Source organism: Hippopotamus amphibius, chromosome 9 (assembly GCF_030028045.1).
Source record: "Hippopotamus amphibius kiboko isolate mHipAmp2 chromosome 9, mHipAmp2.hap2, whole genome shotgun sequence".
In the NCBI taxonomy this organism is placed as follows: Eukaryota; Metazoa; Chordata; class Mammalia; order Artiodactyla; family Hippopotamidae; genus Hippopotamus; species Hippopotamus amphibius.
Window position 1 is genome coordinate 44,742,729 of NC_080194.1, and position 119,024 is coordinate 44,861,752.

The window sequence follows — 119,024 nt, forward strand, 5'->3', positions numbered from 1 at the left end:
ATGCCATCTTGGTGACGGCTGCTTTGACATCCTTGTTCCTCAGTGTGTAGATGAGAGGGTTGAGGACAGGGGTGAGAATGGAGAACACCACGTTGCCCATGATGTGGAAGTCGAGGGGCAGGTCAGCCCTGTAGGCCACGTAGGCTACAGCAATGGATGAGTAGTAGGTACCAACCACCAGGAGGTGGGAGCTGCAGGTAGAGAAGGCTTTCGAGCGTCCTTCTCGGGAGCTGATGCGAAGCACTGAGGCCAGGATGTGGGCATAGGAGAGAAGCACCAGGAGAAGGGGCAGGAAGGACACCACCATGGCGATGCAGAAGCCCATGAGGGTCTGGGGGGTGGTGTCAGAGCAGGAGGCCTGGACCACAGCCAAGTGGTCACAGAAGCAGTGGTAGATGTGAGCAGTGTTGTCAAAAGCCATGTGGGAGGTTTGCAGCACTGCTGGGATGGGCAGAAGGAGGGCGGTGAGCCAGGCACTGGCTGCCAGTGCAGCATTGGTCCGTGGGGTCATGAGGACAGGGTAGTGCAGCGGGCGGCAGATAGCCACATAGCGGTCATAGGCCATGACCACCAGGATGAAGGCTTCAGAGCAGGAGAAACTGTGGAAAAGGTACATCTGCAGGAAGCAGGCAGAGAAGCTGAGGTAGTGGTCCCCAAGCAAGAATAGGGACAGCATCTTGGGGACGGTAGTTGTGGTGAAGAGGATGTCCAGGGCTGAGAGGTTGATCAGGAAGAAGTACATGGGCTTGTGGAGTCTGGGCTCTGCCACCACAGACACTAGGATCAGGGCATTTCCCACCAGGATGAGCAGATAGATTAAGAGGAAAATCAAGAAGACAAGGAGGAAGAGGGATTTAGGCAGAGAGGGGATGCCCACTAAGTAGAAGACGGGTGAGGAGTCCTTGGATCCATTACAGGTGACTTGCATAGTGAGTCAGGGCTGGATATTTGCAGACAGACACTGGAAACATCAATACATATCTGGAAACCAGAACAATCAGGGAAACATTAACTAGAACATGCATCTTTTTCTTTCCAACTGTGGATCTCAATGCGAACAGTTTTTTTGTACCTGGAATTTCACTGCACAACTAAGATGCCCAGGATGGTGCATTAATGAGCAATGGTTGAAAAACTAGTCCTGTCTGGTGGCAAAGAGAGGTGAACATAAACACCTGAAGGGCTGTCAAAGGGCAGGTACAATATTTACAAAGAACTGGGGGCCAGTATTAGTGGCTCCAGGGACCCAGAGAGCCCACATATGGAATAAGTTTCTTACAATTAGAACTGACTTGAAAATGAGTGAATTCCATATAACTCGAGGTATGCAAAGCTGGGGTCTTTGTGGCTGAAATGGTGCAGAGGGAATTTAATAGGTAGATAGCAACTAGATTAAAAACCCTTAAGCAATCTTCTAGATCCATGGGTTCTTTAAAAAAAAAAAAAGTAACATAAATGAACTACATCAGTCAGATTGTGGAGGATTCCCTTTCTATGATATCTTATTAACAGGGAGAGCTGCTTCTCCCAAGGGCTGCTACAGAATGCAGTCTGCTTCAGACAAGAAGAGCTCCCCTTTCTCCGCAGCTGCTGCTGGGGCGGTCTGTCTCAGTCTAAACTGGGTGTCCTGGGATCCGTCCTTGTATCCTGTCTCTTTGGCATATCCAGGGACTAACCATCCTGATTTACTCAGAACTGCCTGGTATTAGCACTGCAAGCCCCATGTCCCAGGAAATCCCTTAATTCCCAGCAAACTGGGATGTTAGTCACCCTACAGGGGTAGAGGCATTGTATATGTCTTTGGTAGAAGGAGTCATGTCCCAAATTTGATCAAAATGGAAGATGGATTCTCCCCATATTGGGAAAAAACAGACTCCAGGGCACTTCCTGGGTCATTCCACGGTCTTCTCCTCTCCCAGCTGCTGCAGCTCAGCAGGTGTCACTGTTTAGGCATTTCATGCCCACTGCTCCAGGCCACAGTTCAGAGGGCACCGCAGAGAACTGAAAAGTCTCAGAACCAGTGTCAGGAGAGAAGACCAAACACTCCGCAGAGAGTAACTGCACTCCCGGGGAGGCTGTTGAAGAAGGTTACTGTGCATGCACAGCAGCCCAAGACCCCCAAAGTGAGACTTTCCAGCCCCCAGAACTGAGCTGAGGGAAATGACTGGCCCCTCATCTTGACTGAGTGATCCAGGGCCGTGTTATATTGACGTTCAGATCACTGCCTCTCTGCCCCAGGTACCCCTGGAGCAGATTCACTTGATTTTCCCGAACCACCTCCAGCTTCTCCCTCTTCTAACAAAACCCTTCTTATGTCACAGAATATGTAACTGTGGAAATGGCCCACAGATTGTTGAGCCCATGGTCCTTTCTTTCACAAATGAAAAGTCAGACCAGGGGACTTCCCTGGTTGTCCAGTGGTTAGGACTCCGAGCTTCCATTGCAGGGTTCGATCCCTGGTTGGGGAACTAAGATTCCACAAGCTGCGCAGCCAAAAACAAACAAACAAACACATCAAAACAAAACAAAAAACAAAAAAACAGCAAACAACCAACACCACCCGCCCCCCCCCCCACCCCCATGTTTTAAAAAAAGAAAAGTCAGGCCGGGGTGCGGATGGAGAGCCGCCCCAGGTCAACAGCTGGTCTGTACCAGACTTGGTCCTGGAAACCAGGCCTCGGGCTATTGGCCTTGGACTCTTTCCACCAAGTCAGGCCACCTGGAGGATTCGGAAGCTCCAGTCTCCACCTGGGGAAGAAATAAGCAGAGGGTTTTATTTTCCTCTGGTCATTTCTTAGTCTGATGTCAGAGACAGTTCTGAATTTCTGTTTGGTTCTGAGGGCATTTTCAAACAGTTTCAGATAGGGTGGTTTACTCTACAGAGGCTCTACATGGCTAGAAAAAAAAATGATGTTTTCAAGAAATAACTTAAGGAAGAGGTGTGCTGGGTGCATCTGCATGGAAAAAGGTCAGGACAGGCCCCACATCCTGAGCAGAACTGTTGTACACCTCATGCCTGGCAGAACCCCAGCTCATAATAAACCCTCAACAAATGTTTTTTAAATAAATGAATTAATGAACGAAAAGGTTAACCCAAGTTAAACTGAACTTTTTCCCATAATGGGCTAGTCATCAGGGATTTTTCTTTTATTTTAGCATCTAAATTGATACAAACCACATTTCCAGGGAAGCTGCTGCAATTCTGAAATGCTGTTCCATCCACTGACTGGGTCCATGTAAGCGGGTTGTGCAAGGTTTGTGCGGCAGTCACAGAACATCAGAGCCAGAAGTGTCCTTAAGAGCAAGCAACATAGTCCAATCCCCATGGCCCTCCTCCCAATTTCAAATAAAATAACTCAGAAGCAAATGACTTGCTCAGTCGAGGTCACAAAAGGAGCTGAAAGTCAGACTCTGGGTTCCCTGCCAGGGCTCCCCAGGGTCCACCATGGGAGAAAGCACTGAAGTGTCCTGTCTGGCAGCCCAGATCATTCATGTTTCCCTCACCAGCCAGAGGGTTCCTTGGGGCTGGAGACTGACCCTGACTCATTTCCTACAAAACCAGCATCTCAGTGGGGCCCAGCTTCTCAGTGTTTCCACAGAGCTGTCCTGACCACCTCAGGGCTCCCTCCAGCATTCTGTGGAATGAAGCACTTGACTCTGTGGACAGCTTCTTGTCCCGCTCCCCTGTGGTGGCTGATGGGGAGGAGAAGGCTGAGAGGGGCTACGCCTGGCAAAAGTCACACAGTGAGCAAATCAGCAGCCAGCCTGCAATGTCATAAATTGGGGCAGAAAGCTTTTAGCCCATCTTCCTCCTCTTAGAGCCCCTCTCCTACTGGGGTGAGGGTCCTAACTGCCTGCCCCCGTAAACTGGGCCCTTCCAGGACCTTGTCTTTCTTTGGGCTCTGACAGGCTCTGGGCACTTCTTTGGTAGGCTTCATGCCTACATGAGGGGGGCTCAGCTTACCTGCAACCCAGGCCACTCCAGCTGCCCTTTCTTCTCCCCAGTCCAGCGCTGCTTCAGTGGGGAGGACCAGGTTGGGGCTGAGACTCGTTCTGCTAAATCTCCAGGCCCTCTTGTCCCTAGCCTGCTGGGGTCCTGTCCCCTGAGGTCCCCTTCAAACAGGGCTCTGTGTAATGTTTTTCTGGGGACTCCCATGTGGCTGGTTAGCAGCTACCACTGCGCTTTGCTAATATTAGAACAGCAAGATGAATAGTCCTCACTGGGGCACAGAACACTGTGGTCTGTGGAGGCTTTCCACCTATTGAGCAACAATTCACAGCCCCATGTGACAGGTGAGGAAACCGAGGCTCAGAGGTGAAAAGACTTGCCCAGGTCATACAGCAGGCCAAGGACAAGGCAGGATCGAGGTATCAATTTGCTAACTCTCAGTCTAGCCTCTGAGCCAACCAACCACACAAATGAGAAGAAGTTTGTGAAAAATCTCTATGTAACTGTAAGGTGCTGTGCTATTGGCCAGGGGCTGGAGGTGTGGGCACCCTTTGAGGGTTTTGAAGCTAGAGGAACAAGTGTGACAGAGCAGAGAGCCATTCAGTTTCCCAAATCTTCACTCTCTCTCACTCGGTTGTCCTCTCTTACTCTCATTTTTTCTTAGATGTCTTAAAACTCTTAAGTCCAACCTTCTCCAGGGAGCCTTCTGTGACTTCTTCTTCCTCCGGCTCCCAGGGCTCTTGCTCTCCTCTGGATTAACCAGGCTGGTTGCCTATGCCATCCACTCTAAAGATTAGGAGAACTGAGGTTCATCATTCATTTCACATTGAATGAAGCTGGCTTCGTGCTGGGTGCCTGATCACAGTGAATTGACAGAGTCTAGTGGAGGTAACCTATGGAAAAAATTGACCACCAATCATATCCACTGTTATCTGTGCTACTACAGAGTTGAAGGGCTCAGAGGAGGGAACAAAGCCGGCTTCCTTCATGGAAGAAAACTTTCAGGTGGGTTGTGAATTATAAGCAGATGAGGAGAGCTCTCCAGGCCAATAAGGCAGGGACAAAGTCAGGAAGGGGTGAAAAAGTAGGAGATGCGTTAGAGGGGCAGATAGAACTGGGGTTGGGATGCAGTATAGAGGGAGAGACTGGGAGTCTCAAAAGATGAGGCTAAAGAGATCAGCAGGGGCCAGCGCCAGAGGTGTCTCGAATTCCAGGCCAAGGACTATAAACTCAGCATGAGGACACTGGAGAACCAGGGGCAGCCTTCAGGCAGGGAGCTAAAAGATGCATGTTTCAGAAAGATCACACCCACTGCCACATGGAAAAGGGATTCAAGTGGGAAAGGCTAGAGGCAGGGAGGCCAGCCAGAGAGCTGGATGGTGAGGAGAGAAAGAGGGAGAAGGAACAATGATCATGATGACGGAAGCTGCTGCCCTTTGCTGAGTTCTTAATTGTACCAATGACTGTGCCCAGGTGGTCACATACTTGGTTTCAGTTCTTCCGATCAGTGGTTTTTATCACCCTGGTTTTTATTCTCCAACCATCTTCAAGGCCCACGCTTCTTAAATATCAAGAATCAGAGAAACCTTCAAGAGGCAGGGTTGTCAGAATTTGATAACTGCATGTGCAAGAGTGCAACATGATGCTTGGCATTCTTGGGTGACGAGGCAGACGGTAGTGATGTTGATTGAGATGGAGAACGTGGAGGTGGGCGATGGGCAGTGTAAGTGAGAAGGTTTTGGAGGGTGCCGATGAGTTTGGTTTTGGACATGTTGCATTAGAGGAACCCATGGGATATCCAAGTGGGGATGTCCTGCAGATATTGGAGGGTTTAGGTCTGGAGCTCTAGAGAAAGAGCTGAGTTGCTGACAAAGACTTGGGAGGGCTATGCTTTATGGAGGTAGGGAGAGGTGTAGAGTGAGGGCAGAACCTAGGAGGAAACCAGCATGAGACTGAGGCAGAACAAGAAGCATCTGCGAAAGATGCTGGGAAAAAATGGCTAGAGAGAGTAAAGCAAAGCCAGGAGAGTATGATACCACAGAGGTGCTTCAAAGGGCACATGTGGCCAGCAGCAGTAAAAGCTGCTGGTGGGACTAGAAGGATGAGAAGTGAAGAGGGTCCAGGGGACCCAGCAAGGAGGAGATCACTGGGGACCTCAGGGTGAACAGGTGCAGTGGAATGGTGGGAGTGGAAGTTTGGGGGGTGTGGACATTTGCGGGGTAAGTGGAGAGAGTGGATAACATTTTCAAGATATTTGGGTGTGAAGAGAACATGGATGGTTGGAGGGCGATGAGGGATCAGGAAGAACTGTGTTATATTTTTAAACTGGAGATATTTGAGCAGATGTCCCACCATTTGTTGGTGAGAATTAGCCAGTAGAGAGGGAGAGGAGGAAGGAATGGGAGAGGAAGGGATGGTCAAAGATGAGGAGAAGGGGAGCTTCTTCTGAGCCTCGGGTCTGGACTCCTGGTAGGAGAGAAGGAGGTTTAAAGGAGAGAGAGAGAGACAAAGTCAAAACTGCAGATTTAGTGGTACAGGTGGGGGTGGGGGGCAGTTTCACTTAAGACAAGAGTGGTGAGAGAATGTTTTGAAGATGCTGAGATTGCAGGGGAGAGTGGGTCTGGGAGGCCATATGGTGGATATGTGCTCAGATCTTGGTGCCAGACCAATTTCAGTTCAAGCCTGGCTTGGAGCTCTCTGAGACTTTGTTTCCGCTTCTGTAGAATGGGGGGTTTGTTCACTGAGTGCAAGCTCTGTTCTAGTGCAGTACAGGTTGAGAAGAGATGAAGGGTGCCAGCAGGTGTTGCAAGCATCTTCCACCCAGGTAACACAACCCTGTTCCTCTCTCCTGGGACTGTGGGGTGGCCCATAACATTCCCAGTCCAGGTCTCTCCCTTCTGAGAAAGTAGGGGGGTCCAGAAATGTCTCCAGGAGGAGCCCGTGTATCTCAGGAAAATTTTTGAGCTCAGAACAGAACACAGCCTGGCCCCCTAAATTGTCCCCAAGTGGAGGCCAGCTGCCTAAGCCACTCTGCCCTGGAAAGTTGTCAGTGACGCTCTGTCTCTCTCCGTCTCGCCCCTACTGCTCCTCACCTTTACTGGCGCCAGGCTCCCACAGATGCGAGAGGCTGGAAAAGGAAGGTGCCAAGGAGGAAAGGGAAGTTATAAATATGTCCAGGGAGAGACTGGGCTCCTCACGGTGTGGGCAGGAGGCTCCTGGAGCTCTGGGGAGGAGAGTCCAGAATCAGGGACCACTCCGGGGGCCATCAGCACACTCATCCCTGTCACCATCCTTCCTGCCAGCAGGAGGCAGTGTGGCATCGGCTTTGGGGGCCAAACACACGGGTTCAAATCCCAGCTCCTCCACTTGGGCAATGCCATCACTTCTCCCTGCCTTTGTTTCCCCTCTGTGAACCAGGGTAATAGTACCAGCAATATTGGCTGGAGTGAAGATTTAGTGAGACATGCCAGGTGAAAGTTCTTTGAAAGCACTTATGAAGTGCTGTGAAGAATTTTCTATACCATCACCACCATAGCCACTGAGAGGCCAGCCCCTGGATGTCTTCCCCTCTGAGGTTTTTCACCCTAGAAGGCTGGAGGCAGAGGACTTGGCTGAAGAAATGAGCAGTCTGTTTAATGCTGGGGGTATGAGCAGTCTGTTTAATGCTCATTTATTTTTTTTTAATTATGAGCAGTCTGTTTAATGCTCATTTATTTTTTTTTAATTATTTTTTGGGGGGTACACCAGGTTCAATCATCTGTTTTTATACACATATCCCCGTATTCCCTCCCTTCCTTGACTCCCCCCCCCTCGAGTCCCCCCCACCGTCCCCGCCCCAGTCCTCTAAGGCATCTTCCATCCTCGAGTTGGACTCCCTTTGTTATACAACAACTTCCCACTGACTATTTTACTGTTTAATGCTCATTGACCAAGGTCATGTAGAGATCTAGGATATGATCCTGACCAGATCCATGTTCTTTCTGGAACGCAGTCAAAGGTGCTACGCTCAGTACTCAACTCTGTATTAAACCTCATGGCTTAGTGACAGGCGGACAGATGACTGAGGCCTCAAATTAGCCCTTTGGGACAGTTAAATGCCAGGTTAGGGACATGAGCTCTGGGACCAGATAGTCTAGTTTAAAACCGGTCTGCCTCTTACCAGCTGTGTAAGCTTCGGCAGGTCTCTTAACCTCTCTGTACCACAGTTTTCTCCTCAGGGGAAGGGACTTGTGGTCAGTGGTCATGTCTGCTATACATGTGCACCGATGTGACAGCCTCCTGTGGTGAAGGGGGCAAGTGGTATCGGTCACGTCTGAGGTACACGTGCACGGCCGTCACAGCCCTCTCAGGTGAGGGGACGTGCAGCCAGAGGTTGAGGTCTGAGGTACCTGTGTACCGCCGAGACAGCCTCCTCTGACAAAGAGGCTTGTGCTACCGGTCAAAACTGAGGTACCTGATCACTGTTGGGACAACAGTGAGGGGATTCACAGTATCAGTCACGTCCGAGCTCAGTGTGCACGGCGGTCACCGTCTCCTCCGGTGGGGGCACTTGTAGCCAGTGGTTCAGGTCTGAGGTACACGTGCACTGCTGACACAGCCTTAAAAGTGAAGGGATATGTGGTGTCAGTCATGACTGAGGTACAGGAGCAGTGCTGAGCTACTCAGGGGAGGGGACAAGTGCCCACTGGTCAGTTCTTCAGTACACATGCACTGCTGTCACAGCCTCCTCCAGCGAGGGGACCTGTGGTGAGCGGTCACATGTGAGGTACACATGCACTGCTGTCACAGCCTCCTCCAGTGAGGGGACCTGTGGTGAGCGGTCACATGTGAGGTACACATGCACTGCTGTCACAGCCTCCTCCAGTGAGGGGACCTGTGGTGAGCGGTCACATGTGAGGTACACATGCACTGCTTTCACAGCCGCCTCAGGTAGGGGCCTTGCGGTGAGTGGTCATGTCTGCAGCACACATGCAGGGCTGTCTGCCTCGGAGATAAAGAGACGTGATTATCGATCACGACTGAGGTACAGGTCCGCTGCTGGGACAGCCTTTTCAGGTCAGAGGACATGTGATGAGCTGTCAAATCTGAAGAACACGTGTACGGCTGTCACAGCTCCATTAGGGAGGTGGCCTCTGGTGAGTGGTCATGTCTGAGGTATAGTTGCACTGCTCTCACAGCCTTCTCAAGTGAGGGGCCACGTGCCTAGTGGTTTAGGGCTGAGGTACACATGTCCTGCTGTCACAGCCCCCTCAGGGGAGGGGACCTGTGGTGAGCAGTCACCTCTGAGGTGCCCCTGCACTGCTGTGACAGCTTCCTCTGGTGAAAGGGCTCATGGTGTCAGTCACATCTGGGGTTCACGTACTCTGCCGTCACAGCCTCCTCAGGTGAAGGAGCTTGTGCTGTTGGTTACATCTGAGGTACAGGGGAACTGCTGTCACAGCCTTGAAGGTGAAGGGACGTGTGGTATTGATCAGGACTGAGGTACAGGTGCACTGCTGTGACAGTCTTTTCAGGTCAGGGGACATGTGATGAGCCGTCATATCTGAAGAACACGTGCACTGCTCTCACACCTCCACTAAGGAGGTGGCCTCTGGTGAGTGTTAATGTCTCTGGTATAGGTGCACTGCTCTCACAGTGCAGTGAGAGGACATGTGGCTAGGGGTTCAGGTCTGAGGTACACATGCACTGCTGTCACAGCTTCCTCAGGTGAGGGGGGCTGTAGTATCTGTCACGTCACAGGTATATGTGAAATGTTGGGAAAGCCTCCTCAGGTGAGGGGATGTGTGGTGATGGTTCATGTCTCACCACATGCCGCTGGCCGTGGAGCTATGACATCACTGCATGTGTGTACCTCAGACCTGACCACTCATTGCACAACACTAACCTGTGCAGGGTAGGACGTGTAGGATTTTCATAGGTGGTTGGGAACATTGACTGAGTTAATACAAGTAAAGTACTTTGAACAGTGCTAGACCTCTAATGAATGTCAGTCATAATTATCGCATTCATTTTATAGTCAAGGACACTGAGGCTTAGAAAAATGAAGTAACTGTCCAGTGCCACAAAACTCGTTGTTTGCAGAACTCCAAAGAGTGGAGTGGTTTGCTTATGCTGCACTGCCCTCTCCTGTGGCTATTTCTGGAAGATAGTTGATATTTCTCTCTCAAGAGACAGGAATCCACAACCTAAGGACACTTGGGAGGAGATTCTGTGGCCCTCTAGGCTCCCTGATGGACCCAGCTCTGATTCAGACACCACCACGAGATCTGCTTGCTGGAGAGATCCACCCCTGCCCTTGCCAGAGACCAGGTCTGCTCCATTTGGGACACTACAGTCCTGGCCTCTCCCTTCCTCCAGGAAGACACGTCTGTGTTCCACTCAGAGAACAGAAGAAAGGAGGGGGCAGCCATTTTAATAAGGACAGCACCACTTTAATGGTGAGAGAAGTTTGCACATGAGTGCCAGGAACAGTTGCAGTGAGTGAATCTAGGAAATGTGTGTGCAGAGTGGAGGGAGTAGGTGTGCTTGGGGTGGAACAAGAGAAGGAGAGAACCAAGCAAAACGCAAACTGACAACTCTCCAAATAAACAGCACTGATGGGAACAGCTTAGCCTGCTCCAGCCCCTCCAGGGAGAGTCAGAACAGAGGTAAGTTGGGTGTCCCACCCTGGCCCAGACTGGGCCCTACTGCCAGTCAGAATCCTCTTTGCTTGCGCAGTTGTCACTGGAGCATCTGTGGAGGGCCAGCCTGGTCGAGAAGCAGCTGCCCGTGCTCAATCTGCTTCCTGCCTCCTCCATCTCCAGGCTCATAACCCCATCAGGAGAGGAAGTGACTCATCTTCCTAGATGAAGCATGAGGCATGCTTCCCCAGCAGCTGTCATAAACTCTGCCCGAGTCACAGAAATGAATCCCAGGCAGTGACAGCCCTGGATTTCTATAGATAACCCCTGCAGTGCTGCCACATGTGCTTTCCTCCAGAGAACAAAATGGTAGTAATGTTTGTTGCGTACCTATTATCTACCTACCAGGCACTGTGAAAAGCATGTCCACTCATTAGCCCCATCCTGCAGATCAGAAAACAGAGGCATGAAGAATTAAGTAACATGTGGGTATGAAGTTTCAGTTTGGAAAGATGAAGAAGTTCTGGAGATGGATGGTGGTGAAAGATGGTTCCACAATAATGTAAATGTACTTAATGCCACTGAAGTGTATACTTAAAATGGTTAAAATAGTAAATTTCATGTTTTAGATATTTTACCACACATATACACCAAGAAACCCTACAAACAAGCAAAGAATCAAGTAACACAGCTACCAAGTGGAGAAGGCAGTAGTCCAGCCCCAAAGCCTTGTTCTTGGTCAGGCACTGTTTCCTCTTACTTGCAAGGGGAGATTCTGATCTGGCAGAAGACAGAGAGGTAGAGGGCATTCCATACCAGGCTGAGAGAGATGGGTTTATCCTGAGGACACTGTGGGGGGTGGGGTGGGTGGCAGGGGCAGGGTTTGAAGCAAGGAAGGGTATGGTGAGATTTAAGGGCAGGAAAGTTCCCTCTGCCTCACAGGAAGATGGAGACTGGAGGTGGGGAGGAAACTGGGACACTGCCCTGGCCAGGGCTGCTGGTGGCCAGGACCAGGGCAGTGACAACAGGGTGGGAAGAAGTGGGCCAGTGTGAGAGATGGGTGTGGAGGAGAAGGAAAGATGGGAGCAGGCAGTGACTGCTCTCACTGGTCTCTTTCTGGAGGGTCCATTTCAGCATCCTCTGACAGTGGTCCTTCCGGCCCCTTCCTCCCCGACTGGAGTCTTAAAGAAAGAGCCAGGGGCACAGACCTCCTCTCTGGCCCCCAGGGGCCAGGGTTACAAAGTCTGCAGGGCATTGGGGCCCTTGCAGCCAGGGGCAGATTCTTGCCCCCCTCCGTCTCCTCTCCCAGCCTCCACGGCACCCCCTCCCCCATGTCCTCTCTCCCAGGAGCCAAATTATTAATAACCGTGATCCCTCATGTCCCACACTTGACACTTTCCAAAAGCAGTGGTACATCCGTTAGCTCATGTGTTCCTTCCCCAAAGACAGGGGCAGAGCAGAATGAGACCTACTACCACCATTTTATAATAAGGAAACTGAAGACCAGGCAGGACATAGGACCCGGCCGACGCCAGTGCGTTGGTGGCAGAGCCAGGGTTGGGAGCAGAGCCAGGGTTGGGAGCCACGGGGCAGCCAGTGCCCGGTCTGGGCCCTGTGAGAGGGGACAGCGTGCAGCACCCACAGAGCAGCAGCTGTTAACAACGGCCGCCCACCGCCTGTGAGCCCCAGTTTCACCCTTGAGCGCCCCCCCACCTCCGAGGGCCTTCCCTGTGATCGAGTCACACGGGGTTGTCAGTGAGGTCAGACTGACCTGGCCTCTGATTTACTTCTTCCTCATCCTCTGCTTCCAGAATGACAAGAGTCATCGCTATTACCATCATCACCGTGTTAATAATGGCTCGTGTCTGCTCAGCTCTCAGACTTCGCGAGCACTAATCCATCAACTCATCTGAGCCTTAGGACAGCCCTGGGAAGCTGTTTCATGGACAAGGGCACTGAGGATCAGAGACAGCAAGGGACCAGCCCCAGATCACCCAGCTAGGTCTCTGGGGAGTTTACAGTCTCCTGGGAGAGCTACTCACATACAGAGCTGAAGATAGAGTGAGATGATAGGGTTTAGTGCAGCCCTGCCAGGAGGCTTCCCATCATCTCTACAGATGAAGAAGGTGAGTTGCAGAGATCGTCTTACTGGGTCAGGATTGAACCATCTGATGCCCACACTCCTGCTCTGTCTGGGCACAGGGCTGCCACTTTCAGAGAGGGATGCAGTTTCTAGTAGAGTACATGTTCTCTCCAGGCTGGAGGGAGAGGCTGGTGGGCGGTAGAGACAGTTGGACCCAGGGGAAGGCTGCTGTTAGGGCAAAAGGGCTTCTCCAGGAAGAAACTCCAGTCAGGTTTAAGCTGCAGAGAGCACGGTGTGGGTTGGGCCAGGCTGGGTGGGCTGAGGAGCCAGTGGCTGTACTGAGCCAAGGTGGGCAGGGCTGAGTGGCCAGGCCGGACACCTACCTGCCTGCAAACCCATGATTCTTCTTACCCAGTTGGGAAATTTGCTGTGTTCTGATCCAGGAGCCATGCCAACAAAGACAGGAAAGTCCCTCACCCTTGGCAGGAGGGGGTCTGTTTCTCATCCACCAGAGGGAGAAATGGAAGCCCAGGGGGAGACGGTGACTTCTCCATGGTCACGACGCATAGAGCCCACCTCTCTCTGGGCCTCCGTCTACCAATCTGAAAAAGGCAGGGGTTGAATTAAATGAGCTCCAAGTTCCTTCCTGCTCGGACTTCTGAGTACCTTGCATCCACCCTTGCTGTCGTTGGTTCAGATCCCAGCCCTGGCTGTATCCTCGACATGTAGCCCTGGGCCAGTCGCATGGCTTCTCTGAGTGTCAGGGTCCTCATGGGTGCAGTAAGTATGACATCGCCTTCCTTGGGCGTATCGAACGAGCCACATGCATGGGAGCGTGTCGGCACAGCTTGGGGTCTGACCCCCAGGGAGCATCTGGGGGTAGGGATGGCTGACGCTTTGACCGAGACCATTACTTGTCTGCTGACCAAGAGCCCATTTATAGATATCCGCTCCATGGCTGCCAGGCCAGAGGGAAGTGGGAGCAACGGTGCTGACGTGGCAGTGTAGAGCCTTTTTCAGGAAGGAGCCTCTGGCTACTCTTCCCCTTCACCCACTGCCCTGCCCCCCATCTTCTGGGCATCCTCACAGTGACCCTCCGAACAGTCCTGAGGGTGAGCCATTTGATGTCACCATCTCCATTTAACAGATGAGAAGACTGAGGCCCAGAGAGGAGAAAGGACGTGCTCCAAGTCCCACAGCATGGTCGTTACAGAGCTAGGACCAGAAGTAAGGTCTTGAGGCTGGAGCCCAGGACTCTCCCCCTGTACCCAAATTCAGATAGTTCTACACAATGACAAGTCTCCTGGTTTGCAAAAAGACATTTCCCCACATGGGATAACTTAAAGAGGGGAAGGGTTTGGGTTCTGTGGATGGCTTGGGGTTTCAAAAGCAGCATCAGGCTCGACACAAGATGCAGGACTGTGCAAACATCATGGGGCCCTGGAAGCTGCAGAGCTCAGTGAACTGTGCTGGGCTTTGCCAACAGCATGGGACTCTAAAAAGGCATCAAGCTTTGCAAACTGTGGGAATCCACAGATGGTGTTGTGATCCACGCACACCATGGGGCTCTGCAAAATGCGCAGGGCTCAGCAAACACCATGCTGGCAAGTGGCAAAGGTGGCGAGCAAACCAGCTTGGTTAAACCCCAGCCTGAGTCACCCAGAGTGGAGCCTCACCCCAAGATCCACCCGAGAGCTATCTAAAGGCCTGTTAGCCCAGCTCCCAGAAGGTTCCGGGGACTGGACTCCTGCTTTAATTCCACAGCTGAGTTCAGGAATATTCCTAGACCTGTGTCAGCCTGGGGAGGCTGAGGTGATAAATGAAGGCCGCCCATGCCTGAGGTTACGGTATGTTCTGTGCTCTGTGGGGTGCTGTGCTTTGTTTTACTCAAAGATTGGTGAAATGCACCCGCCAAGCTGGTCCCAGCATCATTCCACGTGCAGAACATCTGCAGCCTCCGGGGGCCAAGATGGGCGCAAGTGAGCCTCCAGAAAGTCTAAAGGGACCTTCCCTCTCAACCACGCACCTGCAATTTGGAGTCTGGAAGGCAGCACCTCTGCCGGTCTCCGTGAGGACTCACAGTGCCTGTCTGAAGGATTTAGAGCGCCAATTTGGTTTTCTCAAGCAGGATCGGGGTCTGGTTTTCTATCGACACAAGCCAATTGTTGACCTTTCTCTGGGTGGTGGTCCTGCGTTCCCATTTCTAGTCTCTCAGAGACTCCCTCACACTACGAGTATCTATCAAGGGCCTACTCTGTGCCAGGCCGATCTGTGATTATTTCAGAGACACCTCACTTCCTTCTAGCCTCCCACACAGCCAGTAGGAGCCAAGTGGGGCTGATGTGTGTTTCAATACCATTGCGCCTCAAATGCTGGACTCCAATCCCACATGCCTATATAATGCAAAACCTCGATTCTTGGAAATGGGTCGGGTTCACTTCTGTATCTTGGATTTGGGGAAACCCGGAGGTCTTCCTCAGAAAATACAGTCTGGTGGAGGAAAAAGCCTAGTTCCTATTATCAGAGGTTCAATGCATGACCCCACCACCTACTAGCTAGGTGACCTCTGGGCAGTTACTGAGACTCAATGCCTCATCTGTAAAATGGGGCAATAAGTCGGGCACACAAGGTCATCAGGAGGGCCAGATGGAAAGTGAAAGTGCTGAGCAAGGAGGAAGAGGAAAGTCAGGTTGCTTTTCCTCTCGATGCCCTGTTCTGAGTCCCGCTTCTGCCACTCCCTGCTCTGAGCTCCAGGCCTCAGGCTTGGATTCTTTCTCACTTACTGAACGTGCACAGCAGCCCTGTGAGGACTATTGTCCCTTCTTTAAAGATAAAGCAGCTGATGCTCAGAGAGGTGCAGGGACTTGCCTAAGCCCACTTGACCGGCAAATGACAAAGCTGAGATGGGACTCAGGCCTGTCAGGCTCCAAGGCCTCCATCCTCAGTCTTCAGTCCAGAAAACTCTGGGACTGTCATATGAGCTCTTCTGCTCTCCACTCTCCCTCCACTGAGACGGCCATACTTTTTGGAGCTGCTACCGTAAGTCCCTGCTCGCCATAGGCACTGGCCACTGTGATTCCCAGCGGATAAGTCCCTCCTTGCTCTGGATCTGTGGAGATCAGAGAGGAGATAGGGGGTCAGTGAGATGGGATGAGATCTTGAGGGGGACAGAGGTTCAGTGAAGGAGGACAGTGGGGGAAAGGGGCTCTGTATGGGGCTCATGGAGGGTGACTGAAGTTCTGTCCCTGGGACAGGAGTTTGGTTGGGAGGAGGCTCAGAGTGAGAATTCGAGTACAGAGAGGAGACTGGAAAATCAGGACTGAATGACCCCAGGGCTGGGAGGGGCCCGCCCATCCACATTCCCTCTGCCCCCCACCTCTCCACTGCTGGTAGCAGAAAATATCCAAGGGAAATGCCAAGAGGCTGGGAAGGAACAGGCTGAGGGGAGGCTAGTCAGCAGCCTCCTCCCATCAGCGGGGCTGGATCTAAACAAACCCAGCCTCCTCCACAACTCCGGCCCTGGGCTGCCCCAGCCAGAGATCAGAGGAGTACAGAGAAAGACAGGGAGAAGGAACACGTCACTAAGGGAGACAGGCACTTGGAGAAGGGGGTCAAGTTTGAGCGGGTTTTCCTAGCCCACCTAGAGGAGGTGGCTGCTGTCCCGCGTGGCCCACGAAACACGGATTGACCCAGGGCCTGGAGTCCCCACGTTGGTGCATCCCCTCTGTGGCTCACCGGCTGCTGTCTCCAGGAGCCCCCATAAGCCTCTCTCCCACTGAGTTCCAGTTCTGAGGTTGAAATAGGGGCTGAAACCCACTTGCGCCCCAGAAGTCATGGGACCCAGGATAGGTAAGTCTGGACAAAGTAAGAAAGGGGCACTGGGAGGGAGTCTGGGAGCCACGCTCCCAGTGGGAGCGGTGAGGCGGTAGGGGTGACCTGTGTGTGCTGGGGTGGGGTGGGAGCGCACAGGTCCCCACGCTCAGCCAGGCCTGTGGTCGGACCTAGTGAAGGTGTGTTGAGTGAATGAGTGAATGACCAGAGGAGCAGGAAGGGACACTGTTTACTCAGCTGGAGGCAGTGTGCGCCGTCTAACCTCCCTGATGAGACAAAGAGATCGAAAGGGCAACGGAAAGGCAGCCCTGCCCCGCCCCCACCAACGCTCCCCAAGCCCTGTTCCCCCTCTGAAGCAGGCAAAGATAGAGACAGACAAAGCAGACAGAAACAGAGAGAGAGAGAGAGAGAGAGAAGTATAGGCAGACACAGAGCAAGTCCAGAGATACTCAGAGCCAGACAAAGACGGAGACAGAGGGCCAGCAGGAGAAGACACAGAGGAACAGGTGTCAGCTGTAGCACGCAGGGACGGGCGGCCAGCCGGAGAGGGGGCTGCAGAAGAGACCAGGGGAAATAAAGAGAAGCAGAGACAGTGAGGGAGAGAGAAAACCAGGCAGAGACAGATCAGGAGAGAAACAGACAGACCCGCAGACGGAGACTCCGAAAGATCAGCACAGAAAAGAAGCAGATTCAGAGAGACCTGTGGAGACCTTGCGTGCGTTTGCTGGCAGAGGGGTGGGGGGAGGCCGGAGGGGAGATGTCTTGAAGCTGTGAGAAGCCAAGTCTGGAGCGTGACCAAAGCACCATGTGGAGAGGGCGGAGGTTCTGGGAACAGAGCGCCCAGCTGAGCATTTCTTGGGCAGGAGGAGGGAGGTAGAAGAAACAAAGGGTCTTCAGATAAGGTGGCTCTCGGCTGGGCGCCCTGCGGCGATCACCTCTGGCCTCCCTCCAGCTGTCAGCGTGCCTCACACCCACGCGGGCAAGGCCAGACTTGCGTTCAGGCGCTAGGGGTGAGGGCTTCCTGGACCGAGCAGGCGGACGCGGCTGTGTCGCAGCCATGCCTTGAGGACCGCAGCGTGGAAGGAAAGGTGGGGTGGATGCTTCCTCTGAGGGCCTCACAGGAGAGCTGACAATGAGGTCAGATTGGGTGAGTTGTTTTGGAGATGGGCCACCAACAAACAGAAATTCCCAGGCAGCCTTGGCGTGCTACGGGATCCTAGGGTTGGTGCTTCTACGGGAGGAAACTAGTGACTTTGGCTCTGTTGCACCTGTCTCCCAACTGTTGTTATTCTGACCCCTGCAGGGCTCATTTCTGGAATATTTTCTAGCCAGCCCTCCATTTCCTACACATACAGCAGGAGGCTGACCCCAGCATCTGCCCAGTGAGCCACCAGAAGCCACCTCTGGCCTCCCTGAGCCCCAGTCTGAGCTGTGGTCAGGCTTTCCCGATGCTCTCATTCTGGCCTGAGGGCTGTGGGGATGCAGGTGGAGCAGAACACAGAGTCTGCAGCCCGATCGGAAACCCACGCCCAGCTGCCCAGCCAGGGGCAGACACCAGAGAGAGAGGAGTCAGGGCCAGACCTGGCCCTCAGCCAAGTGCCAGTGTTGCAGAAATCTGTCCATCGAGAAACCAAGCACCATGCGCGGAGGGTTGGAGAACTGAGGTTTGTTAAGTCAGCAGCCCCAGGCAAGCTAAGGCTCCAAAGTTCTGGGCCCCCAACTCAGGGTGAGCTTTACTTTTATAGTGCACATGGAAGTTTCCAAACAGAAACTTACCAGAGCAGGTGCAGTACATTCCATTTCTTAGCAAAATATCTTAAAGTTACATTGAATTGTTAGGTCATCCTATTTTTCTGTTTTTCTCCGCCCAGCAAGCATATTTCACAAAAGCAAAACAAGCATGGAGCTGTTTTTAGCTGAGTGTAAGTTTCTAACTTTCCTCTTCACCAGCACCAACTCAGCAGTGCTTTTAGGCAACAGGCAGAGCTTCCCTCTGTGGGGGAGGGGCTTGAGAAAACCATCTCCCCAGGCCATTCCCATTTTGTGATTCAGGAAAGCGGCTTTCCCACCTCTGCCCCTTTGCTCAGCTTTACCTCTGCCCAGAAGACACCCGCCCACATCCCATTCTGGTGAAATTTGTCCTGTTTTTGAGAACCTCTGAACACCGACTTTTCCAGGAACTTTCCAGACTGATTCTCCCAGCTGGAAGTAACCTGTCTCCCAAGTGCTGTTTGACCCTTTCTTTGCAGTTCATCCTTCCTTGTTTTGGGTATTGTTTCTGTTGTTCTCTCCAGTCCTAGGTTCAAATGTGGGCCAACCAAGGACAGGGAGGTGGGGCAAGGGAAAGAACCAGGTTCAAACTGTAGCTCTGCATTACTGGTTTTATGAGAATGCAGTGACATGCTCTCACCCTTTTCAATAAGTGAAGAAACACACACTCGGAGAGGGCAAATGACTCATCCAAGGTCACCCAGCAAGCAAGCTCCAGTACAGGGGCCAGAACCAGGTCTGCCCCATGCCAGAGCCCTTTCCGTTCTGTGCCATTGCTCTTGGGGCTTCCTCTTCCCTCCACACACCCCACGCTGGTGAGTCTCCACCCACCTTGGGTGCTTCTGCACTGGCTCCAGACAACGCAAGCTGTTCTCTGGGAGCTAGTGACTGGAGAGTGGGCAGGAAAGTTATTCCTCCCAGACCAAGCCTTGTCCGCTGGGCCAGATTTCAGGCAGCTGGGAACCACAGGGCGAGCTTGCCTAGACCCCACAGTCGGGTGCCAGGTATCCAATGCCCAGACTGGTTCTGTCCCTCTCTGGGACCCACTTTCTCCATCTGTGCTGTAGATGGTAGTGGTCGGCTGAGATGCTCACTGGTCCCTTCCAGTACTGAGAAGCTCAGTTTGCTGTCTCTGGAGGGGGCAATGGAGCAGAGGCCTCCTGTATGGGGCAGGCTAGGCTATCTCCAGGGTGCAAGCCTGGGCCTAGCCACACCCTGGGGGTGGAGAGGAGGTAAACTTGGTTCTGCTACCCCTCGTGGTACAGCCCAGAACCCTAAGCACTAATGCTTGGAGTGATGGAGAACGATGCCCACCTCCCCAGACTGGGAGCTCCCTGGGAATGGGGTATGACCTGACCCATTCCTGAGGCCCCAGAACCCAGCACAGGCTGGGCAAAGGTGAGGTACTGGGGAAGGCTCAGCACAGACGCTGTCCTCCTTCCTCCTCGTGCCCCCACCCCCACACCATGACGTTCCCCTCCTCCCTCCAACCTGCTTTGAAAGCCTACTCTTCTTGAGGACTGGAGACTCATGATACGGGGTGAGGTGGGGTACAGTGGGGCCCTCGGGGAATACACATAAGCACAGAGAGCCACACGCTGGGTCTCTTGTGGTTGGGGGAGGCGGTGTTGCCTGGGCCGATATTTCTGAGCCTCAGGCTCTGTGTTTCAGGCCTAAAGAGGCCAGCCTGGATTCCCTGCAGGCTCAGGGCTCACACTCCCTCCCTCGGCCCTCATCAGTATGTTTAGGGTCATCTTGGGTCTAGACGGGGTAGTCAGGGCCAGAATCGGGAATAGAAAGTCCCAGCACAGGGTCTCTGACCCAGCTTGGAAACCACCAGAAAGCAACAGCTGGAAGCCTGAAACTTGTTATTGTCTTCCCAACAGACCACTCAAGAGTCCTGCTAGGAGGAATTTCCCAAAAATGACAGCCAAGCCCAAAGCCCAAGACCACCCCCTCCTCCCTTCCTGCCTTTGATTCTCCCCCTGCAGAAGCCCTCAGGGCCCCCACACGGCCCCCACCCCACCCCAGGCCCACCCTGCAGCCCCTGCGTCCTCGGACCGCCACACTCCCGCCTTCTCTTCTCCCTCACTCAGTTAAACTCCATTCAACAATAATGTGTTTAAGCTGGCCAGGCCTTGAAAGGCGAGAAGTGGTTTGCTGGTGTTGACCTAAAAAAAAATGCACAACGTGAGAGCTGTGAGTTACGTTTTATTCGGGGCAAAATGAGGGCTGCAGCCTGGGAGACAGCATTTCAGATAGCTCTGAGAAACTGCTTCAAAGAGGCAGGGGGGAGGTCAGTATATATGTGATCTTGGTGAAGGAGGAGCTCATGCAATCAAACACATATTTTTGTAGAGGGTTTCTGCTAGTCTCAAGGAGCAGACATCACCGTAAAGGGATTTAGTGCTTTTCTAGATAGGGGGAGATGCAAGGGTTGGCTCACAAAATCAGCTCCTGAAAACATCTATCGGAAGACCTGTTGCACCCATTTTTCCAAAGCACGGAGTGTCTCACTCCATGATCTCCGCCCTGAATTCCCTTCGGGAGATGTGGAAGGTGAGCAGCTGCAGCAGCACGTGTGATTTAATCCTTGTAGAGGGAGACGGCACGTGCCCGTGCACGTGCCAATTTGTAGCTGATACTGGGAAGGCAGGATATGGAGTATCCTGAGGGTACAGCATGTGCAAAGGCTGAGAGGTGGAAAAGAGCAGGATGAACCTGGGGAATGGCAAGCGTCTACTGGGGCCAGAGACGAAGGGTCACTAGGGACGGCCTGGGCCTCCTGGAGGCTGAGGCGCCTATACTCATGTGCTGCAGATGGGGTGGGGAGGGGGGCTAACCACTGAGGACCACGGTGCACCAGCCAGGGCATTTCCTTTAATCCTGCCAAAAACGCTGTGTGCCCAGAAAAGGTAGCTGAGGCTTAGAGAGGCTAAATAAAACTGCCCAAGGTCACAGCCACGTTTGGCAAAACAAATATTTGAATCCAAAGTCTTCTGACTCAGAGGGTTTCAACAGGGACCTGATATGGTCCATCAGGGCCCAGGAGAGGACAGCCTCTGCCCTAGGGGAGGCTACTGGCTAATCAGGCAGATAAGAGGGGGACATACATGATGCAGGAGGGTGACCAGGCTGGCATCCCAGAGAAAGGGCTGAGGGAACTGGACTAGGAGGCGCAGGGGAGATTTAAGGAGGGAGAGAAAGCTGGCGTGGGCTGTGGGAGCTAGGTGGGGGGAGCCAGCAGGCTGAGGGAGCCCAGGGCAGTCTAGGAGGTAGGAAGGGCGCAGGCAGGGGTTGGACATGAGGCTGGCCTCCTCCTACCCCAACACCTCCAGAGAGAGGTATCTGCCATCATTGTGACAGACGGATCGCCCAATGCTGCTGCTGGGAATACGTCCCTTCCCGGGCTCGGGCTGTAGGTAGGTGAGTGCTGGAGGCTGGTAGGTTTTCCAGAAACAACCAGGCTCCTTTGTGACACTGCACCATCCCCTCAACCTTGGCACCTGAACATGGCTCCAGGATGGGTTCCCCCTTTTACTCTCAGGGCATGTGGTGGGGGCGTCTCACTCTCAAAGGCAAGTTTGCCCACATGTGGCTTCTGTTCCCGTCTCTCCACACATGCCTTCCAGACTGAGAGCCAGAGGTCTGGCTCTGGCCCATGTCCACTCACGGGCCTCCTAGGCATCTTCCCCTGGGAGCCCCCCTGCCAGCCCAAACTCGCACATCCAAGGCTGAGCTCACCCTCACCCTACAAGCCTGCCTTCAACGGTGGTACACCCAGACTGAAAGCCGCACGTCTTCCCACTCCCCACTGCCCTGCTCCTCAGCCTTCTGCACTCCCCACCCACCTGCCTTTCCACCAAGTCCCGTCTATCCCACCTCCCCACTGCGGCCCACCAGCGCGTTATGTCCCCACTGCCACTCTCTGGCCCAGACCCCATTATCCCTCACTTCTGTGGACGCATTCCTGCCTTCTCCCTGGTCCTGGCCCGCAGCCTGACTTCTCCACTCTCCCCCAGGAAGCACAGAGGTCTTCACAGGAGGCCAAAGCAGACCTCATCACTGGGCTCAGGACAAAGCCCAGCCCTCCAGCCTGGTGATCAGGGTGGTCATAGCCTGGCCCCTCCAACCACTTCGGCCTCACCTTCCCACCTTGACCTCAGTGCTCCAGTCTTGCTGGACTGTTTGTTCCCTGAGCAGTCTTTGCATTTTCATATTTCTGCCACTTACTCTGATGTTTCTTCTCCCAGGAAGGCTTTCAGAACCTTCAAATGTAGGCTAGGACCTCTTCACTACGTTCTATAGTCTTAGAACTCTTTGGGTCACACGGTGAGCGTATGTGATTCTGTGTTAGATGTTTGCCTCACCACCACACACACTCGCACACACATACACACACACTCACACACACACCCTGATAACTCCCTCAGGGTAGGGACCTGGGCTGCTTGCTTCTGAGACCCTACCCACCTGCCTCGTGGAACTGTCAGTATGTGTGGAACCAATCTTCACTCCTACTCCCAGAACCTGCAGAGACCAGCTCTGTCCCCACCATAGTGACCCTGGGCAAGTCATGGCCTTTTCTGGTCTTGTTGCCTCACTCTTCAAATGGTTCACCCAGCCCTGGTTTCCTGTCCAGCAGACTCCTCTGGCCCAGGGTTGCTGTGGATCACAGACCGGGAAGCCCACAGGCAGGTGAAGAGCATCCTGAAGCAGGCTAGATGGGCCCAAAGAGGCTCTAACAGGGCAAATTGCCACATGAAAGGCAAGCATCTTAGAGCAGCTGAGTGTTTCCGTATGGGAATGTGGGCCCAGTGTTGCCAGATCTGCTAATCTTTTAAGAAAAAACAAAAATCGGGAGTTTTGTGTGAAATTTCCTGATTTTTAAATGCTGGCAAGTAACTTAAAAACACTCAGCGAGCCAGCATTGTGCAACCCAAATAAAAATGTCTAGGAGGCAGATGTGCCCCCAGGCAGGAATGCCTTGTACCGTACAACTCCAGAGGGCGCCATTCACCTCACGGTGCACAGCTCACCCAGCTGCACTTGGGGCCTTCCGTCAGGGCCTCCCCATTGTAACCTCTGCCTTGTATTATCTCTGCCAGTTCCTCTGATGGCCCTGGCAAAGAGTGTATGGTGGTGGGTGGCGGGGAGGGGCCTTTCCTTCTCTTGCACAGGGAAATTATCAGGAAAAAAAAAAAAAAGGTCTTGGAATGCAGCCTGTGAGGATGGGGCAGGGAGGGAAGACAAAAAGACAACAGAGGGAGGCTTCCAGCAGGGTCTGTGCCTCTTTGGGGGTCAGGAGGAGGTGAGAGAGTAGCACGGGCTGAGTGGCCCACTGGGGAGCAATAAGCTGTGAGGTCTGGTGGCCAGGCCTGGAGATAGCTCCCTGGTGAGTTTGGGGCAAATGCTGACAAAACTGACACTGTGTGGCATCTTGGAGTTGACAAAGGATGTTATTCTGTGTGACCCATGTGCAGGCTTGAGAGGCAAGGCTCCTTATTCCTATTTTTCAGAGGGTCAGAGAGGTCTAATTGCTGTCCCAAGGCCACATGGGGTCTGAGTGATCCTAGATTGCACTCTCTCTGCTCAGGGACAGGCTGGAATGTTCCGGAGAGAAAGGGCCCTTTCCTTGTCCCTCCTTGGTCTAAGCCCTCCTCCTCCATCCTCAAGATGTGGAAACTCTCCCAGGCTCTCTCTTGGCACGTCTCAGCACATCCCTCCTCTGAGTTCAGATCTAGGCCTTGGTTATGAGTCCTGAACTTTCACCACACTCAGGTCCCCTGGACTGGGGGCCAAATGCCCTCTCCCCACATTTCTCTGTCCAGCCGTGCCCTGACAGCACTCTCTGAGGCCCACAGAAGAGGGTGTTGACTGACCAATGAACTGACTGACTGACGAACCAGCTAAAGAATCAGCTGGTAGAACAGCCAGCTGTCCCCATACAACCACCTTTGACAATTCACTGGAGGGAAGCCAGGCTAGAATAAGGAATGGCTACGTGGGGATTACTTTTCATAGGTTCTAAGGCCATCATTGGCAGTCAGCATCTCAGGGTTGCTGTCAGGGGCCCAGGAGTCAGGCAGATCTGAGATCCAGTCCAGGCTTTGCCGTTTACCAGCCCCAGGACCTGGAAAAGCCCCTTCCAGGTCTTTGTGCTTCAGTTTCCCCATCCACGGTCATGGCGTCACAGCAGCTACCTCGAGGACCCGACGGCTTGCTAGGAGGCTGGGTGAGTACGCCCGGCCCAGCCCAGAACACAGGGTGGCCCCAGGACAAACACCTCCATCAGGCCACTTCCTGTAGGGGGTGAAGGTGAGCGGGAGACCTGGGTCTCCCAGCCCTCCCGCCTCCCTGGCCCTTCAGAGTTGAACTTTCTCCTGGTTCCCAGGGTCTAGAAGTGACAATGCTCCATGCGGTCCCAAGGCAAGTATGGGGGCAGGCAGGGTGTTTGTACCCAATGGGGAAGAAAACAACGTTCACTGAGCACCTACTATGAATCTTGTTGGTGCTGGCTCCCCACGTGGTAATGACACAACCTGTTGATAAGACAAAGTTTATTATTTAATGAGATAAGGGACAATACCATTTCTCAACGTTTTGGCAGTGTCTCAGAGTGGGGAGGAAAGGTCAATATTTGTTAAGAATTTGAAAGTTTGTTTTACGGCTGGTTCTTTAGTACGGGGAGAGAGACAGGTAAGGGAGGCTTGACCAAGATTGGGTGAGAATCATGATACCACAGTGCAGGGTTTGTTGGTAGAAACAGCAAGGTGAGCATTTGGGGGGCAGAGATTCAAAGAATCTGAGGTGCATACCCTGTTGACGGTTTCCCTTGAAGAGTCACTCTGTCTTTCTGGAAGTTCCTGTAGTGAAAAATCGAGCCATTTGCTGGGGCTGCTCTGTCTAAGAAGAGTAAGAAGAAAAAGTGCTAATGAAGACAGTGGAAAAGCAAAGTCAAGTTAATGTCATCTGTAAGGTGTGGTTTGGGGCTTTTAGTGTGCAGGCTGAAGGTGGGTGGGAGGCCCTGGTTCTCAGTGGGCGCTTTTGGCAGTGGGAAGTAGGGATTGCTGTCCCTGTATTGAGAATGAGAAAGCAGAGGGGCCTCTGGTCTAAGGCATCGCCGCTGGGGGATTAAAGCCTGGGCAATTGCCTCCACAGCCAGTGCGTATGTGGTGGGAAGGGGTCCAGGTCCTCGGGTCTTGTGGTTGACTGGGGCTTGGATGGGAAGGAGAGAGAGAGAACCCAGAGACAGAATGATGGTGCTGTCAGAGGGAGGCGTTAACCTGGAGGAACCAGGTTTGCGTGGAAGGGAATGGGTTCAGTTGGGCCTGTGGCCTCAGAGGTGCTTAAAGATTATCAGGAGAGGGGAGAGCATCGGCCCTCAGGGGGCCTACTGTGTGCCAGGCCCGAGCCAGGCGTCCGAGATGCCTTACCTCCTTGAGTAGAGGCTATATCCTCGCCTTACAGAGGAAACAGGCTCAGAAAGATGAAGGGGCACATCGAGTCTCACTCAGCGGACCAGTGATCACGCTGGGGTTCAGACCCAGGTCTGAGGACTTTAAAACCTATGCTCAGCCCCATCTCTGCCTGAGATTTGCTGTTCATAGCTGGGAAGTGGCTGGAGGAGGCAGGCCCCTGAGCCTTTCCAGGAAAGAACAGGCAGAGAAAAGCAGCCCTTCCTGCCAGGCTGCTCTCTGAACCTTGCCCCTCATCCCCCAGACTCAGATTCCTGGCCATGGAGGGGGTATGGCCACAGCCAGGACCCTCTGCCTTGCAGACATCTGGAGTCTGACTGAATTGAAAGTTTCTGCCTGACAGACTTTTGGGGCAACTTTCTGACTGGCTTTCTGAGCAACTGCAGGACAGTGAGTGGCCAGCTGACCGCCCCAACAGACGAGTCTCCTAAAGGACAGTGGACTAGTGGACCAGTGACTTACAACTGATGGACACGGGCATGCCTGTGTGAATGACCAGCTGCGCGACCCACCGACAGGCCCGCAGACCCCTTGCCCGCCAGCTCTGGGGCTGAGGGCTGCCAGCCCTTGGAACCACCTGGCCTAGGGGCCCCCAAATCCGGCTGCCCAACTGGAAGAGGAAGAGGCTGAAATTTTTTCCCGAGGCCCGGCTCCCTGCCTCTCCCCTTACTTCTACAGGCCGCTCCAGCCCAGGCCAGGTTCACTCCCTCAGCTGCGCTCTCTGCTGTCAGGGCTGGCCCTTGAAAAAGCCTTCACAGGACGGGAAGAGCCTCGGAGACAGCACGTCAGGCAGACGCACAGCCCGGGACTCAGGACCCTCTTACAGGGGGAGTTCTCTCCTTTATCGGGGAGTCAGACTCTCTGCTGCCCATCTCCCTATAGAGGCTGCCAGCCTGCAGGAAGGGGTCAGAGGAGACTGACAACCCATCTGACCAGCCCTGTTCAGGGACCAGCTGGCCACCCAACACACTGACTGGTGGCTGCTCTCAGAACCCAGGCCGCTGGGGCCAGGTCTTCCCTCCCGCACCCGGAGGCTCACACTGTAGACGGAGCCACGGGAGGGTGGAAGGTTCTGAGCTGGTCCATTGACGTTTTGCCCCCTCCCTCATCCATCCCCTGGGTTTCTTTCAGAGCTGGGAATCCAGGTCAGTGACTTCTGCCCTTGCAGCCTCAGCTCCAGCCTCATCACCTTGTTGGCCTGGCACCTTGGGGGGCAGGCGCTGCTGCCTTCCAGGTGGTCTGGCTAGGCTTGGTTGGGCCAAGACAGAGAAGAACATTGTGCTTCTTCCCCTTATCACATCTGATCAAGGAGCACAGAGTGATATTAACACCTGGGCTTGAGTTCCTGCGCCAACGTGAACCAGCAGAGCTAGTTACATGTGGGCCTTAGTGTCCTCATCAGAAGCATAGAGACCATGAAAGCACCAAAGGCATGGAGTCGTGGAGAGGCTCCACAAACATGTAGAACGTGCATGCAAGCCTTTACATAAATGGAAAGCGTGTAGGACAGCATCTGTGCTATAGTAGGTGACTGGACTCTACTGGTGAGAGGAACTGAGGTTCAGAAATCGTCTGGTCAATCTCCTCTGGTTGAGTTTGCCAGGAACCCCCTCACCCTCTCCTTCAAAGTGACCTCCGCAGAGCCCCATCCCTACTTCCCTTACCTAGGCCAACCCCACATCTCCTCCATGTCAAGTGTCACCTTTATTTCATTATCTCCTTGTTTATTCTGAGTGTTCACGCCCCACAAAAGCGACTCTTTCCCAACCGCACACAATTCCATTTCCTCAGCCAAATTCCTCAAGCTATTTGAATAGATATTTTCCCAAAGATACGGCCAATAAGCAATGAAAAGATGCTTAACATCATCGGTCATTAGCGAAATGCAAATCAAAACCACATGAGACATCACTTCACACCCATGAGGATGGCTATAATCAAAGAGACAGACAATAATAAGTATTCGCAAGAACGTGGAGAAATTGGAAGCATCATTCATTGCTTGCAGGAGTGTAAAATGGTGTTAGAAAGCAGTTTGGCAGTTCCTCAAAAAGCTAAACATAGAGTCACCATATGACCCAGGAATTCAACTCTTGGCTATATACCCAAGAGAACTGAGAAATTTTATATATATATACATGTATATATATGTATATATGTGTGTGTGTGCGCATGTGTATAAATTTGTATATGAATGTTCACCATGCCTGAAACAACCCAAATGTCCATCAACAGGTAAATGGATGGATATCCATACACTGGAATATATATCCATACACTGGAATACTATTCGGCCATTAAAAGGAATGGAGCATAGATTCATGTTACAACATAGATGAACCTTGAAACATTATGCTAAGTGAAAGAAGCCAAACACAAAAGACCACATATTGTATATTTTCATTTATATGAATGTATGTGAAATATCCAGAATAGGCAAACCCAGAGAACCAGAAAATACATTAGTGGTTGCCAGGAGACGGGAGGAGGGAGGAATGGCTGCTAATGGATGTGGGATTTCTTACTGGGGTGATGGAAATGTTCTGGAATTAGATAGTGGTGATGGAGTATGACTTTTTGAATATACTAAAACCACTGAATTGTGTACTCTGAAAACGTCGATTTTATGGTGTGTGCATTATACCTCAAGTTTGAAAAATTCCTCAGGCTCACAGGTACCTTGTGTGAGGAGCACAAAGCTGTCACGGGAGGCGGTGGCAGGCCTCCGTAGCCTCTCCTTGAGTTTGCCGTCCATCTTCTGGAGATGGAATAAGAGGTCCCAGGCCCCCTCTCTGGGTCAGAAGTTTTCAGGCTCCAGAAGCAGTTCGTTGAATGAGGGGAAACTCCTCCAGGTTAAGAGGCATCTAAGACAATGGAGTGGCTTCCGCAGGAAGTGGGGCCTTGGGAGGGGAGGAAAGTCAAGGAGGCCTGGGCTGCCAGGACATGCTGGTGGTTTTCATCTAAACGGAGGGGTGGAGTCTCCCAAGGCCAGGCTTCCAGGTTCCTCACTGAGATTAAATGTCAGGAGACCCTGAGAGATGCCTCTGAAGGGACTGCAGTGAGAGGGAGAATGACATGGTTACCTTGGGAGAAAACCAGACGCACGTAATGGGGCCAAGAGTCCAGGTTCTAACCTAGCTCTGCCTCCTGAGTCATCTCCACACTTGGGACCACAGTTTGTCCGGAGGTAAATGAGAGAGGTTGAATGGGATGACCTCCTGGGACCCTTCCTGTACAGACCAGCAATGTGGGTCGTGTACGATTTGGGCTTTGGGCTGGTTAGCTCTGTGACTATAGGCAGGGTGGTGCTCTGTGGAGGTGCTGGTATCTGTTCCAAACTACCCCCAGGAAAAGCCTTTATGTCCTGACTTTGGGCCAAGCCCTGACCGTGCACTGGGCTCCAGACCTCTGATCCTAGACTGAGCCGGACAGACCCAGACCCAGACCCAGAGTCAGCCTCCAGGAGCACTGGGTGTCTCACAGGTATAGGCCCCAGGGGGACTAAGGCTGTGCATTGCCACACTAGGGCCTCAGCTTAAAGGTTGTGTGGCGGCATCAGAAGCTTCTCCCTAGAAGGAAGCTTTATGCTGGCAATGGAATGCGGGTGTGAATAGGTGGTCCCAGTGGGATCCGGCCAGCATGGGCACATGGAGCACGTACACGCTCTCTTAGGAAAGGCTCTTTCAGCACCGGGGACACGGGAAGGCTGACAGTGCTCTGACTCAGATTCTCACCAACCCCTGAAACACCTTGGGCTGCCTGGTCAGGGCCATTCTCTGGGATTCCATCGCCACTCTCACCCTCTGGCTGTCTGTCCCACAGGGCCAGTGGGCGACGAGCTCCAGGTGCCAGACAAGGACACCAAGGTCATGGTGGGCACGGAAGACGCACCTGGAGGCAAAGCCAGCCCAAAACATCAGCACTTGCGGCCAAGCGTGTTCCACAGCATCAAGGTACCTCTCAGGGCCTCCAGGAGCAGAGTCATCTGAGCCCAACAGAGCAGGCTCTGCCACTTACAGGCCACGCAAGTTGCTGCCTTTCCCTGGGCCTCAGTTTCCTCATCTGTAGAATGGGTGTCTGTGATCTATAGAAGTATTTAGCTTGGTTTCAGGCACATGTTCTCTCCGTCCAAAGAGACGGTTCTGTGGGCAGTGGGGGACCAGTCTTCTTGACTTCTGTTTTTCTAGCAGGAAAGAGAAGGACCCCAGGGATCCTGAACCTGTATGAATACTGGGAGTGCTAGCTCCACCAAGGGCAGCCCTAAACATCCAAGCCTCCACTGGCACCTACAGGGTGCAATGCCCTGTGCCAGGAGCTGTCCCCACATGGTCTAATTTAGTCCTCATAATAACCTGGGAAGGCAGGGGTGTCGTCCTCATTGCACGGATGAGGAAACTGAAACTCAGTAGAACAAACACTGTTTTTTAAGCTCTGGCATAAACACCCTATTTTTAATTCTTTGAAGCAAGTTTTTCTTCTCTGAGGAATTCTGCCAGTTTTTCAGGAGGACTGCAGGCAGGCAGGGTGTTTAGGTGAGGCTGAGTGAGGTGGGGTGGGTAGCTTGGGGGTTCGCTGCGTGCAGGTGGTCTCCCAGGGATCTCTGGAGGGGAACGTGTGGGGTGGGATCTGGGGAGCTTCCTGGGGAAAGCGGCAGGGTGGTGGAACACGGAGTGGGGTCCAGCCCAGCCTGAGGGAGCTCTGGGGGTCAGAGGGGCTCCCACCAGCTCAGCCCCATGAAGACCCTACTCTCAGTCCTGTGCATTTCAGGTTGCCCCCAGACCCCTGGGGTACCCAGGACAGCTTTTCTAGTTTTCAGGCCGGTGTAAGAATTCATGCATTACTCCAATAACTCTCTCTCTCTCTCTCCCCTCTTGCTCTGGACCCTCCCTCCCTTCTCCTGCTCCTCCTGTGTGTCTGTCTCCTCTGACTCTGTTTCTCTATCTTGCGGCCTCCCCTTCGCTCCCTTTCTCCAACTCCATCTCTGCCTCTCTACCACGCTCCCCCCACTGTCTCCCTGGCCCTCCGCCCACCCGCTGCCATCACCGCGGCCCCGCGGACAGTTCTTCTTGCTGTGCCACAGCCTCCTGCAGCTGGCGCAGCTCATGATCTCCGGCTACCTCAAGAGCTCCATCTCCACGGTGGAGAAGCGCTTCGGCCTCTCCAGTCAGACCTCGGGGCTGCTGGCCGCCTTCAACGAGGTACTGGCCCTGGAAGAGCCGCGGGGCGACGTGGAGGGAGACTTGCACCCTTACTCCGCGCCCCACTCGCTGCCCCAGCGTAAACCCTTCCCCCCAGGGCCACATGCAACCCCATCACAGCTCCTTCCGATGCCGCCCTTGGGGGCCCTCTGCGGCGGGACGCGGAGGATTTTTAGAGCTAGCCGGGGACCCCATGTCCCCCCATGCTCTTTTTGGTTCCTTCACCTTTTCAGGGGCCCGGCTATTGTCTGTCCCAGGAAGGAATCAGAGGAAGCCAATTCAACAGTAGTGAGAGAGGTTTGAATTAGATCAAAGGCAGAACTTTGGGACCTTGGCGGGGAGAGGGGAGGGGGTGATACCACAACGGCGTGGAGCTGCCCCAGGATCCACGGGCCTCTGCCTCTGGGACAACAGCCAAGCAGCGAGGAGCGGCCAAGCTGCTCTGGGTGGATTTGGAGATCAGTGTCCAGCTGTGCTCAACCCCTCCCCCATCAGATGTTTTCGCCCTCAGAGGCCACTATCCAGAGAGCACTCTCTTTCCTCCCGACCCCCAGCAGATTTCTGTGAAATTCTCTCCCCCTTGGGTGCTGTGTCACATTTCTCCAAAACCAAGGCCTGCGGGCCTACGTCGAGTCCCCTGGCACTCCTTAGCACTCCACCTCCAGATCTCAGAGATGGGACGAGAACCTCGTCACATAGCTCTGGGGCCTTGGGCGAGTCGCTCCCTGACTCTAGGCCTCCGTGTCCCATCTATCACGTGGAGAGTGGCTGTCCTTCCCAGGATCAGTCCTCCCATTGACCTCCTCTGATACTGCCTGACTCCATGGGCAAGAAGCCTGGGCTCAGGGGGTAAGTACCTCCCCCACGGTCACCAGCCAGGAAGCAGTGGAGTGAAGTTCACACCCCAGCTTCTGACAGCAGAGCCTGCCCTTCCCTGCAAGCTCTCGGGTCCTCTCCAGCACCCACATCCGAGGATTTTGATTCTAAGGCTCAACATCCAAGCCTTAGTCCTCTGGCTTTAAACTTTCTTTACTTGTTTCTCAGTCATGACATCCTAGAAGCTCAAATCCCAGTCCTTGATTGCCCTCCCACCCCATATTCTAACAGGGCTCAACCCACACTCTCGAGTGAAATTGAACTTCTAGCCCTGTCCACGCTGCTCTTATTTCTTTCTTCTAATGGGGCAGTAGGGCCCTTCCTAGGAGGACCCAGAATCTGTATTTTTAAGAGGGACCCAAATGATTCTTATTCAGCCGGCTTGTCCATGCTACAGAAGGGAACACTGAGACTGGTGATTGCGATAAGGACGGCCCTCTGCTCCACTTTAATGGGTCCCCTCATCCCTTTGCAGGTGGGGAACACAGCCCTGATCGTGTTTGTGAGCTATTTCGGCAGCCGGGTACACCGGCCCCGCCTGATCGGCTATGGAGCTATCCTTGTGACCCTGGCGGGCGTGCTCATGACTGTCCCACACTTCATCTCAGAGCCGTACCGCTATGACCACACCAGCCCTGGTAAGAGCAGGCAGGGCTGGGCTGAGGGCGGACAGGAGGTGCCACATTACTGTGCACAGGGCCCACCCCCAGGCCTCCCGCGGTCGGGAGGGGCCCAGCTTCCCAGAACACCGCCTCGTCCTCCCCACCCCACCCCACCCCACCGCCCTCTCAGCCTCAGCCTGGGGGGGTCCCTCTGGCAGCCCTGTGCGGTGGGGTAGAAGGTAGTCCTAGGGCAGAGAGGGGAGCCCTCTGGGCCTCTCTTTCTGAGGGCCTGCTTGTATGTCACTGCTTTTTTGTTTTTTTGAGGTGGGGGTGGATTTACAGTGCAGCTCACTTTAGGGCCTGGCCTGTGTGGGTCCTCAGGAAATATCTGTGAAATAATAATAACAGTATCACACACCACTTACTGGGCACCACTGTTCTAAGCACTTCATGCGTACTGATGCATGTAACCCTCACAAGAAGCCAAGACATTGATGAAGGAAAGAATGAGCGAGTGAATGAACAAATAAAAACATGAGAGAATTTTGGATAGGAGAAGTGAAGCCTCTGTTCAGCCCAGTGGGATTTTGTTGAGAGCCCACTTGGCAGATGGATGCCTGTTCCTTGGAGAACGACTCAAGCAGCCTTCCGTGACCCATCCACCTCTCCGCCCATCCACCCATCTAGCCATCCATCCACCTACCCATCTACTCATCCACCCATCCACTCACCAACCCATTCACCCCACCTTCCACCGCGACTTCCACCCCCACCCCCATCTGTTCATCTGGTGGTCCACCCAAAAACCCTTAGTGCTGCTTACTTTATGCTGGACCCTCTCAGGGGACTCAGTCCTTGCCTCCTGGGAGCTCCCAGTCTGGGAGAGGAAACAGAAACAAAAAATACCTCCCCTCCCCCCACCCATTGTATCAATTGTATGAGGAAGGAAGAACAGGACCAAAGGAGTCCATGGAAGGAGCCCACATCATGGAAGGTTGGCATCAAGGAAGGCTTCCCAGGGGAGTAGTGCTGTCAGAAAGCATCCTTCCTCCCTTGTTCTCCCATCAGCTCAGACCCCAGGGCTCCTACTCTGTGCCAGGCCCAGGGGTGGAAAGATGGAGCAGGTACAACCAGCCTGAGAAGCTGTGAGGAGCTTGGGTTGGCGTGAGCACGGCAGCTTGCCTCAGGCCAGAGAGTCCAGCACCAGACAGCGTGGGGGAGGCCTGGAGCCCTGAGTAGGGGAAGGACACTGGAGGCAGGAGTGAGCTGCAGGAGGCTGCATTTGAGAGAAGGTGGGCACTTCAGGTGGTGGGAACCACACGGGGCCATGGCTGGGAAGTGGGGAAAGCCCAGGAAGAAAGCAGAGTGGTCATCTAGGCCTAAGTGGAGAACTGTCAAGCGGCCTGACGAGGATGCCGAAAAATTACCCTTCCTCACATTTCTCCGTCCACAATTTTCACTTTAACAGAGCTTTTTCTGTGCAGGGTCACACACGTTCTTCATCCTCACTGCCATACAACACCCTTCTACTCTGCATGAAACCCCAAGCAAACCCCTTCTCCTGTCGGTCTCCACATCTGTCCAATGGGTGGACCAGCCTTGGTGACCTCCAAGCACCCACCCTACTCTGACATACAAGGCTATTTCATTCACTCATTCCTCATCATTAGTTAATTACTTATCATTAATATTTATGTGTCAGGCCCTCTGCTAGGTACTGGGGACCCAGGGGTGGAAAAAAAGATCCCTATAATAATCCTTATATCTAAAGTCTAGTAGGCACTGTGCACGGGCACCGCTCGCCACTCTTGATGCTTACAGCCCTTTGAGCAGGTGTTATCATTATCTTATTTTATAAGTGAGGAAACTGAGGCTCAGAGAGGGAGGTATTTCCCCAAGGCCCCCAGCTAGTAGATGTGCCCCAGTAGCCTGGCCCCAGAGCCTCTGCTCTGCACTACTAAATTATCCTGCTTCTGAATTCCACATTTCTATAGAACCTCCATTCTAGAAGGCTTGTTCGACAGATGAGGAAACTGAGGCCAGCGGGGCGGAGGGCCTCTGCCAAAGTCTCACCGTCTTCAACCCAGGCAGCCTTGGTTGAGGGTCCAGGTCCTTGACCTTGGTTCACATGGCTTTTTCCAGCCCCAGAGAGTGGCTCTCTGGGCTGGGTGGACCTGGCTCAGAGCGCCAGCTCCCAGAAAGGGCTGGGCCAGCCACAGAGAGAGGGCCACTTCTACACCCATATTTAGGATAATAATAGTGTGAGGGTCTTCTTAAGTTTGCCCACCCAATATCTGTGAGCTACAGGAAACAAATGTCTGGTACTAATTTAAGAAATTTCCCTTTATTACATTCTGCATCTGTGTCCCAAGGCGACACCAAGCCCGTCCCAAAATGAAGGCCAAGGGCACTAGAGCCCTCCACAGCCCAGGCCTAGCGCCTCTCCCTTGCCTGGCCCTGCTTTCAGCCCCGGCCTTGACCCTTACACTCAGTGAGCCAGCCACACTGAACTTCTCAAGCCCCTGGTTTTGCATTTCTGGAATAACCTCCCCCACCTTCTCTTTCTGGAAAATCTTGTTTGTTCTTCTCCACCCAGTTTAAACTCTACCTCCTTCAACTGCCCCGCCCCACCCCACCCAAGAGCCACCGTTGCCACATACCTCTGCTCAGAGAGGTGGCATAGGGCGATTTAAGAGCATGGACTCAAAGCTGGACTGCCTGGGTTCCAATCCTGGCTCTACTGCTTGCTAGCTGCTGCCTGAGCATCAGTTTTCTCATCTGTAAAATGGGAGTTGTGAGAGTACCCATTCTCTGGGTTTGTGGTGGGGGGCTCAGATAATTTATATACAGGCATTTAGAACAGTACCTTGCATCAGTAAGTGCTATATAAGTCTTAGCTCTCGTCCTAACATTTTTTATCATCTCTCGGCAGACACGCCACAGGACTTTGAGGCCTCCCTGTGCCTGGCTGCCACTGCGGCCCCAGCCTCAACCCCAGTCCCATCTAACAGCAGCTGCTCAGGCTACACAGAGGTCCAGCACCTGGCCGTGGTGGGGATAATGTTCACGGCCCAGACCCTGCTCGGTGTGGGCGGGGTGCCCATTCAGCCCTTTGGCATCTCCTACATCGATGACTTTGCCCACAACAGCAACTCGCCCCTCTACCTTGGTGAGGAGCCTTCCCACCCCTCGGGCTCTGAGGGAGGGCCAGGCCCAGGTCGGGCTGAGTACGAGTCACTGACCTCTGCCCCATGTGGCCAGTAAAGGTCCAGAGAAGCCTTGGAGAGCTTCCCAGGCCTGATCCGGGGAGATGGGCTGCCCTTGCCCACTGGAGGCTGGGCAGGCACTGACCCACAGAGGGAAGCCAGGCTAGTGGGTCTAACCTAAGCTTCCTGTTGCAGGGATCCTGTTTGCAGTGACCATGATGGGGCCAGGCATGGCCTATGGGCTGGGCAGCCTCATGCTGCGCCTTTACGTGGACATTGATCGAATGCCAGAAGGTGAGCCTTAGAGCACATGATTGTCCTCAGGGGCACAGAGACACAGCTAACTGACCTCTGGCCTCAGAGGAGACACTGCGCCAGGGGACCCAGGTTCAAACCCCAGCAACGCCACGACCTTGGACATGCCTCTTAACCTCTCTGAGCCTCAGCTTTCCCATCTTTGAGATACTCTCTGTCCTGTCCACCTCCCAAAGCTGTAACCAGAATGCAGTGAGAATGTAGAGATAAGCTGCGAGGAGCCATCAGATGGAGAGTTGGAGTTGCTGTCACTCTTGTCACGAGTCATCACCTAGTTGCACCCCTGAGCTCCCCCAGGCCCCCAGCCCCATGCTCAGATACACTGTGGAGCAGACAGGGCCATGTAATCTCTTGGCCTGGGGGGCACTCCCATCTGTGAGGGGTCAAGCCTCAGGACACAGAGAGGACACTGCCATGACAGAGAGAACTTTGGAGCAGGACTCAGCTACCTTGGGCCATCTCAGAAGGGAAATCCACTGGGTGACCTCTAAGGACCCTTCCAGCTCTGACCACCTCAGAGCCTGGCCACCTGTGCTGAGGACATCATTTGGGGAATAGCGGTCTCTGATCCAGGTAGTGGTTAGGGCCGGCCAAGGAGTGGAACTGAAGCTTGGTCTGAAGGCAGCCAGGAGGGAGGAGTGTTGGGGTCCCAGAGCTCTGGCACTCTGTGGGGAGTAGGAATGGATTCCTTTTAGAACAGGTCACTGTGGCATCTCAGCTGTCTGCTGGTCACATCAAGTAGCTCTGAGCCCCCAGCTCTGCCTTCTGCCTCCTGCTGCTCAGATGTCCCATCCCTCACCTAGAGCAAGCCCTAAAGTCTCAGGTGACACATGTACAGGGAGATGGACAGGCAGATTCTGTTTTTCATTCTCTGGCTTTTGCCCAAGGGTGACTCCAGTCAGGACAGATCTGAGCAGCTCTGAACAAGAGTGACTAGGGATAGCCCTGCCTCACCTCCTTTCCTTCTAGAACCTGGACTGAGGAGCAAGTGTGGACTCTGGTTGCAACTCCTCTCTCCCTTGATGGAAGAGTCCTAGGAGTTAGGGAGTCAGTTTCCCAGACACACCCCAGCTCAGGGGGAGGAATAATGTTTCTGGCTCTGTTGACATCACCCTGATAGCTATGACACCTACACAGGCAGATGTGCCATTCCTGTGGGCCTATGTGCCACCTCCCTAGTCCTTCTTTCCCTCTGGGGGATTTCATGGGTTGGCCAGGTCGTGTCCCCTGCAGGCACAGACTGGTATGTGAGAAGCAGAGGATGTGGGATGTACGTGTGTGAGTTCCCAATAGCCTGGCACAGAAGCTTGGGGAATAATAGGTGGAGGAGGGAATCAGTGCAAAAGCCAAGTCCACCCCCAGGTTGTTTTTGGTTTTTGGTTTTTGGTTTTTGGCTTTTTTGACTGCGTCAGGTCTTAGTTGTAGCATGTGGGATCTTCGTCGTGGCGTGCAGGATCTTCGTTGTGGCATGCAGGATCTTCATTGTGGCATGCAGGATCTTTCGTTGTGGTGCACAGGCTTCTCTCTAGTTGTGGCATACAGGCTCCAGAGCGCATGGGCTCTGTAGTTTGCAGCACACAGGCTCTCTAGTTGAGGCACGTGGGTTCAGTAATTGTGGCGCACACGGGCTTAGTTGCCTTGCAGCATGTGAGGTCTTAGTTCCCCGACGGGATCAAACCCGCATTCCCTGCGTTGTAGGATGGATTCTTTACCACTGGGCCACCAGGGAAGTCCCTCCACCCTCAGTTTTTACAGTTGCGTTTGCTGAGTGCTGACTGTATATTCTGGCCCCTGTCCAGGAGGAGCTCAGGATCAAGCACCTGGGAATCAGCCCCACTCATGGGGTTGGTGTCATCATGCATCTGTATTGTTACAAAATGTTTGCAGATGCTGTGACAACTGAAGGAGGAGGTCCCCAAAGCAGCCTTGGGGTCAAGAGGTCTGATGGGAGAGGTGGGCACTCCAGTCAGAAGGGTTCGGGTTCGGGTTAGGGTTAGATTTAGGGATCTGGGATAATCTTGTCCTAATTACACCACAGGGGGGATGAAAATCACCTGGGGACCTTGCTAAAGGTATAGATTCATTGGTTACTTTCCCACCCCATCCTGTGGCAGTTCTAAGTTGGTCTTGGATATGACCAGGTATTTTTGACAAGCACCCCTTGTGATTTTTTTTAATTAATTTATTTTTGGCTGTGTTGGGTCTTCATTGCTGTGTGTGGGCTTTCTCTAGTTGCGACACGTGGGAGCTATTCTCCATTGCGGTCCACGGGCTTCTCATTATGGTGGCTTCTCTTGTTGCAGAGCATGGGCTCTAGGTGTGTGGGCTTCAGTAATTGTGGCACACGGGCTCAGTAGTTGTGGTGCATGGGCTTAGTTGCTCCGCAGCATGTGGGATGTTCCTAGAGCAGGGATTATACCCATGTCCCCTGCACTGGCAGGTGGATTCTTAATCACTGCACCACCAGGGAAGTTGTCCCCTTGTGATTTTAATCATCATGCAGGACCACAAGAGTCATCCTAGCCACCAGTTTAATAATAGTAATCACAATTGTGACAGTAAACAAAGAGCAAACACCTATGCAGACATCCTATGTGCCAGCACTATTCTAAGTGCTTTACACATATTTGTTTCTGTAAATCTCACATCAGCCCTATGATGTAGGTACTACTAATATCTGTACTTTATAGAGGAGGAAACTGAGGCACAAAGACATTAAGTAACTTGCCCAAGATTATGTTAGTAATGGAATTCAGATCCAGCAGTCCATTTCCAACGTCCATGACCTTGACCATGGCACACATTGCCTTAACAGTTGAGAAAGTTGAGGCCCAGGAAGGGTCAGGGACTTGCCCAAGGTCACACAGGACATACCTGGCCAAGCCACGACGGATACCCAGACCTCCTGACTTCTAGCCCAGGCCACTTCATGTCCCACAGGCCAGTCCCAGGGCGATGGTCAGGTTAGCCCATCCTGACCCTGATGACATACGGTCTTCTCTTCCAGGTGGCATCAGCCTGACCTCAAAGGACCCCCGATGGGTGGGTGCCTGGTGGCTGGGCTTCCTCCTCTCTGCTGGTGCTGTGGCCCTGGCTGCCATCCCCTACTTCTTCTTCCCCAAGGAGATGCCCAAGGAGAAGGACGAGCTTCGCTTCCGGCGAAAGGTCTTGGCAGTTTCAGACCTATCTGTCAGCAAAGTAAGCCCCCTCCATGCCCCACTCTAGTACAGGCTCTGCCCCCACCTACTTGCCCTTCTTTATAACACTAAGCTGCATCCCTCCTGGGCACTGCACATCACCGCTTGTAAAACCATCTCCCCAACACCCCTGCACAGGGAGGATTTCCTTCCCCTTCCACAGCTGAGCAGATTGAGGGCCATCGATGGAAGTGACCCATCCAAGTTCACGAGACCAGCAATGACAGTGATGGGACAAGCACCCAAGCCTCTCTAAGCTCTACTTCCCTCACTCTAACAACTACTCTGCTGCCTCTCTTCTTGTCACTTAAAGTATTTGGTAGATTCTGAACATGCTATAGCAATGCTGAGAACTGGGAGGAGGTAGAGGGTTTGCAGGAGGATCTGGGGAGACTTCTTTGAAGAGAGGGGAGTCGAGCTGGACTTTGAAGAATGTGTGGAAGCATGGAGAGGAGAGGGAGAGGCATTCTAGGAAACAGCCTGGGCAAAGGATTTGGCTGTGGAAATGAACCTGACCTTTTCAGCGACGGTGAGGAGACAAATCTGTACTGAGCGCCTCCCTGCGGCTAGGTGTCAGGCTGGACCCTGGCGCTCAGCACATGGTTTCCACCCTTAAAATAGGTGCAGCCTAGTGAGGACAGCGTCTCTTTGATAAGTAACAACTGGTGAGGTACTGCAGGGGGATCTCACTGAATCGTCTGCTCGGCTCATGGGGCAGGTGGTCTTTCCTCAGAGGATGACACTGAGGCCCAGGAAGTGCAAGGATGTGCTCAAGGTCACAGGTGGCAGGAGAAGGCAGGACCATGTGAGGCCACTGGGCAGGAGAGGTGATTCCAAGCCAGGGGCCTCTAAGTTTTGCAGGGACCCACAAAAACATGAGGCCTGGAAAACAATAAATTGGCTCTACAGTACAAAAGAAAATGACAAAATAGACAAGTTTTATAAAAGCTCAATTATATGTCATTAACACCACCGTCATTAATTTTTCTTTACTACTCATACGCATTTCATTATATTGTGAAATTTTGTGCATTCGATTTTCTCTTTTCCCATGTCTGTGAGTATAAAGGAAAAACACTCCTGTTTCACCTTTACCCGCCCCCCCCCACACAATACTTCTGTGACCAGATGTATGGAGTTGTTTCCACACTGATCGATTCTCTGCAACATCCACTGGGTGTCCTACAAATTAACTCCATCCTGGAGATGACATCAGATCCCAAAGGTTAAGGGCTCAGTCCCACAAGACTGACCCTGTTATAGACGCCCGGCACAGGTAGGAGGTCCCCACATTACCTACAATTTCTGTCTGACTTGGCTACAAATCAGAGGTCCCACAACCCCCTCCTTGGATTTGATTATTTGCTGGAATGGCTCACAGAACTCAGAAAAACACTTGCTTATGGTTACCAGTTTATTACATAATAAAGGATATGATAAATGATACTGATGAACAGCCAGATGAAGAGATACATAGGTCGAGGTCTGGGAGGCTGCCAAGCACAGGAGCTCTGTCCCTGTGGAGCTGGGGTGCATCACCCACCCCACCCGACATGTGTGGTCCCCAACCTGGAAGCTGCCTGAGCCCTATACGCTTGGGATTTTTTATGGCGGCTTCATCACGTTGGCATGACTGATTATTAACTCCATTTTCAGCCTCTCTCCCCTCTCTGCAGAATTAGCGGGCGGTGGTGGGCTGAAAGTTGCAAGCTTCCCATCATGGCTTGTTCTTTCTGGTGACCATCCCTCATCCAGGAGCCCACCAGAGTCACCTCACTCAAACAAAAGATGTTCCTAGGACCAGGAAATTCCATGGGATTTAGGGGCTCTGTGTCAGATGCTCTTACCACTCAGGAAATTACAAAGATCTTAGGAGTTCTGTGTCAGGAACTGGGATCAAAGACTAAATATTAGAACAAAAGATTTTCCTGGCACCCTTATTTAAAAGAGTTTTAGGACTGCTGTGCCAGGATTTTGAGAAATCACAAACAATCATAAATTAAGGAAGTTAGTTGTGGCTAAGTAATTCTAACTTCAAAGGGACAATTTATAAAAATCCTGTCAGATATTTTGCAGCAAGAATAATTCAACTTAATGTTGCAGGTTGGGGCATTGGAATATGTTTGCCGTAATGGGAGATAGTGCCTCATCCTTAGAGCAAGAAAATTTAGGCCTAAGAGGAAGGGCTGAAAATGTCTCTGCCTGGAAAAGCTGAGACTTGACCCCAAGTAAGTCTGACACCACACCTGGCTGCCCTCACCACCCCCTTTCCCACCACCTGCTGCAGCAGAGGGTGTATACATGGGGCTGGGGGGACCAGAGAAAATTGATGTTGGGGTAGCCAACGGGGACCAGAACAGGAAAAGACTTGCCTGCTGGCTTCAAGAGGAGTGGGTAGCCCCGGAGGGAGTCCTATGGCGTTATCACCAGGTGCTAAGCACAGAAAGGACTGGAAGGGACAAGGGAGAGTGCAGAGAGCAGCTAGGGGCAGAGAGATTGATATGACAGCTGTGGCGTTGGTCCAGGCAGGAACCAGTGCATTGGCAGTAAGGTAGGGCGTCAGGATGAGTCCAAATAGCCACGCAGGAGGGAGACCACACAGACCTGGATCTTGCTCTACTATGGGACAGCCATCCCAGAGGCAGGCTCAGAGGAGAGGAGGCAGGCATTAGAGAGAGACCAGTTTCAGGGGAAGAAGACAGCTTGGAACCACAGATGGTCCTTTCCAGTTCTGCCTAGCTCAGGCCAAAATATGAATGAGATGAAAGTTCCAGGAGGAACTTGGGGAAGAGTTCTTGGAAGCAAGGGTGATCATAAAGGAAGGAAGGGAAGAGACTGGGTTGCCGGTTATGCGTCATCTCCAAGTTGGGTCTTGCCACAGAGAAGTGGCACTTCTTCTCTGTTCTGAGTTTGAACAGAAATGAAGTGCCACTTGGGCCATGGGGTGGAATAGGTGAAAGAAGCAAGGGTGAGACTCAGCTATGCTAGGCTTAGTCATATGTCAGTCGTGTGACCTTGAGCAAGTCACTTCCCCATTCTGTTCTGTTGTGTAAGACGCTGAGTTTAGGTTCCTGGAGCAATGTCCTATGTGCCTCGGATTCTGAGAATGCATGATTCCTTGAGTCGAAGCTGCTATCAAGCAGAGATTCAGATTTTAAGAGCCGTGTCTCTGTGATGCCGTGAAACCCTGGCTCCCCGGCTGTGAACCTGTCTGGCTGTCTGGATTCATTCTGTCAGCACATCGGGGATGGGAAATGGGGAGGGGAGGGGGTGAGAGGTTCTTAAAAAAGAACCGAAGGCTGAGAACATGATGATCTGCTTCCAGCAGCATTCAGGCAGTAAATATTGATGAGGGAGGAACAGTTCCCCCACCTCCTGAGGCTGTCTTGGCGGCGTCTGCTTGCAGTTGCTTGGGCTGGCCCAGCCCACTCAGGCCACTGATGGGAAGGTGGACGGACCAGGAGGAAGGGCCCCGTTAGGCGAAATTGGCAGCCAGAAAGTCCAGGTCCTCAGACAGGGGATGTGTATCTTCCATGAGGAGTAGGAGCAGGCAAGGGGAGAAAGTGAAGTAGGGGGCTATTTCTGAAGTCCCTTCAAGCATCCCCTCCCAGGCTCAGGGGTCCTCTAAATACCCTCCTAGAAGTAAATGTAGCTTTTACTGGTATCCAGGAGATGGTGGTGTGTAATATAAAGATTGTGTTACCCAGAGAAGATCTCTAGCCTCCGTCTCCCTGTCTGTACAATGGGCAGAAGACTGGACAAAGTCTGCTAGCTCTGGCAGGTTCAGTGGTGCCTCCTTTCAATGGTTCCCTGCCTCGGGGGCAGTACAAGAGCACTTTCACAGGGGAACTGAGGGGTGTATCCCACAGACCCTGCCCCAGGGAGCTCTCAAGGTAGTGAAAGAAGGCCAAGCACCGACAGATGGAGGATGACTAGATGACAGCTCAGGTTTCTCCCAGGGCCAGTGCTTAGAGTTCTCTGCCAGGGTGGAGGGAATTAATAGTCTTCACAGAGAAGACTATGAGATGGGGGTGGGGGAGGCCATACCAGCATGGGAGGGGCAGGAGCTCTGCTTCCCTGCCTCTGGCTCTGCCCGTGTGTCTGTGACCTCAGAGCTCAGGGGGCCACCCAGACATCTTTCTAGAAGTGAACCAGGACCGGCCTCGCCTCTCTCAGCCTCAGTATCCCCATCTACAATTAGCCAGTTTCTAAGGTCCTGTCGAGCCCCAGGGTTCCTGGCAGGTGGCTCTGCAGAGCCCGTTGAGTAAAGATGGTCTCCCAGGGGCTCCCTAGCAGGTCATCTGGCTTTGTGGCTGTAGGATTCCATTCAGCCAGCAGCCCTCCTATGCTCTCCACGCCCTAGGCCCTTCTGAGCTGTCCTTGGGGCTGGGCCAGGGGCTGAAAACAGATCCCCTGGAGATCCCATGTCCCCACCCAGCCTCTGGGCACCACGAGCCTCTGTCATATTTCCCAGGAGCCTCCGTGTCTGTTATTCTGGGGTATCTCCCAGAGTCTGGAATTCTGAAATCACCGTCTGTTGGGGTCTGCCCAGCTGGGAGGCCCCTGTTCCCCTGTGACTTTGTGCTCCCACTGCAGCCCCTGCGAGGTTCAGGGTGACACTGGTCTTCCCTGAGCCCGGTGTCTCTCCCTTGCTGGCACTTCCTCCAGACCCCTCCCAGCCAGCTTGGGAGCCCTCTTGTGTCCTTCCCCATCCCAGGTGACTCAAGCCTTGTGACTCCACCCTCACCTACCCTTAGCTCTCTAAGGCAGAAGGACCTGTGTGGTCATCCCATTCAACCCTCACTCCATCTTACAGACAGAGGGACTGCGGCCCAGAGGGGGTCAAGATTGTGCCCAGAGCTTGGCAAGCACCACCCTCCCCCCGCACCAGTCTGTACAAGGCCAGGTCTTGGCCCCAAAAGGCTGAAGAGAGCCTTCCTCTCTCCCATCCTGACGCAGATCAGAGCTTCCTCAAACAGTGGGGCTGGAGGGCCCTTTGGGGTGATCTGCTCAAGTGGTTTTCAAACTGTACCCCATAGAACCCCAAGGGTGCCACCATAGGGAGACCGCAGAGAGGGGTTTCCCAACAGGGCTAAGGACCGTCCTCCCCTGCAAACACACACACACACACACACACACACACACACTCTTCAATCAGACCAGGTCTGCTTTTCGGTGTTTTTATACAAGTCTTTTGAGTGAGATTTCAATTGGAAAAAGGGTTCTATTGCATAAAACAGTTGTAAAAACACTGGTCTAGTCTAATACCACCAGTTGACAGAGGAGGAGACTGAGGCTAAAGAAGAGAGGTGAGTGGTCGCTGATTTGGCCCGGCAGGCACCATGTAACCATTTCCTCGGTGTCTGAGTCTGAGACATTCCTCAGCGGTAGGGAGGAAGGCCGACAGCAGCTTTGTCTGTACCATCCCGGCCCAGGTGTGAATTCTCATTCTGTCACTCACTAAGTCTGAAATCTGTAAACCGTGTATAGCCATACCATCTACATCTTGGGGGTTTTGTAAGAAGGAAAAGAGGCAAAGTGGTGAGGTGGGTGGTTCAATAACTGACAGGCAGGCTCAGTAACCATGAGTACTTGTTCCTAGTATGGATCAGGCCAGCTCTTAAAACAAAAAATTACCTTTTTTCTAATATTCTTCTTAGATGCTTTTCTATATCCTACTTCCTCCATATTCCATAACAGGTTTGAGGCAGCTCACACCAAGTGCACGTACGGTACTAGTAGGAGAGTGGGAAATTAAGCCAATGTATATTGCCTACGCTATAGCATGCACTGTTCTAAGCCCTTTGTATTAATTAGCCCATTTAGTCCCCATAACCCACCTATGAAATACGTTCAGTTATTACCCCCATTTTACACCCGAGGGACTGAGTTACAGAGAGGTTAGATAGCCTAGTGGAATTGCTGGTGCAGATGGAGCTGGGATTCAGGCCCAGGTAGAGCCGTCGCAGGGCCTGTGCCGAGTCAGTCAATCAGGACCAAGAAACAGGAAGACAGAAATCACGGCAAAAGGTTGTCAGCACGAAAGAGAAACAGAGACGAATTCAGTTGATCTCATTGAAACACTTATTTGGTCCTGAGCTTTCTGATAACCACAGCGAAAAGAGACACGGCCGTTTGCAAGAATCCCTTAGTAAGAGAGCTGGGAGCACACCGCTCCCTCACAGAAGCTCAGATGTCCAGGAACTCTGCTAGAAAACACGATCTCCCTCCCGCAGGGGATAGGACGTTAAGCAGATAACCCCATCCCTGTGGTCGCTTCCCGCGGGCAGCTGTGACAGAAGTGAGGGCCAGCAGAGGGTTCATTGCCCACACGTGTCAGCCCTGGTTCCACGGAGCTGGGGTCACAGCTCTGACCTGGAGCCTTCGAGGAACCCAGCTTCCTCTGAGGACGGCTCCGGGCCCCCGGAGGCCCCGCAGGCGGTGGGGCCTTTCACGTGCTGGACCGCACACGGCATCCCGGGTCCTGCGGGCTGCCGCAGTCAGCACACGGCCTGAGAGGGGAAGTTCTGACCAGGTCCCTCAGCCCAGACCTGCTGACCTGGACAAACCACAGCCCCAGATGGGTTGTATTCTGAGCCCCGCTCTGAGCAGCGGCTCAATAATTCCTGTTTCTGGAGCTCACTATTAGTCAGGAGTCCTCAAAACAGATGCAGGGACAGAGGCGGAAACTTCTGGCGAGCACAGAGACAGGGGCTGGAGGTCAGGGATCCCAGCACCCACAGAAGGAAGCCCAAGTCCCTCAGCCTGGCCCTCTTAGCCGCCCTGCTCCTGCCCCAGAGGCTCTTGAGAGGTTCTTGGCTGTCGTCAATTGGTTCCTCCCACCTCGCACCACCACCCTTCTGCTAGTACTATGTCCCTGTTTCAAATAACCTCTCCCTTCCTGTCTATCCAATCCCAGACCTCACCTCTCCCTGGATGCCCTCCTGACCCTGCAACCCCTGAAGGTCTGTCCTTCCCCTCCCATCCCCAAACCCCAGATGTCAAGATGGGAGCAGGGGGTCGTAAAAAAGCATGCTCTGCCAATTATTTCCTGGGTGACACTTGCCCTTCGGGGGCCTGTGCTTCCTCTTCTGTGAAATAGGGGCGGTAATAATCCTTGTGCCAGACTGTTGTGGGAATTAAATGACAGAGTGGATGTGAAAGTGCAGTGTAGACCACATAGGGTTGTACACGTGGCAGCAGATGACATTGTGGTTGTTTTTACTGTTTCCTCGGGGACAAGGAACCCCAGGCAAGGAACTCACAAGATGCTGCCTGTCTGAAGGGCAAGCCTGCCCCTCCCTAATAGGAAACCTAGGAAGTTGTGAATCTATCCTCATCCTTTTTACTTCCATTCCTGGGGCAGCACCTCTCTCCCTCTGGGACCCAGGACCTTCCCACAAGCCCTCCCGCAGCTTGGCTAGGACTGAGAGTGGAGTAAAGAGATTCTCTAATTCTCCTTAAGGCAGCATGTCCAAAAGAGACATCATGTGAGCCACAAATGTTCTTCTAAGTGGTCTAGTAGCTACCTGCAAAAGTAAAATAAATTAATTTTAATAAAATATTTTCTTTAATCTGCTATATTTAAAATATTCTCATTTTAGCATATCATAAATATAAAAAACTGTCATAAGATATTTTCCCTTCCATTTTTCCTCACTGAGTCTTTGAAATGCAATGTGTATTTTACACGTATGGCCCATCTCAACACGGACCAGCCATAGTTCTAGTGCTCAGAGGCCACACGTGGCTGGTGGCTGCTGCATCAGACAGCACAGCTCTGAGATATAAATGAATAATAGACCCACAGTGCCTCATCCAAAAAAATAAGACTCAGATTTCAGGCCCATTCACATCACCCCACAAAGATGCCTCCTAATTCTGCCAGTCCTGCACCAGGCCGCGGATCCACAGGGCTTAGCGGATAAAGTGTGAGTTTTCGAAGCGGGCAGGCTTGAGCTCAGATCTTAGTTCTGTCACTTGCTAGTTGTGCGATGTTGTGCAATTTACTGTTGACTGAAAAAAAAAAAAAGCACGATGTGAGAGTTGTGAGTTAAGTTTCATTTGGCAAAATGAGGACTATAGTCCAAGAGACAACATTTCAGATAGCTCTGAGAAACTGCTCCAAAGAGGTAGGGGGGAACGTCAGTACATATGTGATTTTTGTTAAAGCGGAGCATGGGACGGGGGGGGGGGGGGGCGCAGGCTGTACATGCAACGAAGAACACCTTTTTGGTTGCTGCTAGTCACAAGGAGCAGACGTCACCATGAAAGATTTTAGTGCTTTTCTAGATAGGAGGAGATGCACAAATTGGGCTCATAAAATTTTCTCCTGAAAATATCTAAATATGAAGGCCTGTTCTGCCAGTTTTTCCCAGAGCACAGAGTGCCTCATTCCCGGTCTCCACCCTGAACTCCTTTCAGGGGGTGTGGAAGGTCAGCAGTCACAGCAGCTTGTGATTTAATCCTTGCAGAGGCAGGTGGCAAGCGCCAGTTTTTAGTTGGCATCACCTAACCTCACAACTTTTCCATTGGGTCTTTGTTGCTGCACGTGGGCTTTTCTCTAGTTTTGATGAACAGGGGCTACTCTTCATTGTGATGTGCAGGCTTCTCAGTGCTGTGGCCTCTCTTGTGGTGGAGCACGGGCTCTAGGTGAGTGGGATTCAAGTAGTTGCAGCACATGGGCTCAGTAGTTGTGGCTCATGGGCTTAGTTGCTCTGTAGCATGTGGGATCTTCCCCGGCCAGGGATCAAACTGGTGTCCCCTGAATTGGCAGCAGATTCTTAACCACTGTGCCACCAAGGAAGTCCCTAACCTCACAACTTATTTGTTCCTGTGTGGTGTGTAAGTCTCCTTCCTTTGCAGGTCCTGGTGAGGCTAGAGCAGGAGCCACTAGCGCACATACCAGTGACCCGGCACGCCTGGATTCCCCGTTCTGCTAGACCCTGGGGGCTCACTGTGGACCCTTTGCCCGCCCTTGAACCAGCAACTGTCTCTGAGCTTGCCGCCAGCACAATAGTATCTCCCGTTGATGTTCTCATTTTTCTTCCAAGAGCCTCGCATTGCCTGTACCCACTGCCCGTGCGAGCCATCCCTTGCACTCTTTCTTTTCATAGATGTTTCTCAGACATTCACTATTTCACTGCAGGCCCTGTGCTAGGCATCAGTTTCAACAGAGAACAAGGTAAACATGGTTCCTACTCTTGCAGAGCTCAGAGTTCAGCAAAGGAGAGACACTGAAAAAGGTATGACGCAGACCCTAACTGTGTATAGGATAGATAGTTCTTTATTTTCTCTGAAAATCAACTTAACTTCTATTCTGAATGCCCATCCTGTTGGCTTAGTAGGAAATTCAAAATTAGCCTGTCTCAGGGTTCCCTCACCAAGGTGAAGCAAAGGTCCTGAGGTCTTACAGGGTGTCCAGGCATCAGGGAGTTCCCATCCTCACCCCTACTGCACCCCCAGCAGGCATCAACCTCAGTCCATCCTGGCCCATGTGGTCCCCCTTAATCTGCTTGGAGCTGAGAAGCTCTGTGTGGCTGGGAACATGGGAACTCAGCCTCCTTAAGTCAGCCTGCAGTCTGCCCCTCAGAAGTGAACTGCTTTCTTGGATACTGTCACAGAGGCTATGTGGCTTCCTGCTGCTCAGGGAAACCACAGACTGCTCAGGGTCCTCCCTGTCTCTTCATACCCCCCACAACACCAAATGTAATCTTCTCAATGGCATCTGGCTTTGAAAACAAAAGCCAAAAAGGAAAATTTTGCAGCCATGACTTTCTGTCCTGCCATGAATCTCCCCTGAGGCCAGGAGACCCAGAGCCCAGTACCTGCTGGAATAAAAGCAGAGAGGAGGAAGGGAGAAACCCATGGGGGACAAACACACTTGAACTGATGTTTAAATGAATTTCCCTGCTGGGGCGAGGCCAGCCTTGAGCCAGCCAACACCTGGGAGTGAGGTAGAAGAGGCTTGAAACAGGGCACCTGGGGTGGGGGCCCCACATGGAGGTCCTGAAGTACGGGGAAATGCAGTATTTGCTCCCTTAAAAAAAGAGATGGGAACATGGAAGCAACCTAAATGTCCATCAACAAATGAATGGATAAAGAAAATGTGGTACATAATATACAATGGAATATTACTCAGCTGTAAAAAGGAACGAAGTTGGGACATTTGTAGAGACATGGATGGACCTAGAGACTGTCATACAGACTGAAGTGAGTCAGAAAGAGAAAAACAAATTAACACATATATGCAGAATATAGAAAAATGGTACAAATCAACTGGTTTGCAAGGCAGAAATGGAGACCCAAATGTAGAGAACAAACATGGACACCAAGTGGGGAAAGCAAGGAGGGTTGGGGGGGAATGAATTAGGAGATTGGGATTGCCATATATACATTACTAATAAGAAAAACATATATCAAATTGTACACTTTAAATATATGCAGTTTATTGTATGTCAACAACAACAAAAAAAAGAGAGATGGGAGACAAAAGAGAAGGTGTCAGACACCAGCCAGAAGGTGAAACTTACAGGGACTTCACAGAGGCTCTGTGGGGAGAGAAGAGGCAGAACCAGAGATCCCAGGTGAGCTCTCCAGTCCAACACACTCTTCCCCATGGTGTATAGCACCCCAGACTGGGGGAAGCCAGCTGTGCTTGCATGCTCCTAGTTATGGGCAACTCACTTCCTCCCAGGGCAGCCTCGTCCAAGCTGCTCGTCACATCAGGCTTCAGTCCTCCTCCATGGAACTTGTTGCTTCTAATCCTGGTCTTGGCTGCACAGAAAAATGTAGTGAAATCAGACCCCACTCGATTGCTTATATTTGTATGACCCTGTGCCAGGAGCAAATTCTCTAAGACTTAATTCTTCATATAAAAATTGTGCACTGCTGTCTTGGAACAAGGCAGGTAGAATACCCAGCACTTAGTGCTGGTTCACTCAGGGCCTAGGTTCCCCCCTGCCCTTAGGGTTAACCAGCCAAGTGCACACAGGCCCTGGAGTCAAGCCATCTGGGTTCAAATCCTAGCCAGACCACTCACTAGTCGTGTGACTGGCCAAGTTATTTCATCTCTCCGTGTCCCGGTTTTATCCTCTGAAAAATAGGGATTTTAATGGTACCTACTTCAGTAAGTTGCTGTGGGGTTTCAATGAGTTAATGGTTTTGCCATTAGAACAGCGCTAGGATGGTAGTTAAGTGCTTAGTAACCATTAACCATTATTTATCATTATTTCCTTCCCTCTTTGGTGCAATCGGAAGACCGTAATTGTATCACCCCTGGTCTTCTCCTTTCTGGGATCAAAGACCTTTTTTTCAGGAGTTGCGCAGAGGCCATCCTCACTCAGGTGGAGGGGAACCCTCCAGGGTAGCCATGAGCTTCCTCATAGTGTGGTCGCAGGGCTGAGCGATCCCCTCTGGGTGTGTGTGGTCTGACTCATCCAAAAGGAGGAGGGGGCTCTTGCCTCTTGCCTCCCCCAACCCAGTTCCCTTTCTGTCACAACAGACAGGATGGAACAGGATGGGCGCTGCAGGCTCCTCGTGGTGGCTCTCCAGGGGATGACAGCCATGAGTGATGGAAAACTGAAGGTAGTGTGGTGATAACCTTGGATAGAGGTGGTGATGCTGCCGATGGTGCTGAAGACAGTGGCAGGGATGACGGTGATGTGAAAGGCAGCGATCATGATATTAGTGATTCTGATAATGATGCGGTGGCTGGTGACTCTGAAGGGTCAGTTGACCGTGATGATGGTAACGATTGTGCAGGCCGTTGGTGACCTTGACAGAGGCAATGACAATAGTAAGGACAGTGTTGGTTGTTTATGCGTGATGATGTTGGTGCTGTGAATAGGGGTGATATTGAAGGTAATGGGAATTATGATGACGGTGGTGGTTATGGTGGGAATTTCCATGGTAATGTTGGTTATCACGATGTTAGTAGTGGTGGTGACAAAGTCCAGCCATTGGAATTTCACCTGTTTTTTCAAAAACTGCTTAAGTATCTACAGGGCCAAGAACACTGCTGGGACACTGTGACAGACCCCCCCCCCCCCCCCCCAAGAGCACCCTTCCTCAGCCCACAGCATATCTGAGCAGAATGCCTGGTATCCAGCTAACTGCCCTTGGCTGTGTGTCTTCCCAGGGTGAGGACTCCTCCTCTGAGCAGAGCCCTGGGGCGTCCCCAGAGAAGAAGGCTGGCCTAGCCCAGATGGCCCCAGACCTGACTGTGATCCAGTTTATCAGAGGTAAGTGAGCTGAGGCTGGAGGCGGGGCCAGAGGGGCATATGAGGGGCATATGAGAATCCAGCCTTTCTCGATTCATCTTCCACACCTACAGGCCCCTCATGAGCACCATATGTCCCTTGTAAGTCTTTGCTCATAGGATCCCCTTTGCCTGGAACATCGTTTTTTATCGCTATCTATTAAAATCTTTCTTGCCCCTCTAGGTCAAGCCACTCTCTCCTTGCCCCAGCCTGGCTCTCCCTCCTCTCAGCTCTCCAAACCCTCAGGGCTCCTGTATCAGCTCAGATCTGTGCTGTCCAACTCTTCTACCAATCAGTGAGCTCCTGGGGGTCAGGGCCTCACTGGCTCATCTGTGACCCTTCTTCTCCCATCAAGGAGCCTGCAAACAGGAAGTGCTCAGTAAATTCTTTTTCTTTTTTTTTTTCAATCAAATTCCTTGGCTATGGCATGGGTGAGAGGAGCTCTGGCTAAAGTCCAGAAATCTGGGCTTTTGTCCTGGGTCCTTGCTCCCCTCTGGACCTCAGGTTCTCCCATCTGTACAGTGAGGGGTGAGACCCAGGAGACTGTGAACGAAATTGATCAATAACCAGGGTGCATGTTGTGACCACACCATCCTTTGTAAAGAGTCTGATCCCACAAACACTGGGGGCCTGCCCTGTGCCCGGCTCTTATAGAGCCCTAGACGGCAAGTCAGAAGATGTGGTTCGAGGCCCGCCCCTAACACGGACCAGTGTACAGTCTTTCAGAACTTACTTTCCTCCCCTACCCAGAGTTTCCTCATCTGAAAGATTGGGTCAGTAACCCCTGCTCTGCCTCTCTCAAGAACTGTTAGGAGACTCAAATGGGACGATGAATGGAAGGTCCTTTACATACTATTAAAAAACTGTGCTTATATAAGGTACAATTATTCTTTCAATGATCACTCCTGCCCTCCTGTTATTATTCTGACCCTATCCCAGGACAGGAAATGAGTCGCCTGTGGTTTAGGAGGGGGAGAACCACAGGGTTTCCTTGAACCACCCCCCATCCCCAAGGACTTTTTTTTAAATATAAATTTATTTATTTATTTATTTATTTTATTGGCTGTGTTGGGTCTTTTTTGCTGTGTGCCAGCTTTAGTTGCAGCCAGTGGGGGCCACTCCTCACTGAGGTGCACGGGCTCCCCACGGCCGTGGCCTCTCCCGTCGCGGAGCACGGGCCCCAGGCGCGTGGGCCCAGTAGCTGCAACACATCGGCTCCATGGTTGTGGCTCACGGGGTCTAAAGCGCAGGCTCCATCGTTGTGGCGCACGGGCTCAGCCGCTCCGCGGCATGTGGGATCCTCCCGGAGCAGGGATCGAACCCGTGTCCCCTGCACTGGCAGGCGGACTCCCAACCACTGCGCCACCTAGGAAGCCCTCCCCAAGGACTTTTGCAATAGGAAGTTAATTAGGCCCCCCTCTTGGGAAGAGTATCCTAAGCTTGGATGTTGGGGTACCCGTAATCTAGTCCCTGGTTCTCTTGTATTCCCAGGGAAAGGAGGGCCTGGAACCCATGAGGCTGTGCCTGAGTGCAGGGTCGTAGACTCCCTAGCCTTAGATCACCCCCAGCTGCTGAAAGGCCCCCATATGCTACTCCACGGAAGAGCTTATTAATCACTGCTTTGGCTTCAGCCCAGAGGAAAGCTGGGGCCAGGTGCTGAAACTGGATCCTGGAGCCAGTGTCCTGGGCCAGATTATCTCTGATGGTTTCAGCTCCTACGTGATGCCAGGGGAGACCAAAGCAGGGCCAGCCTAAGCCCTGCAGAGGGACCCGTCTGATCCTAAGGCTTGGCCGTGACCACCTGGGACCGGGCGGGGGGTGGCGGTGGGGGTGCTCCTTCAACTGGAGGAGTCCTAAACTCTTAGGGGCAGACAGTCTCTGAGCTAAGAGAGGTCTACCTGATGGGGGAGACATAGTCCCTGATCTGGGAGAGGCCCTGTCTGATGGGAGAGACATAAGTCCCTGTCTGATGGAGGATGCATCGTCCTTGAATGGAGGGAGAACTTGCCTTTTCCAATGGCGGAGACGTGGCTTCTGTGCTGGAGGAGGCCCCTGTCTGATAAGGGAGACATAGTCTCTAAGTGGAGAGAGGCCCTGGTTTGTCTGATGGGAGGAGACATTTTGCTGAGCTAAGGGAAGCCCCTTTCTAGTGAAGAAGAAAGTCTCTGACCTAGAGACAGCCCTGGAGTTCCCCTTCAGACATCCTTATCTAAACGAAAGGCATAGCCCTGCCCTCCAGGAATTTTCCATCTCTTCTAGGGACAGGTTGCAAATGCTGCAGAGAGATAGAGAATGGGGACAACGTGCACTGCAGTGAAGAGCACGGGGCAGTGAGATGGAAACCCTCCTGAGATGGGGCCCTCTGGGTCAGGCAGTCAGAGGCACGGGAATGCAGGATGGGGTGGGGGCTTGGGGGTAGACGAGGGGACAACCCTTACACCAGGAGTCAAGAAACTCCCAGCATTTCCTGGCCTGGCCCAGACCTTCCTAGGCGAACTTGAGCAAGTCCCTGCTCCTCTCTTGGCCCCACCTGTACAATGAGATCTCCTGTACAGCTTGGGCCGAGCCCAGGCTACTCCTGGCCAGGGCAGCTCAAGGAGGGAGAGAAGCTGGAGCAGCTCGCTGTGATGAAGGCCTGGGGTCATCCCCCTTCCGCCCCCCACCCCGCTCCAGTCCAAGTGCCAGCTAAGTGCACTACGTGTGTGGCAAGGGACTAGGGACAGGAGGCAGGCCTAGAACATGAAGAAGGGGGAGTTCCACAGCCCCAGCTCCCACCCACCCTGCCTGGACTCTTTGTTTTTATTTTCTGGCGCCTAAGGAAATAGTTCTTGGCCAAGCCCAGGGGGGTAAGGGATCCAGCTGGCTTGGCTCTGGCCGTGCTCTGAGGTCAAACAGAAATTTCCCATGATAGAGGCCCTGGTCCTGCTGCTGCAGGAGCAGAAGGGACCTCTCACTACCCTGCCCAGCTCAGCCTAGAGGAGCCCATCCATCTCTCCCCACTAGCCCAGACTGGCGAGTGGTTTAAAGCTCCTCTGATGCCTCTTCTTAGAAAGGCCTATTCTCCTCTCTCCCTCACACCTTCTGTCTAACCTCATCTCGCCTCCTGAGGGCAGAAACCTGTCTTCCTCTTTTGCTCTTAGTGTTGTTAGCCTTCTTGGCCATCACTGCTGTCCCTGTTGATGAAGGCCCTGAAACCCAGAGTTCAGGACGGACCCAAGGTCATGTGCCCTTCAGCTTAGCAGACTTACAACAAGGGAAACCTGGACACAGGCACTGGTTTAGGAAGCAGCAGGAGACGGAAGGGCTCCAAAGCCAGAGCCATCTCTTCTGCTCTCATCTCTATGCTTTTGTCCTGGCTGTGCCCATATAGGAATTCCTTCCCCTCTACCTCTCCAGATCCTCTCATTCTTCAGGCCCTGCTGTTCCTGAAAAAAACCCAGCCTCTTTTCACCGATACCAAATAGAAATATTATGGAGACAGAGCTTTGGAGGCGCAGAAAGGAATAGTTTTATTACTTTGCCAGGCAAAGGGGGAACACAGTGGTTAGCACCTTAAGAACTATGCCCCCCTCCCTGGGGAAGAGGGAGAGGTCTTATAGTCAGGGCTCGTGGTCAGGGGTATGTGATTAGGATCAAGGCAGTAAGAGTTAGTCCTGCATTCTTCTGATGGGCTGGTGGTGAGGTAAGGAGGAGTCAGCCTCATCAACCTTCAAGTCCAGCTGGTCTGGGGTCTACATGCTTGTGGGCAGCACACCATCGTTAACCATTAACTTCTCCCAGCTGGAGGGGGTTTCAACATCTGCAAAATAGCTCAAAGACATTGTTGTGTGTATTGTTGCTGGGGAAACAGGACCTGCCCCAAGGCTGCTCTTGCCTGTTTCCCCTAGGTCTCGTGCATCCCCTCCCTTCCCTAATTAACAACTGCTTGAACCTGCCCATTGGAACTCAGGGAAGGTCATGGAGGCTGCATGAAGGCTGTTTCCTAAAATCAAAGAAACAGGGGACACAGAAAGGCTTCGTGCCCAGGAGGCCCACAGGGCCCTGCTCAGTATCACTACCTCTGTCCTATCTCCAGGAAGCTGCCCAGGCCCCAGCCTGCTCAGCTTTCACCTTTTCTGGAAGTTTTAGATTCTGGTCCAACATTTTGCTATTTGACCACCTATCAGTCTGTATGTCCATTCATTCATTCTCTCATTCATTCCATAAGTATTTATTGAGTGCCTACTATACCCTGGGCTCTGGAGATTCAGCAATTGACATAGCAGATAATGATCCCTGCTCTAATGAAGCTTCCATTCTGGTGGGGGTGACAATAAAATGGCTAAATGAGTAAAATCTGTAGTATGTTAGGTACAGTGCTATACGATAGAATCAAATCGGATAGTATAGAAGGGAACTACATGGCATCGCGTTTTGAGTAGAATTGAAAGGAAAGAAATGCAATTGAATAAAACGCAGTCTAGCTCAATGGAATGGAAGGCACCCGAATTTCACAGGTGCAGTAGAATTAAATGGAAAGGAGTCAAATGTAATGGGATGGAACTGAATGCAATAGAATTAAATGGAACGAGATGGGATGGAAGAAATGGACCAGTTTGAACAGGGCAGGGTGGGGCGGAAACGCGTGGCATGGTCGGCCCACTCTGACCTTCTCCCCACTCGCCCCAACAGTCTTCCCCAGGGTGCTGCTGCGGACCCTGCGCCACCCCATCTTCCTGCTGGTGGTCCTGTCCCAGGTGTGTGTGTCGTCCATGGTGGCGGGCATGGCCACCTTCCTGCCCAAGTTCCTGGAGCGCCAGTTCTCCGTCACGGCATCCTATGCCAACCTGCTCATAGGCTGCCTCACCATCCCGCTGGCCATCGTGGGCATCGTGGTCGGGGGCATCCTGGTCAAGCGGCTCCGCCTGGGCCCCATGCATTGCGGCACCCTTTGCCTGCTGGGGTCGCTGTTCTGCCTGCTTCTCAGCATGCCCCTCTTCTTCATGGGCTGCTCTACCCACCAGATTGCAGGCGTCAACCACCAGCCTGGGTGAGTATGTGCCGGAGCCTGTGAGCCTAAGCTGGAGGGGGGTGCCAGGGACACGGGAGGGGGTGGCCCTGATAAGACCAAGGCGGTGGGGCACCTCCCACCTCAAATCTCTCCTCCTCTCCCCGCGTGGCTCAGTTGTGAGCCGTGGGACTTCTCTCCCGTAGGCTCCAGTGAAGGTGTCAGGCACCACTAGGTAGGGATGGAACTTCATGGGCACAACAGCTCAGGCCTGGGGAGGGGTGGAGGCTGAGGCAGGGCACGGCCACTTGTGTGGATGGCACAAGTAAGGAGGTCCCTATCGGGAGAGCTGCGGAGGGGACTTATGCCCTGGGAAGAGGTTGGCTTGGAGATCTCAGAGATTCTTGGTCCTTAGAGGGCTTGGGAGCTAAAATTCTGTTGTTCCGTGACCCTAAAATCTAGAGTCCTTTTTCCGTATCTGTGGGGCAGCACCTGCCTCTGCCCTCCAGGAGGAAAGCCTCGGATGCCTAGCTCCCTTCTCCCCCTGACACAGTCCCCCATAGACACAGACCCTCTCCCCTTGGGAACCGTCTTGGAGAGAATGTTGGAAGTTCCTTTGCTGCCTCTTCTCCAGAATGATTTCATTTCTCCTGGCTTAGGTTGGCTCAACACCCAGCTAGAATCCCCCAACTTGCTCTGTTCCCTCCTCTCCCTCGGCATCTCCTCCCTCCACCCAGGTGCCAACTTTCCACACCTGGGGCTCCTTCTGTGTGGTTGTGGGGGTGGAGGGGGTGCTTGGCCCTGAAATGCTCAGCCCTTGCCCCCTCTGTCCCAGGTCCCACCTCGCCGACTTCTTCCCCATCTCCCTTCCCTGTCCCCTCCTTCCTTGTCCCTCCTCCTTTTCCCAAAGGTCCAGGGCAGGTCTTTCTGTCTGCAGAGCCTTGTTCTAGGCACGGAGGTGAAGCTTATGAAGCCCCTGGTCTGAGGAGGGAGCCAAGGCCTTTTCATGATTTTTAGAGTAAAAAGGAAATGAATATTTTACCACAATTTTTTAAAAAAAGCAAATGGGAAAAAGTCAGCCTACCTCACATGCACCATTTGTCTCTTCTGAAGCCTCTCACCTTCACCCTGACATCTCATCTCACCCAGGTTCTCATCTATCTTCTTGCAATTTACTCACTGAGCTTTGGGTTCTAACTCATTGAAGAAGCCTTTGGGGACCAACTGAACAAATTGAGAATTTCTCATACTCCAGCGCAACTAATGGTACCGACAACTGCCGAGAGCTGAGGGTCTCCCACACGCCGAGCTCCTCCCAAATTCCTTGTTACTGAACCCTCACAGGATCTCCGGGATGGGTCCTCCCATTATCCCCATTTCACGGATGAGGATAGCAAGGCTCAGAGAGGTGGAGTCACCTCTCTTCTGATTTCCTGCCCCTGGGTACCCCTGGCCCTGGTCCGACTAGAGTGGGGTCGCTCCTGGGACTTGAGGGCAGGTCCCCAGAAAGGTGTCTGATGGGCCTAAGACATGCCCTGGACAGTGAACAGGGTAGTGAGAGTGAGAGAGAGGTCATGAGACTGCTGGATGGCGATGGGGAGGGGGAACCCGCAGAGCTGACAGAGAAACCGAGGCCAGAGAGAGGCAGGAACAGGTCAGAGATACCACAGCTACTCAGGTACCCTAACTGGGCCCCACACATATAGTTCTAATTTCCTCAGAGAAGGAAGCAACCCAGCTCATCGAGATAAAGGCACTTTTCGTCTGAGACTAAATTCTGAGAAGCATTTACCTTATGTTCCCTAAAAAAAGGGTCACTGAGGAACAGAGATGCTTACAGAAACGGCTCAAAGACTTGTAGGATCTTGGGGCTGGGGGGGGGCCTCAGAGCCTCTGGTCCACACTCTGCTCCCCAATTCCCATTGGAGGCCACTCGCAGCTTCCATTGCAAGGGGCCCGCCGCCACTACCTGTCACGGAGCAGCTCTGACAGTGAAAACTGTGTGGAGCTGAAGTCTCTGACCATGGCTCTCAGGGGAGATGGCAGGGCGGAGGTAGCCCTGGCTCATGGCCTGAGGGAGCGAGCGCCAGGCCAACCATGCCGGCCTTCTCTCCCACCAGCGCCCAGCCTGGGCTGGAGCTATTTCCAGGCTGCATGGAGCCCTGCTCCTGCCCACCAGATGACTTTAACCCTGTCTGCGACTCCAGCGCTCGTGTGGAGTACCTCACACCCTGCCAAGCTGGCTGCACAGGCCGGGTCGTCCAGGAGGCTCCGGACAAAAGCCAGGTGGGTCAGGCCTCCGGCTGCTCCCTCTGCCTCCCACGGGCTCTGTTCTCCCCATCTCCATGTGCCTGTCCCACCCTCCACCTCACAATGTTCTCACTCTCTGGCTCTTCTCTCTGTCATCTGTCTCCTTCTGTTGGCAGATGTAGAACACTATTCTTTCAATAAGCTTTCATTGCCAGCCTGGGCTCAGCCGTGTGCCAGGGCCCAGAGCACAGCGGTGAACCAGATCTGGCCCCAGCTCTCCGCGCAGGGGAGGTGCAGAAGGAAGTAACTCAGGAACTCCAGGGGTGGCGATGGACAGGAGAGGTGTCCCCACACGTACAGACAAGAATGGAAGGAGATACATCCCACCTGGGAGGGTCCCAAAAGGCTTCAAGGGACATGGCATTTGTACTGGATCTTCAAGGGTGAGCAGGCAAACTAGGAAGGACTTTCCAGGCTGGGAGGGCATATCACATGGCGTGCACACACACACACACACACACACACACACACACACACACAGACACACATACACACAGACACACACACAAATGCAATGTTTCAAGAAACTGCAAATAACTTATTGGAGCAGAAGTATAAGGGTTTATGGAGGGAAAGCAAGGCCCAGACAAGGAAGGGCCTTGAATGCCCGGCCACGAATGGGGACTTTATGTGGAGAGCAATGGGGAGACTTGGATGGGTCTTTAGCAGGGGAGTGACAGGGTCAGATCTGTGTTTGATTACATTTGAGGCCATAGTGAGGAAGAAGGTGAACAGAATGCAGGCCAGGAGACAGGGAGACCAGTGGGGAGGCTGGAACAATGGGCCCATTCAGTCAGTCGGTCAGTCAGTCAACAAACCTTCATGGAGCCCCTCCTTTGTGCTAGGCCCTGTGCAGGAGTCTAAGGACAGACCCAGAGCCAAAGGGCCCTGCTCTCAAGGAATTCCCTGGGGTGGGGGAGGTGGCAGGGGGAACGGGATCAGAGGGCAGCACAACTAGCAGCAGTGCATTCTAGGTGAGCCTAAGAAAGACCACCAACACCAGCTGATTCCTCCTCCCCTTTCTCCTCATCGCCCCCAAAGGACAAGTGGGGACAGTACCCACCTTCCTGAGGTCCCCCAGGCTGGAATAAAGCATGTGTGTGTGGCGGGGAAGGGTATGGTGTCAGGCTGGTTATTACAACACCACTTCCCTCTCTCCAGAGTCCCCCGCCTCCATCACGCGGAACCCCTGCCGCTGTGTCCTGCTGGGCATCAGCATCTAAGCCCAAGGCTCCTGCAGGGAGAGACCTGGGCCCCACGGGTTGGTGCAGAGTAGAGCACCTGGTTGATGATGTTTCAGAGGCCAGCCAGGTGCCACCTGAGCTCTGTAAACTGTTTGCATTTGGAATAATTGCAGTCCAGGCTTTCGAGCCTCCTAGCACTCACTGTCCTGACCCGGTCTGATCTCCCTAAGACCCTTCCAGAGGATCCCAGACCCTGGCGGCTGGGGCAGGATCCCTGCGGCAATAGTGAACTCCTATGGATAAGGGCCTGTGAGCACTGAGGCCAGGCCACCTGGTTCAATTCGCTGTTCTGCCTCTAACTGGCTCTGTTACCTTAGGCAAATTATTTAATCTATGCCTCAGTTTCCTGGTCTGTGAAACAGAGGTGATAGTATTGAGTACCTACTATATAGCAGGCACTGTGATAAATGCTTTACCCAAACTCATCATGTGAAGAACCACAGGACATAATCCATGAAAAGCACTTAGCACAGTACCTGAGAACTTTTAAGCATGCAGTAATACACACTTCTATTATGCCCATTATACAGATGGGAAATGGAGGCCCAGGAAAGGACCAGGCATTGCCCAAAGTTTTAATGCCAGAGCTGGGACTAGGGCAGAGGGCTCTGGCCTCTGAGCCCGGCCCCCTCTCCAGAGCATCCTCAGAGATTGTGTTGGATGTAGTGTTTGGCGGAGGGTATAGCTGAGTCCTGGTCAGCACTCAGGCACTGTCACCCTGGCCTGGAATTGTCTCTTGGTGAACCTGCCTCCTCAGGCCTGAGCTCCTCAGCCCAGGATGGATCAGTCAGTGTCCAGCACAGCTGTGCTCAGTAACCATTTATGAATGAGTAAAGGACTCGGGGAAAGATGGGAGATGTGGATGGCTGGCTACATCTAGGGCTCAGGGGGTGGAGCCCTAGGGAGTGAGAATCAGAGGCAACTGGAGAGATTAAAGTCATTCATAAGAAGAACTTCCTGCCATGGAATTAGATGGATATGAATGAAGGCCTGGGAAAACCCCAAGAGAAAGGCCTCTAGCTTTTTCACCCCTCCCAGCAACCTTCTGCCTCCAGAAAAAGAACAGGATTGTTTTCTTCCAGTATCCTGGCCTTAGCATATTTCTCCACTTACCTGTCCCTTTATTGTATCTCCAGCCCAGTGGATTGCTCAGCCCATTGAAGGTCCGAGCAGTGTGTGCCCTGGGGGGGGCACGCGCATATGGCAGCATAGGCTTGTCATGCAATGGAGGGAGCGCCCATCACCCAAGCTGCAATCCTAGGTCTCCAATCTCCTCTCTGTCTCTCTCCCTCTCTTTCTCGCTCACCTCGCCCTAATTCCACCCTCTAAATATCTCTCAACTCAAAACCCTTTTCTCCATCCCCCTCCCCCTCCCTCCTGTCTCCTCACCAGCCTCCCCTATCAGGTCCACCCTCTTGCGTTGGCCAGAGCAGGTTTTGTGCTGTCAGGTCTTGTCTCTCCGGAGCTTAAAATCTTTCCCAGGCTTCCAGTATCACCTCAGGGCTTCCCAGCCCTTTTCACATTGGGAAGAATCTAAAACTGCCAAAGCAGGAGGTGAAAGGTCCAGAGGGTGCCAGCTGCCCGGAGCTCGCCAGGTCACCCTGAGGGCTGATGGGATCCCTGCACACCCGTCTCTCAGCTGAGTTTGAGGGTCTCTGGGGCACACTGGGTGGGAAATTCTGATCTATGGGGCAGAAAGGAAAAGCCAGGTCTTCCTGGCTCAGCTTTGCTCCGATCAGGCGCCTGAGGGCACTGGTGGTCTAGACCAATTCTGAGAGAATCTGGGGGTTTTCCAGGCCACCTGGAGGGTTGGAATGAGGGCCGCAATGGAACACACACCAACATCAGCCTGAGGACATTTCCTTGCACTTTAGAAAGCTTTCCCTCATTCTTCAGCCTTTGGTGGGGTCCCGGTTTTCTGGACGTCTCCTGTTAGACTTTTCACCTGGCAGGAGGGAGGGCTAGGATGTGTAGCCCCCATATCCCTGTAGCCCCCAAACCTCAGAAAGCTGTGCTCCATCGTACAAGGTTTTGCAAACACCTGGCGGCCAAAGCGTGTTTCAGGACGGTGCTTGCTTCTCTGGGTTTGCCTCACTGAGTACAGAACTGGAGTACTTTTTCCTTTCTGCCAGCTCACGGATGCTTTCAGGACATTGTTTTCAATATTTTATCCAACATTTTAAATTGTTGTCAGCAGGATGACTGACAGGGCACCTAGTCCACACTGCTTCCGGAGACACAGTCAGGTTCTCTTCCATGTCCAAGGCTCTTCACAGCATGGCCCCAGCACACCCCCCAGGGGCCTCCCCTCTGTCCTCTCTTGCATGCACTCTGCTTCCAGCAGAAGGAAAGATTTGCTGGCTTCTTTCATGCCACCGTGATTTTACATTTGGCTCTCCCTCTACTCATTCCGATTTTCTTCTTGGTGAACTCCTATTCATTCCTCAAGACCCAAATCCAACACCCCTCTTTGATGAAGCCTTCCTTGCCCCTCCCTTACCTGCTGAACCAAGACTTCCACTGTACTATCTGCCTCTCTGCATCCTGTGCGTGAATCTCTCCTTGAGAATCCACTCTAGAATCCAGTGCCCTGGAAGACCTCAATAAAGGGGAAAGGGGGAACACTGAACTGGAAAATCTGAATTCCTCCAAAGAATGAGTGCGTGTATGTGGTATGTGAGTGTGTGTGAGTATGTAAGTGCATGAATGTGTGTGTGGGGTGTGAGTGTGAGTATGTGTGACAGTACATGTGAGTGTATGTATGTGTGTGAGAGTGTGTGTATGTATGTGTATGTGAGTGTGTGTGTGTGAGTGTGTATGAGTGTGTGTGCTGTGTAGGGGGTAACACTCTTCTAGTTCCCTCTCCCTGTTGTCGTCTCCACATCCCCCTCTCCCCACAGCCTCAGCCTGGGCTCAGCCCATTTGTGTGCAGAGAGCCTGTGTCCAGGGACCTGTCGGGCTGCTCAAGCCATCCTGACTCAGCCAAGGGGTCAGGAATCCCAGTGTCCAGCCAGCTCTGCCCGGTTCGTGGGTGTCCGTGGGTGTCCCATAAGCCCTCTGGGGCCTCAGGCCCTTGGCCAGCTGCTTGTCCGTAGGGGTTCCTGAAGGCTCTCCTTCCCTCCTCCCCACCCTAGGTCTTCTACACCAACTGCAGCTGCGTGGCGGGGGGCGGCCCTGTGCCAGCGGGCTCCTGCGACTCCGCCTGCAGCCACCTGGTGCTGCCCTTCATGATCCTGGTCAGCCTGGGTGCGGCGCTGGCGAGCGTCACCCACACACCCTCCTTCATGCTCATCCTAAGGTGAAGTCAGGGGCGTGCTGGACACCAAGAGGTTCTCAGCCACAGGCAGGATAAGGAATACTGAGGGAGGTGTTCCAAGAAGGAGGTGTCCCGGGCCCCCACAGCAGACCAGGCCCTCACGGTTCTGTCTTCATCCTCATGGCAACCTGCCGAGATGAAGTGTTCTCCCCATCTTACAGATACGAAAACGGAGGCTCAGAGAAATTCAGGAGCTAACCCCAGGTCATGTAGCAAGTGTTGAGTGGAATAGTTTTGATGCCAAAGCCCAGAGCCCAGACTCCTACTTTCCCCAGAGGAGGAGAGGCCACACCTAAGTCCCTGCCGTGGCCTCCAGTCCCGGTGAGGAGGAAGCAGGGGAGTGTCACCTGACTCTCCGCCCCACCCTACCTGCAGTGAGCAGCTCATAGGTGGGGCATCTAGAAATCCAAACCCCATCATTGTGGTCCATGACGCTGCGACTTCAAGTCAACAGTCCCTTATTACGTGCCCACTGTAGACCCAGCCTGTGCTGAGCACTGCCTTTTGGTCCAATATCTTTCTGGCCGTTGTCCTGAGGGTGCCTGCTGGGACTGACAAATTGTCATCTGAGGCCAAAATAGCATCTCTTGGGGTAGGGGCTGGAATAAGAGGACCTCAGAGCAAGATAAATCCAAATTTCATTATGCTGGGATTGTTTTATTCCCCATCTGTTTTCTAGAAAATTAGAAGGGGGATGGAGCCCCTTACAACACTAGAAGGCATGTAGATCCATAAAACAGGCTGGCCGCAAGAGCAAAATAGAGGAATCAGATGCCCTAGCAGACAGCCTGATTAGGGGGAGTTAACGTAGGCAGTGTGCTGCACAAATTCCAACCCTTGACACCCATCAGCTATGGGGTCTTGGCCAAGTCACTCAACCTGTGTAAATATCTGTCAGTCTCTTTATCTGTAAAATGGGCCTAATGCTATACCTACCACATGGTGGGTGCAGTACAGAATAACAGCCATAGTAAGCACTCCACAAATGCCAGCCACTGGGATTACTCAGGAAGAGGAGCCAGCGGTTGCCAGGGCCCCCCAGGCAGAGGCATCACAGTGATCAGGGAAGTTTAATGGCCTGCCTGGCTGCCCAGCTTCAGGTTTTGCCAAGTGTAGGAGGAAGGGGAGAATTTGGTGGGACCAGGTGGTGGGGAAGGAGGGGTGTCTGTGACCAGGAACACAGGGAGGTCAACACAGGGCCCTGATGGTCAGTGGGTGTAGCAGGGACCCGGCTCTGCAGGTTGAAGGGAGTATGGGTCCTGAGCCCCGCCACCCAAGGACCTCAGACTGGGGGCAGGCTGGTGCTGGGTGGTGGGAGAGAAGGGGGTGGTAAGAGCCTCTAGAAGGCTGGAACCTCTCAGTCCTCATGCTGCCCTATCCCTGCTTGCTAGGGGAGTGAAGAAAGAAGACAAGACTCTGGCTGTGGGGATCCAGTTCATGCTCCTGAGAGTTTTGGGTAAAGAATGTGCTGGGGACCACTGGTCCAGATACCCGTCCTGTGCCAAGTCTCGGGGGCACAGGGATGAGTGGGGACCCAGTCCCTGACCTTAGGGTTCGCTGGCCCGCAGGGCCCCAGATCTGACCTAGGTACCCTAGAGGTGGGTGTGCAAGCAGTTAAACAGCCCATCAGGGAGACAGCATCCAATACCAGGGTAAGGGGTGGGCTTGAAGGCTGAAGACTTAATGAGCCAAGAGGCCCCCAGTGGCTCAGAGCCCTGAAGGGTTATATATGCCGGGGGGGGGGGGGGGGGGCTACAGGGATGCCAGGCTCTCTTGTCCCCTGAGCACCTCCTCCTCCAGCCTGGATGCCCAGCCCTGTGATCCACGGCAGTGCCATCGACACCACCTGTGTGTACTGGGCCCAGAGCTGTGGGCGTCGGGCCGTCTGCCGCTACTATGACCACAACCTGCTTCGAAACCGGTGAGATCTGGGGTGGGGGCTGCCAGGGGGCAATGGGAAGGCTTCTGGAAACACTCTTGGGGTCCCAAGCAGGCCCCCAGCAGGGAGGGGAGGTCCACTGACATCCACCTGCAGTGTGACAGGTACTCTATCCAGTGCTGAGCTCACCAGTCCTGAGAGCTAGACATTGTCTCCCACTTGGACAGAGGAGGAAAGTGAGATTTAAGTAAGTGGCCCAAAGTCACACAGCTGATAACTGGCAAAGCTTGGCCTGACCAGTCCATGCTAGCTAGGTGAGGGGAGAATCAGGGGAGCAGCCTGGTTGTGAGAAAGACAGGGAGTTGGGGTGGGATAGGAAGATGGCTCTATCTAGGGCATAGGAAGCCTAGGATCCAGGCCCAGCTTTGTCTCCCTCATTGTGAGATCTGCCTTTTTGGGGACTCAGTCTTCCCATCTGTACAATGGGGAGCCTAAAGGAACCTGAAGGCAGAGAGGCTGCTGGCCCTGGGATGGATGGGCAGTTGCGGGGAGGGACTTACTAGCAGAACTGGGAGTAGAGGGCTGTTCACATCCGGCTCTGAGGAGTACATGGTTCCAGGAGGGCTTCCTAGAGGAGGGAAAGTCAAAGAAGAGCCTTGGTGAATTAGACAAACAGGAGAGGGAATCCTCTTTTTCTTGTGGCAGGTGATATGACCCAGAGTTGCAACTGTCAGGCCCCCTGAGCCCTTAGAGAGGCGCAGAGAGAGGCAGGGCCAGCCCAGGCCACAAGGGAGTCAGGACAGCGCAGGGAGGATGCCCAGGTTTCTGCCCTCAACCTAGGGCTCCCTTTATGGAGACTTTCCCCTCTTCCAAGGAAGGATCCCCATGGGAGTCAACTCCAGGGTGTCCCCTGTTTCCCCAGCCATGGCCATGGTGACAGGGTCCACTGCCTGAGGCTAGAGGCGTCTCCCCAACAAGGCCTCAGTGCCTCCAACTGCATAATGGGTGATGATTGCTGAACCCACTCTACTTCCAGCCCAACACATCCAAGTCCTGAACAGTGGGGTCCTCAGTTCAAGGGTCCCTTGCTCTTTCCCAGGTTCATCGGCCTCCAGTTCTTCTTCAAAACAGGCTCCCTGGCCTGCTTCGCCTTGATTTTGGCCATCCTAAGGCAGCAGGTCAAAGAGGAGGGGGCCAAGGAGACCATACCCAACCCTGGCTTACAGCAGCAGCTGTTAGCATCAGGGGCAAAGAAGGAGCCTGAGGAATCCAGAGTGTGAGCTGCCCCAGGGCCCCACCCTGGCCAAGAGTGGCAGCCACGATGAGTACCTCCTCTGGGCCCCTTGCCTGAGATTGGGTGTTGGGAGCCCTGTTTTCCAATTATGAGTCCTCCACTAACTTTCTGTGTGGCTGCAAGCAAGCCACTGACCCTTTCTGGGCATTTGCTCATCTGAACCAAAGAGTTACTTGGGGGTTTGTTGTGCTGGCTACTTCTGAAGTATGAGGGTCTTCCCCCTCTCTCCTCCAGCCACACAGGCTGTCCTGAAACCAGGGTTTCCTGGGTGGAAGGACTGCATATCTTTCCCCCAGGGCCCTAGGATCGAGAAATGGACAGCAGTAGTCCAGGCTGCCCCACATACTGGGTCCTGGCCCTGCTCTGCTGCTCACCTGGATCACCCTCTCTGAGCCCCAGCCTCCATCTCTGTCAGGTGGAAACGCACTTGTCAGCTTTCAGGCCCCTCCCAGCTGTGACCATCTGCGTGGCCTGGACAGACTCAGGTCTCCTCTCCAGCCCCACTCAGCCTGGAAGTGGGGCCAGTGCAGCCTCTGTCGAGAAGTGTCCGTTTGGCGCCCCCTGGAGGCAGAGCCCTGAGCGTTGGGGAAACCCAACGCGGAGGGAACTGGTCACACTCAGGACACCCAGGCTGGGCAGGGCCTTCAGGAAACCTGGTGTGAGGTCCGCAGGGGCCTTGGCTGTACAGGGAGACTCACTCTCTGGACTCAGGAAATCCCAGTCCTTGCCATCAGGCAGCCAGAGTCTGGGTGAGGCCTATTCTCTGCCTGGTGGCGAGGAGGACCCAGGCCCCTTCACTTGGGCATTTTCTAATTTCAAAAACCAAACACACTTAGCATAGACTCACTTGCACCCATGCATTGCCAAGATTTCACACTCTCACCTGGGCCCACCAAAGCCACTGTGATTTTTGTGACTAGAATTCTAATTTCACCATTTCCTCCCAGGTGCCTGATTCTGTGTCACCTGGGGTTGTGTAGACAATGTCTGGTTCTGTGACACCCACACTTTGGGATAACCTCTGGTTCTCTGTGATGCCTGGGTTGACGTAAGAACCTGTTCTCTGTGATGCCCAGACCTGTGGTCTGGGAGCAGTAATGCCTGGCTCTGTGTAATACGTGGGTCTACAGGACGCTTGGGTCTGAACAAACAGGCCCTTATCGGTGTCACGTCTTGTCTTACCTTGTCTTGCTTTATGGCTAGTCTTTCTGGCCCGATTATCTCCCTGGGAAGGGAAGAGAGTTTCCCAATCTCCTCCCAGCCCATTCTCTTGCCACCCATAGACAATCTGGTTGCTTAGCAGGCAAGAGACAGGAAGTCATCAGCAGGAGCTTCCCAAACCCGTGCCCAGCACTGTGCTGGGGGCCAGGGGAGAAGCTGGGGGTTTGGGCAGCACACTTTGCTCTGGCCCTATGTGCAGCTCTCAGTGGGAGGGCTTTGACGCTATCCCGTGTGAAATAATAGGGAGGTACAAACGTTCTAATTCCCATTTTAGTCTCCTGGTTATTACCTTTAAGTGTTTAACAAATATCTGAGCCTATATGTAACAGTGCCAAAAATTTCAGAGTCTCTTCCAACAAGATGAGGCTGTTTGTATGTTCACATTCCTCCTCCTTCCCTCTTGTTTCCCGGGTTTTGCAGAAATAATCTGGAATTATAGATATAGCTTATTATTAAATTTGTTCTTGCACAATGTCTCTTCTATTACAAAAATCCTTTCTTACAAACTGCATTACAGTTTGCAACAACCACATTATTTCCAGTTACTTAGATTTAAGTTTTACTGGATTCATTGCTCACCGTCATTTCTCGTATATTACATCTCCCCCTACCTGTGTATTCTGGTCTAATTTTCGTTTGGCTGGGCTACTTCCTCTAGTAATGGTTTCAGAAATGGAATGAGGTCACAAGGCTTTCCAAGTCCTCACCTGTCCAATTGTCATTCACATTTTACAGAAGAGGAAATGGTTCAAAAATGAGGAGCAACTTGCCCAAGATCACACAAAGTAAATGCTGGAGCCAGGATTAGATCTAGATTTTGTGGAAACTGATGCTTATGCAGTGTCACTTGGGCACTGACACTTGGGGGGTCCTCTTTAAGAAAAGGAACACAAAATTAGATAAGAAGGTGAATATTTACTTAGAATGAAAAAAGAAGTCAAGACAAATACATCCCACAGTTCAGAAAAATAGCATAAGATTTTTTACTAACTGCTGTGTACACCTCCAAAAATTTCCCCCTAATGACTGGAAATATTTTCTTCTAGTTCTATACATTTCAAACCTGTTTCTTCTCTATTATTCATATACTTCCAGGGTCAGGTGGCAGAAAACACATTCATGTCACAAGATGACCTCTGGATATGACACTTTGCTATCACAATGCCAAATGAGTGGGACTGTGGGTAGGAAGATTCCTAGAAGCCATTCTCTGTACAGAGGTAGCTGGCAATGATTTATCTATACACAGAGGTGACTGAGAACCACATAAATGTATTCCAATGAACCCAAATTAAATTGACCCCCAACTCTACCTCCCCTTAGCCATATCCCAGAAATGCCCATGCCAACCACCTCACATAAAGGGAAACGGGAACCCAAGGGAAGTTGGAGTGGAAAAAAACTAGCAATCTTGATCCACTGTGGTGAAAGTGTCTACCTTTGGAAATCTCCTGAGAATTTGACAACAGGAACCTATTGCAGAGGCCTCTCCCTCGGCCTGGGTGGAGGCCGTGATGCTCAAGCAGCCTTAGCTTCACGCTGAGTCCACCTCTGGGTTGAGCTGAGATTCAAAGAAGACGAGGTGCTTGAGCTTACAATCATCCAGGCTGGTCCGGGTGAGGAGACTCCAGGAGTAACTGCAAGAGAGACGTGGGGGCCAAGAGCCAGGGGTGGAACAGGTAAGGGCCAGCAACTTCCCAGGGACTGAGGGAATCCAGGGGGCAGCCCTCTTCCCTGACATGGCCTCTGGCCAATGGGAAGCCTCAAGCAACTATACCTGTGGGCTCATTTTCTTACCCTGTCCCTGGGAGTTGGAAGAGAAGGCATTAAGTCTCCTACTAGATTCTATGGTGGTAAAATCCAGCAGAGAACAGGACTGGAAACAGGATGGACATCCTGACACCGGGCCTGGAGTTCCTTTGGGCTGTAGACCCATGCTGGGAAGTTGCAGGGCAAGCAGGTGCCCCTCAGGAGCTGGGAGCCAGGAGCTAGGATTGGAACACAAATAAGCAAGGAACAAGAACTCACAGTACGCTTGCCATTCTTTAGATGTGTTGAATTCTTTCCCCCTAACAAGCCCCTACATGTGCCCTTCCCTCTGCCCAGCTGGCCTTGTTCACACTCCCACTCCATCGTCTGCCTCTTCATCCCACTTCATGAAGTCCTGCCCAAATTTCCAGACCCAGCTCATAGGCCACCACCTCCAGGGATGCAGCACCATATAAGCAATGGGAGTGGGTGGCAACCACATTAGGGAATCTGAAAAGATATAGACTCTCTATTAAAAATGCAAACAAACGTACACAATTGTGCACCTGATTTCAGAGGTTGGGGACCATTTGAAGCCTGGCTGTAGACCTCCTGTGGAGTGGAGTAAAAAGAACAGGGTTTTAGAGTCAATCAGATTTGGGTTCAAATCTAGACTCTGCCACTGACTCATGGTGTGACCATGAACAAGATTTAACTTCTCTACCTCTCAGTTTCTTCACCTGCAAAGTGAGGTTGATCATTCATATTTCCTGTCTCTCAAAAGGTGTAAAGACCAAATAATGATAACATACTCATTCACAGGCAGTGAACCTAATGATCAATATTTGTAAGTTTGCTTCCCCTTCCCTTTTCCCTGAAAGGAGCACATGGGGGTGGGAGTGGGCAGTAAGGACAGAGGGAGGAGGCACCATTGAGGGGAGACACTCTCCCTCTGCCCTGCCCTGGCTGCAGTTCTGCTTGTCCCCTAATCTCTCTTCCACTGTCAGCCAGGGCTCAGCTGGCCCAGTCTTATCTCTCCCCACAGCCAGCCTGGGACAGCTTTTCTCAACCAGATTTACATTTTTATTGATTTTCTTTCTCCCTTCTAGAGCAGTCCCTTCCTTCTGCTTCCCCTTTTGCTATAAAATGGGCTAATCCTTGGAAACAGCAGTTCTGGTGCTGGCCAAGAAGTGATGGTTCAAGGATGGATTCATTCACCATTCATTCATTCATTTATTCAAACACCGAACCAACCAGCAAAACATGTGGCTGCTCTATGCCCCTGTGCTGGCATTGCTGGGGACATAGCCATGGATCCAGTACAGGAAACTCCTAGTAAAAGCAGACAAGCTGACAAAGAGTAACAAAAGAATGAGTAGTCATATAGGAGAGGGAAGAAGAGGAAGCCATGGATTCTTCCTGGGGCTGCCATGGATTCTTCCTGTGTCCACCGTGGAAGGCTTTCCAGAAAAGGTTAAATCAGAGCTGGCCTTAAAGATGAGGCAGGAAATCCCCAGGTTGAAAAGATGCAAATAGGCATGAGAAACAATGGGATGAACAAAGACAGTAAGGCACAAGAGAGCTGGGTGTGTCTGAGATATGGTACAAGAGCCATGTGGTTGGGATGTACTGCATGTACAGGGCCATCAGGAGAGAGAGGAGAGCTGAGGCTGGAAATGCCAGTGGGGCCAAGCCTTGAGTTCCAGCTGAAGGCTTTGGATGTCTTCCTGAGGGCAAAGAGGAGCCCTTGAAGCATTGATTGATGGATTATTCAATTGACCGGTTATTTTAAGCAAGGAGTGACATGACAAGATTTGCGTTTTAGGAAGACTGCACCAGGGGCTTTGAACAGAAAAGGGAGGCCAAGAGCTCAGGCAGGAGATTTGTACCTAATCAAGAGGAAAAGTAGGAGGCTTTGAACCAGGTCAAGAGTGGGATCCTAGGAGTAGGGACATCTAAGATGAGTCTTGAAAGATGAGCAGGAACATACCAGGTGGAGAAGTTGGGAACAGTGTCCAGGGAGAAGAAACCACACAGATAAAAACTCATCACACAGAGAGCTCCTGGCAAGCCTGGGAATTTTCCACTAGTTCAGCAGGGCTACAGTGTGGTCTAAGAGAGAGGTCATGGTGAGGGATGAAGATGAAGAAGTGGGTCGGTGTCCTCGATTTCTCTCTCTGTCTCCTGAACTTATACGCGGGTGGGAAAGCAGAGGGAGAACTGGCTGCTTGTACAGAGGTGACTGTGTGGAGCTGCCTCCCCTGCAGACTGTGAGAGCCTTTCCATGACCGCAGCACTACATTTTACAAAGTCCCTGCTGATCCTCATGGCTTCCTGGTGAGAAATGTAGAACAAGGACTATTGTCCCCATATAGTGAATAAAGAAACTGAGGCCTAGAGAAGTGCAGAAATTTGTCCAAGTTTGCTTAAGAGCCCAGGTATCCTCCTCTTAAAACTCCAGTGTTTTTTCTAATAAACTTGTCCCTGAATCACACACACATAATAGATGTAGTAGCTACTAACTAATGTGATTGGAATGGGAAATGGGATAAAAAAATATGTCAGAGAAAGAGATCTCCTCCTGTCCCCAATTCCTCAACCTTCACCCTGGAACTGGAGACATTCCAGCTGAGAGAAGAGAATCAGGTTCCCTCTGCTTTGGAATTCAATAGACATGAGGACAAATCCCAGCTCTGTCACTTTCCAGGTGTGGGATGTCAACTGCATTCATCTCAGCCTTGGTTTTCTCATCTGAAAAATGGGAGAAACAAACCCTACCCTTCAGAGAGTTGTTATAAGGATTTAATGAGATAATGTAGCACTATAGCAGTTAACTATTGCTGAGTAACAAATTACCCCCAAACTTAACAGCTTAAGCCAACAAATATTTATTATCTCACAGAAGAACTCAGAATTGGTTGAGAGGTTCCAGCTCAGGATGTCACATGAGGTTGCAGTCATGTGTCAGCCAGGGTTGCAGTCATCAGAAGGCTCGACTGGGGTGAAGGATGCACTTCCAAGCTCCCTCTGTGGTTGTTGTCAGGCCTCCATTCTTTGCTGGAAGTTGGTCAAAAATTCCAGTTCCCTTTGACACAAGCCTCTCCATAAGACTGCTCATGACATGGTGGCTAACTTTAAATGAATGATCCAAGAAAGAGAATCTACCAAGATGAAAGCCATGGTATCTTTTATAATCTAATCTTGGAAGTGACATACCATTATTTTTACCATATTCTTTTGGTCACACAGACTAATCTTGGTACAGTGCGAGATAGGAACACAGAAGGGTGTGAACACCAGGAGGTGTGGATCTTTGGGAGCCATTTGGAAGCAAGCTACCATAAGTGTCCAGAATAGTGCCTGACACCCAATAGGTACTTACTCATTAGCAGCTGCTATTAGTCTCCCAATGTTCACAAACTAGCTGGGGAGACAAGATGTGGACATGAAAAGATGAGAGAGCTTGGCAAAGTAGACTGCGACTTGAACTGGGCAATGCTCAGTTACATGATAGAAGAGGGTCTGCAGGACAAAGGGGTGGAAATAAGGGAAGACCACCTGGCAGAGGTGGAGCTGAGAGGGGAAGCCAATTCAGGGAGGAGACAGAGGGCAAGTATGGCACACACAGTTGGTTGCCTCCCCACAGCCATTCTCCTTTTCCTCTTTCCAGTAACAAGGTGCCCAGACACAAGGATGATCCGAGCCCTTCATGGAAACGCCTTCCTCTTTGCCAGTGAGTAGTCTAAGAGTAGACATGTGACTTTACTTTGGTCAGTGAGATATATGGGGGTAGTCTTATTGGAAATCTCTCTTGGATAAGAGAGAGGCATGAGAAAAGATCCTTTTTGTTCCCATGCCCTTTCTTCCTGCTTGTCAGGACATGATAAGATGCCACACCACCCATTTTGTGATCACAAGAGGAATCTCTCTCAAGGCTTAGAATGGGAAAAGACTGGGTCATCAGAGACATGGTTGAATAACCAGAGCAACCCTGGCTCCCCCTTCCTCTGGCTTCCTTGTTAAGGAAATAAAAGGTTTAAGCCACCAGGTTTTCTTTTACTTGCATTCTAACTGATTCAGTGAGCAAAGTATTCCAGTTCCCTCTGGGTTTGTTTGTTTTTTTTCTTTCTCTTTTCCCCAGGAAGGTAGAGTAAAACTGTGGAACAGGAAAGGGCCCTTAGCTGGAGGCAGGAGTCCTTGGTCTAACCCCAGCTATGCCTCTGAATTGCTCTGTGATCTTGAGCAGCTCCCTGCCCCTCTGGGCCTTCAATAATCATAGCTAATATTTATTGACTGCTTGCTGTGTGCCAAGCATTCTACTAAGAGCTTCCTTTGCATTATCTCAGTCAATCCTCATATCAATTCTGCTATGTCAATATTATTATTCCTTATTTTATAGATAAGGAGACTGAGGCCCAGAGATATTAAGTAATTTGCCCAAGGTTACTTAGCAAGTTAGTGCTGGGTCTCTGGATTCTGAATCGAGGCTCGTCTTTCCCTAAAGCCCAGGCTCCTGACCATACTGCTTGGTGGTAAAAGGAAGTTTCTGGACAAGATGACCTCTAAGGGCCTTTCCATCTCAAATATTCTTTGACTTGCTGTCCCATTTCTAGCTACATGATGAACAAACCAGCTTATCCTAGAGAAGAAAGAAGTAAGGACTCTCTCTAGCCATCTGAAAACCTGTCATGTGAGTGGGAGATTAGACTTACTCAATGTAGCTCAGAGGACATGAACTGGACCAGTGTGGGGACACTAGAGAGAAACAGAATACAGCTTACATAAGAGAGATCTTTCCAGCTTCCATTCAGCAGGGGGTAGGGGTATGCACAGAGGCAATGACTCGCCTGTCATGAAATTTACACAAGCCTGTGTTAGATAAACATTTGTCAGAAGTACTGCATTGAGTAGGAATGGGATTGAATGGCTTAAAACTTGTGGTAGGAATTAAATGGGATAATATACTCTAGAATATTCTAATAGTCCCAACACCATAACTGATACAAGTAGAGGGAGTCAATAAATTGCTGTTCCTTTTCCTTTTTGACGCTGAGATTCTTGGATTTTAAGACTCTCTAATTTATGGATTTTTGGCCCTTTGGCTCTAATTTGCCACAGTTCTATAATTTCAACACATTGTGATTCTGCCCTGCTAAGATGCTATGATTTTAATACTCTAACTTTCCATGATTGTGTGGTTCTAGAAGCTGAGCAGTCTATGATTTTGTAATTTAATAGTCTAGCTTTAACAATCCAAGATTCAATAAAGTGTCTCTCACCAGCTCCAGAAACATGAGGGAGTTGCTCTGTATGCTGTGCTTCACTGGCCTGCACACACATTGGGCTACTCCCTCTGCTCATGTTATCATTCCACTGCCTTCTCCCACCCAAGCCTCAGGCTCTCCATCCCAAAAACCCTCCTCCCTGATTCCTACCCCATCTTCCCTCTGCTACCTCCACACCCACAAAGTAGGTATATTCGCTCTCTACCTGCTGATGATTGTTCATCAGATAAGAACCTTCTCTGTGCCCAGGCTTGTGGTTATTCCAAAAGGGATGTAAGAGAATGAGAAGGTGGGACTTCTCTAATGGCACAGTGGTTAAGAATCTACTTGCCAATACAGGGGACATGGGTTCTATCCCTGTTCCGGGAAGATCCCACATGATGCAGAGCAACTAAGCCCGTGCACCACAAGCACTGAGCCTGAGCTCTAGACCCCACAAGCCACAACTATTGAGCCCTTGAGCCACAACTACTGAAGTCCATGCGCCTAGAGCCTGTGCACAAGAGAAGCCACTGCAACGAGAAGCCCGCGCACCCCAACGAAGAGTAGCTCCTGCTCGCCGCAACTAGAGAAAGCCCACACGCAGCAACAAAGACCTAACACAGCCAATAAGTAAATAGATGAATAAAAAATTTTATTTTATAAAAAGAGAGAGAGAATGAGAAGGCATGGTTGTAATTCTTGGAGGGCCTAAAATCTAAGGGCTCAAGTCCCTTGCTTTTGTTTATTTATTTTTTATGAATTTATTTATTTATTTATTGGCTGCGTTGGGTCTTTTTTGCTGCACATGGGCTGTCTCTAGCTGCGGCAAGTGAGGGCTACTCTTCGTTGTGGTGCACAGGCTTCTTGTTCCGGTGACTTGTCTTGTTGAGGAGCACAGGCTCTAGGCATAAGGCCTTCGGTAGTTGCGGTGCATGGGCTCAGTAGCTGTGGCTCAAATGGCTCAACAGTTGTGGCTTATGGGGTCTAGAGCTCAGGCTCAGTGGTTGTGGTGCATGGGCTTTGTTGCTCTGCGGCATGTGGGATCTTCCTGGACCAGGGATCGAACCTGTGTCCCCTGCATTAGCAGGAGGATTCTTAATCACTGCGCCACCAGGGAAGTCCCCCTTGCATTTGTTGTTTAAGTTCAAGTCAAACTTAACTCTTCCAGGAAGCCTTCCTTGATTGACACTAGTATCTAGCACCAATAACCTTAATCACAAATGTGTAGATCTGACCTCTTTGGTTGATTATAGTGCACATTTTAATTTTCTGTTTATCCTGTCTCCTTGACTATAATTGAGATTCCCCCATAAATTAAGAGCATGTCTCTTCAACCAAACTGAGAGTTTTACAGAGGAAGACCATGTCTTCCCCATCAGACTGGAGGCTCCATGTAGACATGATCCTTGCCTCCTTTATATCATACTTGAGTTAGAGTTAAAGGCAGAGTGATGTTTCTCCATCAGGTTAATAAATTCCCAAAGGTAAGTTCATTTCTCTGCCACTGGACTGTGGATTTTATAAAAGCAGAAGCTACATCTCCCCTTAATATAGGGACTCTCCAAAGGCCAAGAACTGAGCTTCCACCCTCATGCTGGGGGCATCTCCCTGAGATAAAAGGGTCTTTCTTTCATCCATCCTCAGGACTCTAACCTTGTGAAGGGATATTTTCTCTAAATCAGATAGACAAATGAAAAAAAGAAGATTAGGGACTCAAGCCTCTCCCCCAAGATGTCCAGACCCTTTCTTACTCTATCTTGGGCCATTTCCTAAGAGCTCCCATCCCTCTGCCCAGACTGGCCCCCTCCAAGCACCTCCCAGCAGTAAGTGAAGATGTCAGCACCTTGGACAGCGCCCAACCCATTACAGGACTTGGAGCCAGCGGAAGCCAAGCTCTCCAACTACTTTAGCCTCTGGGTGATGAATTTCCTCTTTTCTCAATTTGATTAAAGCCCAGTAGATAACCAGAGCGCCTTGTTCCTTTCTCTTCTCTCTTCCTGATGAACATAATTAACTCCGTCAGGCTGGGAATACTTGCTTTTAAGTACTGCCTCCCCAGCCCCCACCTAGGCATGAATCAGGGACACACAGCCAGAACACTTGGAAAGCTCACACTTTTTTTCCTGGAGAATGGAGGGGGGAGAGAAAGCTCCCCTTAGATGTATAGGGGCTGTGAATGGAGGTGATATGTGGTGGTTGGGTAAAGAAAATCCTGAACTGAAAGTCAGGACATCTGAAGTTTAGTTCTGGCTTTGCCACTAAACTAGATGTGACCTAGAGTAAGTGGCATGTCCTTTATGAGCCTGTTTTTCCATTTGTAAGATGAAGATGTTGGATTAGACAGTCTCAAATGTTGTATTCAGTGCTAAGTTTCTATAGGGGGAAACCTTTACAGCAGATAGGGAAAGAGATTTGCCCAAGGTCATATGACAAGCTCATGGCAAAGGTGGGTCTGAATTCATGGCTCCTGGTTTTTATCTCAGTGCTATTTCCCTTGCACAGAACTTCCCCCTTCATCCACATGGCAAACTTTTTCCTGGGGACAGGGCTGAAGAAGTTGAAGACAGGTGGGATTGAGTTCATTGGTGCCAACAAGAGGAAATAAAATTTAAGATATGTGGAAATGCTGATCACTCCACAGAGAGCATAGTAGAAATAACCAAGATTAGGGGGAAAGACAGAAATTCAACTCTAAACTCAGAGAAACCCAGAAAGGTTTTGTGACTCACCCAAGGCCATCCAGCAAGGCAATTGTAGAATCCTCTTAAAGAGAAAGAGTGAACTTTTATCCTGATCAAGTGTTGGGAGGTGCCCCTGTCAGAGAAAAGAAGAAAAATATCAACCAGGAAGTATATATTAGGTATTAAAATGTGCCCACATCTGCACTAGGCACTTTGGCAGGAACATACAAAATAAGACATGAATTCTGCTTTCTATATCTTTGACATGCTGCTGCTTCTACTTGGAATTACTTCCAATGCATCTATGCGTGTCCAAATACAGCTGTTCCATCAAGGCTCAAACCAAAAGTCTCCCCTAGTGGGAAGGCATCCATAACTTTATCCAGATGCCACTTCTCTTTCCTCTGAATCTCCAAAGCATTTTCTTTGTTCCTGTTTTATAGTACTCAGTATCGTCTGCCTTATCTGCTGCCATTCTCTCCTTTAATATGAGTGAAGAGAGAGCGAGCCTGCATTTTATTCAGCTTTGAATCATTCAGAATACTCAACACAAGATTTGCAATGTAATAGAATCTCAGTAAGTTTTGGACAGAGGAATAGATGGATGGATGGATGGATGGATGGATGGATGGATGGATGGATAATGAATATAGATGTATGGGTGACTGGGAGAGAGAGTGGATGAATGGATGGATGTGTGGATGGGTGAGTGGGTATATGGGTGGATGGTGGGTGAATGTATGGATGGACAGATAAGTACATGATCATATAGGTGGAAAAAATGGATAAATGGGCAACTGGGTTTGTAGGTAGGTGGGAAGATGGACAGGTTAATGAGTACATGAGTGATTCTATGGACAGCTGAATGGAAGGGTATGTAGGTGGATAGTGTGGTTGGTTGATGGATGGATTAATATATAGTTAGATAGTTGTGTGGGTGAATGAGTGGATGTATAATTACATGATTATATGGAAAGATAAATGTCAGGGTATGTGGAAAGAAGAATTACGGGAAACATGGAGATATTCCTAATATCACAAAGATCATTTTCATGGAGACTTTCCATTGCTAATATCAGAAAAATGACTATGAGGGTGAGTTGACTCTGTGCTTAAGCTGAGTCAGAAGTGTGCTAAGGCCCCAAAAGATCTCAGCCTGTTATCAATGAAAGTATAATATCATGATCAAAAAAGTTAGTGGTTCTGCCTTGACCTGAGCTGTTCACACTGCCTTGGAGCCTGTGTTCTGCTTTGTGCATCTGGAGGGATGATGACATCCATGGCTTGTCCACATAGGAGACAGAGTGAGGAGTAATCTGTAAAGTCTACCAAATGAGGAACTGGTGAAAGAACCTGGAGTGTTCAGCCTGGAGAAGAGAAAAGTCAGGGGTGACAATCACCATGGCTCTATATCTGGCTGGCTGTCCTGGAACATGGTTTGTGGTCGCAGAGGCAAAGCTAGCTCCCAGAGGAAGTCACAAGGCTGAGGTCTCAGCCTGGTGTGAGAAAGGCCATCATACAAGAAAAGGACTTTCTCGGGGGAGTAAGCTTCCCATCTCTGGGGCTGCACAAGTAGGATCTGAACATTCTCTATCAGAAAAGCTACAAAATGGAGACTTGCTTGATGTGGAAAGTAAATAAAGGCAACTCTGAAGTCTCTTCTCACCCCCCAACTTAAATTATCTCTTCATCTCTTCAAGCCTCAACAATTATGTTTAGCTGTGCCCTGTGTTCAGATTGGAATGCAGGGAATTTCCATCCAGAACTGAGAGTTTGGGAAGATTTAGGAGACAGAAACGGGGTCTAATGGGACCCTCAACTTTCTATGTAGGTCTGGGGTTTGAGGAATGAAGAGAAACTGAAAATGTCCTTTCAGAAGCCCAAATGACAGAGGAGGGGGAGAATCAGAGCCACACAGAGCCAATCCATGACCTAGATTCTCTGTAATTAATGAGCCTACGTCACTGACATGTTGGCTTCTGATCAACACTGTCTCCCCAACCCCGCCCAGCTCTCTGGTATGAGAAGATTAAATCAATTAGGAGGAGGAGGAGATCTGGCTGGCGCTGGTTGGGAACAACGGATAATTCACTTACATAACAGGGGATTGAGGTTTGGACTTGGACTTTGAGTACTGGTGGTGGATCCAAGATCCCAGGCTTTGTGAAGAGACTTCAGGATTTGGGAGCAAAGGCAGAGGGGAAAAAGGGGGTCCTGGGGAAGGGGCAGCCATGACCCCAGGTGGAGGCCCATATTCCATCCTCCTGTTGAGAACTAACCCTCTGTTTTCTGGTCTGGGAGAGGGACATATTGAAAAATCACTCTCCTTTCCCCCAGATGACGGGGTACCAGCTACTGGGATTATTCAAAAATGAAAATCTGACCAAGCCTCTCTCCTTAGCCTGGCATTCAAGGGCCTGCAAACTTTCCAGCTGCATCTCCTGCCTCCAAGGGGTGGGGGTGGGTAGAGAAGCTACAGACACCTCCTGGTTTTCCCTCTGTGTCAGGTGCTGGCTAGGCACTGGAAGTACAGAGAGAAATGGACCTAGTTCCCTCAGAAGCATGGCCTAGTGGGGGGAAACATACCCACAAAGCTCTGTGCCAAGTGGTATAACAGAGGCCTGCATGGGGAGGACCCAGCGGGGTCGCAAATAAGGGAGGCCTCCTGGGGCCAGTTCCAGAAGGCTCCCCGGGGAAGGCAGTAATTGCACTCACTGAGCCTTAAAGGAAGGATGGATTAGTGGGAGTTCATTGGGCTGACCTGGTTGAGGGAGGGCCTTGGGTGGAGGGAACATCACGTACAAAGGCATGGCGGTGAAACAGCTTGGCACACATTCAGGGAACTAGTTGGTGTAGCTGGAGCTTAGAGCATGAGGTAGAATGGGGGACATGAGCAGGAGAGGTAGCCGGTCCAGGTCTCACTTCTGATAGCGTGCTAAGAAGGGACTGAGGCAATGATCCCAGAGTCTCTGGTTAATCTACGCTTCCTGAGCACTGACAGTGTGCCAGGCCCTGTACTGGAACTGGGGGGCAGATGGAAGCGGGGGCTAAAGAGACGAGTGAGACTCAGGCCCTGTCTTCCAGGAGTTCTAGAAGGGCATACAAATATTTCCCTTAGCAAGCAGATCATCCCAGCTAGGCTCCAGATGGGATTCAGGCCTGGCTTGTGTCTCTGGAGCTCTGCTTATTGGCTGGGTCTGCCTGCAGCCCCTTGCCTAAGGACTGAGATGCCCAGGCAAGCAGTCTTGCTGATCAAAAGTGACCTGGCCTTGGGACTTCCCTGGTGGTCCAGGGGTTAAGACTCCACGCTCCCCATGCAGGGGGCCCAGATTCAATCACTGGTCGGGGAACTAAGATCTCACATACGGCAACCTGAGAGCCCCTGCGCTGCAACTGGAGAGTCTGCACACCGCAACAAAGACCCAGGGCAGCCTAAATAAGTAAAAATTGAAAAACAAAAAAGTGACCTGGCTTCTGGGGCCCTGTTCCTAACACCTAATTCCTGAAGACTGGTCCTGTGGCAAACAAGGTCCCCATAAGCAAATTCAGATAAATAGGAGAGAGTGATGGGCTGAGCTGGTATCTCAGGGAGGGAGGCAAAGCACGGATCAAGAAAAGTTTAGGAGTTGGACAGGAAGGGTCTTGGGAGACACTCAGGTATCTTGGGTCATACTATCCTATGGGAAACAGGAGGATGTAAGGTCAGGAGAGGAAGAAGATGAGTTGCAACAGTTTCAGGCTCCTCATGTTACAGGATTCACCAGGTGGTGGCCCATGGAACCTTAGGAATTCAAGTGGACCACACACAAGCTGCCCGTAGGATGCAGGCATGTGGAAATCCCTCCCTTACCTGTTCTCTCCCTTCCTTCATTCTTTCCTTCAGCATTTCTCTGTACCTCTTCTCTCCAAGTAGGCTCTGGGCTGAGCAATGAGACACAGATCTAGGGTCACCCTGTTCTTTGTCCAAAAGACCAGCATTAAGCACAACATTCTAGTACATCCGGGACTTGTCTGCATTAAAATGTTGGCTGGGAATTGAAGCTAGGGACTGCAATTTATTCTACTGTTGAAAAGATTTAAGAAGTAACCTTTGTGATTGCAAGCAACAGAAACTGACTCAGACTAAGCAAAACAGGAAAAAAATTATTAGCAGTTCCACTGGGCAGCTCAGAATGGATGAGAAAGCTGGGGAAGCAAATGAGTGGGCAGCTGGATTCACAGCCGAGGTTACATCATAAGAACAGCTGGCCTCAACACCTGTACCAGCCCAACCTTTGAACATATCCACCATACTGCACACTCAGATGTGGCACTGCTACATGATGTAAGCAAAAAGGAATTTTTTTAAATTAATTAACTTATTTATTTATTGGCTGTTTTGGGTCTTCGTTGCTGCGTGCAACGGGCTCTTTAGTTGCATCTTTAGTTGCTGTGAGTGAGGGCTGCTCTTCGTTGTGGTGCGCGGGCTTCTCATTGCCATGGCTTCTCTTGTTGCAGAGCGCAGGCTCTAGGCACGTGGGTTTCAGTAGTTGTGGCACATGGGCTCAATAGTTATGGCTCACGGGCTCTAAAGCGTAGGCTCAATAGTTGTGGCACACGGGCTTAGTTGCTCTGTGGCATGTGGGATCTTCCTGGAGCAGGAATCGAACCCTTGTCCCCTGCATTGGCAGGTGGATTCTCAACCACTGCGGCACCTAGGAAGCCCACACAAATGAATTTTAATGAATCTTCTTCACAGCCTCCTCACTAATTGTCACATCAAAGTCCTGAGCCAGGTACAACTAACCAAATTGGCAGGGGGTGGCAGTGGGAGAGTATCTTGTCCCTCTTGGATTTGAAATGGAAGATTGGGTCCTTGTTTCCATAAGGACTCACCTAGTGGGAGAGTCACTCAAAATACAAAGCAACAGATTGGTCTTAGGTGGCAAAAAATGTGACAAATGTCCACTACACCTTTATTGAGGATTCACTAAATGCTGGATGTGGTCCAGGAGTTTTATATAAACAAATCTGCAAAGCAAATTCACTTTTTAAACTGGATAATGGTTGATCCCATCTTATAGCTGAGGAAATTGAGATTCTAGAGGTGAAGTAAATTTCCCAAAGTCACTCAGCTGGTAAGTGACGGAGCCAGGATTCCAATACAGGTGGGTGGTTTTGTTGTTATAAATACATAATGCTGTATCCCAAATTGTAAACACAGAGAATTTGTACTTATGACTGCTAAGATTTTATTTAAAGTGTGGAGCACAGAAAAACGGCTAGAAGTAAATGTTCCAATATCTTCACACAATGATTGATGGGATAAGTGGATTATGAGTAATTTTTTCCTGCTTTTTTATGTTTTTCTGTACTTTCCTTTAAAAAAAGAGTATGCTTTACCTTAATAATTATAAAAAAAAATAAAACAAAAACAGTTTTAAAGATTATAGCACCGTTAACCCAATCATGGAGAAAATATGCATAGAAAAAAAGACTGGAAGGAAATTTGTCCAAAAAGTTTCTGGATGGTGGGATTATGAGTCTGCTTAATTTTTTTTCAACTTCTAATTTTCATATTTTCTATAAGGAGCACACTCTGAAACAAATAGTAAAACAAGTTTTATTTTAAAACCAAGCATAAAAATGTTAACAAAGAGATGGTGCAACCATGTCTTGGTCCTTTTTTAAAAAAAATTTTATTTATTTATTTTTGGCTGCGTTGGGTCTTAGTTGTGGTACACGGGATCTACACTGAGGCACGTGGGATCTTTCGTTGCAGCGCATGGGCTGTTTGTTGTGGCACACGGGCTTCTCTCCAGTTGTGGTGCGGGTTTTCTCTTCTTTAATTGTGGCGCACAGGCTCCAGAGCCCATGAGCTCTGTAGTTTGCAGCACGCAGGCTCTCTAGTTGAGGCACGCGAGCTCAGTAGTTGTGATGCACGGGCTCAGTTGCCCCTGCAGCATGTGGGATCTTAGTTCCCTTACCAGGGATCAAACCCGTGTCCTCTGTATTGGAAGGCAGATTCTTTACCACTCTACCATCAGGGAAGTCCCTGTCTTGGTCCTTTTTAAGTTCCCATAGCCATGTCCTATAGTGGTTTGGAAGCCAAGGTGGTTCTGGGTTTTCTGGGGCAGCCCGGCAGTCCCTCGCACTGTTTGCTACCAGAGCTGGCATAGCCGGCGAGCATCACAGTTACCAGTTATCTCAGGCAGAACACCCTGAGCCAGGGTGGGAATAACCAGCATTCCCACCTCTTGTAACAATGTACATGTTATCAGTCTCTGCTAAACTGTGAGGATTCAGCTCGGGGGCGGAAATCTTCCTCTCTGCTGGTTTTATCTCATTTCCCAGGCTTCAAGGTTTGCCTTCGCCCCCTATGAATGGGGTGGGGCTGCTTAGTCATAAGAAGTTCAGGCCCCTTTGAGGTAGGTGCCTTCTGTGTCTCCTTGTCCGAGTTGCAGGTCCCCCATCACCTCTCCTCCCTGCACTGCCCCAGCACCAAGTGCTGTGGATGGACAGAGGATGGAGGTTTGGTCCTGTCTGGCCCCTGTCTGGTGGAGGAGTGAGTCTTCCAGTCTCAAGGATACTCTAGACTATTCTCTGCCTTAGGAATGTCCCAATCAGATGGAAGAGGTAGTCCCTATTTCCCAAGAACTCCCAGTGTAACACGGAGACAAGACAGCAGAGCCCAGGCATTGATTCATACAGGAAGAAATTAGTCTCAGCCAACCTTGACTCCTGAAGCTTCTGCCCTAGGTCCCCACTACCTCCTTACCGCCTCCTCCAGGTGGGACAGTCAGTCATAGCCTCCTGGGCCCTCTGCTCCCTCCCCTCCCCGACCTCCCCAAGCACAGGGCGGTTTCTTGTGCCCAGTGCATCTGCTGGCAAGTCACACACACCACCACCCTCACTCCCCTCCACTCCCACTTCTCCCAAGGGAGCTAGATAATCTTACAGGTCCTCCATCTCAGTGGGGACCTTTTGTATCTCCTTGCCCCTTCCCAGACTCCTCCCCTTCCCTCTTCCTTCCTAGCTTCTTCACCAATCTGCTCCCTCTCCTCCTCCTTCCATGTATACCCCCTTCCTGCCAAGCCCCCAGAATCTCCAGGTGGAGGCCCACTTTGGCTCCTGCAGTGGCCAAGCTGCTGCAGCAGGGGATGCAGTGGGGTAGAGTAGAGGTGGTTGGGGAGAGAGAAGGGCCCAGGCCAAGGTTGAGGTCAAAGAGGCTGGGCAGGGCAGACAGCCAGCCCCAGCAGCCCAAGTCAAAGCTACCTCAGCAGCTTCTGCTAAACTCTAGCAAGACATCTACGCTTGGGTGGCAGCTCCAGAGCTGAGAGGCTCATGGGGGAGGGGAGCATCTGCTGAGGTCAGCACAGCTTCCAGAAACCTCTCCAGAAGAGGAGGAGGCTACAGAGCGTCCCAGCTGAAGCTCCAGACTCAGGGATAAGAAGAAATGACTTCCTTCTCCCTAGGGAATGTGACTTATGTCCTGGAAATCTAGAATCCAGGGCTGAGGAGGTCCCCAGAGGACACCTGTTGGATATAGGAATCTCCTCTACTCCCCAATGGGCTGTAGAGCCCTACCAACGTGCCTTCTGGGGTGGGAAGCTACTTCTCTTCCACAGCAGCCCATTCCACTGAGGGCTGGTTCATGCTCAGTTACCAAACTGCCACCAATGTCTCTTTTGTGCCAGGACCTGGGCTGGGCCCTGGGGATGCAGAGATGAATGTGGTCCCTGCCCTCAAGGATCTATCCATCTAAGGCAGGAGACCGACATTGACCACACAAGGTGATAGGGAAGCTGTGGGAGAGCAGAGGCAGCCTGGAGCCAGCCTCAGGGCAAGGTGGGGGTCAGAACTGCTTCCCAAGGCAGAGAATGGATCCCAGGTGGCCTTGAATAAGCAGGCAGCTTCAATTACCACCTAAATGCCAACACCTCCCAGCTTTGCAGTTCCAGCCTTGACACGGCTCCTGAACTCCAGACTTAAATATCCAACTGCCCATTTAGCATCTCCACTTGGATATCTTGGCATCTCTGATTCATCAGGATCAAGGCCAAGTTCACCCTCTCTGCCCACGCCACACTTGGTCTTCCCTCTCTCAGTGAATAATCCCATCATCCACAAGCCAGATACCCCGGAACCATCCCTCTCCCTTGCCCCATACCCAGTCTGCTACTAGGCCCCAAGTGACAAACCCACCACTTCTCCCCACCTGCACACCACCACCCAGCCCAAGCACTGGCCTTTTCCACTGCACTCCTCCTTCCAGCATCTCATCAGTTGTCTTCTCGCACTCGGCACCCCCTTCAATCCTACAGTGACAGTGATCTTTCCAAAAAGCACATAAAATTGTCACCTCTCTGCTTAAAAGCCTTCAATGGCTTCTCCTTGCCTTTGGGGTAAAGGGTAAAATCTTGAACAAGGCCTGCAAGACCCACATGGCCTGGCCTTTGCAGACCTTGTCAGTTGTATCTCAGCAACTCCCTCTTCCATCTCTTGACCTCTTGTCTCTGGCCCACCTAGCCTATCTCCCCGCCACAGAGACCTCTGTACATGTTATTCATACTGTCTCCCCCATGGGCACGAAGATGTGGTCTGCCCTCCTTTTCTCTTTCAAATTGACTCCCAGGATGTTTGTTCTTTGCATGTTCACTGCCCCTGAATGTCAGCCTCTGGCCCTCTTCACTTGAAGGAACAGCTTCAGGACATGGCTGATCGTTACAAAATAACCGGCGGATTTGGAGCCCAAGGTCTCAGAACCTCCCAGCATTTCTGGAGGCACGGCCCTGACTCTGGCTCCCAGATGCCTCCCAGAACTTGCACTCTCCTCCTGCTCTCTTCTTCCATTTCTGGGCTGGGGACTGGGAGTGGAGGGTTGGCAAACCTCCCCATCCCCTCAACCCAGACATTTCTTGGGCCTTATAGTGAGCCCAGAGGGGCAGAAATGATGTGCCCAGGCTGGTGCCCTCTGCCTGGGCCTGCAACCCATGTGCCCCCTGGGCTCATAGATCAGCCAGCCATCCTCAGGCCTCAGGCCAGGTACTGCCTCCTCTGTGCAGTTTGCCAGGAGTTGGGGAGGAGGCCTGTCTTCCCTGGCTCCCGCAGCACTCGGTACACCCAGGACTGTCAATTCGCCTGTGGTTGTGTTGGTTTCTCGGCCCAGACTACGCGCTCAGCTTGCTCAGGGGCTGGGTGTTTTCATCTCTGCACCCCGAGCCTGGCTCCAAGGTGGTATCAAAAGAGAGGCTTAGAAGAGCCTCGGCGTTAGCATTTGGAACTAACATCACATGTGTGTTTGTCTTCTTCTCACATAAACTGCTGTTAAGCTCTCCTTCGTCCTAAACATTTTGTGAGAGGATAAACCTAGGAGTCTGACCAGCCTTGGTTTTGATCTCAGCTCCAACTGTTTCTAGCCGTTACCTAGAGCAAGCGCTTAGCTTCTCAGGGCCTCCGCTGCTTCCCCTAAAAAATGAGAGCACCGCCCCCCTCTTAGGGGCTTCAGTGAGTGATCTTATGCAAAGGGTATAGCGCCTAGTGTGTGCTCAATGATTCCTTCCCCTCTCTCTCACCCAACATTTTCCCCAACAGGGACTTGGCATTTACCTGGGTGAACTTGAACCTATAGCTGTCACCTATAGGTCAAGTCAATTTAGATCATTTTGAAACTCAGTCTAGCCATCTGACACAGTCACTCTCCTGCCCACAGATTAGATACACATTTTATTTGGCCTCATCCAAGTCCTTCAAAAATACGTCAGACCCACCAGTCAGAATGGAGGACGGAGCCTGAGCAGGGCTCAAGTCTGCCCTCCAGGCTGCCATTGATCCACCAATCAATTCTCCTCCACCAGCTAGCCAGGCAGCTAGGGATTCCCCTAGAGTATCACTATTTGATCCTTCCCCTCATTTTGCCATAAAAATACCTTGGGAGATGTTCCAAATGCCTTTGGGGGTGGTGGTGTTTTTTTTTCCAGTTTTAAGATTTTTTACTGACGTATAGTTGATTTATAATGTGTTAATTTCTGCTGTACAGCAAAGTGATTCAGTTATACACATATATATACATATTCTTTTTTTATATACTCTTTTCCATATGCTTTATCATATGATATTGAATATAGTTCTCTGTGCTATACAGTAGGACCTTCTTGTTTATCCATTCTATATATAAAAGCTTACATCTGCTAACCCCAACCTCCCACTCCATGCCTCCCCCAACCCCCTTCCCCTTGGCAACCACCAGTCTGTTCTCTATGTCCATGATTCTGTTTCTGCTTCATAGATAGGTTCACTTGTGTCATAGTTTAGACTCCACATATAAGTGACATCATATGGTCAAATGCCTTTTTGAAATCAAGATTTTCAAGATTGACAGACCCCTGATCTCAGGTTCTCCCAAAGGAGGAGATGGGAGATTAGCCTGACTGCTTTTAAGTAAACCTATGCTGGGTCCTGATGACCACTGCATTTTCTTCTCCTTTGTTTTTTGATGATATAAAGCATTCTTTTTCTGCCGTCTCTGTTACTGTTGTTAAATCTGAAGAATTTTCAGTCCTCAGTGAAAAGTCTCACTGAGAAATGATCAAATTAACTCAGGGTACTTGCCTACAAGTTGACTGTTGGTTGAAAACAACTCAAAACACTTACATGAGAACCTCCCTCTACCACAAAAAGATTTGCTTTCTGAATGAATGACGGTTTTCTATAGGAAGGTAAATTTCCATCCTGCTCTTCCGACTCATAATAAATGTGGAATGGTAAAATTCAAAAAACGCTGTCTTCTTGTAATATTGAGTCAAACATTCACTTGTTAAAAATATAACAACATTGTGCCTTAATAAAAGCTTAGCTGTATATTTTAAGACCTAGAAAATAAGCTGGGCCGACTATGATTTTCAAAGTTTTGTAAGATTATTGAGAACACAAAAAGCCAGTACAAGAGGGAGCATAATGAAATCCAGCAGGAATAATTTGTAATTAGAAAACCCCACGCAATTCTTCAGCCAAGGATAATGGTGATCCATCTTAAAAACACACGTGTCCCATGCTGGGCACTGATGAGGCTAATCAGACACACTCCGCTGGCATTTTTCACAATACCGAAGGCCCCTAATTGCTGGTGGGTGCAGACAGGCAAGCTTCACGCTGCTCCTCTCAGGAGATCATGGTGATTAAGAGCAGGCCTGGAGCCAAAGAGCCTGGGGTGGAATCCCAGCTCTTCTCCTACTCAGTCTGTGACCTTAGGCAAGTTATTTGCCCTCTCTGTGCCTGTTTCCTCATCTTTAAAATCAAGATTGAGAATCACTACCTTTCAGAAGGGCGGCCGTGAAGACTGAACCAACTGCTGTGTGAAGTCAGCCTGACCCAAAATACATCTCTCCTATTCCCCAGTTGCTACTGAGGTGCTCACAGGCAGGGCCAAAGGAGGGTCCCCATCCCCTTCCCCATCCTGCTGCCTCTCTCCTGTGTTAGGGACACTCGGCCCCTGTCAGAAAAAGCAGCCTGTGTGAAGGGACGCCGTGCCCGCAGTGGCCCTGCCCCAAGGCCCAGTGTTCCTCTCCTCCCCAAAGCTCCCCCCGCCCAGCTCTGGATCACGGCCTGGCTCTGGCCCAGCTGGCCTGCTGGTGATCTGCCCAGACTAAGCAGGGGTGGCTTGGCTCCAGCAAGGGCTAAAGGTTCCTCATTTTGTTTCCTGCTTCAGCTTAAGCATCTAGGGTGGGTTGGGGTGTAGGAGGAGTGGAAAAGTGGGGAGAAGAAATGCACTTCTTCCTCCCGTCTGCCCTTGGCAGGGTACAGGCTGTGCTCAGTCCAGCACTGTCCTCAGCCCCAGGAGAGCCCCCCACCCCGAGGGTCCCCTGCATGGTATCCCAGGGCATGGAAGCGATCTGCCTCTCTGTCTCTGCAGTGCCTCCACCATCCCTCCATCTGTCCCTCTCTTTCTATGTCCTTCCCTGGTTCAGCCTGTCCTGCCTGTTGAGTTCAACAGCTCTTCTCAGCACTTGCCACATGCCTGCCCCTCCCCGGGCTGGGCACTGGGGGCACAGAGATGATGCAGACCAGGGTTCTGTCCTCTGAGCCCTCATTTTATAGCACCCAGAGCACAGGCTGCAGAGCCCACAGCCTGAGCTGGACTCTCCACTCAGCCCCTTTTAGGTTGTGTGATCTTGGGTCCACTACTTAACCTGCGTGTCCACTTCTTTATTTAAAAATTGGGGCCAAATACCTCATTTCAGAGCCACTGTGATAATTAAATACAACCATGTATGTGACACTCTCAGCTTACCCAGTGCACTGTGTACAGCAGGCGCTCAGTCAAGTCAGCCTGCCTGCCCTCCCTCTCTCCCTCCCTCCCTCAAGCCAGCTGCCTCTGCCAGAGGAGAGGGCCATGATGGAGCCTGTGGGTGGATGTGGAGCCCTTCCCCAGCTGGGGGGCCAAAGAGGCCAGGCTCAGATGGGCCCGTGCGTGCAGGGCCCAGCCCCGTGCTGCGTGGTGTGGAGCACAAACCAGCCACGGCTCTGCCTGCCAGGTGCTTTCTTTCAGAAGTAGACTCAGTCCTCTGACCTCCTTTTCTCTCTCCCGGTGGCTAATTAGGGCCGATTGTGGGCTCCTTTTTAGCCTTTCTTTTTCTGAACTTCCAACTGGCTTCTTTTTCCCTTCCCCAGGGCAAGGGTGGGGACACACTGGCAGGGCCAAGCTGAAGCCCCCCCACCCCCACCCAGCCAGGCCCTGGGCTAAGGAGGGGGGCGAGCTGTCTGTTGTGGGTGTGTCACGGGGGCTGCTGAGGTACAGAGTGAGGGGTTGCCTCAACAGGCAACTGCTTCTTGACTGCTCAGGCTGCTGTCCATTGTCTGTCCCGAGGTTCCTGTCCTAAGTCCAGGAATCTGTGGGGCAGCCAATAATCAATGTTCTGGCCAGCGTTCAAGATCTTTCTGCAGCCTTCCGTAAAGTGATGAGCTCATAGACATCCCCAGGGAAATCAGGCCTTTATTTCGGTTGGGGGAAGCTACCCCAGCCACACCTGAGGCCGAATGCTTTCTCTACAATTTTGGGATACAGTCGGGGAAATCTAGGGACCTAGAATGTGACCTGCTGGGGCAAACCAGCACTAAGTCGTCCTGGTAAATGGCCAAACATGAAGCTGGAAATGTAGCAGAGGCTCTGGGGCCGCAGGAAACCACCAGTCCTAGCTCGTGTGGCAATAGATGGTCTGTCTGCAAAGAGTGGGGCTCTCCGGGGGCTCCTTCATGAGCTGGGAGCTCCAGCACTCCAGTGGTGGGAAATGAGTCAGTCATGAGTCCCAGGGCCAAGGATTAGCCGCAAAGGGGACTGAGAGCCAAGGTGGGACCCAAACATCTTCCATCACTAAGAGAGAACTGAAATTACAGTGAAATAAAGCTGCTCCAGCTGGGCAGAGAGCAGGAGGGCGGCAGCGGCTGGAGCCAGGCAGGGCTGTCACTTACCAAGCAGCACGGATCAATGGAAAGGATAGGTAGGTCAGGACGATGTCATACAGAAGCTCTGAGCAGAAGCAGAGAAAGAAAGAGACGGGGTGGGGTGATGGGGAAAGGGGGCACTGGAGTCATCAGGAAGGCTTCCTAGAAGAATGTCACTGTGAAGGTCAGGAAATCTGATGTCAAAAATGCGTGAGAGGTAAAACTGGAGGTGGGCTCACCAACAATGTTGAGCGCCAGGGCCTGTGCTGTGGTTACCTCTGCTTTCTATGTGGGTGCTGGGGGAGTGAGCTGGACCCACTCAGACCAAGGTGTCCTCCATGATCCAGCTCCAGCTGGCGGGAGGCTGCCACATGTTCACATCACGCCTTCTCACCTGGAGCCGGAGCCTGCTGCCTGATGGCTCCTCTGCTAATGGCCTCCAGGTGTGTCCTTGGGCCCCTGGGGGGAGACATTCTGGAGGACACACCCCCTCCTACCCAATTCCTACCTCTCTGCTCACCTTCAGCCACAGAACCTGGGTTGGCCTGGGGCAGGCCATGGTGCACTGGTGCAATCTCATGGCAGGTGGGAGGGGTATCAAAAGTCAGACTGCCTCCTTCTCTGATTGGCTACTGATCTCTGAGCCCCCTCTTCATTGTCATTTCTGGCTCCTTGGTGCCTTCAGTGCACGGGACCCAGGGGTAAAAAGAAAGTTGTCCTATGGAATAAGATGGCTGGATGGCCTACATCTCTTTGGGGAGAGGGGTTGGCCTGGTGCCTCCTTGTGAGACTGAGTGTGTCTGTGCCTATGGGTCTCCATGACTATGGACCTGTTTCTGCACATCTGTAACCCTCTTTACATGTCTGTCCTTGTAATCATTTGTCTCTAGGTCTGAGGCTATGTGTCTGTGTGTTTCTCTATGTATTTCACAGCAAAGATTTCCTTGAGTGAAATAACAAATTCCATCAATGTTTATTGTCTAATAAATGGAAGTCCAATGTCACCCTTCCTGCTTCACCTCCCTAAGGCCTTAAATTTTCATTCCAGAGTTATTTCCAGCCTAAATGGGGTGTGGAGGAAATCTGATTCATGCTCTTCTGGGGGTGATTTGGACTTGGGAAGGTGAGAGGCTCATGGCTGATCAACTGCAAAGCAGCAAGGGTGCTAGAAACCACTCCCCTGTGACTTGGAGCAGGCCCCAAGCTCCAGACACCTTGTAGTCACTGGATCTATCTTCTGGTATTCTCCTGGTCCACGCTGATGCTTGAGTGAGTCTGTGCTCCTGGATGAGAGCTTATATTGACCACCAGCTTTATCATCACCATCCTCACCATTAGCTCCTTCTTCATCACCACCTACTATCAACACTACCATTACCACTATCACTACCTCTATCAACATCATCACTACCACCATTACCATTGCTGTCATCATCAACACAACTAGTAAACCACACTCACTGTCACCATCAACACCACTGTTTCATTGTGAATGTCAGAGATTTCTAGTTACTTTTCAATAACTATTTCCCCTTCTCTCTCAGCAGTAAGGACCACAACTTTTTGCTGGGAAAATTTCCCCTCAGTTAAAACACGATAGTTCCCAGGACACTTGAAGCTAGTTAGATGTGGCTATGCAAGTGAACCTGTTGGATGAAATTATGGGACGTGCCCATAAAGGGAAGGGACACCCTTAATTATCTTTTGCCTCCATCTGCTACCTGATGTGATGGCTGGTGCCCTAGCAGCTATTTTGTACCACAAGAATGAGGACTATACACTAGGGAAGGCAGAGTGGGAGGCTGGAAGGAGTGTTGGTTTTCCATAACTGTGGAGAAACCATTCAGACTCTGGACTGCTACATCTGGACTTTCTTTTTTTAAAATATTTATTTATTTATTTATTTGTACCAGGTCTTAGTTGCAGCAGGTGGGCTCCTTACTTGTGGTTCATGGGCTCCTTATTTGTGGCATATGAACTCTTGGTTGTGGCATGCATGTGGGATCTAGTTCCCTGTCCAGGGATTGAACATGGGCCCCCTGCATTGGGAGTGCAAAGTCTTAACCACTGTGCCACCAGGGAAGTCCCCTGGAATTTCTTTTATGGAAAAAAAATGAACTTCTATTTCCATATCATTTAAGAGATTGTTGTTTTGGGCATTCTGATGCATACAGCTAGACCTAATCCTAATTAGTATACATCACCTCATATTAGTTTTTTTAAATAAATTTTATTTATTTATTTATTGGGCACGTTGGGTCTTAGTTGCTGTGCACGGGCTTTCTCTAGGCACTCAGGCTTCAGTAGTTGTGGCACGTGGGCTCAATAGTTGTGGCTTGCGGGGTCTAGAGCACAGGCTCAGTAGCTGTGGCACATGGGCTTAGTTGCTCTGCGGCACGTGGGATCTTCCCGGCCCAGGGACTGAACCCGTGTCCCCTGCATTGGCAGGCGGATTCTTAACCACTGAGCCACCAGGGAATCCCATCTCATATTAGTTTGCATTAAATAGTTCAGGCCAATGATCTGTATGTGGAGGATGGGGTGGGGGGTGAGGGAGATAGGATATGAGGGATGCGGCAGAGAGAGAGAAGGAAAGGGGGAGAGAGTGAGAAAGAGGGAGAGAGGAGGGAGAGAGGAAGGGAGGGAGGGAGACTGAGTGAACTCCAGGACAGGGGACCGATTCCTACCCTTGGGAAGTAGCCATTCTGAGGCAGACAGTAGCAAGGATAGGCATTCAGCACCATGGACAGATCACAGAACTAGTAATGCGGGAACAGAGCAGGAAGAGGTGAGGAGAGTTTTGTGGTGGTGGTAATGGTTGTTTTCCCTCATGGTATGTTCGTTAACACTACTCTGTACCAGGCACTGCGCCAGGAACTGGGATAAATACCAGGACAAATTTCCGCCAAGGCCACATTTAGCTCCCAAGACAAGAGCAAGTAAATCAACATGGGAAGGCTCTCTAAAGAAGGAAGAACTGAGAAACCAGTTGAGGAGTGGAACAAGAAGACTGCGTGACAGGATGGACAGATGCTGAAGAATCGGGGACACTGTAGCAGGGGGCTCCAGGTCGGAACAGAGTGAGTAGGTCAATTATTCTGTGAATTAAAGGAGAGTGCAGCACTGGGTGAGAGTTAAAGAAGTGAGTCCTCAGGACCCTTCTATTCCTTAGGTACTGCATCAAAGATTCCAGTTTCTGGTCCCAGAAATCTATGATACTGTGATTGTAGGGGTATATGGAATCTGTGACTAAGATTCTACAATTCTAATTCTAAGGCTCTGAATCAGTTATCTACTGCTGTGTAACAAATCACCCCCCTAAAACTTAATGGCTTAAAATAGCAACCACTTTATCTGTTCACAATTCTGTGAGTCAGCAATGTGGGCTCAGGCCAGCTGGGTAGTTCTCTTGGTCTTATCTAGGGTCACTCAGACAGCTGGAGTCAGCTGGAAGATCATCCTGGACCTGGTTGGTCTAGAGGGCTTCAGCAGGATGGTTCATTGCTGGTCTCTTCCTCTAAGAGGCTTACTTGGGCTTCTATACATGGACATCTCAGGGGAGCAAGAAGAGGGGAGCACCCGGGCACAATCACTTTTTAACCCCCTGCTTGTATTACGTTTGCTGATACCTCAACAGCCAAAGGAATTCATATGGCCTAACCAAGGTCAGTGTGAGAAGGGACAGCATAAAAGTATGGATACAGATAGGCAGGTTTCATTGGGGAACATTAATATAACAACCTACCACAGGCTCTAAGTACTTCACCACCATTCATATTACCAACACCATAAGAGTCTTATGTTCTGATTCAAACAGACCGTGGCTGTATGGCTCTCGGAGTCTGTGCTTCTTAGAATTCAATGTTTTGATTCTAAGATTCTGTAATTTTAGAAGTAGAAGGCTTGGTACAGCTCAGGAGGATTGTGAGGACCCAAGAGGACGCTAGGAAAGTAAGGTCACTCTCAGACTTAGAGGGAACTCACCTGCCTCTTCCAATTTCCTGCTAGAGCAGGCAGTGGGATGAGCTGGGGATCAGAAACCCTAGATTATAGTCCCTGTTCGATCATTAGTCTGAGGCGACCCTAAGCACAGCTCTTAACCTCCCAGTGTTCTCATATAACCAATGGAGATATTAATCTCTGTCTTCCAAATGACACAGAACAGTGGTGAAGCCAGGAGAACTGGGCCCACTAACTTCCATTATCAGGAGCCTGACCCTGACACAGCTTAGGAAGATGGTGTTGTTCCCACATTCTCAAATTATATCTACAGCTGCTGAAACCCTGAGTCTTAAGGAAGCCAAGATTTAAATATGTTGTTGCCCTTGGTCTGTCCCGAACTCTACCTGCAAAAGAAAGAAAGGGGGGTGGGCAGGAGGGGATGAAAGTATCTAACTCTGCTCCTTTCCCCCACCCAATCCTGTCCCTGACTTACACTGGAATCCTGGGGCCAGACTCTGCCTGGCCTTGAGCCTCAGTCTGCTCTGCCCTTTAGCTTCCCCAAGAAGAGTATGGAGGCAAAAAGTAGCTCCATGAGGGGAGACCTAGACCTGGGCAGCAACTCATGAAATACAACAGCTAGAGGGACTAGTGGCAACCCACAGGCTGAACCACCTTGTAGCACAGGTGAGGAAATAGAAGCCCAGAGAGGGATAGGGACCTGCTCAAAGTTACACAGCCAGCCAACAGCAGACGAAGACCAAAAGCCAGATGGGGTCAGTCCCCTTTTCTAAACTTCAGTTTCCAGTTCTAAACTGGGGATGACAAACCCAACCTGGGGCACCACTTAGAAACTGTAAAGCACAGCGCAAAGGTAGCAAGGAATGGGGTTTTCTCCCCATGGCCTGGAAGTCTGGGTGGGGGAGGGTGGGTTGATATGCAGGCAGGAGCACTTAGGACTTTCAGAGGATCCATCCAACTCATTTATTCTAGCCTCTCCCCAGAGGCCCAGGCCACAGAGTGGAGGAGGAGGGTATTAAATATCAGAGAGTTATTTAAAAGCCCGTTGCCCGCCCCTCAGAAGCAGAGTGTGGCCTCTGCTGACTCAATGGAGAAAATGAATCTTGGGTCTATGGATTTTCCTGTGTCTCGTGGCAGTAGGGGGAGGGGGGAGTGAGAAATGGAAACAGCAAAGCCTGCAGTGGAGTTTTCCCCTCCGCACCAGTGCAGAAGCTACAGGAGAGAACCTGGGGCCTCCCCCACTACCTAATGACTGAGCTTAATCATGTCATGCCGGCCGGGCTGCTCCTCCAGTTGCCTCAGACGAAGTGGGAGCAGAGGGAAAGGGAGGCCAGCATGAGGGCCGCCAGGATAAAGGGAGCCTGGATTGCAGGCTGATACAGCATCAGACTTAGGAGGACCCCCCAGACCATCCTACCACTGCTTTATAATTGGGGGTGGGGCCAAGTTCAAGGTCACATATTGAGAAGGCGCGGGCACCAACTTGGGCAAGTCACAGTATTACCTTCCCCTCCATGGCCTTCATCCCTAAAAGGCCAAGGGGTACAGGACTCAAATGCCCTCCAAGATCATCCCGTGCACACACACACCTTTGCAGAGAGGGAAACAGAGCTGGAAAGGCAGGCTTGTCCACAGGCTCCAGTAACACTGAGTCGCCCCTAATGGACAAAATGGAGCTGGAGGCAGATGGGGAAGGGTTACCTGCTGGATGACCTCAGGGAAGTCAAAAACCTCTCCAGGCTCCCTACCAAGGCTTCGTAGAGCTTACAGAGGGTAAGGCCTTAGCAGGGAGAGAGGGTGTAGGAGCTGGAGTTTAGGGGAGGGAACAGCTCCTTGAAAGGCTGAGAGGGGCTCTGGGACCTAGTGGGGTAATAAATTCAAGCACTGGGGTCCAGCGTGGCTGACATGGGGGATTCTCAACCTGGCACAGGGCAGACACAATCATCCTGCCTGGGTGGGGCTGGGAGTGATTCGTTTGCTGAGTCCTAAGGAAATCCTGAGTGCCTGAGCTCTTTGCCCACAGGCTCCCCTGGGATCTGACCCAGTCACACTCCCTAGAGAGAGAACCTAGGACGGGGAGGGCTGCGGCAAAGGAGATGAGCAGGAAACCTGAGCTCCTGTCAGGCCCGGTCTCAGTTAGCTGTGCAACCTTGAGGAAAGCACTTAACCTTTCTGGGCGGCTGTCTCCTGGTATAAAGTGTAGATGGAGGATCTTCAGCTAGATTGCTTCACAGGGGTGGATTGAGCCAGAGATTTTTAAATCATTATTTCATTTGGTGAATGTTCCCTGGTGCCTTCTCCATGCTGAGCTCTGAGCTGTGTGCTGACAACACAAGAAATCAGACTGGTCCTGAGCTCCAACTGCTGACAGTCAGGGGGCTCAGGAGAGCTCTAGCCTTCTGATCACTCAGTGAAGTTCAAAGGAGAGAGAAGGAAGCCATGAAGGCTTCCTGAAGGGGACAGAAATCAAGCTGAGCCCTGAGGGCCAGAAGGATGGACTGGAGAAATAGAATCAAGGGGAAAGAGCACCCCATGTGGGGCAAACAGTGAGCAATCCACTTGATGCATCAGAGAATAAACACACAGCCTCAGACACAATTGGACATACATTTATTGAACACCTACTGCATACTGAACACTGACAACCCCAAGATGGAGGGGGCTGTTCCTCCAGAGAACAGAGACCCCCAAATGGCTCACAGACTTAGTTCTGGGGGAACTTGGACAGAGAAAAGGAACACCTGCCCAAAGAGGGGAGGGTGGGGAGAAGGCAGGGTAGAGGCATATACAGAGTCAGCAAGTGGAGACTCACTCCTTTTACTATCTACCATGAATCTGAGGTATTGGGAGATGAAGGAAGATGGAACAGAGCAAAACGACATGGGAACTATCAGCCCCAGAAAAGGGCAATGCCTCACCTAGAGTCACATGGATGCTAGGTGCGCAGACCCTACTGATATGGCTTTCCTTGTTTCAAAACATTTTCCCTTCACATTGTCACAATAGATCTGAAAGGACCAGGAATGACAAGAATTCAAAAGCCCACCTACTTTGCAGAAGTAGAAGCTGACAGCTCAGAGGTGGAGAGAGGTCCAAGGTCACACCAGACCCACCCTGGCCTCTGTTCTTTGCCTCAGATTCCTGGGGTCCGGATCAGATTTCCCTATGGTGCTGGCCCCTCTCAGATGCAGCTACTACCTTGGACAAAGCCCTGGGCAAGGACCCTGGGGTCAGGTTTCTAGGGAAAGCCCTGAGGACCACAGGCTTTGTGGCAAGTCCCTGGCCCTCTGGCTTCACCTCTCCACTTATAAAACACAATCATTGCCTTGTTCTCTGCCACTTGATGGTCCTAGGTTCTTTCTGGTCCTCCTTTCCCCAACTGGGGTGTTTAGCACCTGCACACACAACCCAACCCCCACCACCAAAGCTTCCTGCTACTCTGCAGGCCTTTCCCAGGAGAGCCATCAACCAATCAGAAACCAGCCGCCATGTGGCCTGGAGAGGGAGATGTGGCCTTGGCAGTTGGTCTGTGATTTCTTAGTGGCTGGAGGCAGAAGGGGCTCTATGCAGCAGGACAAGAAAGCAAAGACCTTTCCATTCATTCATTCATTCACTTACAAACATTTACTGCACAGTCTCTTGTGCCAGTTCCTGTACCGGAAACACAATAGTGAAGAAGAGCCAGTGTCTCCCACTGGGGGAGATGTCAGAGCTGGGGCTTGGAGCTGACATGGGCCAGGGCTGAGGTGAGTGTAAGAGCTAAGGGCCCAGCCTCAATGACATTTGTTTGAGCTCCTGTGCCCATATGAGAAAGGACACCACACCCTGTTCACTCCACAGACCAAGGGCATGGTGGAGGGCAGGAGTGGGCTAAGAGTGTTTTGGCCAACCTCTGGATGCATGTGCTTGCACGCATGAGTCTGTAAGCTTGCCCCTCTGAGAACACACCCAGGCACCTGCATGGGCCCGGAAGCATGAATGTTCAAATGTGTATGTGCTTATGAATCTATGGACACATACCAGGATGCACTCAAATCTACGTTCATATATGCACATGTGTGGATGAGCCTGCATGTACTTGCAAGAGGCACATCTGAGCCTACCCGGAGCTGGGCACAAGCTTATGCAAGCCTTTCTATGCATGTGTATGGCACCTAAGTGAGCATGAGTGTGTGTGTGTGTGTGCACTCACATGTGAACACACCTAGGTCTGATTATGTGTTAAGCTTGCTTCTATGTGTACACGTGCATGTACAACCTCACATGTACATCTGTACAGACATGTCTAATGTGCTCGTGCAAGTTACAATTCTCATCCACCAGTACTTGGGAGTGACGATAGGGACAGGGAGAGAGAGGAAAGGCGAAGGGGAAGGGGAGGCCACCCCCCCCCAACCCCCACTGGCAACCCCCAGCATCAACAGCCCTGGGCCTTAACATTGGCCCTTGTCTGAGACCCAGGCCACTGCAGGGTCTACCTCTTCCCCTACCTCTTCTCCTTAAGTGGTATTGATCTGTTGGTTGATCAGTTATACATAACCTCAGGGAAGGAGTCAACCCAACAATCCCTGTTTTAGGAGAAAGAGCCTTGATTCTTAGGCTGGGGGGAGCCTCTATCCCAACCAGCTCTGCTGATACCAGAAGGGCCTGCGGATCAAGTGTCAGCCTCTCCAGCCTGAATAATTCATGCCAAAGCCAGGAATGCTCCCTTCTCAGGAGCCTGTCTCTTTAAATCAAGTCTGGAGCTTCCCAATTATAGAGGGAAAAAAAATCCAGAACAAAACAAACCTATAAACAGCTCCGCCCTGGCCCCTTCTGAGACCCCCACACCATGCTGCAAAATCTGCTCCTCTGGAGGCCCAAATCATCCTACCCATTCACCATTTACAGGTGAGGTACCCTGGAGGGGAGGAGGGGCAGCTGATGGCATCCAACAACCCTAAGGTCCTGAGACCCGGAACAGCCTAGCGAAGGTACCAAGGTGCTGGGGCAGGGAGGGGACAGCAAAGAGCTGAATCACCACACCCACCGGGTCCCAGGGCCTAGGAGAGTGCTTGGGGGTGGAGTCCAGCCTGATGGAGGAAATCAGATGGAAGAACTCCCTGCTGAGCAGCCAGTGACTTGGGGGGGGGGGGGGGAGGAGGGGTGGAAGGAGGAGGGAATGTTGCGACTTCCTCGGATAGATGGGGTGGGGTGGAGAAGACGGTGGTCTCTCGGGACTTGCAGGGGGTTGACCAAGCCAGGCCTGAAGTAAATGGGGTGTCGTAGGAGGGGGCTGAGGCTGGGGATTTTCCTCTCTCCTAGCACAGCTCTCTCCTTGATCACAGGGATAAGGAAGAGGCTGAAAAAATGAGGAACTTTCCCAGCCCACCCCTCATCCCTTCCTGCGCTTGTAGGAGGAGCTCGAAGGTCCTCCCCTCAAATTCTCGCTGGGTGATGCTGACCCACCTGCCCGCTCTCCCGAGTTCGGCCCCGCCCCACCCCACACGTGCCAGAGAGGGAGGGGGAAGGAACCAGCTTAAACGCGGGGTGGGGGGGAGATGCGGGGGAAATAGTCAGAACCTCGGAGAGCCAAACTTCTCAGCAGTCCGAGAGCCAAGAGGGGTGAAGAGAAAGAGCGGCAGCCGAAAGCCCTGGTTCTCGGGGGCCTCCCACCCCGCCTCTCCGCAAGGAGGGCGCGGAGACACCGCTGGGGGCGGAGGAGGAGGAGGCCGGGAGGCGGGGAGGGGGGAGGCAAACCCTGCCCACTCGGCTCCGCGCCCAGAACGGCCGCGGAAGTCGGAGGCCGGTGCGCAGGGCGGAGAGGGCACCGGGGGCGGGGGGCTCCGCTCCCCGCCTGACCCCTCTCGCCCCAGCCAGGAAAGTGAAGAGCCAGCGGACGGACCGACTACAAACGCCGGGCGCTCCGAGTCAAGGACTTGCCCCACCCGCCCCCCTCCCCGCCCCCAAGGCGCTCCGAACTCACTGGTGAGCGCGGCGGCCCGGGCGCTGGATGCGGGGGCAGCCGCGATGGCCCCGCGCGCGGGACAGCCGGAGCACAGGGGCCCGCTGCTGCCGGGGCTGCTGCTCGTGGTGGCGGCGCTGAGCCAACCTGCCGCGCCCTGTCCCTTCCAGTGCTACTGCTTCGGCGGCCCCAAGCTGATGTTGCGCTGCGCGTCGGGCGCCGAGCTCCGGCAGCCGCCGCGGGACGTGCCACCCGACGCGCGCAACCTCACCATCGTGGGCGCCAACCTGACTGTGCTGCGCGCGGCCGCCTTCGCCGGCGGGGACGCGGACGGGGAGGCGGCGGCGGCGGGCGGCGTGCGCCTGCCGCTCCTGACCGCGCTGCGCCTCACGCACAACAACATCGAGGTGGTGGAGGACGGCGCCTTCGACGGGCTGCCCAGCCTGGCGGCGCTCGACCTGAGCCACAACCCGCTGCGCGCCCTGGGCGGCGGCGCCTTCCGCGGGCTGCCCGCGCTGCGCTCGCTGCAGCTCAACCACGCGCTGGCGCGGGGCGGCCCCGCGCTGCTGGCCGCGCTGGAAGTCGCGCTCGCCCCGCTCGACGAGCTGCGCCTCTTGGGCCTGGCGGGCAACGCGCTGAGCCGCCTGCCGCCCGCCGCGCTGCGCCGGCCGCGCCTGGAGCAGCTGGACGCGCGCCTCAACGCGCTGGCCGGCCTGGGCCCCGACGAGCTGCGCGCGCTCGAGCGCGATGGAGGCCTCCCCGCGCCGCGCCTGCTGCTCGCCGACAACCCCCTGCGTTGCGGCTGCGCTGCGCGCCCCCTGCTGGCCTGGCTGCGCAACGCCACGGAGCGCGTACCCGACGCGCGCCGCCTGCGCTGCGCCGCCCCGCGGGCGCTGTACGACCGGCCTTTCCTGGACCTGGACGAAGCGAGGCTGCGCTGCGCCGACGGCGACGCTGACGGTCGCGGGGAAGAAGTGGAACTCTCCGGCCCGGAGCTGGAAGCCTCCTACGTCTTCTTCGGGCTGGTTCTGGCGCTCATCGGCCTCATCTTCCTAATGGTGCTCTACCTAAACCGCCGCGGCATCCAGCGCTGGATGCGTAACTTGCGCGAGGCGTGCCGGGACCAGATGGAGGGCTACCACTACCGCTACGAGCAGGACGCCGACCCCCGCCGCGCGCCCGCCCCGGCCGCCCCCGCCGGCTCTCGCGCCACTTCCCCGGGTTCGGGCCTCTGAGCTTCGCCTGTTGGGACTTGGGGGCTGCCCCTGCCAGCAGATAACCTTACCGAGGCTGCCCGTCCCGAGGCCGTGGGTATGAGACACCCATGAGCTTGGGGCTTTGAGATCTGCCCTGGCGGATCTGGGACCTTTGGATAATGGCACCTCCCCCACCTGGAGGCCCCTAGCTGTACCCCGTCTCCCCAGCTTCTGAGAGCTGTCACCATCAACGACCCGGAGACACCCTCTTCAGATTCCAGAAACTCCACTCACCCATCCCAGGCCCTGGCAGCCCTCCTGAACCACCAGAAGCCCCCCCCCCCCACCCTTTCAGGACTCACCCAGAGACCCTGTCCTTCAACCCGAGGGCCCTGAGACTGCTTCCACCACCCTGTGCTTTGAACCCAGACCTCTCAGCAGGAAACTTCCCCCTAGACTACACTCCAGCTTGCAGCCCTCAGCTCCCTTTCAGGGCTCAGGGGCCCTCACGTCCCATTCTGGTCTCAGAAGCAGAGCACCCCCACCGGAAGGTTTGTGTGGACTTTGAGCCCTTTTTCTCATCTCGGAGTTCTTAACTCTCCATCCTGTATCCCTGGGCTCTGAGGATTGGACACCCTCCCTCAATCTGAGGATGTATTTCATACCACCCACCACCCCAGCTCCAGCTCAGGCCACTCCCTTCCCTGGCCCAGACTTGGGGCTTAGCTCATGTCTATCTCTCCCGTCCCAGGGACAGATATACCCCTTTATAGCCTTAGTGCGGAGCCAGTCCTCCGCCTTTCCCACTTTTGGCTCTGATACTGCAATACTCAGTCCTTGTCCCCAGTCTCAAACTCTCAACTCTTCACCCCGATCTGAGTGTCATCCCCCTGCCCAAGTCTTAGGCTCTCAATCCCTCCTACATCCATTGCTTGCCCTCAGTACCCACACTGCCACTCTCTGGGTCAAGGTCCAGTGAGGAATCCATCCCTGGGGTCTACCCACCCCCCTTTCCTCTTAAGATGAGCTCTCTAGCCCTGCAAAACAGGCACAGGTGCCAAGCAACACCCCCCCCGCCCTGCCCCCCGCCCCCAAATATACTAGCAGATACCCATGGGAGATCCTGGAGAAGAGTCCTGGAGGTGCGCAGTAGATGGTCTGGCCTCAGAACCAGGGTCACCTGACCATTGTGCCACAGAGAGGGGTGGGGGAGGGGGCTCTGAGGGGCTGGGAGCTGCTGGCCACATGCTGTTTCCCACCCATGGGACTCTTCTCCTCTGGGGGTTCCTCGCTGCCACCTCCCAACCCCTGCCTTCCATATGCCTTCTGGAAGAGGAAGATGGTCTCTCCTTCTGCCTCAGGCACAAGCCCTCCTGTCCAGGGTCAGAGCCTCAGTGCCCTGCCTTCTGCATGATCCCAAAGCACAATTGGTGAGTGGGAGGGGGCTGCCTCTCCGTGACTCCCACCCCCTAGGTCAGGCAGAACGGCTGGCCTGTGCTGCCTCTGCACACAGGAAGTCACCCTTCTTTAACATGTTGGCTTGAGGCCTGCCTTCCCACCCCCACCCTGGAAATCTGGATCTCCCTTCGGCAGTTTTCTATAAAGTCTGCAATAATCTCAGATACTCTGCTCTTGTAAGTGGTGCCATGTCATTCCTGCTGACCTTGGGTCATTAAAGGGGGTGGGAGGAGACACTTAGAGCATTTTGGACCTTCCTGAGGTGAAGCAGTGACTCTTGTCTTCTCCCGGACGGTGGGAAAAGGAATGGGCTCTGACTGTACGTGGTAGGCTTGAGGCTAGACACATGGAGGGACTTCCTGTTGGGATGGCATTGCTCTCAAAACCAGTCTGCTTTTTATGCTGAGATAGCGGTATCCACAGCCAGGGTAGGGTCCTACACGTCCTCTACATCCTCTTAGCCTTTGGTTCCTCATCAGTGTGGTGAGCTGGGGGGTCACGGGGGAGATGTTGGACTGACAAACACTAGCATCAGACGAGACTATCAGGGAGAAAATCCAGCTACAGAGAATCAGAGGCAGTTAATTCAGACAGAAAAGAAGAGGAATCATTATTTGTGGCTTTGGCCTCATCCCCTCTGTTGGATTACCTGATACTCCCTTATGTCCTGCATCACGCCATGCTCTCCTGGCCAGAGGGGTAAGACCTGCACCTGGAATATGTGAGAAACTGAGAGGAGAGGCAGCCTAGCAGTGAGGGGTGTGGATAAAATAGCCCCTTGAGATATGTGGAACAAGGAGACAGGTGGGTTCTGGGCCAGTAGAGCCAGGATAAGAGGCTGTCACCTGCCTCAAGGACCCCAGGCTGGATCATTTTACATGCAGGGTCTCAGAGTCCTAGAACCACATGGCCGAAGTCTAGAATTCTGGCACTTTGGAATCTTAGGGCTGTGTAATGCTACAATTTGTGTCTTCTAAACATTGACAGGGACCTCAGAGGTAATGTGGGAAGCCTCATGAGCTGTGTCAACAAGGAGCACCCTCCCTCGAGGAGGAGCTCACTGCCTCCCCTCCTGGGAGCATCCCTTTTGCTGTCAGAGAAATCTGCCTGGGACTCCTTGACAGTCCCAGCTTTGCCTTGAGGCCAGGAGCACACCTCATGCCAGGACAGCTCTTCACAGAGTTGTTGGCAGTGCACAAGCCTCCTTATCTTCTCCCAGCAAATTCCCTACCCCTTCACCCAGTCATTCCTCATGAGAAGGGGTTAAATTCCGTTGAAGCATTGCCATCCGTCAGTGATCTTCAAAGGGTGCTCTGCCAGTCCCGCAGGATGAAATAGTGATGGTCTCTCTGACACAGGTTAGAGAACTGTGTCTCTAACAGGTCACACCCCTCCTCCCCCCAGTTCCAAAGACGTGTCCTCTGGTAATGTAGCCTAAGACTGCAGTAAGTCCTGGCAAATAAAACATGCTACTAGCTGTGGTTCACTGTCAGCAAAACTCTTTGAGGATTTTAGATGAGAGCTGATGCTAAGCTAAATATCAACTAGTTGTCAAAAATTAACTAATTGAGTACCTAATGTATGCCAATTGACATTTAACCTCAGTGCCATTTACTGATTCCCATTAAATGTTGTCTCTGAGTAGCTCCCCTTCTTGCAGCCTGTCAGTGGCCTGTGGCTTTAAGGGATTATCGGCAGGTCCCCAGGGCCCCCAGCCTCCTCTGCAAATCCAGCCATTCATTTAGTCTCTACTGAGTACAACTTTGCCAGTCCTAGAAAAGCTAATGACCCAGGGGAGAAATCATATTCAGTTAAGTTCCAGAGAAAAGAAGTCTCAGGAAAGAGGTGAGAACTCAGGGTAAGGGCCCCTATACCCAGCCTAGGGAAATTTTTTAAAGTCACATTTGAGTAGGGTTTTGAGGGATGAGTAGGAGTTTGCAGAACAGAGAAGAATCAGAAGGATCAGCTTGTGCAAAGGCCTGGAGACAGGAAGATCTGTTAGTCTGTGGAATTCAAGAAGACCATTAATGGCTGGGGGTAGATCGGAGGATGTGTGTGGGTAAGATGGTTCTGCGTTCCCCTCATTCTCCACTGGGAGGCACTAGAGGGACTTCCACCCTCCAAGGAGATGTCACGGAAGTGGAGAGGTGTGATATGTGGGACAGAACTGCATGGTTCTCTTACTTGTTCCTTCTTTCTGCCCATCCTTTTTGTGCCAGGCCTCATGCGGGGCACAGGAGATAGAGGAATCAGCTGAGCCATGCCCACAGAGGCCAGAAGGGTGGGGGGTAAGGGAAGGGGCCACGAAGAGGTCTTGCAGGAAAAGGTGAGATGGAGGGGTCTGGCTGGCCCTCCCCTGACACCGTGATGTCACCCACTCACTGCAGACCCTCTCTAAGCTGTGCCGAGGACCCACCGAATGGTTAGCCTCCCCCTCTAGTCAGATGCTATGAATGCTGCTGGACGTTTGAGGTGGGCAGGGGACTGCGGGGCCAAGTGCTGGGGGGAAGCTCCATCGAGGATGTGCCCTTAAAGAGCACGTGGGGTAGAGAGCAGGTATAAAGGGAGAGAAGAGATGTGTGACTGTCAGAAATGTGATAGACCTGAAGGCAGCTCTGCGCCGAGAAACACGTCAGACTTCCTGGGGTTCTGCGACTCTGTAAAAACTGAAATTTCCTCTCAAACACAAAGGGAAGTCACGATCACCATCTCCTTGAGAAGCCTTTTACTTCTGACACCCCTTTCCTACCCAGGCCCCTCAGGTCTGGGGTGGGAACCAGTAAGGAACCAGCCGGAGCCCAGAAGACTGGGTTTCAGGCTGAGCTCAGCGTGACTTGCTGTGTCATCTGATCCCTAGTCAGTCAGAAACATTGTTTAAGCCCTACTGTGTGCTGGCTGCTGGGGATTCAGCAGTGAACACAGCAGAGCCGGCTCCTGCCTTCCTGGTTCAGTCCAATCCTGACCGTGGACACCCCCTGCCCCTCCCTGGCTCCAGGTTCCTTCTGTCCAGACTGGGGCTGGACTTATGACCTCCAGAGGCACTGTCTGCTCTCACTGAAATCCATCGCTTTCTTCATTAAGTCTCTGCCTGGCAGACTCATGGCCCTAATTTATGGGCATGGCCTTTCCGGGACTGGGAGAAGTGATGGGGGCAGTTAGTATTCCTGGTAGGGCAGAGTCCCCTCCTTTGCCCCACACCCCTCTCTCACCATCTCCACCCTCTTTCCTCAGTACTGCCTCACAGTGATTTGCCCGGGGGTGGCCAGTCCCATGGAGACCACCTCAACTAACCCTTCAGTGTACTGGTGGGGAAGTTGAGGCCCAGTGAGTGCAGGAGCCCATCCAGGCCACACAGGGTGTCAGAAGCAGAGCAGATCCAGAGCTCAGGATGCCCCCCCTGGGGCCATTTCTGCCCCGCTCTGGGTGTGAGTATCTGGCAGGGCTGCCCCATCTCCTAACTCTGGATCTCTACCCCTGTGGTCATTGCCTCTTGTGGCCAGGCCTGTGGAGATAAGCAAAAAGCCAACAAGGAAGGGGTGGAGAGCTCTCTTCAGCCTCCATCGGCAGCTTCCAGCAGGCCTCAGATTTTTTTTTTTAATATTTATTTATTTTAGCTGCGGCGGGTCTTAGTTGCGGCAAATGGGATCATCATTGCAGCATGCGAGATCTTTAGTTGCGGCATGTGCACTTCTTGGTTGCGACATGTGCACTTCTTGGTTGCAGCATGCATGCGGGATCTAGTCCCCTAACCAGGGATTGAACCCGGACCCCCTGCATTGGGAGCACAAAGTCTTACCCACTGGACCACCAGGGAAGTCCTGGCTCCAGCCTCTTGTAGGCAGAAACCCTGATGGGGCCTCCTGCTCAAGGCAAGGGGCATCTCTACCCCTCTCTGAGAGGAGAAAGGGGTTTATTCCGGACCCCAGGCCCCAGGGTGCACCTGGATGAAACTCATCCTTGTTGAGCCTCTCCTCTCTGCCGAGCGCCTGCTGAGACAGACCACATCCAGCTCCTGTGCTCAGTAAAGACGGGGTCACTGCGATAATGGAGGCATAGGGGGCCCAAAACTGCACTGACCATCCAAACTAGGAAACTTTGGAGAGTGAAAGAGACCTCTATTAATAATTACACTGGGACAAGAAGAAACTAGGACTGTACCAGGCTGTTGGGCCCTGGACTCCGGTGAGTTTTGACAAGATCTGAAGGGGAAAAGAAAAAGTGCCAGACTGCTAGACTAGCTAGACTGCCAGCACTGGATAACTAACGCACTCCCTGTCCTTGACCCTGTCCTCCAGCCACGCTAAACAACTTCTTGAGTGCTATTCTCAAGCCACACCAGCCTACTCAGATTCTAGTAATGGAGCCCAGCGATTCCAGACCCCACACCTTTGCTCACACAGTACCCTTGGCCTGGGATGCCTTACCCCCAACAGAGAGCAGCGGGACAGCTCAAGAGTCCCCTCTGCTTTCCTGACCTCACCCTCTTCCTCCTGTCACTGGACACCCCCCCCCCCCCACCCCAGACCTTTGTTTGGACTGATTTGTTTTCTGGCCCGTTGTCTGCACCAGGCCAGACGCTCCCCCAGGGGCTGGGCCATGTGCCCTTTTGGGTGCCTGACCCTGGTGCACAGAGGTCTGTGAGCACTGTCCCCACCCCACAGAGATCCAAAGCTCAGAGGCAGAGATGTCACTCAGGGCTCGCGGCCTCCCTCCGCTGCATGTCAGAGGCCCACTCCCTTTCACTTCCACAACCTTTCACCGCACTGAACTGAGAGACCCGCATGGCCAGCTCCTTTTGCTATACTATTCAATAAAGTGAGAAAACAGAAGGAAAATGCAGCTTGAGAATATGTAATCATGCAAAACATAATTTAGCTTTAGCTTCTAGACTCTGACTTTTTAATACAGTTACAGCTTTCTGGCCCTCCATTTGGGATTCTTGTCTAACGTTCTCTCTGGGCAACATCTGCCACTGGCTCAGCCGGTCTCATCCTTGGTTTCTTGACCCAGGGAGCGACAGTGACATCTGTTGGTGAATTTTTGTCAGAGTGGAACCAGTTTTAACTTTTTCTCATACATGTGCCATCTGCTGGTGAACATGGGACCTTTCCTTCTTTCATTTAGTCAAATCCATTCAGCAAGTATTTTTTAAAGTGCCTACTAGGTGCCAAGCACGGTGCTAGGAAGATGCTGGGAGTTGTTCTAGGCACTTTACATTATTAACCCATTTTAGTCTGATGACAGTTCTATGAAGTAGCTATTATTATTCCTACTTCACAAATTCCTACTCTAAGGCACTTAAAGATGAGTAATTTGCTTAAGGTTGCACTGCTAATAAAGGGTCAAGTTGAGCTTAGAACTCAGAGCCATGTGCTTGGACCATGAACAAGTAAATAAACAAGTAAGATAAATTTTTTTAGATATTTCTTATGAGAGAAATAAAGTGATGTAAGAGTGTTGGGAAACGGTGTCCTTTGAATGGGGTAGTGAGGCAGGCTCCTCTGAGAAGGTGGCTTACCCTGAGGAATGGGAAGGAAGGAGCTCTGCAAAGAGCCTAGGAAAGATCAATCCAGGCAGAAGAAGCAGCGAGTGCAAAGGTGCTGAGATTGAATATTCAAATATTGAGTGGGTGGCCAGTTATGGCCATTCTACCCCTAAATATCTCTCCAATCAGTCCTTCTTCTGCTTCCTGACCTGGTCCCAGCCGCTACATCTCTCAGCCAGATCCCTGTCCCAGCTCCCTCCCTGATCCCTCTACCTCCAGCCTTCCCATCTGGCCCATCCTCTGCAATGCAGCCAGAGTGAGCCTAAAAATGTGTGAATCTGATCCATCGCACTGCCCTGCTTAAAACCTGTCCCACCATCATCTGGAAAAAACCAAGCTCTCTGGACTGATTATCTGTAATCTTCCTCCCCATGGCTATGGTCTGGTCCCATCGCCTGTTAGCTCTTCTGGTTCCCTTCATTTTAGCCACACCAAAGTCCTTACAATTCCCTTAAGGTCCTAGATTTTCTCACCGCCTGAGGCTTCCCCTGTGCCACCTCTTCTATCTGCAATGCCTATAGCCTCTCCTCACCTGCTTAACTGCTTCTCATCCTTCAAATTTCAGTTGAAGCAATTCCTCTCTAGGAAGCTTACCTTATTTCCCATCCCACCCACTCCTTTAGTGCTCCCACAGTATGCCATGAGCACATGTCAGCCCCCATCTCCAATATCCCTCAACATTAAGTCCAAACACTTGTCGTCATGCCTTATATTCCTGTGAATTTGTGAGCTCCTTGAAGGAAGGGATTGTCTTATTTAACTTTGTGTCTTCAAGGTCCAGCGTAAGTCCCAGCAAATGGTACACGTCCAGTAAATATTGTTTGCAGTTTGTGAGCTATAAATTGTTTCTTTTTTACTTTTTTTAAATTTTTATTAAAATACATATTTGCATAGAGTAAAACTCCACTCTCTTCTGGCATACAGTTTATTTTGACAATCAAGATATGAAACAGTTCCATCCCTCCCGCCCCCCGTAAGAATACCTCCTGCTGCACCTCTGTAGCCAGCACTTCCTCAACTCCAGCCACTGGCAACTAGTGGTCTGTTTTCTAACCCCATAGCTTTGCCTTTTCCAGAATGTCACGTAAATAGATGCACACATATTTGTCCTTTTAAATCTAGCTTCTTTCACTTAGCATGATGCAATTGAGATTCATCCTTGTTGTTGTAGTTATCACTAGTTTGTTCATTTCTATTGCTGAGTAGTATTCCATTGTATGGCTGTACAATAGCTTATCAATTCACACTAGCTGAAGAGCATTTGGGTTGTTTCCAGTTTTTGAGTTATGAATGCATCCATTATTAATGTTCACATACAGGTTTTTGTGGGGACATAATTTTTAATTTCTTTTGGGGGTGGAAATTCTAAGTAATTTTTTTAAAACTCTTTATTGGAGTATAATTGCTTTACATTGTTGTGCTAGTTTTTGCTGTACAACAAAGTGAATCAGCTGTATTTATACATATATCCCCATATCCCCTCCCTCCCACGACTCCTTCCCACCCTCCCTATCCCAGGCCTCTAAGTCATCACTCATCATCAAGTTGATCTCCCTGTGTTATGCAGCAGCTTCCCACTAGCTATCTATTTTACATTTGGTAGCGTATATATGTCAATGCTACTCTCTCATTTCGTCCCAGCTTCCCTTTCACACCCCCCCCACCCCATGTCCTCAAGTCCATTTTCTACATCTGCATCTTTATTCTTGCCCTGTCACTGGGTTCATCAGTACAATTTTTTTAGATTTCATATATATGATTTAGCATATGGTATTTGTTTTTCTCTTTCTGGCTTGTAGTAAGTATCTTTAAACTTATGAGTAACTGCCAAACTCTTTCCCAAAGCATCTGTCTATACCATTTGGTATCCCCACCAGCAGCGTGTAAGTGTTCCAGTTCTTCCACATTCTCGTCAGCACTACTTATTGGAAAGAAGGATTGGATAGCCTTTGCACCTTTCTGGAAAATCAGTTGATATATACAGGTCTATTTATGGATTCTGGAGTTCATTCCATTGATGTAGGTGTCTATTTGTCCACCACTACCACACTGTCTTAATTATTGTAGCTTCATATTAAGTCTTGAGATCAGGTAGTAGACAACTCCAAAGTTGTTTTTCCTTTTAACGATTAGTTGGCTATTCTAGTTCCTTTACCTTTCCATATAAATTTTAAGCTCAGCTTGTCTACATCTATAAGAAAAAAAATCCTGCAGAGATCTTGATTTGGACTGCACTGAATCTATAGTCAGTTTGTAGAGAATTGACATCTTCCAATCCATATTGAATCCGTATTCAATATTGACTCTTCCAATCCATGAACATAGTATATATCGCAATTTGTTTAGGTCTTCTTTGATTTCTTTCATCAATATTTTGTGCTTTAGAGACGTACATAGATATTATGCACATATTTTGCTATATTTATACCTAAGTACTTCCCTTTTGGTGCTATTGTAGGTGGTATTATATTTTTCTTTGGCATTGTCATTTAAATTTCAAGATCCAGTTGTTTGATGTTACTATACAGAAGTATAATTGATTTTTGTATATTGATCATTATGCTCACTGATCATTCATCCTCTATTTCTGGTTCTTTGTATGTTGAGTAATTTCAGATTGTATCCTAGACATTGTGAATGTTATATTGTGTTGACTGTGGGTCATGTTATAATCCTTTATAGAATGTTGATTTTGTTGTTGTTGTTTCAAGAGGCAATCAACTAATTTAATCTCAGACCCAAAGTTGTGTAGTTGTGTTTCACCTTCTGTTGGTGGTGGGTGGTTCTTTTATATATATATATATATATATATATATATATATAAATTTATTTATTTTATTTATTGGCTGCATTGGGTCTTCTTTGCTGCACATGGGCTTTCTCTAGTTGCTGTGAGCGGGGGCTACTCTTCATTGTGGTGTGCAGGCTCCTCATTGTAGTGGCTTCTCTTGTTGTGGAGCACGGGCTCTAGGTGCACAGGCTTCAATAGCTGCAGCACACAGGCTCAACAGTTGTGGCTCACGGGCTCTAGAGCACAGGCTCAACAGTTGTGGCACACGGGCTTATTTGCTCCATGGCATGTGGAATCTTCGCAGAGCAGGGATTGAACCCATGTCCCCTGCATTGGCAGGCAGATTCTCAATGACTGTGCCACCTAGGAAGCCCCTGGTAGGTGGTTCTAATCTCAGCACAAATCCACATGAGAAAAGAGAAATAAAAGGGAAATTTATCCCATGCAGTTTACTTCTCCAAATCTTTACTCCCTGGATCATCTACCAGCTTTTGTTTAATTTTCAGAGTCATTAGGTCATTATGTTTTGTGTTTTTGTCCAGAGTTTTTCTGTAATCAATAGGAGAGATAGGCTGTGGTGGATGAGTCTGTCTTGGCCAGAATTCGAAATTCCTACACAATTTATTTTGATGTGCTGAAAATTTTTTTAAGCTACGAGAAATGAAGTCTCAAACACCACGAAGACAGTAACAGCAGGAGAAAAGCTCAAAGCTAAGAGGCAACAGCAAAGACCTCTCCTATGTTTAGAGCCCTGTTTAGGTGTTAGGGCACTCCTTTTAAAATATGGTATCCAGGCCAATAGGATTATTTCTGGTTTTTGGATAAGAAGATTAAGGAAGAGCTGGTGATTTGCCTATTTGGCCTCAGATCTAATCCCCTGACCTTCTCCTGCTCTGTATTGCAGGGCATTGACCATTGCAAACTACATTTCCCAAAATTCCTTGAAAATTGGCTTTTAATTAAAATCTGCCATTAGGAGGGTGGGAGGACAGGAGAAACCAGAGTATTTCTCCCACTCTCTCTCCTTTGGGCAGCATCCCAGGAACAGAGGTCTTTCCTCTATGGTTTGGATTCTTCAGGTACCCTCTCCCTCAACATCCCTGCTGGGCTTCCCTCGTGCTCAGCTTGGTAGCTCCACCTCCTCTCCCTTGTCCTTCCACCCTGTGGGTGGTGGTGCTTTCCTACTGTACCTGGGTTGCCTTACATCCCATTTACCCTTCAACTTTTGCAAAATTTTCATAACCAGTTTCTTTGATTAAATTCCTGCTACTGAAATACTGACATAGGCTCTATTTATCTGGACTTGGACTGATATAGTCCATGTGGGAGGGCAGAATCAAAGCTCTAGCTCATGTCTCCTGATTCAAATGCCAATGTCTTCCCATTATATTTCTCTGGCTGGAAGGGAGCATCAGAGGAAACGGACCACCTTCTGGCCAATCAGGAGGGCAATGCACTGATCTAAGTTTCACATTATTTTACAGGAATGTAAAAAAAAAAAAATTTCACACGTGACCAATTTTCCAGGAAAGTTATCTTATGTTCAGCAGCATCTTCTTTTCATATTAATACAGTATACTGTCATCTAGGACTCTGAATTTTCCTCACCTATATCCCCACTCCTCCCATGTGTTCTTTTGGAACAGGCAGTGGGTAAGTCATGGAAAACTGAAGTGACTTTGGGGAGACCCAGCAGAGCAGGAGATGAAAACTGAATAAGAACCAGGGCTGGGACCTGGGCAGGACTCCAGTTGAAGTGGTCAGTGGTGCCAAAGAAAAGATGGGATGGCTTCACCCCAGGAGCAAACCAGGGGTCATGGGATCCAGTGGTGTCTGAGAGGAATTAGAGGTTTGGCAACTTCCCCAGGCCCTAAGGCTGGTAAATGGCAGTGAGGGGAGGAGAAAAGGGTGAGGAACCAGGTTGGAGTTCGAACCAACACCTGACCCAGGCAGTCCAGGGCAGCAGGGACGGCGTTTGCAGGTCTATGTCCTGCCATGGGCTTATGAGACAGAAATAAAAGCACAGCCAGCATCTGTCACAAAAGACCTTTAATGGTCTTCTATTTATGGTTCTTTTGTTCATTTGTCCTGTTAGAGTTGAATAAACCATTATAACTTATCTGACATAATAAGGAACGCCACAGGCACAACAGATAAACCTGACAGGTGGCCCAGGAGTAAGGGTGTCACAGAAGAATCACTTAACAGAAGAGCCACAGACCTGGAGATCAGTCTCAGCCACCTGTCACTCCCCATGCCCAGGATGCACACACAGTGCCAGGCTAAGAGCTGGCTCCCATTTGGAAGGAAGAGGTAGCCCCCTCCCCCAGCATCTGTTGCTAGACCCTAACACTGAGCAGAGATGCTCCAGAAAGATGGTCCATCCTACACTCATCCCCCAAGGGCTCTTGGATCTACAGGGCAGGCCACGACCATACCCCAAATTTGTGAGCCCCCCTTCACACCCACCTCTCCCATGTACCCTTCCAGTAATCCCTTTGAGGTGGGCAGAGTCTGGCACTATCTCCATCTTACACAAGGGAAAATTGAGGTCAGGATCCCAAGGGCACACTCAGACTGAACACAGAATAGCACATGGTACTCTTTCTCCCATACCACGTGGCTTGTTGTGCCCTGAGTCTCACATTTCCACCTGGAATGCCCTGGGTGGGGGTCAGGCAGGATGCTGTGTCAAGGGCTGGTCCAGGTCTTCCTGAAGTGCCCACCTGTTAGTCCTGGTGAGGGACCTGGGCAGAGGGGCAGGGCAGCAGGAAGAGAATTGGGGGGACTGCAGCCTCTTTTCAGGGACCTGCCTGTTGCCCACACACTCAATTGACTGCAAATGTGGGAACGGAATCCTATTAGAATTGCTTGAGGGAAATTTGCTGCTTAAAGGGTCTCTGGAGGAATCCTGCCTTCATAGGAGGGACTTATGTCATAAAGTCCTCCCTCAGCATTTCTTTTATGAAACCTGGACTTTCCTCCACTTGGCTGTATAAAGAGGAACCTAACTCGAGTTTCTCTTCCCACCACACTGTTCCTCTGTTATCTCACGTGCCTGGGCCAGGGAAGTGGGGTGTCACACTGGGGCACAGACACAAGTCCTGGAGTGGGGCTGGGCCTCTTCACTTCCTCCATGGTCCCCCACACTGCCTGGGCCAATATCAGGGCCAAGACCCATCCTCACAGCACCAGGCCCCTGCCCAAATCAAACCCAGGCCAGAGCTTCAGTGGGAGTGGGCTACAAAACCATCAAATGTGTGTGCACACGCATACGTACGTGTGTGTGTGTGTGTGTATGTGTGAGAATAAGCAGATGCTTGGGCCTGGATCTGTGACCCAAGTTCCAGTACAAAGATACTTTGTATTGGAATGCTAGAGTCATTCCAACATGAAAAGCAAGAATAGAACCTGTGCTTGCTGGTCTCAAATCAAATCTCAGAATGGTGGTTTGAAGAAGCTTTTCCTCAAAAGAAAGTTTAAAGGTGAAACCTCAATAGGCAAGACAGATAAAATCAGAGTTGTTCTGGTGGAAGTGGGAATGGGGGGAAGGGATGGAGACCTATCCTTTGCCTCCACCCCCATCTTCCCACCTTCGCAGCCCCTGACAAAGCTCTGTGGAACACCAGGGGTTCCACAGCACCTGGTTTGAAAACCAGTGTGTCAGAGTCTATGGATCATGGGTCCTGGCGACCTATGCTTTGACTTCCCTTTCGGGGTGAAGAGTTGGGAGAGAGTGATGGGGGGAGGATGCTCCCCCTTCAACAGGCCTCTCTTTGAAGCCACTGTGCAGTGAGCTGGCAGGGGAGTGGTAGAGGTGAGGATCCTGCCCCGCAGGTAGGCCATTTCAGTCCTGGAAGGAGGACAAAAGTGATGGAGCTGCCTGGGCCAGGAGAGCAAAACGCCAGGCCCAATGCAGGCGTATGCACGAGGATAGGGGAAGTCTGTTTTGGTCCTTGTTGACTTTAAAAACATCAGAATAGGTATAGGCCTATGTCCATGAGACCCTATAAGAGTTCAAGATTGGGGCCTAATGCCTTCCCCTGGGATGCGTGGAGGATGTCCAGTCCCCAGTCACTGGCAGGAGGGAAGCTGCCTTTGTGGGCTGCTGAAACCACCGGGGATGGGTCAGCTGGGGCTCAGATCTCAGCGTAAGAGGCCTGGGTTTTCTCCAGGCCCAAATCCCTCCCAAGTGTTACCTAGAAGTGACAATTGGCAGCTCTGGTTGATCCTGGAGGGGGCCTTATACATTGAAGGGAAGGGGCAGGCAATTTCTATTCCACCTCACCCTTGGGGTTCGCTAGTGGGGTGTGGAGGAGGGGGAGGGGGTTCAGCCCCTCTGGGCCCGGGGGCTGGAAGCTCTTCCTGACCTGGGATCCGATCCAAGGCTTCCTGGCCTTCCACCAAGATGCACCCCCGCCCCCCAATCACTGACACTATCCGTGTCTCGCCTCTCTGCCTTGGTTGCTGGGACCACTGCCTGGGGGCACAACATTCCTGAAGAGTGTCTGAATTTCCCTCTCAGCTGGGTCATCATAGCCAAACTGGCCTCATCCCATTCTGGCTGACCTCTGCCTAAGTGGGACGGGAGTAGGAGATGAAGATGGGTGGGAGGGCTCAGCTGGCAGCAAACTTCCTATGTGACCCTGGGCTACTCCTCCGCAAGAGCAGGGCCACAGCCTGGGCAGCCATTTGCAATGTACAGAGCTGACTTTCATCTCCTTTGGGCCTCAAAAGTTCCTTGAGTCAGGCGGGAAAAGCATGACTGTCCCATTTTACAGTTAGGGAAACCAAGCCCAAGAGACTGAATGAGTTGCTCTAGGTTCCTCAGCTGCGTGGTGACAGCCAGGATGGAGAGGCATCGTGGACTTCCAGGCCAGGGTGCTCTTCTCTGCATCAGGTGGGACCAGCCTGTCAGCAACTCCTCCAGCTGAACCAAGACCCCAAGTGAGCCCACTCTTGGCCAGTCTCGGCTCTGACACTGAGAGGCCCATGGAGTCCAGCCAAAGAACTCCATCCTTATCTTCATGGGGACTGAACTCTTCTCTTGGTTGGAAGGCCAAGGAAGTCCAGCTGGCCCTCTGCCTGCAGACTTTCACCCCGGGCCATGCTCTTTCTTCCTGCCCAGACTGCTATCTAATTGCAACCCACATGGCCCACTGCAAAGTCTCAGTGTGGAGAGGCGTGGTCAGCACAGGCTCCAAATGTGTGGACAGAGAGAGCCAGTACGTGGACTGGTGCATGGAGCCCAGTGGGGCTCCCCTACCCCCAGTTTCACTCCAAGGGCTCACTTGGACAGGCTGACTCCAGATGGAGAGGGGCCCTGCAGAGAAGGACTCAGTCGTGCTTGGGGGCTGCAAGAAGAGTGGGGTCTGGAGCCAACCAGAAACTTGGAAATATGATCTGGGCCTTGCTCTTAGCAAGAAGCCTGAGTGTCCCACTGCGCTGCAGTGCATGGCTGTGCAGGAGGGCCCCCAGCCGAGGGGCAAATGGGGCTAAACTCTAGCCTGTGACCACTCAGGAAGCTGTGCATCCAATGTGAGTTGAATCCACCTGGAAGGGGCACCATTTCTAATTCACATCAAGGCACTCTACGGACTAGCAGCAACCACGGAGCCCTGAATGCAATGGCCCCCTCATGACCTCCCCTATAACTTTCCCTTGACCTTGAGCTTCCTGAGGACAGGGGCTGGGACTGACCCAACTCTGTCTCTCCAGTGCTTAGCACCGAGTGGAAAAGCTGTCAACAAAGGATGGTTAAGCCAAATTCAAATGAACCTGGCCACTGTCCTTCTGTAGTCCTGGGACCAAAGAGTAAATAAAAGGCTAAATGGGCTCATGATGCTTCTTGCAGCTGGAGAAATTTCAGTTCCACACTAGGATAAACCCAAAATGGTGTGATTTTGAGGTGGAAGGAGGTCAAGAAACCAGCCTGATGAAGCTTTTGTGTGATGGGGTTAGGGGTGGGAGAAGAGGTCTAGGTGAGCGATCACCTCAAATCCTAAAGGGTCTTATACCAGCCCCAAAGCTTCCAGAAGTCACCCCTAAAGAGCATATGTTTGCCATGCATTGTTCCAACATGTCATTAACTCTCTAGCCGCTCAAACGAGGTACAAACTGCCCAGCAAGCTCTGGGAGGGGCTGCATGCAGCTGGGACCCCAGAACTGGCCAGGGAGTGTGACTACCCCAAGCTGACTTGGTTCTGACCTGGAGCAGGGCTCCCTAGGGTTAAGTCTTCATGAGATTCAGAAGGGAAGCGCTGGAGTGCAGTGTCAGGCATGTGAACTGGGTAGTTTCATCATGGAAAATGGTGGCACAGTCCTCCCCAGGAGGGGCTGGACTGAAAAGGGTTGAGATCCAACTTGTACAATAAAATTTTGCTATCTTCCTTTTCACACATATGAGACAGGGATAGAAAGGAGTAAGAGATTCCCTTGTCCTGATAATATATTTGCTTGGGTAAAAGGTAAACTTTAGGACATCCAAAGCGGGTATAAAGTACTGGAGGGCCTATCACAAGCTCCCCTCCCCCCAACTCCCCACTCCCCACGCTTCAGCAAATACAATCTCTGTCTTTCTGTAATACTTGGGCCTTAGGGCCAAGCAGCTCATGTTAGCTATGGACACAGCCTGACATCAGGCAACCATCCAGGGGCTCAAGAAGGGCCCTTCTCAGGCCTGGAGTGGGTATGGGGTGGTGGTACTAGGAGCTCTCCATGGCCCTATCACCTCTGGGGTCCAATGAATCCTTGCTGGTGGCAGACAGACCAGAGTCAGTAGCTCTGGCTCCACCTACTAGACAGAAGCTCTAATGTTCACGAATTCTTAGAGGGAGGGCCATTTGTGATCATCTTGGTTTTCTAGGTGAAGAACTGAGGCCCAGAGGGGAAAGGAACTTGCCCCAGGTCACACAGTGAGCATCAAAGGCCAGACAAAAACAGATACCTTTTAACACTTTCTGCCTCATCTTCTGCCTGCCCCATTGCCCTGGAAATGCCCCATGTCCCGATCACACCAACACCAGCCAGCCAATGGGTACTGGGTACCCATGACACTGGGAACTATGTGTGTGTGTGGGGGGGGGGATCAACTCCCCAAGGAAACAAAGGAGTCCCCCCTTCCTTTTAGGTGAGGGCATCCTGATGGACCCCGCCACCCTCTGGGGAACGATCCCCTTTAGCTGTGGGTACAGTGGCCTCAGATGCTCTGTCCCAGCCTGCAGGGCCAGCCCAGCCCTGGAGAACTGCAGGGGCAGCAAGACACTGGTGGCCCCAGTCCCTCTGGCCCTCCAGGCCCTTGCTTCCCATGGGATCGCTGATCCCTCTTAAGTCTATGAAGGAAGGGAGCTGGGCAGACTCTGATCTTCCCACCCCGCTC

General features: G+C 51.7%; 3 protein-coding genes across 9 annotated transcripts in view; 2 read left to right on the plus strand and 1 right to left on the minus strand.

The window, feature by feature from the left end:
• The window catches only part of LOC130860868 (olfactory receptor 2AT4-like), a 969-nt gene extending 41 nt beyond the window's left edge, over positions 1–928 (minus strand). The window contains exon 1 of the mRNA XM_057749410.1: positions 1–928. This exon is cut by the window's left edge and continues 41 nt beyond it. Coding sequence (XP_057605393.1) covers positions 1–928 — 928 coding nt within the window.
• Positions 929–16,192: 15,264 nt separating this feature from the next.
• Positions 16,193–99,765, plus strand: SLCO2B1 (solute carrier organic anion transporter family member 2B1). 7 transcript variants are annotated; one of them, XM_057748492.1, is made up of 15 exons: positions 16,193–16,501; positions 29,554–29,684; positions 30,792–30,929; positions 32,281–32,443; positions 35,340–35,576; positions 35,809–35,907; positions 38,936–39,126; positions 51,265–51,367; positions 56,057–56,414; positions 58,493–58,658; positions 63,061–63,224; positions 64,634–64,698; positions 65,043–65,163; positions 93,615–93,832; positions 99,603–99,765. In XM_057748492.1, exons 1-14 carry the CDS (start codon positions 16,486–16,488, stop codon positions 93,787–93,789), a joined length of 2,127 nt encoding a protein of 708 aa, XP_057604475.1. In that variant the 5' UTR covers positions 16,193–16,485; the 3' UTR covers positions 93,790–93,832; positions 99,603–99,765. The 7 variants fall into 7 exon arrangements, with proteins under 7 accessions (XP_057604475.1, XP_057604474.1, XP_057604473.1 ...); XM_057748491.1 differs by lacking the exon at positions 99,603–99,765 and having other exon boundaries at positions 93,615–94,016; XM_057748490.1 differs by lacking the exons at positions 93,615–93,832; positions 99,603–99,765 and adding an exon at positions 66,221–68,105.
• Positions 99,766–99,875: 110 nt separating this feature from the next.
• Positions 99,876–105,159, plus strand: TPBGL (trophoblast glycoprotein like). Its single transcript, XM_057748497.1, has one exon. The coding sequence runs from the start codon at positions 100,062–100,064 to the stop codon at positions 101,889–101,891; it is 1,830 nt and encodes a 609-aa protein (XP_057604480.1). The 5' UTR covers positions 99,876–100,061; the 3' UTR covers positions 101,892–105,159.
• Positions 105,160–119,024: the final 13,865 nt, after the last annotated feature.

Excerpts from the sequence above, each read along its gene's own strand:
- SLCO2B1 (XM_057748490.1), top strand. Across the intron at positions 63,225-64,633 it reads TCCTTCATGCTCATCCTAAG|GGGAGTGAAGAAAGAAGACA; the intron begins GTGAAGTCAGGG and ends CCTGCTTGCTAG. Across the intron at positions 64,699-65,042 it reads CATGCTCCTGAGAGTTTTGG|CCTGGATGCCCAGCCCTGTG; the intron begins GTAAAGAATGTG and ends CTCCTCCTCCAG.
- TPBGL (XM_057748497.1), top strand. The coding sequence starts at position 100,062 with ATGAGGAACTTTCCCAGCCCACCCCTCATCCCTTCCTGCGCTTGTAGG.